The 104,849-nt window shown below is 38.8% G+C and overlaps 2 protein-coding genes across 6 annotated transcripts in view; both read right to left on the bottom strand.

Annotated features, from left to right (window-relative positions):
• RLIM (ring finger protein, LIM domain interacting) overlaps positions 1–16,400 on the bottom strand; it is a 22,949-nt gene extending 6,549 nt beyond the window's left edge. Inside the window, exons 1-2 of one of the 3 annotated variants that reach the window (XM_036270974.1) lie at positions 16,245–16,400; positions 1–138 (exon numbers count right to left, since the gene is read on the bottom strand). The exon at positions 1–138 is cut by the window's left edge and continues 55 nt beyond it. In XM_036270974.1, coding sequence (XP_036126867.1) covers positions 1–114 — 114 coding nt within the window. In that variant the 5' untranslated portion in view covers positions 115–138; positions 16,245–16,400. Of the gene's footprint in view, positions 139–702; positions 795–14,381; positions 14,422–16,244 lie in introns of those variants that run through there. The other 2 variants (XM_036270975.1, XM_036270977.1) reach the window with 2 other exon arrangements.
• A 22,265-nt stretch (positions 16,401–38,665) lies between these two features.
• On the bottom strand, positions 38,666–104,590 carry NEXMIF (neurite extension and migration factor). 3 transcript variants are annotated; one of them, XM_036271580.1, is made up of 6 exons: positions 104,500–104,580; positions 101,730–101,817; positions 85,579–85,701; positions 44,775–44,900; positions 39,776–44,150; positions 38,666–39,175 (listed from the first exon to the last, which is right to left on the bottom strand). In XM_036271580.1, the coding sequence occupies exons 4-6, from the start codon at positions 44,851–44,853 to the stop codon at positions 39,082–39,084; spliced, it is 4,548 nt and encodes a 1,515-aa protein (XP_036127473.1). In that variant the 5' UTR covers positions 44,854–44,900; positions 85,579–85,701; positions 101,730–101,817; positions 104,500–104,580; the 3' UTR covers positions 38,666–39,081. The 3 variants fall into 3 exon arrangements, with proteins under 3 accessions (XP_036127473.1, XP_036127472.1, XP_036127474.1); XM_036271579.1 differs by lacking the exon at positions 101,730–101,817 and having other exon boundaries at positions 104,500–104,590; XM_036271581.1 differs by lacking the exons at positions 101,730–101,817; positions 104,500–104,580 and adding an exon at positions 101,984–102,015.
• Between the last annotated feature and the right edge of the window lie 259 nt (positions 104,591–104,849).

Here is a 104,849-nt window from a genome sequence, read left to right as displayed (position 1 = left end):
GTTATTTACAAATTGATAGAAAGCTTCTTCCCGATCCAATCGGTCCATCTGACTTCTGCGCTGTGCTGCAGACTGATCACCACTTCCTTTATCGTTAGAATCTGAGCTTTCCATCTTGATGTACAAGTGGAAAATTACCTAAAAGAAGAAAGGAGACCAATCTTGAAAACAGAAGTCAGCATGTATGCATTCTATAAAACAGTTTCAATTATGTGAAAATCCAGAATGCAGGTCAAGATGTCGATTTTAAGATCTCATATGAATAAAATTTCATAACAGAAAACTCCCCCAAAGTCCTGTTATACTAGGAAAAGACTAGGTCAGGAGCTGGCTAACTATGGCCCATGGGCCAAATTAAGCCCTGGTGCCTATTTTTTCTTGTTGAGGACCAAGAATGGTTTTTACACGTTTAAATGTTCATTTTAAAGGAGAGAAGTTTTTGTAATGGGTGAAAATTCTGTGAAATTCAGATTTCAGTGTTCATCATTTGATTGGAATAGTCATACACATTTGTTTACATATTGTCTATGGCTTTTATGCTATAATGACAGAGTTGAACAGTTGTGACAGAGACTAAGTGGCACTCTCACTGCTTTGCAATGGTGATCTGTGCACTGTGAGTTGCAGTGATACGATTATAACTTGATAGCATTTCAAGTGCCATGTACATCACCATACTGTGACATTTCTACAGGTACATACTCATTACATCAAATCAAGATGGACTCTGAATGTCACACATTGTATAATCCAGAGGAGTGTGGATTATTCGGTCATCAGATTAGATGGTAACGATTGTGCTTATTACGCAACAGCATCATAACTGCAAAAGTAATAAAACATGTATTGATATTAGCAGATTAAACACTCATCACAATATTCCTAGTTCACAGGAAAGCTACAGTGTAAAAAATTAGAAAAGTTAAAATGAAATATCTAATCACAAAATATTTCTTCACAAAAATAAAAAAACGAGGCTTCACCTGAAACACCAATCAGAAAGAATATATGTACCCCCACGTTTTTAGCAACACTATTTACAATAGCTAAGATCTGGAAACAGCCCAAATGTCCTTCAGTAGATGAATGTATAAAAAAGCTGTGGTACATATACACAATAGAGTATTATGCAGCTGTAAAAAAGAAAGATCTCTTATCCTTTGAGACGACATGGAGGGACCTGGAAAGTATCATCCTAAGCGAAACAAGCCAAACAGAGAAAGACAAGTATCATATGATCTCACTTATTTGTGGAATATAATTAACATAACAGTCTGAGGAATGGGGTAGTCCCAGAGACGTGGAAGTGTCAGTACATACAGACTGACAATCCCCAGAAGAGGGGGTGGTGGGGGAGAGATAAACCACAGAACTTATATGCATGTATGCATGAATAATGGACATGGACAACAAAGCTGGGGAGAGGGCGGGGAGGGGGGGGGAGGGGGAATCAGTGGGGGAAAAAGTAGAAACATCTAGAACAAAAATAAATAAATTAATTAAAAAAAACAATGGGGCTTCAGGTCCTGGCCGGCTTGGCTCAGCAGTTAGAGTGTCGGGCTGCGGACCAGAGAGACCTGGGTTTGGTTCCCGCTAGGGGCATGTGGTTGCAGTTTGTCCCCAGCCCCACTTGGGGTCGTGTGGGTGGTGGCCAGTCGATGTTTCTCTCTCTTTCTTCCTCCCTCTCTCCTTCCCCCTCTATCTGAAGATAAATACAAAAATGTCCTCAGGTGAGGATAAAACAACCAAAACCAAAACCAAAACCAAAACAAACAAATGAGGCTTCAGCCCTGACTGATTTTTCTCAGTGGTTAGAGCGTCAGCCTGTGGACCAATGAGTTCCATTCTGGCCGGGGCAGTACCTGGTTGCAGTTCGTCCCCATCCCTGGCCCTGGTCAGAGTCGTGCAGGAGGTAACCAGTCGGTGTGTCTCTCTCACATCGATGTTTCTCTCTCTCTCCCCTCCCCCAATCTGTCTAAAATGTCCTTGGGTGAGGATAAAAAATTTAAGAAAAAGAAAAAAAATACGAGGCTTCAACCAAAGTAAGTTTCAAGTGGCCCATTTGCTGGCTAAGTAAGGAAAATAATTTACTGATAGTGAGTTCAACTGCGTTAGATTGCAGAAGCTCAACAAATGTGTCCAGAGAAAATAAACTTGTTTAAGATAATTTTTAGTGAGTACTGTTAGTCAGAAACTTGAGGATACTGGGATACATCAATAAGCAATTGAAAAACAGGGCAGCAAATGATTTTGAGTGGTTTTCCTTGGCTCATAGTAAATCCACAAATATAAGTGACGCTATTCACTGTTTATTTAAGGAGTCAAGTGCTGATTATTCAAGGAGTTTGAACTATAGAAGTAGCCTCTAAAAATCTGCATGGAACCGCTACAGGTGATAATGTTTTCAAAGCTGAGAAAAGACTAATTCAGCACAACTGATGAATTACAACTGAAAAGGGTAAAAATGTGTAAAACAGAAAAGGACCTAGTTGGACAAATTTACAAACCTTGTGAAAATGTAAGGTGTTTAAAGTCTATGCTTATTCATCAGCAGGGAGTTTGCAGAAAATATTTAAATCCATCATCTTATTGAACCAGCAGTGTCAATGGTGAACTTCATTTTGTTGACTTAACCATCATCAGTTCTGTAAATTTTTGTCAGAAATAGAAACCGAATATCTTGACTTGCTCTACCACGTGCTCGGTAAAGTTTTATTGTAATTTGTTGTTCCCAGGTCCAAGGTTGAAATGTTCCCCCAGTAAAAACCATCCTCAATTACCATTACAAAACAAGAGCTTGGGAATATAGCTTTTGCTACAGGATTCATGTTTTTTAATGAATTCAAACCTAAAACTGCAAAGCAAAACAGTGCTTACATGTAAACTTATCCTGCAGTAAGTCAACAACAACTAACACTGGAATCACAAGTCAAGCTGCTTCATGCACTTCCTTGTGCTACCAAGGAAACAAGAGCTGCACTCCCATACAGACTTGTAGTAGAGATATTTTCTGAGCACAAACTACAGTTCCAGAAGCACTTTTTTGGATCTTAGTGCAAGTAAAAAGAAAATTTCCTTATTTCAAAATCCATTTAACTGTGCAACTGAGGAGTTTCCAACCTACCTTCAAGGGAAAGTGATAACCCTGAAGTGTAATGATATGCTAAAAGGGAAATACCAAGAGAATTTAACAGAATTCTATAAATGCCTTCTAAGGGATGAATATGCTTCATTAAAATTATATGCTTGTGTACTGATCAGATAGCAATACCTATATATGTGAAAGGACACTTTCAAATAATACAGAAAACTTCATTTTAAGTCAGTAGCACCAGAGGATATCTGCAAATGGTTTTGATAAGGAATATGTTTAGCCCCAATTAAGTAAAATGTTATCCCCCCCAAATGCCATTTTTCTCAGTAGTAGATCTATTATTACAAAACATTGTACAAATTATTACATTTTTGAGTTTGTAATTTTTTTTGGAGGTGATGAATAGGTTTATTACCTTGATTGTGGTGATAGCATCACACGTGTTTGCTTATGTCCAAATGCATCAAATTGAAGGCATTAAACATGCAATATTTTGGTATATTAATTACACTTCAATAAAATTCTTTTAACAAATGTAATTAAATATTTCCTCAAAAGTTCACAAGCTATAAAACCTCTATACAATTCCTAGAGTTGATTCAATATTCTTCCTTCTTACTGGCATCTGTGTTCTTAGAGAGATTCTTTTTAATTTTTTAATGAGGAACCCTTCACAAAGGCAGGACTGTACATGTTTGAAATCCTTGCTGGGATCCAGTTCTTCGTCATTCTAATTTTTGATGCATGTGACTGGGTGTGTAACTCATACATCTGCCCATCTCCCCCTTGGAATTCAGCAGCATTTATATTGCTCTTAAAAATCAAGGATGTCTAATCCTGTTCATGTATTTCTAAGTTGCCTCTGGAAAAGGTATGAACTATTGCTTTTGTTGATTAGAATAATAATTTTTCAGAATTCTGTATACCATTCTGTTTCCTAAAATCTGACTTATCTGGGGGGGGGGGAGTAATATGAAACATCTTTACTAACATTTATTTCTACTATAAACTCAGCATTAAAATTGAATTTTATTTTATTTTATTTACATTTTGAGTTTTATCAAGAAAAAACTTTGTGGCAATTTGGCTTCTCTGTCTTTATATAAATAACTGTAATATGTTCAATTTTACTTTTTGATCAGCAAAGCAAAAAAAAAAAAAAACTACTATCTGGCCTTTTACAGAAAAAGTCTGACAACCCCTACTATATATTGGCAGATTTCCACACTCTCAATTAACTGGTAGTACACACTCTAAAATAAGAGAAGACTCCAAACAAAAATTAACTCTCTACCTTTTTCTCGTCCAACTTCAGATTGATCTTAAATTCACACTGACAAAATAAAAGTTAACTCCATGAACATATGATAATCTGATTTGTGGAAAAGAGGTAGTAATCTATACTGGTACTAGGATTTAATCCCACACACAACACATGAAGTACCTGGATGTTCACAAGTCAATACTAAAGAGAAAAATGACAACAAGCCTCCTTTCAGATATAAAAAATAAAAAAGCCTCTCTAACTGTCTGCTGAACCTCAACAAATTTCAGTCCAGACATCTAGATCTCCATTGTTTTCCTTAGTTCATTATTCTTTGAACTATCTCACCATTGTTTAAACAAATAAGGTGAACACATCAAGGAAGGAGTAGGCAACGGTAACCTTAATATTTTTGGAAAAAGCTTTCTATTCTCCTAACTAAGAATCCTTAATTTTGGTATGACTAAACTATAGAAAAGTCTGAATAGTAATTTAAAGACTTAAAAAAATTTTTTTCCTTTATTGATTTGAGAGGGAGAGATAGAAATGTCAATAGGAGAGAGAACATCGATTGGCGACCCCCACATTACCCTCACTGGGGATCAGGCCCAAACCTGGGCATGTGTCCCGACCAGGAATCGAACCGGTGACCTCCTGGTGCATGGTCGATGCTCAACCACTGAGCCACACCGGCCGGACAAAAAAAACTTTAAGGAGACTGGAAACCAACTGCTTAAATAAAACAATCATAAAAATTACAAGGACCAGGCAATAAAAAAAAAAGGAAACCACACTTTTCCATGTGTAGCTAAGTCATACAATTTGGTATTGGTGATAGCAAACAGCTAATTTTTAAAAATATATGGGACAGATTTTTTTAAATGACTTTGAAAACCAGTATCTAAAACAAGAAAGAAACTGGTTTTCTACTGAGTATGTGGGGGAGTTGGTAGGTATAGTAACAAGAAGTAAGGAGGCACTCAACTTCTATTTCGTTTCTATTTTATGGAATAAGAAAAATCATCCTCCAACTGGAAACAGTACAAAAAACAAACTTTTCAAAGAGAGCATCAAGAGCCCAAATGGCAAAACTTCTAATGGTAATCCTTGAGAAATAAGAGAACAGAAGAGATACTAAAACACTAGATTTAAAAATGATCTAATCTTCAAAGAAAGTGAAGCCTATAAACTATAGCATAGCAAAATCTGACAATAAACACAAGGGAAAATTATGCAATATACTGTCAGATATATTGCCAACACAAAAAGAATATATATTCACCAGAAGTGGAGATCAGTTTCAAATTAAGCTCATTTGGTTTACAAAGGGACTGGTCTCAACCTTGGTTTGCAGGAGAATCACCCGAGGAACTTTCTCTGGGGCTGACCAGACAGCAATATTTTAAAAATGTCGCAGGTAATTCTGTGCAGTCAGGGTTGAGAACCTCTTTGATAGGGACATCAACATAATACTGCTGACTAGTCTGATTCGGTTTCTGTACAGGGACTGAGAAGGTTTGTCCTGCTATCTGCATGGAGAAATGTGGGCTGGAGCAGTGCTTCTCGAACTTCAGCAAACCAACTGAATCACCTAGAAATCTTTTAAAATGAAGATTCTAACTCAGTAGGTTGGGAGTGGAACTTAGAACCTGCATTTTAAATAAGCCTCTAAGTGATGCTAACACTGCTAATCCTAGAATCAATTTGAGTAGCAAGGACCTCAAGGACAAACAGTTTAAGAGATTCACATTATGGAATACCGCCCTCACAGATTATGGAGCAATGTTACCTTGGACATTTTACTAAGTTACATAAGTAAAATAAACCATAGTAAGAGTACCACAGACTAGGGGGAAAACCTGTCTTAGCAGTGCACATGAAGACAACTTGACATTTTTAGTTAACAAAAGCTAAAGAAAAAGCCTGTTGGACCTGCCTGCCTAATGAAACCTAACGTAGTCCTACACTGCTTTCACAGACCAGTGTTCAATAAAAATAGGCAACCGTCCCACTGCAACCTTCTGTTCACACTATATGTGGACTACTCAAAACATTTTATTAAATACCTCCGAAAGAACATGGACAAACGGAAGAAAGTAGCTAGAGTAACCAAGACGGTGAGAAGCCAGGGAACACCACATAAACAATGGTGGAATAACCTGGACATGTCTAGCGTGAAGACAAGACAAAAATGGGCATGATCATAACATGAAAGAGAGCAAAACCATAGGGTCAAACTAGAGCCAATAGTTGAAGAAATGTGGAAGCGTATAATTAATTTTTTTTAATACAAAATAGCTTAACAAGTAAAATTGTTCCAAAGTGGAGATGAAACCAGCCTCTTGAAGCAAGCAAACCATCCATATCTGGAAATATTCAAGCAGAGGCTTTATATTAAAGAGGACATTCCTTATTAGGGAGTTTGAACAGACTGATTTCAAAAGACACTTTGGACTAAAATGTCATTAAGAATGGATGTCTCTTGCTTTTCTATTCTGGGCTTACAGGTCATATTTCTTTTTTTCCCTTTTTATTGAATTTACTGGGATGACACTGGCTAACAAAATTATACAGGTTTCAGGTGCACAATTCCACAACACATCATTTGTACACTGTATTGTGTTTACCACCCAAGTCAAGTCACCTTCCATCACCAGGTATCCCCACCACAACCTCCTCCCCACCAATCATCACATACTGTCTGTGTCCATGAGTTCTTTTTTCCTTCTTTGCTCAATCCCTCCACCCTTCCCACCCCTCAACAGCCATCAGCCTGTCTATGAGTCTGTCTCTAGTTTGCCTGTTAGTTCATTTTGTTCATTAGATTTCATGAGTGAAATGACACTTTGACCAACCAATTAACTTACGTTGCCTCATCCCCACCCTCCAACACACCTAGCACCTTACTACCATCACACTTCTACTAATGCTGTTCCCCCAGCCCTTTCTTAGGCTCTCCCCATTTCGTTCACCTTTCAATGTTCCATGAAAACCTCCCTCCTAAGAAATTATTACTATCTCACCCAGCAACTCTTGCATTCACCTCTGCACACAGCACTTGTCTGTGCCACCAAAATGGCACTTCTTCTATATTGTTGATATGTTAATTTTATTAATATAGCTTATTTACCCAGCATAAAGAAATCATCATTTCAACATGTTATCAATAGCAAAATTAGTGAAGTGTTTTATATTCTAGTTTTTTGATACCAAGTTTCTGAAATCTGGTGTATATTTTATACTTACAGCACATCTCAAACTGGATGCTAAATTAGTGATGGTTAAAGTGAAATACAATTCTACAAAAAACAAAAGAGTTGTGTTTAATGAAAAAATTTTTACTCTGCTTCAGTTTTTTACTTAACTTTAGTAAAATAAAAGAAAATTTAAAGTTCAATTTTAGTTATACTAGTGACATTTCAAGTGTCCAGTAGCCACATGTGCATTTGGAAAAAGGAAATCCTGAATATAAGCAATGCCCTCCAATACCTTGTAAAATAATCTTACACACACCCAATGAGCCTGCTCTAATTCTAAACAGCTCCTTCACCACGTAAGTGGCATATAATGGAAAATGTAACAAATCTAAACCACAAGTTCAGCCCCTAGTAGATGTAATGCCAATAATGTTAGTTAAGTGAAAATGAACATTAAAATGTTAAAAGGTTGCTTGGCCAGTGTGGCTCAGTGGATTGAGCATCGTCCCATGGTCTGAGAGGTACCGGTTCAATTCGCTGTCAGGGCACATGCCTGCGTTGTGGGCTCAATACCCAGTAGGGGGCATGCAAGAGGCAGCCCATCAATGTTTCTCCCCCTCCCCTCTAAAAAATCAATAAAAACATATTAAAAGAATGTTAAAAGGTTAAAGCGCCATGCCAAAGATGCCAGGAGACCACAGTCCAAATGATCAAATACACCTCTTTCCATTTTGCTGTGAAAATATTAATGAAGAATTATGTTAGCAAAATCGGATTGTGGTACATTTCCAGAAAGAGGAAAAAAGAATCCCCACATACCCCTGGGCTCCTTCTACCATCATGAAAGAGAGGAAAACTTAAATCTGCTTATCTTACTCTCAGTTATAATATTCATGTGCATAAATTAGAAATTTGGGGTTGAGTATACTATTAGCATCAGCCACTTTTAAACTTAAATATTTCTATGAAAAGTTTACCAATAGAACAATTTAAGAGAAAAATATATAAATGTTCTTAAATCACTTAGCTCTCCCCCTAATTTTAGGCGATACCCACCACTCTATATTTGCAGAGCCCCTTCACCTATATTTTCATTTAATCTTCACAACAATCCTATGACGTACATCTCACTACCTTTGTTTTACAGATAAGAAACAGAAGAACAGAGAGAGGAAGTGATTTACCAAAAGCCATGTGGCTAGTAAGTGGAAAGAGCCAGTAATTAAATCTAGGTCTCCTGATCCATATTCAGTCAACTTTCTACTAAATGGACAACTGCCTCCCAATACATCCCAGGACTATATACTTTAAAATATATTTCTTCAATCTCAATAGACACGTCTCAAGTATTCAACCTCCTTATGTACGAGCTTTTTATACCAGGTTCACTCTTGGTATAAAAATTTCCAAAATGACAAAACATCTTTATAAGCAACATAAACCCAGCAGGACTTATTTTTAAATCAGTCAACTTTTAGTATATGTTTTAAATACAGTCGCCCCTTGGATAGATAGCATATCTTATTAACCTTATCTCTCTTAGCATATTGTGTGCCAATATATCTGAACCCATTCCCGGAAACAAACAGCCAAACTAGAAATTTTAGTTAGTCATTTAAAACACTACTCGCAATGAATGTATGACTGTGTCAGGTAAATTTAATTCGGAGGAGAAAAAGCCAGCAAGAAAACCAAACCTGAGATTTATTAACTGTAATTAGAGAATTTAAAACAGAATTTATTCACCTTGAAAATTTCAAAGCATTGTTAGTGATCTCCATTTTCTCCTACAGTCATTATATTAATATAAATTACGCAGACTACTATGTTTCTGACCACTGCTAAAAGTATTTAATTCTCCTAATTCATTTACTCCAATGTTTAAAAAATGTAATTTCTATGAAGTTAGGGTGAAAAGTCACTTAAAACATTTTGATCAGTACTAACAGGTCGGAGACCTGGTGCGAATAAGCACACACATTATATTCAATGCACATACTGCATCATAGTATCCAATTAAGAAGACTTAAGGGACCAAATGTACTGTTAACAAATCGACAGAATTTAGAAAACCGAATTCTAAAATTCAAATGCTTGTTTGAGTATCAATTTAAAAAGAAGCCACATTTATTAATTCTGGAAGAAATAACATCTTTTTCAAAACAAAAAGGGAAGGAGGAATCAAGGTAACCTAATATCAGCAAAGTACTAAAGTATATTGAGCATATTTCACGTTTTGCATATGTTCACACACTGGCCTGTTTGGCTCAGTGGATTGAGCGGCGTCCCATGGACTGAGAGGTCCCTGTTTGATTCCCAGTCAGGGCACATGCCCAGGTTGTGGGCTCGATCCCCAGTGGGGGACACGCAGGAGGCAGCCAATCAATGTATCTCTCTCACATCGATGTTTCTCTCTCTCTCCCCCTTCCTCTATCTGTAAAAAATCAATAAAAACACATTTAAAAAAAGAACTTCAGAGTAGATATAAATTAATGGCATGTTATTCTGGTCAATAAAGAAAATGCTAGCTCATTAATACCGTCACCAAAATAAAATATAACGCAGTTAAAAAAAAAATCAAGTCACAAAGAACTGCTGGTCAGGATATAATGCACCATCACATATGTAGTCACCAAAAGTGTTGGGAATTCTTCATATATAGAGTATCTAATGAAAATTTTATGGCATTTGTAACAGACAAATGAAAGTTTGAAAACAACCAGGATAGCTTTTTTTATTACATGAGTAGCAGGGTGGTATTCAGCTGTGTGAAAAGGAAAACACACACACACACACACACACACACACACACACACACGAAATACTGGGTTCTTGTCTGGGCTGTAACATTAACTAGTTACTAGTTATGTGAATTTGGCCAATTCACTTAACCACTTGTGTCTCAGGATCTCCATCTACATTAAGAGTACTGGATTAAACTATGTATAAAGTACCTTCCAGTTCTATGAATCCATGACTATGAATAAGACATAACCACGGTCACATTCCAGTATCGAGACAGAAAATAAGCTTAAGAAACACGTGTAAAACTAGGACATAAGCTAAGAAGCTGCTTCTCTCACCGCCATTTCACTCACGTACTTCTATCTCCCTTTTAGTGACTATCTTATCTGTTTGAAAATAAATATGAAGCACTCTTCTTTTTTTTATGAATTTATTTTTGTTACAGATGTTTCTCCTTTTCCCCCCAATTGACACCCTCCTCCCTGCTCCCGTCCCTCCTTCACAGTACTGTTGTCTATGTCTATGTTCACAGTACTCTGTTGTCTATGGTTATGCATATAAGCATATCAGTTCTTTGGTTTATCTCCCCCCCCCCCACCTTTCTCTGAGGTTTGTCCGTCTCATCCCCATGAAAAGACACCTCTTTTAAAAACAGGGCAGGGTTGATGTTTCACTGCCTTTATTTACTGCATGATACCTCTCACCACCCATACAATTTGTAGATTCTTTCCAAGATTGGGCTATCAGAGGATGCTACCAAGGGCCCCACCACTGCCGAAACTACAGCAACATGCAGTTATAAAATATATTTGTATGGCAAATGTTAGCTTAGCCTCGCTTTTATTCTATTTCTACCACTTGAAAAGGACAAGAATAACAACCACCAAAAAGATGCAGAATTGTCCTTCATGTGTCTACTCTCTTTGCAAAAAAAGTCTGATTTGCAGCTCACAATTTTGACTACAACCCTCTAAAACAGTAAGATCAAAAGTCAACAAATCAAAGGACAGAGACCAAGCCAAATGCTGCCAATTCATGGGATCAAGTTAGTTTTCAAAGGAAGCCATTATGATGACATTTCAATTCACTCAAGTACTTTAGACAGAGAATTAAATGTCTGATTACCCATTTCATTGAGCTACATCACTAAATTAGAATTTGGTCTTATCCTCACAAACTCAATTCTGACTTGCTTCTCATTATTTCCAAGAAGAAATGACTCCAAACCCAGAAGGTTCATGTATTTATAAAAAGGTTATTAATGTAAAATCACTGATTACTAGTAATTTTGGTGATAATAGGTAAATAAAGTACTATTTTTTGAGGATATGAGTTTTCCGTAAAAAATTAACTTTTTGAGCCCGGGCTGGTTTTGCTTCGTGGTTAGAGCATTGGCCTGAGGACCAAAGGGTCTCAAGTTTGATTCCCAGTCAAGGACACACACCTGGGTTGCAAGTTTATCCCTGGCCATGGTCATGTGGGAGGGAGGCAAACAATCAATGTGTCTCTCTCACACTGAAGTTCCTCCCCACCACTCTATCTAAAAATCAGTAGAAAAATATTCAGGTGAGGATTAACAACAAAAAATAACTTTCTGAATAGGAGTGAAGCCAACTTTTAAAATTAAAACCACTTGAACAGCCCTGGCTGGGTGATTCAGTTGCTTGGGGAGCCTCGTCTGATACACCAAATGGCCGTGGGTTCAATTTCTGGTCAGGGAGCTTACAGGAGGCAACCCACCGACGTTTCTCTTTCTCTCTCCCTTCCTCTGTCTCTAAAAACCAATCAAAATACATCTTTGGGTGAGGATTTTAAAAACATTAAAATCACTTGACCAAAAAAGAAAATACTGTCTACACAAATGAATGTTATATTATTTCAGGAAATCAGTTTTGTTACAGAACCAAACATGCTTACAACTGTGCTTCCTGAACCAGTGTTTCTAAATAGAAATGACAACAATGTGACTACACATCCCCAGTCTGCACAGCAGCAGTCTACACCTGTGGTCCCACACTACTCAGTAGGGTCCGGGTCGTCTTTCAGCCTCCAAAGGGACCCATTTTGGATAAATTATATGGTTACCTTAGATGTAACTGACACTAATGGTAACTTTGTTGAATAAAAAAATGAAAATTGTAACTAAGTGTTAACTCCATTCTTCCTACAGGCAAGTGGAGAGCAAGAGGAAAGAGACCCCTTTTAATTCCAGAAAAAGAGTACAAACACTGAACACAATATCTCATTCCCCCCACAGAAAGTTCATCACCACGCAAACATTATAACCAAAGCCCAACCTGCAGTCATGAAATTATTGCAAGAGGTCCACGAATCTATATACACACCACACACTGTCTACAGCTATTTGTCTCAACATATAGGTGCTATTATGACTAATGATATGAAAATCTTGGGTTGGAGCACTAAAATACAAGAAAATTGACAACAAAATATCAAATATATGTATTTAAGAAACAAAAGTCCAAGCTCATAAACATATTCCCAAATTGCTCAAAATTGGCAAGATTTTTCTAACAGAAATTTCTTTTGATAAAAAGGAAATATGAACTGCTTGACTTTCTGGGAAACTTCCATATTCAAGGATGAGAAAAACAAATACAGAAGTACTATTGCTTTCTTACATTGATTATCAAAACCTCAAGGGATTATGTAAACTGGCTACTTTTTTGTGTATTACACAGAAATGTTAAGGAATTTGACTAACAAAAGAAAAACATGTCGCAGCCCAAGGCAGTAGCCCAGATTCTAGCATCTCATTGGTCTGAGTTTGACAGGACTTTTCACACTGTAATTTGTTTCCTATTGTAATTTGTAAATCAAGGGGACAAGGAGGCTGGTCAGTGATTTGCTTTGTTTCCCAATCCACTAGGGCTGTGGAAAAAGTAATAGAGTATATACATTCTAATTCCATGAATGCAGATGCAGCATTTGACCTACTGTGTTACTTAAGGCCTCACTATATATTCACTAACCTGAAAGAATATATCCAACCAGCCTAATATCTCTAGATGTCATTTCATAATTAATCCATTTCATAAAACCATTGCTGATTTTAAATTGTTTATCAAATTATATAGTAATAGCTGAAACAGGAAAAAAGAGGAGGGGGTAATTGCTAAGTCAGTCTCACCTGCTTCATAAAGTGGATTCCTTTTAGGGTTAATAACCTATAGATTTTTTTATTACAACCTTTCATTTTTTTTTGCATTTCTGATCTAAATAAACAGTTCAGTCTAGAGGTATAAAAGTTTAGTGACTTCAGGCATTAGACAGACCTGGGTTAGAATGGGGGCTCTACCACTTATTAGGTATTTAATTGAGGACAAATTACTTAATAACCTCTTCCCAAAGACTGTTACCTCTGTAAAATAGTTAACATTCTCATGAAGCTTTGCTGTGATGATTATAAAATCATGCATGTGAAGCCCAGGACCTAGCACATGAGCATTCAATACAAATTAGTTGTGGATTTAGGCTAACTACCTACCCATACCAGTTTGCCTGGGACAATCCTGTTTGTCCCTGCTGTCCAATCATAATTATTAATAATGTCCCTTTTCCTCTTAAAAGCATCCTGGCTAGGGCAATACGTTATGAGTTACTTTAACCTTGATGATGAAAAGAGTTAATACCAATTAGAGTATTATATAGCAATTATGACTTTTGGGATCTTAAAGGAAAAAATAGAACACAGAAATAATATAAGATTATATTCCTGTAAGAAAGTCTACTGATATTTTATTTAACTATTCAATGAACATACAAACAGTACTTATTTATACCCATCTTGTTCATTCTGTTCTACACAAGTCCTGGTAAACTTCAGACATTATTTTAAAAGAGGAAAATTCACAGATAAAGCGGTGGTCAATTCCAGCTATTCAGAAACACTATCCTTTGAATTACCAGTACAAAATACCCATTCTCATCATGAAGTATGCCCAAAACCAACTAACATATATCGAATAAACCCATCCAATTACAGGGCCCACAAAACAATATTTTAAAACATGCATTCTATACACAAATCATCAGGAGACACAACAAAAAAATAAATTACCTGACTATTATGACATAGTATTGTAATACAATAAACTGGATTTTAGTTTTCTTCACTCTTCTAGAAAAAAAAAGAATCCATTATTCTTCCTCTCTTATAAGATGTTTTCTTTGAAGTAGACACATCTTAAAAAAATACACATCCTATGTAATTTAGTCTGTCTCTCCCACACACACCAGTACCCAATATAATTCAGTATTAGTATTAAGATACTTGGGGAGACAGATCAGAAGGAACCAGATATCTCATATGTTAGATATAAGATTGCCAATCCACCCCCTTAATATAAACTTGCTTAAAATAGGTCTTACTTTATTAGACAAGTAATTATTTTCAGATTCTGATAGTTACTTTTGAGGACTTATTTGGCACATTATAGTTACCTCTGTAAAGTCGTCCTAGGAGTGGCCTAGGCCGAAGGCAGAAACTAAAAGTATGAAAGATCATCAGGACGAAACATTTTTCAGTAAGAGAAGTTGGTCCCAAAATCATATTTTAAAAACTGTTAAGACTGGTCTTCCTGGGTACTTTTTTTTTTACAATGTAGAAAACCGATTTTGGGTGGGGGGGACTATAATTGTGCCTGCTTGTTGTCAAATTATCCTGGATGGCTATAATATACTCGCTGGGATGATAAGAGTAGTTCGTTTGTGTTGAATCACGAAGAATCAAAGAAGTGATTAATAGTAGTACGTTCATTTCTTTTCCTCCCTTCAATCACCCAAAGATATTGCGGTTAATTCTCATTCAGAAAATTTGGGTTCCTTATTTCTAGCAAAAAATTGTTGTGGGGCTTTGGAAATGGTGGGTGACAACCCGATATAAATGTTTCCCTTTGCCCCCAAACGAAAGAATGACCTAAATAACAAGCCTGCTAGGCCTCAGATTCCCGGACTAACCTGTGGAATAAGTATGGTGAAACTGTCTAGGGAAGGAACGTGGCTGTCTCCTCCATCTTGAAATTAATCAGCATAAGGGAAAAAGGGACTGAGTGTTCAGGAAGCAGAAGCCCAACCGGTTAATACTAGTTACTAAAGCTATGGCGTACGTGGCAGGTACCGCCCGCAGAAGCCGAGACCCTTAGGCATTTTTTCTTGAGGGGGGGAGGGGGTTGGCTGATGGAACGGAAATTAACTTGAAAATCATCTGGCCCAATTCCTACCCTTTCCAAGGGAAAAACGACAAGCACACACATGCCTTTCCCCTCAGTTTTGGGGGGGCCCTTGTAGTGATATTTGGCAAAGGATATTCCAGGGTTATTGGAGCCAGGGAGTAAAGCACATTTGCCTCAGATCCTCAGGGAAGATGTCATCATGGCCCCAGGGGGCGCCTAATTGATAGTGCCCTGCAGAAGTGCTCAAAATGGGGTTTTGCAAATCTTGGGAAATCCAAAGGCCCAAGAGTTCCCAGCAAGCGACTCCCAGCAGCCAGACTTGCCCCGACTCCCAAAGCTCAGCCCGCCGGTTAAAGAGGCGGCGAGAGGCGAAGGAAGTGTCCACAGCGCGGAGGAGAGAAAATCCTGAAGCGATTCAAGATTCTCACGCCCGAGGCCAATACTTGAGAACTGCCTGCCCCAGTCCGTGGGGCTCCGGAGGGCCCGCCACGGCGAGCGCGGCGCGGACAGGCAGCACCTCCCCGGCCCCGGCCCCTCGCAAGGCCGCCGAGTGTCCACCCAGAGAAAATGGCAGCGGCGACTACGCCACGGAGCCCCCCGCCGCAGCCCGCGCCCGGGGTCCGGAAGCGGCGCCGGGCCTCCGCCACGCCAGGCCACTCGGGCCATCTTGAGAAAAAGCGGCGGCCACGACTCCGCTGCCTTCCTCTCGCTCTCCATCCATTTCTCAGGATCCCCAAGGCTCCACTTACTCGCTTTTCGTGGTCGGGATCCGACTCGGTCGGTAAGGCCGCCGCCGCCGAGCCTCCTGCGCGCCTCCCTTGTCGCCGCTCTCGAGCCCGCCTCCGATGAGTCGCTGGTGGAGACCCGCCTCTAGCCCAGCGCCTGCTCGGGAAACGTTGCTCAGGCAGCCATTATCTCCCCCATTGTTACCAAGCAGCGACAGGAAACTCCTGCCCACAACAGGAAGTGATGATGCCGGGGCCGGGGCCGCGGCCCCCCCGGACATTGGCCAATCGCGGGCGATTCCTCGAAAAGGCTCGGCGGGAGGAGGGGCGCCGCCGACGCGGCAAGGCGGGCTGCGGCTGGAGAGGGGACGCTGCGGCGCCGCCCACCGTGGGACAGGCCCCACCCTCCCCGCCATTTTGAACTCTGGCGAGAAATTCGCGGCCGGGGATTGTGGGAACCGCCGCTTTCCCATTTTGAAAGCTGAAGCACGTCAGCTTCTGACTGCTCGGAGCCTTGTTTCCGGAGAGCGCAAAGGGCGATGCTGGTGGAGCCTGCGGTGACTTCCCACGATTAGTGCGGCCGAGTCCTGCACCAGCCTGCCTTTTAGTCAGTGCACTGTATGTATATTGGATGCAATCCACTGTATTTATTAAGCTCCAACTGTGTGCCAGCCACTGTTGTACATGTTAAGGACGAGGTGGAAATAAAAACACAATACCAGCTCTCGTGGACAGCTATATATATATATATATATGTATACACACACACACACATATGTGTACATATACGCATATATAGAGAGAGAAGAAGAAGAAAAGCGGGGGAGGGGTAGAAAATGCCAGGAATTGCAGTTTCAAAACGAGTGGTCAGAGATGGGCTCTCAGATAGTAACTCTCCCAAATGCCTGGAAAGGGGCGGTGATGGTCACAGGGTGGGAAAATCTGATAAGGCTGGAATTTGTAAAAGGGCAGTTAAGGAAGGCCTTGCTTAAGAGTCAGTGCCTGGGGAAAACTGGGGAATAAGTCACACAAGATCCAACCCCAGGTTTCAAAGTTACAGAAAAACAACCTGACCCAGGTTTTGAGGGTGTTCCCGCGGATCTGTCCCCATTTTTCGGTGTTTTCAGGTAACACTCCAGCGACGCTAGCTTTCTGCCGATTTTCCCAACCAACCAAACTTGTTCCCACCTAGACCATTTACGGCAACTGGAATACTTTCCTGCCTATCTTTCCTCTCATCACACAAGCTCTTCTCAATTGCCCTTTCCCCAGAGAAGTCGTCCCTAACCACCCTATTTAAAATAACTATTTTTCCCACCTCCTTACCTGCTTGATTTTCTTTAAAGCACTTAATCTTAAAATATATTATTTGTTTACCCAACCTTGAAGAGCAGTGAACCTGTTTTGTTCACTGTTATATCGCCAGTCAGCTCATAGTAGGCCCTCAAATATTTTTTTGAGGGAACGCTGACCTCAGCATGAAGGCCGTTTCATCAGCCTGAAATATAAGTATTTTACTCCAAGCAGTTACCCCAATATCTCTCATACGCTCTTCCTGGCTCACCTTCCCAGCAGACTTGACCTTGCCATTTTTGATAATACGTGTTTATGGTTTAGGTGCTGTGTCTCTACGTAGTTTTTGTCTTATCTTAAATAATCGCATACTAGAACTTCTACCTAGAATATGTAAAAGGAATTCTTCACCGACCTGCAATGCTGTTAAGCCTGATATTGAGCTTATGGTAATAACATTACCCACTCCTTAACATATTCTTAACGCAAACGTGGCTTAACGTAAAATATAAAATCATAAAAGAAGCAGAAGAAAATGTAACTGAATACGTGTATAGCCTTGAGGATGTAGAACTTTCTAAATATGACAAAATCCATAAATTGAAATACTGTTAAATACAACTTCATAAATAAAAGTAAAGTTTTGAATGTCAAAACACAAGTTTAGTAAAGCTAAAAGACAAATAACAAACTGAAAATAAGAACTTCAACATGCCATAAGATAGCTACAGAGTAATACTAGTTTATAATAAAATTAAAAAACAAACTGCCCTGGCTGATTTGGCTCAGCAGTTAGAGTGTCGGTCCTCGGACCAGAGAGACCCGGGTTTGGTTCCCTGCTGGGAGCACGGACCTGGGTTGCAGATTGAGCCTGGTCCAGGTTGGGGTTGTGTGGGTGGCAGCCAGTCCATGTGTCTCTCTCACATTGATGTCTCTGTCTCTGACTTCCTCCCTCTCTCCCTCCTGCTCTATCTCAAGATAAATGCAACAATGTCCTTGGGTGAGGATAAAAAATAAATAAATAAATAAATAAATAAATAAATAAATGACAACAAATTGACAAAAATGCAAAATATATGGTAAACATATCTGGCTAATATCACTAGTCCATAAAGAGCTATTATAAGTTTATTTAAAAAAATAAATACCACAATTTAAAAATGTGAGGACATGGATATGCAATTCAAATGTTCAACCTCACTATTAATCAGAAATAAAAATATCCATGCTGTTTGACCAAGAAGACACATACAGAAATGTATCTTAAGGAAAAGAAGTGGACAAAGATGATGTATGTAACGAATGTACAAAGATATTAATCATTGAAATACTGAAAAATTAAAAAAAATAACTATGCTAAAATAGTTAAATACTTTGCAGTACATATATGTAACAAACTCCTACGTAGCCATTAAAAATTAGTAGCTAGATCAAATATGCTCAGGTATTTTTTTTTATCCTCACCTGAGGACATTTTTCCATTTTTTGTTCAGATAGAGCGGCAGGGAGACAGAGGAAGAGAGAGAGAGAAACATCGACGTGAAAGGGACACATGGAGTGGTTGCCACCCGCATGACCCAGCCAGGGCTGGGGACAAACTGCAACCCAGATACATGCCCTTAGCGGGAACTGAACCCGGGTCTCTCTGGACCGCAGGCCGACGCTCTAACCGCTGAACTAAACCGGCCAGGGCTGTTCAGGAATATTTTTAGTGGAAAAAAAGTACAAAATTGCATGTGTGCTTCTATTTTTATATTAAAAGACGTGTAAATATGCATAAAAAGTCTAGATGAATATACAGTACATGCAAATAAAATGTGACGGGATTATTAGTCATTTTAACTTTCTTCTTTATTGTCTTGAATATTTTACAATGTGCATGCATTACTTGGTATTGGGAGGAGGGGTCACTTGTATTTAGAACAGCGGTTCTCAACCTGTGGGTCGCGACCCCTTTGGGGGCTGAATGACCCTTTCACAGGGGTCGCCTAAGACTATCGGAAAACTCATATTTCCGATGGTTTTAGGAAGCAAGACGCTGCTCTATCTGTCTCCAGGCGGGTCCGCCCACATGCAGATATTCCCGCATACAACATGAGGAACTGTATTAAAACGTTGGGGCGTTAGGAAGGTTGAGAACTACTGATTTAGAAAGAAAAGTCTATTTGAATCTGAAAAAAAAGAGTGTCTCCTCATCCACTTACTTCTGCAATGCTTCATTCAAGTATACCCTTTCCCTCCTTCCTTCCTTCCTCCCTCCCTCCCTCCCCCCTTCCTTCCTTCCTCCTTTCTCTTTCTTATCTTTTCTATATATTCTTTCATGCTCTTTTATAATCAAGGAGCTGCTTAATATGTCTAGGAAACAACTCCTTCTCAAAATGATTTATTCCATTTTGGCTTTCAGTGCCACCTAGAACCTAAGGAAGAAACCACTGAATAACTCTCATTCTGTTTTCTTCCAGCCTAATTGAATTTCTCACCAATGTGCTGTTTACATATGTGTGACATTCAAATAAGTTTTACCCCTTCCTGGTGAAATGTCCCTTAACAGGATAAAAGTAAAAGAATTTTCCAATCTTCCTTCTGTTAATTTATTCAACAAAACGTATTGATCATCTACTATATACTGGTGACTTGGAGATAGATCATTAGACCACAGATAAGAACACCCTGCCCTTGTGACAAGACAGACATTGAACAAATACTTACAAAGGTAATGAATGTTATTACAAAGGAGACGTGTGAACACAATGGGAGGGGATTATAAAAGGAACATTTAACCTAGAGAAGTTGCCATTTTTAGCTGAGACCTGAGCTGAAGCAAGAACTATGCTAGGGAGGAAAGGCAGATAAGGAAGGAGTCCTGGGAGAGGGAATAATCTGTACAAATTCCATGGGGTGAGAAAATGGAGCCTGGGGAAGTGAAAGAAAAGCTCATGTTCTATAGAAAATCATTCCGCTTTATTTTCTTCAAAACATTCATCACATTGGAATTTGTCTTGTCTATTTTGTAGTTTATGCTGTTTCTTGATTGTACTGTTTGTTTATAGTCTGTCAGTTCCCACCGGCCCGCCCCCAGTTTTAAGTTCTTTGAGAACTGAGCTTTGCCCCACCCCTTCACCGCTGCATTTCCGGAGCCTAAAATGCGTACCTAATAGTATTTTTAATGAATCAACGAATTAGCTTGTAGTTCACACTAGATATTTTGGATCTTATCCTAAGAACAATGAGAAGTTTTTGAAGCGTTTTAAAAAAGAGATCGTTTAAAAATGATTTGATAAAGGTGTGTGTTTTTAAAAAGTCTTTATGCTTGCTGTGCTCTGGAGAATGCATTTTCTTTGTAGTGGATATGCTTACTGTTTTAAGAATCCAGACTCCTTTATCTTCAGAAAACGTGACTGACTTTGTTTCAAAACGACAGCTACAAAATATTTATTTAGTTTAGAAACTGCTACTAATGTCTAAGTAGTTTTTTTTTTAAATCTTTTGAATAAGTATCACTGGCCAAAATCAATTTAATGGGAAAATAAAGGTCTTTGTGCTAGTGCTTCCATTTTGCCTCAGTTCATTCCTTTAGGAGTTCACCATAATAATCAAGGTATGAATGAATCATAAATGTTTTCTTCAGTTTCCCTGAAGAAGGGGATAGGAGGGCCCTGGCCAGTTTGGCTCAGCGGTTAGAGCGTCGGCCCGCAGGCTAGAGAGACCTGGGTTTGGTTCCCGCTAAGGGCACGTACCTCTGTTGTACCTCGGTTGTAGTTTGTCCCCGGTCTCTTACAACATTTCTCTCCATCTCTCCCTCCCACGCTATCTGAAGATAAACGCAAAAAATGTCCTCGGGTGAGGATAAAAAAAAAAAGAAGGGGCTAGGAGAATGGGGAGAGACAAGTGAAAGGTAATCAGTAATTCATTCATTCAGTTAAGTCATTCATTCAACAGTATGTATTGTGTGCTATGGCACTTTCCTAGGCCTTGGGCTGTAGATATAAAAGATGTAGTCTGTTCTGAGGAAGTTCACAATCCGGAAAAAGAGAGGTACCCCAGGAAGATATAGTTTCATCTACAGTCGTTTTGTAAAGATATGTGGAAGCTAAAGCTGATGTGTTGGTTTCATTGTAGGGACCCAGGCAACACTTTCCCCCCTTTTTTTATTTCTTTCTTTATTTAAAATATGTTTTTATTGATTTTTTAGAGAGAGATAGAAACATCAATGAAAGAGAAACATTGATTGGCTGCCTCCTGCATGCCCCCTACTGGGTACCGAGCCCACAACCTGGGCATGTGCCAGGATGGGAGTCAAACCAGGACCTCTCAGTCCATGGGATGACTTTTTTTCCTTTAAAAACTTATTTTATTGTTGAGAGTATTACAGATGTCCGCCCATTTCCCCTCTTTGCCCTTCACCTAGCTCCCACCCCACCCCAAGCCTTCACTTGTCTATTGTCTGTGTCCATGGGCTATGCATATATGCATATAAGTTCTTTGATTAATCTCTTCCTGCCCCCCCTCACCTTCCCTCTCAGATCTGTCAGTCTGTCCCATGTTTCCATGCCTGTGGTCCTATTTTCTCTTCTTTGGTAAAGCATCTGTTCAAGTATTTTGCCCATTTAAAAATTGTTTTGCTTTGTTTTTGTTTACTTACTATTGAGTTTATAAAGTTATTTATATATTCTTTTTTGGTTATGTGGTTTGTAAATATTCTCTCTCCATTGATTTTCAGCAAAAGTACAAAGGCAACTCAATGGAGAACTGATAGCATTTTCAATAAATAGTGCTGGAACAACTAGATATCTGTATGAAAAAAAAGCAAACCATGACCTCTACCTCACACCATACACATACAAAGAGTAAATGTGCAGTGATATAAAGTAGTGAAATGGAAGGAGGTGGACTTTCAGAATGGTGGGGTAAGGAACTTGGCAGATCCTCTCTGCTCCCAATTTATTCCTTCTTATTGCTATCTAGTATTCAATTGAATAGATATAGCACATTTTATTTATTTCACGGTATGTACAATAATACTCCAACAAAGCTGTTGTTAAAAGGCACAGGTACTTACACATGTAACAACATAGATGAATCTCTAAAACTTTATGCTGAGTTAAAGAAGGCAGACATAAAACAGTATATATACTGTGTGATTTCACTCCCTGAAATTCTAGAAAAGATAAAACTAACTAATAGTGACAGAAAACAGAACAGTGGCTTCCTGGGCCTGGGGATTGCAGAAAAAGATTGACTACCAAGGGTCATGAAGTAATTTTTTTGAGTAATAGGAATGTTCTATATCTTGTTTATGGTAGCAGTTATATGGGTGTATATATTTCTCAATGCTAATTGCACTGTAGACATAAAACAAACCCTCAAAAAAACAAGTGCTGGTGAGGGTGTGGAGAAAAGGGGACTCCAGTACACTGCTGGTGAGAATGCAGACTGGTGCAGCCACTATGGAAAACAATGTGGTGTTACCTCAAAAATTAAAAATGTAATGGCCCTTTGACCTAGTGATCTCACTTCTTGGAATATCCTAAGCACCCTGAAACACCAACCAGGAAGAATATATGCACCCCTATGTTCAAAGCAGCACTATTTACAATCACTAAGGTCTGGAAACAGCCCAAGTGTCCATCAGTAGATGAGTGGATAAGAAAGCTGTGGTAGCCCTGGCTGGTTTGGCTCAGCAGTTAGAGCGTCGACCTGCAGTCCAGAGAGACCTGGGTTCGGTTCCCACTAAGGGCGTGTACCTTGGTTGCAGTTTGTCCCCAGCCCTGGTTGGTTGTGTGGGTGGCAGCCACTCGATGTGTCCCTTTCATGTCGATCTCTCTCTCTCTCTCTCTTTCTCTCTCTCTCTCTCCCTCCCACTCTATCTGAACAAAAAATGGAAAAATGTCCTTGGGTGAGGATAAAAAAAAAAAAAGAAGCTGTGGTACATGTACACAGTGGAGTACTATGCAGCTGTAAGAAAGAAAGATCTCTTATCCTTTGAGATGACATGGAGGGACCTGGAGAGTATTATGCTGAGCAAAATAAGCCCGAGAAAGACAAATATCCATGATCTCACTTATTTATGGAACATCATGAACAAAATACGTTGTTGACCAAAATAGATTCAGAGTCATGGAAGTAGGGAACAGACTGACAAACCTGAGAGGGATGGGGGGTGGGAGGGGTGGGAAGAGATAAACCAAAGAACTTATATGCATGTATGCACAACCAATAGACACAGACATTAGGTTAGGGTAAGCAGAAGGAGTGTAGGAAGGAGGGGGTCAATGGGAGAGAAAAGGGGGACATCTGTAATACTTTCAACAATAAAAAAAAAATTTAAGTTGATTTAAAAAGCAGGCAAGAAAGCCTATATCACAAGCCCTCATGAAAACCAGAGAGCCCACCTTGCCTTAAATGATGGGAACCAGGGTTGCTTCATCTTTACTTGGTGAAAGACAGAAACTCAGTTGAAAAATTGTATGGTCATTCCAGAGATGATGTCTTCTAAGGGTGCAATATAGGCTAACGCATTCTTTAACCACATTAACACAGTTCTCCAGATTTAGATTGGGCATTATTTACTCTGATAGCAGCTAAAGGTGTAATGTACTCAGTGTTCATAAGAATAGATAATAGCAAACTCAACTTTTTACTCCTGGATGTCAAAGCTTTTTTTTTTTTTTTTTTTTTAATATGACTTAATCTTGCTCTGTTATGGGAAGATGTTATTATTCCTATTTTACACCCTTATAGTATCACAGTTTCCTATACCCTACCAGTATCTGGGATCTTTTACCAAACTTTTAAGGATCATGTTTTGTTTTAAAAGCACACGGGATGATTGAAAAGAACTTTTTCCTAACCTAGCCAATCAAGATTGAGTGATACTAATATAGAATCTAATAACAACTTTGTTTTTCAGGGAGTGTTTATCTTTTGAGATAGCAGCTGATTGTTTTAGAAGGAATAAAAAGCATTGTAGGGATATGATAAGTTAAAATGTGAAGTAGACGTGCAAATAGTATATTATTTACCATTTATTAGGATAGGCATTGTTTCTCATAATAGAATTTCAATATTGGCCATTCTCCCCCGAAGGTTATGGCTTTGATTTCTAAGACCTGACTGGAATTATGGGTAAAGGGATCTCTCTCTCTCTCTCTCTTTCTCTCCCCCTCCCTAATTTAATCATGTCAATTTATAGAATTTTCTTTTCTTTTTTTTAAAAGAAACTTTCCCCTGATTATCAACGTGGTAATTGCATATTAGAGAAAAATTGGGAAGTACAGAGAAGCATCTATAAAGATACAAATCACCCATAATCTCCCAGCAAGGGGCCACAAGAAACAATAGGCATGGTGAAAAAAAGGCAACACTATTTCCAGTTACTGAGATACCAACTTTGTCCCACCATTCTCCATTGATTGACCAGCTTAGTAATAAGAAACTAATTTTATTTCCAGCAGGATTTCATTGATGTAGAGGCTTTTAGGGGGAGATACTAAATGGTCATAAAAGAAATGAACTAGGAATGAAAGGGTTCTATGGCAAGTTTTAACTACAGATCAGAACATCATTTATTAGTGACAGTGACTCCAGGGACCAATTCCATTTCACCTCATTTCTAGCCTGTTAATTGATCACGTCCTAATGGATATGGCTAGACCTGTAAGCCCTGATACCACAAGTCCTGCCTTTTAAGAACTAGACTAAAATTTTTTAAAAATTATCTTTATTGTTGAAAGTATTACAGATGTCCCTCCCCTTTCCCACCACTGACACCCTCCTCCCCGCTCTCGCCCCCCTAGGGTAATATTTTTATGGTAGCAAGTTGGTGCTATGGGCAAGTACTCAAAAAATAATTATGTTTTGACTTAACCTAATTATCTATCCCATGTAAGGGTCATAAAGGATCCACACACACAAGGGAAAAATGACAAATAAGAATTAAAATACCACATTGTGATTAGTGGAGTTGGTGTCCTGTACTCTGGTACAGGGCTCTCTGGTAAAGCTAGGTTTCAGTACATAACTTAGGCTCAAAGTCCAAAAAGAACTTCGCTTTTTCCTGCCAAGTCCCAATCTTATTAGTAGTTGGCCACTATATTGATAAGAACTATTAATTGTCTGAAATATCAAGTGAAGAAGGTAAGAAAGGAAGATGGCTAGGCACTCAGGAGATTTTGGCTTAGTGTTTTAATCTCTTGGAATGGCATAAAAACACTAAAGAGAAACCTAATTAGAGTATATCACTTTTTTTTTTTTTTTAATCCTCACCCGAGGACATTTTTGCATTTATCTTCAGATAGAGCGGGAGGGAGAGAGGAGGCAAAGAGGGAGAGAAACATCGACGTGAGAGAGACACATTGAGTGGCTGCCACCCACACTACCCCAGCTGGGGCTGGAGACGTACTGCAACCGAGGTACGTGCCCTTAGCGGGAACCAAACCCGGGTCTCTCAGGTCTACAGGCCGACGCTCTAACCGCTGAGCTAAACCGGCCAGGGCTAGAGTATATCACTTTAAAAAAAATTTTGTTTTAGAGAGAGAGGAAGGGAGAGGGAGAGAGAGATAGAAACATCAATGAGAGAGAACATCAATTGGCTGCCTCCTGCATGCCCCACACTGAGGATTTGGCCCACAACTTGGGCATGTGCCCTGACCAGGAATCAAACCAGGGACATCTTGGTGCATAGGTTGATGTTCAACCACTGAGCCACGCCAGCCAGGCGAGTATATCACTTTTCAACCCATAGGACCAGCCCAGATACACTAGTAAAAATGGCTCAAGTGATCTGAGTCAATCAGATTACCAGGTCCTCTTTGAAGGAGGGAATGGAGATAAGGAAGCTGTGATCTTTCTCTTTTTATCCTCACTTTGTGCTGAATATTTGTTCTTGTTCTGCAAAATATGCCATTGGTATTTTAATAGGGATTGCTTTGAATCCATAGATTACTTTGGGCAGTATGGACATTTTAACGATGCTAATTCTTCTTATCCATGAACATGGTATATGTTTCCACTTATTTGTATCTTCTTCGATTTCTTTCTTCATTGTCATATAATTTTTCCAAATACAGGTCTTTTATATCCTTGGTTAAATTTATTCCTAGGTTTTTGTTTTTGTTTTTGATGCAATTGTGAATGGGATAGTTTTCATTTCTGATAGTCCATTATTGGTGTCCAAAAATGCAATGTTACTGAATTTATTTATCAGTTCTAGTAGTTTTTGGGTGGAATCTTCAGGATTCTCTATATACAATATTATGTCATCTGCAAATAATGACAGTTTTACTTCTTCCTTTCTAATTTGAATGCCTTTTATTTCTTCTTGCCTGATTGCTTGTGGTTAGGACTTCCAGTATTAGGTTGAATAAGAGTGGGGAAAACAGAATTCCCTGTCTTGTTCCCAATCTTAAAGGAAATGCTTTCAGTTTTTGCCCATTGAGTATGATGTTGCCTGTGGTTTTGTCATATATGGCCTTTATTATGTTGAGATATAGTCCCTCTAGTCCAACCTTGCTGAGAGTTTTTACCATAAATGGAATCTGGATTTTATCAAATGCTTTTTCCACATATATTGATATGATCTTGTCATTTTTATTTTTTTTATTTTTATTTTTATTTATTTTTTTTAATCCTCACCCGAGGACATTTTTCCACATTTTATTCAGATAGAGTAGGAGAGAAAGAGAGAGCGAGAGAAGCATCGACGTGAAAGAGACACATCGAGTGGTTGCCACCCACACGACCCAACCAGGGCCGGGGACAAACTGCAACCGAGGTACGTGCCCCTAGCGGGAACCGAACCCGGGTCTCTCTGGACCGCAGGCCGACGCTCTAACTGCTGAGCCAAACCGGCCAGGGCTGATCTTGTCATTTTTATATTTCAATTTGTTTATGTGATGTATCATGTCTATTGATTTGTGGATATTATACCAACCTTGCATCCCCAGAATAAATTCTAGTTGATCATGGTGTATGATCTTTTTAATATATTGCTGGATCCAGTTTGCTAATATTTTGTTGAGTATTTTTCTATCTGTATTTGATGGGAATATTGGCATATAACTTTCTTTCCCTGTAGTGTTTATCTGGCTTGGAAATTAGAATAATGCTGGCCTTGTAAAATGATCTTGGGAGTCTTACCTCCTCTTGAATTTTTCTGAAATATGTTGAGGTAGATAGGTGTTAGTTCTTCTTTGAATGTTTGGTAAAATTTACTTGTGAAGTTATGTGGTCCATGATTTTTGTTTGTTGTGAGTTTTTTAATTTTTTAAAAATCATTGCTTCTATTTCACTAGTTGTAATCTGTCCATTCAGATTCTCTGATTCTTTGTAATTCAGTTTTGGAAGATTGTATGTTTCTAGAAATCTCTCCATTTTGTCCAGATTGTCCAATTTGTTAGCATATAGTTCATAATATATTCTTACATTCCTTTGTATTTCTTTGATGTCAGTTGTTACTTCTCTTTCATTCCTGATTTTATTTATTTGGGTCCTCTTTTTTTTCTTGATGAGTCTGGTTAAAGTTTAGTCAATCTTTTTTATCTTTTCAAAGAACTAGATCTTGGTTTTATTGATCTTTTGTATTGTTTACTTAGCCTCTATTTCATCTCTGATCTTTATTATTGTCTTCCTTCTACTCACTTTGGGCTTTGTTTGTTGTTCTTTTTCCAATTTCTTTGAGTGTAAAGTTAAATGGTTTATTTGAGTTTGTTTCTTGAGATAGGTCCGTAATGCTATGAATTTCTCTCTTAGGACTGCTTTCGCTGTGTCCCATAGATTTTGGTTTGTTGTGTTCTTATTTTCATTTGTTTCAAGGTATCTTTTTATTTCTTCCTTGATCTCATTGCTAACCTATTCATTGATTATTCACATATTATTTAGCCTCCATGTCCTTGTGGGTTTTTTCTTCTTCTTATGATTGTAGTTTCATACCATTATGGTCAGAGAAGATGCTTGATATGATTTAAATTTTCTTTAATTTATTCAGACTTGCTTTGTGTGCTAACATGTAGTCTATCTTAGAAAATATTCTATACTTTAGAAGAATATATATTCTGCTGCTTTGGGGTGAAAAGCTCTGAAAATATCAATTAAGTCCATCTGGTGTAGTGTGTCATTAAAGTCACCATTTCCTTGTTGATTTTCTGTCTGGAAGATTTATCCTTTGATATCAATGGTGTGTTAAAATCCCCTACTGTGACTGTATTACTGTTAGTCTCTTCCTTTATGTCCATCAAGATTTGCTTTATATATTTAGGTGCTTCTATGTTGGTGCATAAATGCTTATAAGGGTTATATCCTCTCATAATTATGTAGTCTCTTTCTTTGTCTCTTACGATAGCCTTTGTTTTAAAGTCTGCTTTTTCACACATAAGTTTTGCTACCCCAGCTTCTTTTCCCTTGCATGAAATATCCCTTTACATCATTTTACTTTTAGTATGTGTGTATCTTCTGTTCTGACATGGGTCTTTTGTAGACATATATATGGGTCTTGTTTTCTTATCTGTTCAGGCACTCTATGTCTTTTGATTGGAGCATTAACCTCACCTGAGGACATTTTTGCATTTATCTTCAGGCAGAGCAGGAGGGAGAGAGAGAGAAACATCTATGTGAGAGAGACACATTGACTGGTTGCCACCCACATGACCCCAACCAGGGCCGGGGACAAACTGAAACCGAGGCACATGCCCTTAGTGGGAACTGAACCCAGGACTCTCTGGTCCAAGGGCCGACACTCTAACCACTGAGAAAAACTGACCAGGGCCCCATTTCCATCTAAAGTGACTATTGACAGGCATGTATTTGTTCCATTCTATTATTTTATCTTCCTCAAGAAGGCCCTTTAACATTTGTTGTAATATTGATTTGGTGGTAACAAATTCCTTCAGCTGTTTCTGGTCTGGGAAGCTCTTTATTTCATGCCAATCCCTTCTGCCCTGAAATGTTTCTGATGAGAAGTCAGCTGATAGTATAATGGGAGCTCTCTTGTAGGTAACTGTCTTTCTCTTGCTGCTTTTAAGATTCTCTGTCTTTAACCTTTGCCATTTTAATTATGATATGTCTTGGTGTGGGTCTCTTTGTGTTCATCTTGTTTGGGATTCTCTGCACTTCCTGGACTTGTGTGTCTTTTTCCTTTACCAGGTTAGAAACGTTTTTGGTCATTATTTTTATTATTTTTTAAAATATTTTTTTTTTAGAGAGAGAGTAAGGGAAAGAGAGATAGAAACATCAATGTGAGAGAGAAACATCAATCGACTGCCCCACTGGGGATTGAGTCCTCAACCCTGGCATGTGCCCTGGCCAGGAATCGAACCAGGACCTCTCAATCCATGGGATGACACTCAATCCACTGAGCCACACTGGCCGAGCTGGTCATTATCTTTTCAGATAGGTTCTTGATCCCTTGTTTTCTCTGTTCTCCTTCTGGTACCCCTATGATATGGATATTGTTATGTTTCATGTTGTCCCAAAGGTCCCTTAAACTATCCTAATTTAAAATATTTTTCTTTTTGTGCTCTGATTGGGTGTTTTTTTTTTGTTTTGTTTTTATTATCCTCACCCGAGGACATTTTTCCTTTTTTTTTTTTTGTTCAGGTAGAGTAGGAGGGGGAGAGAGGAACAGAGAGAGAGAGAAACATCGATGTGAAAGGAACACATCGAGTGGCTGCCACCCGCACGACTGACCAGAGCTGGGGACAAACTGCAACCGAGGTACATGCCCTTAGCGGGAACCGAACCCGGGTTTCTAAGGACCGCAGGCCAACGCTCTAACCGCTGAGCCAAACCGGCCAGGGCTGGATGTTTTTTTGTACCTTGCCTTCCAAATTGCTGATTTGATCCTCTACTTCATCCAACTAATGGTTTGGAAGCTTGCTTTGAGTCTCTCATGGCCCATGGTGAAGAGGAAAAGACAATGGGTGTTAAAATCTTCTGTGAATTGATAATAGTTTATTTAAATTTTTATAGTATGACAACATTTATTTAACACTTTTGAACAATATAAAGCTGCTATTCTATATATTATTTGTAGCAGATATAGACTAAAAATATTAAAATATGGACCATATTTTTTTATTATTTTTGTTATAGATGTTTCTCCTTTTTCCCCCATTGACACCCTCCTCCCAAGACACTTTTAATTATTGTAGCCTCACAGTATATTTTAATAGCTGTCAGATCAACTTCTTTTATTCTTCCCATAGTTTTTATTCATCTTATGCCTTTATTCTTCTGATGAATTTAAAATCAATGTCAAATTCCAGAAAACATGTGGTGGGATTTAATTGGAACTACATTTCCTTTGTTGATTAATTTGAGAAGTGTCCTTATCTGTACAATATTGTGCTATCTCATCCAGAAACATGGCACTGCTCATTTATTCACGTTGGCGTTAGGCCTCCATTAATGTTTGGCTGGGTTGTTTTTTTTTTCCATCAAATAAGTCCTGCTCAAGTGTATATTTATATATACATATAAATATAATATGTGAGCTGTTTTTTATTATCCTTTCTAAATGAATATTGCTAAAAAAAGTAAAGCTATTATTTCACATTTGCCACCAGATCACTTACTAAATTTTCTATTAATTGTAACATATTTTTCAGACTATTTTCTTGAAACTTCCAGATTTATATTATTTATAAATAATGAGAACAATTTTACCTCCTTTTGTCTATTATCTATCCTTATTTTTAAATTGTTTTATTGCATTAGCTAAAACATCCAGTGGCTTTTTTTCAATTACAATTTTTACTCAATATTGTTTTATATTAGTTTGAGTTCTACAGCATAGTGGTCAGATAGTTACATAATTTATGAAGTGTTCCCCCTGATAAGTCTAGTACCCACCTGTCATTATATGTAGTTATTGCATATTATTGAGTATATTCCCTATGCTGTACTTTACATCCCCATGACTATTTGGCAACTACCTATTTGTATTTAATTTCTTCACCCTTTTCACCTAGTTTCCCAATCCCCATCTCATCTAGCAATCATACAGTTTGTTCTTTGTATCTAAGTCAGTTTCTGTTTTGTTTGTTTTTCGATTCCACATATAAGCGAAATCATTTGGTATTTGTCTTTCTCTGTCCTACTTATTTCAGCTAGCATTATACCTTCTAGGTCCATCCATGCTGTCCCAAATGGTAAGAGTTCTTTCTTTTTTATGGCTGAGTAATATTCCATTGTGTTCATATACCACATCTTCTTTATGCAATCATCTGTTGATGTGCACTTAGGTTGCTGCTATATCTTGACTATTGTAAATAATGCTGCAAGAAACATAGTGGTGCATATATCTTTTCAAATTAGTGTTTTGAATTTCTTTAGATGAATACTCAGAAGTGTAATTGTTGGTTCATATTGTAGTTCTATTTTTGAGGAACCTCCATACTATTTTCCATAGTGGCTGTATCAGTCTGCATTCCCACCAAGGCAGGAGGGTTCCCTTTTCTTCACATCTTTGCCAACACTTGTTGTTTATTGATAATAGTTTTATTTTTAAAATGCCTTTACTTAGCAAAATAAAAAGTTGGCAACTCTACAGAGCCATTTCTTTTTTCTTATGTAAAAATTCCCAGAGATGAAATCCCAGTCTGAATACCACTGAATTAGGACAATGTCTGCAAGAGTCCAGGTGAAGTGCCATGAACACTTGAATTAAGGCCAATGGAGATAGATAGGCAGGAAAACTGACAGTGGCCAATTGGATTTGAGGAAGGAAGAGAAAGGAGTTGGTGAACCTTTCTCCCTGGCTTGGATGAATGGAGTATCATTCAATGAAGTAGAGCACACTCAGAAGGTAAAGGGATTATGAAATGATTTTGAATAAATAAGTGTGAGGAACTTGCAGAATGTCCAAGTGGAGATAGGCAGCTTACAACTGAAAATATAGGCTAGAAAATTAGGAGAGATTTATGGGAATATAGGTGGTAGTTGAAGTGGTAGATGGAAATGAGATTATATGCATTTTTCAATTTCTTTGAGTAATGATATTTAAGACTAACGAAGTGGCTGTTGGCTTGCGTGTACAACACTGACCTTCCTGTGGTTAACCAGGGTTCCAGGTACTGATGGATGACTCTAGTTTTTCTAGATGTATCAAATGTTAAAATACTGAGCACAGTGAGAATAAAGTTTGGAAAAGTACTGATTAAAGAAAACAGGGTCCATGGGTGAGTGGTAAGTAAAATGATGTAGCAACTGTAGGGAATTATGGAAAATCTGACATATTTTGGGTACCAGGCAAATTAGCATTTATTACTTTCAATAAACAGCTTTGACACTTTGAGAGGACTGCATCTCTGCAGTATCCATCTAGACCACAAAACAAGGACACCATTTGTTCTAAGGTCTTTGAAGACTGGACACACTAGAAAACGATTCCTTAATTCGAGGCAGAAAAATTCCCTGCACAAAACTCTAGCCCAGTGCTTCTCAAACTTTAACATGCACACAAATCAACTAGGAACCTTGTTAAAATTCAGATTCTGATTCAGTAGAATTAGTGTAAGGCCTGGAATTCAGCATTCCTAATAAGTTCCCAGATGATGATAATGCTGGTAATCCTACTCAAAGTGTTTCTCAAAGCGTGGTTAGAACCTTCTATGGCAATTTGACATTAATCAGTGGACTTGTCTCAAACAGTACCAAATTTTTGTAATTCTTTTCTTTTCCCCTATGTTTGTTTTAAATTGTAATTTTACATGATGAATTGAATACATTAGAGTTTTTATTTTGCCTATCTTTTTTCCTTTTCACTTAAAAAATTCATTCTTATTTTGTTCCATTATAGTATCAATCTGTGATGCATTCAAGAAAAAGCATTGGTACTTTACCACAGACAGTTTGAGAAACACTGCTCTAGACAATGAAGAACTTTTTATTTGGGACATAGAATTTAATTAGAAATGGTTTGATTTCTGTTACATATGATTCTAAAGCAGTATTTTAAACTTTTCTTTTTATTTATTCCATAAACAATAGCAAAACTCAGCTAGGTAACAGTATGACAGTTTCACCATACACTCAGTCACAAATATTTAAAACCTTTGCAACAAGAACAACAAAACCAGAGGTGTTACAAGAATAATTTACAAGAAAATCTATAAAACAGCAAGAAGCTCACAAATGTTCATTTTCTTTTGCACAAGATCACTATACTCTTTCACAACATGTTTTGTGTTACAAAATTCCCAACAAAGTGTATTTTTTTCTTTGTATTGTGGTTTCTAAAACCAGAAACTTTGAAGTAAATATCCTTTTATTAGCACCTAGTGGTGCACAAAAGGAAAACTCTCACATACAGACACTTCACAGCACTTTTCTAAGAAAAATATACACTTACAAAATATGTTACAAATTGGCACACTTAAAAATATACAAGATTTTGTAGGCGTCTTAAGACTGATTCTTAAGCTTTATACTTCAATTGACTCTACAGATTATTTATAAAACTTAACTCTAAAAGAAAAAAGGCAAATAATTTCTTAACTTTTAAAGTTGGAGTGTCATATATCAAACAGAAACTCAGGTTACATTCATAAAAAGGGCCTCTAACACTTTTAAATTTTCTTAAATATGTAAGGGGCTTGGGAGAGGAGAAAAATGGGGATAATAGTTTTTTTTAGCACCATAAATCAGTAACTTACTAAAGAGGTGCATTTAGTTTTGTGGAAATTAAATTAAGGACTAGTACATTCAAAACTCTGTAGGCAGCAAACCCTAGTCAGTGCTACTGGTATTCCAGTAGAGCATCTTAAGCTTTCTCACTCCTCAGTGGGAGTCAAAAACAAAGGCCTCTTCTAGTTTTCATTCTAAGCCTTTTCTTTTTGTGCTGTAAAAACTAGGTGTCTCTCAAAGAGGCAAAATGATTTAAATATCCCCTTTCTTTTTGAGGGGCATGTCTTTTTAAGACTCAGAAACAGTGAGCCTGTTGGATGGACATACATCCTTTCTATCTCCTGTTGATAAGTGTTAATGTTAATATCTATTTACTGAGATTCTGATTTTAAAAGCCTCATTCATATATTCAACTTTGTACTAAGCCTCTTTCTTTTACATTGTCTTTCTCTAATGTTTTACCTCTTAGTTATGATTCCGAAACCAAGAGTACGTCTCAAGTATAATGTAGTTGTAATGGGGGCTCTGCTTCATGACTGTAGCTACTGTTTAACACTCTGAGGAAACAAATGTGTCTTATACGATAGCCTGAGTACTGTCATCAAAATAATGCTGTGCTGGCTGAGGACCCTCAAGCAGATGACAGCGTTTCTCAAGTTTAAACAGCCGAGCTAATATTTTTTCCACTTTTATTCAGGTACTTGAGACATCTTTTCAAAATTCCTGGCCTACATTGTATTGACAAGATCCCTATATGTTACTAAAACATTTGATTTTGGTACTAAACCTTCTAAATGTAATGATTCACTTAGTGAATTTTATGATTAGAAAAGAAATCTCATGCTATTTTTATTTAATAAAAAAAGTCATATTCCTATAGTGGTGGGCAGTCATTAAAAAAAACTAAATCAAAACAAAAACTCTTTAAATAGATCATTTCTCAATAATATGGGAGAAAACAAACATTTCTAGTTCTAGCACTAGTTAGGACAACCTAGTGCTCCATTCTCCTCTTCAGTGCAGAAACTTAGCTCTCTTCAATTTTTGGAACTGTTCTGAGAGCATCTGTAAATTGAAGATGTGGCAGATCTGCATCAAACTGGTTCAACTTGGTAAGAGCAGCTTGGTAAAGAGGTCCTTGGATATGGTTTTTCTCCTTTAGGCAGTAAATGCTGATTACAACCCACTAACATGGAATTCACTAAAACTGCAGAACCTCAAATAACAGAACATAGGATGCTAGCCAGAGGTGTTTACAGCTTGTGAAGCATCCTTTATGCTTTTCCGTCATACACACACTTGCCTCCCTCCCCCTAGCACACATACAGATGTATCCCAGCAAAGAAAAAGTTCACAGAAGATGAAAGTTGTCACAAAAGCCCACCTAGCACCAAGGACTTCAGGCAGATGGCTAAAGAAGTGATGCTCAGGGCAGTGCAGGAGGTTGGAAAACATGTAGGAAACGGTAAGGCCTTCACATGTAATTGCAGAGAAACAAAGAGTCAGAAAAGAAAGCTGGGAGGAAGCAGCATAGGAAGGTGGTATATGAGACACTGGAGAGAGGTCATTGGTTCAAGCCAGATATCAAAGCCCAAACGTAATCTCAAAGTCTCAAAGAACCTTGGTCAAGGCCACTGTTTTAACACCCTGCTCCACACAGTCCAGTACCTAACCAACCAGGTTAGAAAGGGGATCAGATCTATTCATACAGATTTTCAAGGAAAAGGACTTTCCAACTTTCCTCAGTCATGTGACATGATTCTGCATGTGTGTGAGAACATGTGTTTAATATTAGATTTGAAAGTGGCCAAAGCAATGAAAAGTAATTAAGAGTGAGAAGGTTCTTCTCTGAACTTCCCCAAGAAGTAGCCTGGCTAAGGTTCTTATATTCTGACACTTTGGGGAGGTGGAATATGAGATTATAAAAGAAAAAAATCTAAGACCAAGGACTGAGATTAAGTAAGAAGAAAATGGGAGAATACCATTTTCAGGAAAGTAAAAATTAAATGGGTTTCATTCAGGAAGGCATTAATAGGAAGCAGCTTCTCAGAGAGGAGAGGTTTACAGGTAACAGCAATTAGGAACTTCAGACCAAGGAAAATTTCATATATCTGATGAGATATCAATGTTAGGGCAAAACACTATTTTTACATCATTGGTCCTCACTCCACTAAGGCAGCTGGTTGAATAAGGGATCTCCAAAAAGTCAGGCCTACTATGTTGCAACAGGGAAAAAGAAAACACCAATTGTGAGTAAAAAAAAAAAAAAAAAAAAAAAGAATTGTCAGAGGAGAGACAGGATCAACAAAGCTTTAAAAACTAAAGTCAGAACATCATGTACTGAGTGGATATTAAGTATAATTAAGAGAGCAAGAATTTTCTGATTTGTCCTATTGCTCATTTCTCAAACTCAGTTTCTTGCTAAATTTTAATACAGATTGGTTATGGGTCACTAATTTATATGTTAAAAACATAATACACTGTAGGGCAATAAAAAAGGTACTTTAAAATTGCAATTCCTTTTGGAGAAATGGATGAACCATGCCCTAGAATTAGCCCCTAATGAGCTCCACAGGAGAAACTGAAAGAGTATCTATCTATTCCAAAGGACTAACAATAGCAAAGTCCGACAAGAAAATTGTTTGTTTCTAACAGTTTCAGGTTGTCCTTCTACCCCACGCCAGCCCCTTCTGCAAAGCTAAACTGATAATGAGAAAAACTGGACAACTGCTCCCTTAGTTTTTTGTAAAACACATTGTATTCATGGAACATTTTATTAATTTCTTCTTTTAATTGCCAGCAGGTGACATTGAAGTCTGAAGTCTTGGGGATCACAGTATAGGCAGAGTTGGTGATTCCAAACCAAAATTCAGCTACAAAATAGAAAAAAAAAAAAAAAGCCAAACCCAAACAAAACAAATACCAGCTCCTAGGAACCAGGCATAGAATTTAGTGCAAACAGCTAGCTATCAGAGTGGAGAAATAGAAGAAAGTGTTTCAGTTTGATTATTTTCCCGTTTGAATGGCAGCTCTAGAGCATGTTTAATCTGGTGCCTTTTGAGTAAGTAATTTTCCAGGCCTGAAGCAGCTTTGCAAAATTCTCCTCACCCACTCATCCCTACAGACACACACAATCACACCATCAAGAACACAGGCTTCATTTTACAACCTAGCTAGAAGTAGTAGAGCAGGCTGGTGAAAGGAATCATGGACTGGGAAGTGTGTATACTAATATATGTGACAGGCTTCATTCCATTTCTCTCTGACTACTTTCAAATGTTTCTTCTCTGTTTGTGAATATATTTAGGTGGCAATAACTAGGTAGATTCATATTTTGCTTAAATTTTCCTTTTGAAACATCTTCCCCCTTTTTTAAATCCCCTTTTCCCCCACCCGCTTATTCTCCACCCTCCCACCCACAGCCTATATATTCAAAAGTTAATAGGTTAGTAACAATATTAGTAAGAATAGTAAGGTTAACAACAACAACAACCAACAACATTAATAATATTAATCCCCTATATCTGTATAGCACTTTACGATCTACAAAGCGCTTTCACATCCATTATCTCATCTGTGCCATAATGCATCAGTCATCAGACACACAGGCCTTCAACTGTGCAAGGAAAATAGATCAAATGTTAGAAGTAAAGTGGTAAATAAAGGGGAAGAAAAAGCTAGTAGTGAGGAATGTTGGAGCTGTGAAATTTTTAAAAAGGGGGGTAGGATTGAATAAAAAATGTGATTTCAAATATATATATAAAATTGAAATTTAAATATAGCATGTGGCATCAAATGCTAGTCATTCTCAGACTAAGTATATATGGCCCAAATTAGTCATTACCACAAATTATTCATTTTATCTGAGATTTTATCTGAGATTTTATATATATATATATACACACACACACATATACACACATGTGTATATATATATATCCCATAGGCATTGTACTGAGATGCCTTAGTGTTTTCTTTAAATGACATTGGCATTGCAAGATTAAACAGAGAACTAAAGCCATGATATGAGTGCACTTTTGACAAAACAGGTTGGAAACTACTTAAATAAAAGCAATCTATGTACTTCATTTATCATTAGTGTTGATTTTATAGCTTTTTTATAATTTATCCCAGACTATTATAAAATATATAAAACCGAGATATAAAGTATGAGCAATATAACTTTGTACTTTAAATAATTTTCAGCTACAGATTTTGCTTTTAGAAAACAAACTTTAAAGCAGCTGTTTTGTTTCCTTGTAAAAGGTTCTGTAAATGTATATACTTGGGTCCCCGATGGACTTAACTGTTGTCACTTCCAAACTTTTCCAACATTTTAACCTTCAGACAATGGAACAAACAAACCTTCCTTGTGCCAAGTTTAATTCTTCATGTTTCCACACAGGACAGTAGAGTTTAAACATTTTAAATAATGTATGTATGCACATATACATATTTAAAAATTCATTCATGATCTTTAAACTGTGGGGTGAATCTATGAGATGAGGTAAGGAAATTTGGCACATCTCAAACAGCATCCTCTAAGTTTTGGTAAATTGTGTAGCACAACATATTTTTCCACTGTGATCTATAGGTGCTATCCACATAAGTGGGGTGGTTAATAGCAAGAATCACTGGAATGTTTCTAGTAAATCAACAGGGACAAGCTCCCCAAATACTCACAACCAAATGTTGACAGAAGTAAAAATATATACAATAGAGTCACTTGTTTGTAGTTTGGCACAATGTTTTCCTTTTTCTTCCCTTGGGTAAATAGTGCATAAACTACTTGTGCAACAGTGTGACTTTTAAAGTCTTTTACATAGAATATCAGATTAAAGTTTGCTTCCAAAGACTTATTCGCACACTTTAAAAATCTTTTCTTTAAGCACTTACATGTCAACATACATACCACAAGGCATATTTTGAAAGAAATAAAATACAAACATCAAATGTCTTTCTGGAAAATGCGAGCCTCTTCTTCAAATACAGGTAAAACCCAAAATGCTGTTTCTGCTTTTAGGAGACTGTAGTCGGAATCCCTGCAGAAAAACCAAACAATTTATGCCATCTTAGTTAGTTTTAGAGTATGTCCCACAAAGGGATCACAAAAATCTAAATTAGTTTACATCATACTAGATGCCGTAGGATGCAGAAAAGACAGAAATAGCAGGGGACACTAGAAAGCACTTCTAATTGCTGCACGATGAGATTTTGTTTTCCAAATTACATTCTTTTTGCTTAAATAATCTTGGCTTTTTGTCGGTATACCTTTTTTATTCTGTTGTCGAAAATTTTTCTTTCTGCAAAGCCCTTCCCTTCCCAAAATCATTCAAGAGCATATTCTGGTTCTATTTTCTCAATAAGTAAAAGCTAATGTTGAATAGCAGAAAAAGTATCCTTGTTACAGCTTATACCTAGCCAAGCCACAACCAAATAGCCCAATCTTTTGGGTGGCTTAAAGGTATAGGGCTTTTCATGCACTTTCATCTTTCCTTTTTAATTTGAAAAAGAAGGGAACTGGGCAGTTTCTTTCATGCAAACTTTTGCTTTTGAAGAGGGGAGAAATGACAGACTGCAGGCTTAGCAGGTAGTAGGAAACCTAAGGGTGCATCATCTCAGCCATTTTGGAGCAGTATTACCTCAGTTTTTCAAAAGAAGCTGTCCCAGCCTCATCCTTGTGGACCTGTTCTCGTTCCATGCGCTTTCCCTTACACTTCTCATCTCTCAGGGCCTTGGAGCTGGATTTGTGACGATATAACTTTTTGTGTGTTGGTCCATTATTGCCTAAAGTACTCAGGTTATTATACTTTTTATCAAAGAAGGCAGACCGAGAGTCCTCATTATAACCAGGCATGTTTGCACGACCAGGATCACCTACTGCTGCTTTCCCATTGCTTTTACTCACACCCTTGATGGACCTGTGATTCTTAGTGGCTCCTGGTGACCCATTGTTGACTTTTTTCTTAGATTCCTGTGGTGTCCCAGCCAATATTTTGAGGGTTTTTAATTTTAGACTATTGGACTCAGGGGAATAGAATATGTTGGGGTCCCCATGGTGCTGAATGGGCTCCCAAAGGGGCTCTATGGAGGCCATCATGAATCTCTGCACATCTGCCATACCAGAGGCAATGTTGGACAAAATATAGGAAGGCTCCTGAAACTCCCGCTGGTCATCATCTAGGAGGCTGTTGGTGTTGGTGCCTATGCTCATGTCGCTCCAGCCTGGGCTGCTGTCTTTCCCCAAAGACCAATCTCCAGAAAGTCCCTTCTGACCTGGCATCTTCATAGAGGCCCCAGGACCACCATGTTGGATACATTCCGTCAGTGTCTTCCCCGTGGAGGATATGCTATTGATTTGACCTCCCTCACAGCCAATGCCAATTTGCATTTTCTCTCCATTGATTGCAGCCATGTATTTCCCTTTCTTTGTTGACTTAGGGACTTGGCGGAAGGTTTTACCAGATGGCTTTTCAATCCCTTTGTTGGTGGCTTTGGGAGATTTTTTCCTGGTGTTTTTCTGGGAAGAGCTTTGATTCACAGCCCCACTCTTGTTGGGTGAACTTTTCTTTCTTGATTTCGACACTTTGTTGTTGGTGTTCATTTGACCAGATGGATCATCAAATGTTGATAAGCAAGGGTTTTTTTGGAGCAGGCTGACAGAATCCTCATCATTGAACATATGGAACTGAAACTGATGGTTATTTAAAGAAAATCCATCCTCCACTTGGACTTGCTGTGAAAGGGTACTGCAGTCCCACTTGATTTTCTCCATATTGCCCACTGGTCCTGGGACACCCTCTTGGAATCCCTGCAGTGTTCCTAGTGTCTTTGTACTCTCACATCTGGTAATCTGAGGGGAAATACTGGGGGTGTCAGGTGGGGATATCTCAGACAGGGAAGAGTGGCGGAATTTGTCAGGAGTAAAATTGGAGATATCCAGGAGGTCAGTGGACTCCTTTAGTGGTGCGATTTCATCAATGCTCTGCTGGATCACCAGCTTGGGGCTGCAATGGGCCAGGAAGTCATCAGTGATATCATCATCAGCATCCTTTTCACAGGACTTCAAGGTTAAGGAACAATAATTGCTTGAATTGACAGAGAGTGGGGCCATGGAATCAAAATTAAATAGTCGACCATCATCCGTATTGACTGGGCTTTGCTGGAAAGGAAAGCAGATCTCTCCATTATTAAAGTGACATAATTGATAAGAGTCATCTGATGGAAGATGGGTGTCTTGCACAGAGGCATATAGGACCTTGTTGCAACCACCACCACTACTATTGAGGCAGATTGGATTGTATGTCGCAGCTGGGAGGTTATTTTCCACAGACACTACCTGGGAGACTCCAAATTCACTGGATTGGGTTGGGGCTGTCTCCCTTGAGACTTCAGTCATGAATTCCTGGGGACCAGAAGTAGGCTTGTTGGGCCACACATTTCCATAGTCGCTTGATTCCATTTTGAAGTTTTGGGATGACTGCTGTAGCTCAGACTCAGAGGGTGAGGAAAGCACACACTCCTGGGCAGGCTGGAGAGGTACAAATGATTTTTCTGTTTGAGTGAGGCTGTCTTCATTTTGCTCTGGAGGATGGTGAGTGAAGTATGAGATACCAGTATTATTTGACAAGTCAGAAGCATCTAACAATGTCTGCAGGTATCCTCCAGGGATAACAGGTATATTGGTGGCAACATTAGGAGATGATAGAGGCATTTCAGAAGAGCATGTTGTTGGTAGAAAAGTAGAATTCTTAGCAACCTTTGCCTCATGAAATTCAGATAGATGGGAATTGTTTGAGGTCCCAGGAATAGCTTCATTATTTAAATTAGCTTTGGAGGATCGGTCTTCCAAAAGAGGACTCATTTCAACAACTGGCTTGCTTTCTTGCCCAGTTTTAATTTTCTTAGATTTTAATCTGGCTTCACTTTTAAATTTGATTTTGTTGAGCACTTTCCTCTCTGGCCCCTTAAATTCTGCATCTTGGGCTTTGAATTTTGCTGAGTCAGGGCCTGTGATGTCATTTAAATGTGATCCATTTGCACAGCTGGAAGTAGCCAGAGGGGCTGATTTCAGTGTACCTTTCAGGCTTCCATCTTCTTTAAGACTACTAGCTTGCCTCTGATCATTGCAGAATGAAACTTGCTTACTACTTGCTGAAGTTTCCATGGATGGGATTCTTTGAATCCTGTGCCTGTTGCCAAGTTTACATTTTCGTTTGCGAGCAGGTGGCAGGAATGACACCTCAAAGCTACCTGTTTCAAAGATTTGCTTTGGGCATAAGTGTGTCTTGTTGGAGTCTGTGCTGCTGTTTCTCTGCTTCTTCTTCTTTTGCCAGAAGCCCTTCAAGGGCGCCAGCTTGGCATATTTGTTTAGCTGATGTTCACTCAAATTCACTGTTGTCTCACTAGCATCCACCCTACCCAACTTCACCAGCATATTTTTCTCACCTTTAAAGCGATTGATGATAATGTATTTGATAATAACAGGGGGTTCTTTACGGGTTACTTTTCTTCTTTTTTTGGGACACCATTCATCATCGTCTTCCTCTTTGGAACCACCTGGCATCCATTCCTTCCTCTCATTTACTTTTTCACCCTCTAGTGAGTCAACATCATATAGATAATCTTCACTGTACCTGACTTTTCTCTTTGCTCGAAGCCCATAGTTCTGCTGGGAGGAGGAGCTGCCAGAATTATTGTCCCGAGCCATATAGCGCTTACAGTCTTTGATCTCCCCCATGGCATCATAAGAGACCTCAATGAAGGAACTGTCATCACTGAAATTCCCTGATGCCTCCAAGGAATTGGCAAGATGGCCCTGCTTTGGATTCTTAAATTGCCCTCCCTCAGTTCCACTGGATGGTTTATTTAAGGCAGATTTTTCTCCATTTTCCTTTCCATCTTTTTTCTCTGCATCTTTGTCTTCCTGTCCTTCTTCTTTGCCTTTCTTCTTGTCCAGATTTTTATCATCCTCCCCCCAGATGATGCTCACATCAGGGACCTTAAATTGGGAAAGATCACTGCTCTGCTTCAGGGCCCCACTCTTACACTCCCGCTTGGGGCAGGTAGTAAAGACACTGGGGAAAAAGTTGAACTGGGCATCCTCCTGCATCAGAAGGGTGGTCTTGTCTCGAACATTATCCTGGAAGGACTCATATCGAATTTTCAGGGAGCAGACATCACTGCCCAGTGTTGACTCATCATCATCAAACATGTAGTTATCCACATCTTCTTCAGAGAATAGGTTGACAGACAGCTCATTCTTGGAACAGAGGTCAAGCAGTTCAATCTTACTCTCACTAATGAAAGTCTCAAAGTAACCCCAATCCTGATTGGAATTTGCCAGCAAAGCTTCTTCTGTGTTGCACTTATCTAACAGTAATGCCTCATAATAACTTTTCTGAGCTGGGTCCTCCAAGTCTATGTCAGGTTTCTCGGCTTCTCGTCTATCTCCTGCCCTTGATTTGTGTAGGGGGAAGCCTAGAAGCTGGTCTGAGAGCAGCTGCTCTCCATATTTCATGTTTTCTCCAGCATTAATACACTGAATCCCAATATCAGACACTGCGCAAGTTTCATAATCCCTATTTAGATCACCAACTTTTAGACTGATCCCTGGCTCAGGATCTACTGCATCCTTGGATTCCATGAAGCAGCCCAAGCAAGTCCGGCTTGGCTGCATGAGGCAGTCCCCATTCAGAGCTGACAAGCCTGCAGGTTCCATAATGGCAAATGGAGCTTTCTCACACTCATTGGGTAGTGACCACGTGTTCAGACCTTTTCCAACGCCAGATGTAAGGGAGATGGCATTCACAGAAGCACTATTAGCAGCATGCTCAGGTGCTTCAATCAGGTCCAGAGGAGAGGGAGGGCTCTGCATACAGGGCTTTTTGGAGGGCAGAGGCAAGAGACCCCTGGGATACATCAAGGTCTCTTTTGGAACCATTGGTATAGGCTGGACAGGTGCAGCGGCTTCTAGAGCTGCAAATGACTTCATTGCCATATCCTGGTTCTCTGAGTCTAGAGACAAGAAAAACAATGACAGGAATAAGGTTAAAGGTCTTTGTTAAACCAGGCACATTCATTCTCTTTCCCTTGGTCAGTTTCTGGTACTTGATCTTATTATGTGAGCTAAGATTGTTTCTCTAGAACAAGGAATTACCAAGTTAAAGAAAAATCCTGATTTTATATTCAATATTCATGTGAGTAAAAGACATTATTTCTTTAAGTTCAGCTTTTCCTTCAGAAACTTTCTTCAGAAGGTAGGAAAGAATTAGACTGAGTGCTCAACTAATGGAAAGTCAAGGCTATGAGGTTCAGTCCTATTCTTCACACTTCTGTCCTGGAAGCTCATAATGAATCTAGATGTTCCAAGCCTCACATGAGAGCATATTTCTAATTCACTAGGAATTTTGAGGAACTGACATATTCATTTGACAGAGATGATTTGGGAGAGCAAAGAGATTGGATTAGATATGTCTTAGAGACCCTTCTATCCCAGTTAGAGATGTGGTGGAATAAAGTTTACGATTAACATCACTTTCACAGGCATTCTAGACTTAACCTGCCCAAACATGTGGATACCAAAATAATAACAAAACACTACTGGGCAAGATATTACATATTATAATTAAATTCCCTTACCATTTTCTTTGACCCCGTTATTCAGAGTGTTTTCTCCGTTGGCTGAGGCAACAACAGCCTTATCTTGTTGGTTATCCATGAATGTAACCTCTTATTGTTTCATTCCAAGTCCAAATGCTGTCCAACCTGCACATTTCAAATATATATCAGTCATTAAACTTGTTTTTCTCTGTTTTAAAGTTATTTCAGCTAGAGAGATCATAAAAGGCTCACTAGAATTTACCTGTTTCTAGAATGGTTTCATTACTGCTACTATTTTTGTTTCATAGTTTAAATCTACCATATAAACCAATTTGGAAACTCACAGTTCATTCATACATCCTAGATCCTTCTATCCCTTTTAATCCACCAGACTATTCAAAAGTAAAATCTGAGGAAGCAGGCAAATTTACAACTTCTTTTAAACAGAAACACATTTAACTAAATCATAACCATCCAATTAGGAAGGATGCAAAGTGGAATCCAGAGTAACCTGGACTTAAGGGGTGTGTTCTTGTGGCGACTCACTTTATTTCTGTTTGCCCATTTCTACTTCAGATTATTTGAAGCTCTTAAAAAAACAAGCCAATTCGCCTGGCTGGTGTAGCTCAGCGATTGAGCATCAACCCACGCACCAAGAGGTCACCGTTTTGATTCCCAGTCAGGGCACATGCCCAGGTTGTGGGCCCGATCCCCAGTGGGGGGCATGCAGGAGGCAGTCAGTCAATGTTCTCTCTCATCGATGTTTCTATCTATCTCTTCCTCTCCCTTTCCCTTCCTCTCTCTCTCTCAAACCAATAAAGAAAAAAAAAACCAAGCCAATTCATACATACACACATATATATACATCACACACAGATATTGTCTCTCTGTGCCTTACAATTTTACAGCTAAGGATGAAAGAGATAAAGAATTCACTGTTTAGTTTCTTGACTTTCACGACCTTAACTCTGGTGTTGACAAGTATCACTCCAAGCCCACAGTGGGATTTTAAGATGTGACTACAAAGAATATGTGAAATTTATGAAAATGTCTCAGCATCATCTAACATTTTAGGGCACAGAACACATATCTATAGTCCCCTATCCCCTGATCACCTACCTGGGTGGTGGGTATATGAAAAATTATCAAAGTAAAGACCAACCTAGATGAGGTGTCTATGGGTCAGATGGAATCATACTGCCATCACGGATTGCTCTGTGCATCTTTCTTTTTAAGAAACTCAATAGAACTTCAGGTATCATTTTACCCCTCTTTGACCCCTCCACTAATTCCATCTTGGCAGTGACTCGATAAGGGGAAAATTATCTGTAGATTTCAATAATTTAGTGTTTTCTTATCGTTTATGCATAAGGTTAACTACAAGGAAGTCCATTTTTTACCAGCAGGAAGACTAAGGCAGAGATAAACAAACAAAAAAATAAAATAATGTGACAAAAAATAACATAATCCATGTAAGGAACCCAAGTCTCCTGAACAAAAGACTAGATGTTTTTTTCTTAAAACATAACATGCTTTCTCTATAATTCTTAACATTTCCAACCCCTCGCCCAAAAAGGACTGTAGAAATATAAATTTCCACATGTTATTGATCTATATTTCCAGCCCCTTTCAGCTAATAAAATAAACAACAACTGCCTCAGATAAGTATTGATTTTTAATTTTCAATGGAGTAGCCACAGTAGGCTCAGCATTATATTATCCGTAAATTACTGTGGAGAATCATGTGATACCTTAGACCCAAAGATTTCTAAACACTTAATTGTAGCTAAGTGATTTCTCTGTAACTAACTAAAAACACATTTTAATTAATTAATCCATAAAATTGATCAAGGGCAAGGGAGCAAGATGTACAGAGTACTTTACCTGGAAAAGGTCTGGTGACCTTTGTACTCTCTTTGATAAAATCCTGGCCTGCTTAGCCCTGGCCAGTTTTGCTCAGTGGTTAGAACATCGGCCCGCAGACCAGAGAGTTCTGGGTTCGGTTCCCGCTAAGAGCACATACCTCGGTTTCAGTTTGTCCCTGGCCCTGGTTGGGGTCGTGTGGGTGGCAGTCACTCAATGTGTCTCTCACATCGATGTTTTGCTCTCTCTTCCTCCCTCTCTCCTTCTTGCTCTATCTGAAGATAAATGCAAAAAAGTGTCCTCAGGTGAGGATAAAAAAAAAAATCTTGGCCTGTTTAACCTAAAGAAACTCATCCAAGCAAAAGGGCAATTTCTCCAAACTTATGAGTATGCCATCATTTCTCCATGTACTGCAGATAAATGGAGAGTGTTGGCATGTCTGGTATGCATGAGCAGGTGGCACAGACAGAGCCTGCAGGTGAATGGTAATAAACAGCTCTCGCCATCAACAGCTCTCTTATGGTATCTTTCATTCTCTCTTGAGCTCTGCCAAGTGAAGCTACCCCATAGTCAAGGTTCATGGAAAAATTCAGGGATGTAGATTTTAACCAGTTAAAATGGAGTCATATGACCTTTAGGAGTGGGCTTACTTTATTCCTAGAGAGTCGGATTACCTTATATAACAATGAAAAAGTCAATTTTTTAAGTTAAAAAATATAGTATTTCCCTAGGACAAGTAATACATTAGATTTACTAACTGTTGACCACTTCCCCCAGCATAACACCAACACAATTATAGGCAGTTATGTGAACTGAAACCCAGGCTACTATTTAAGTAGCTGCTGATGAGACTGGGTTAAATTCTACATATTAGCAACTACTTAAACAGCAAGCTGGGGGAATATTTGCTGCCTTTAGAGGAATTCAAGTAAGTGCCAACACTAACCTGACCTGTCACCCCATAATGTCTAATGATACGAGTATTAACATTTATCCATCACTTAATGTGTAGTAGGAGTTTTATATTGATTTGCATTTAACCATTACAAAAGCCCTATAAAGTATGTAGAATTTAGCATTGTTATCTTGTAAATGACAAAACTAAATCTCAGAGAATTCAAGTAACTTGCTGAAAGTCACACAGCCTTATTATCATCATTCTAGAACAAATATGTTCAGGTCATATACAGAAATTTTAATGGAGAAAAGGGGTGTGTATGTGTCTCCTCTACCAGGCTTTCAAGGACTTCCATAATCTGGTTCTACCATACCTCAGCATAATACCATACACAGCACTTGACATGCTTACTATCCCAACACAGAGAAGGTCTCCCTGCCTTCTTCCTCTCTGCTTCACTAAGCTCCACCTTTCAAGGCCCAGCCCAACCCACTAACAACAACAACAACAAAAAAAAAAACAAAAACAACAAAACCCTTATTTATTCAATGCATTGTGGACTCAACCATAATCTGAGGTCCTGGAAAGCAGGCTTTCAGGATTTTATATCTATCATGTCTCTAGCACAGAGGTGGGCATGTAACAAAGGATCACTAAATCCTTGCTACTATTTCCTTTGGGAAATTTAGAACACAGATTTCATATAGTTAATATTTGGAAATGGCTGAGGGACTGTAGATTCAGTTTTCATCTAAGCTTGTTACATTTTACTAATTACTTTTAATGTACTTCCTTCACCAGAGCCATTCTGCTTTAATTACTCCTAGATATTCTTTAGGGAATTTCACCAAGATACCAAAGGAAAATGAAATCTAATTACATTCGAGTGATGTAATTACTATTGGCCTTTGTATCAAACCCAGATAAAGGTTAGACTTTTTTGTTTCCTAATGTCAACTTTAATCAAAGTATCCAAATGAGCTAACCATAAGCAAACCTGGATCTACAAGTAGGCCTGAAACTACTACACAACATAATCTAGTTGGAATAATAGTTCATGTATGTGATAAAATTTTGTGCTTTTTGACATTTCTTGATTAAAATCACCTTACATTTTCACGGCACACTATAGGTTACAAAACATTTCATATCTGTTCTTTTATTTGATCTGTGCAATAAAACTATGAAGCAGGTATTATTTATTTTTTATGTAAGGTGAAACAAATTCAGAGTCACAGAAGTTACCAAACCTACCCATGGCCTCAAAGCTAGTAAGTGGTAGAAATAAGACCTGAACCAAGAGCATAAAGAAGTTGGGCAGGGAAGGGAGGTTACAGCACAGTGGGGGCCCTTGTGACACAACTGAACATGAACTGTGTGTTAGATACTGTCAGATGACAAAAATATGAACCATAATCCTCACTATTAAGGGACATAAATGTGTAAGAAATATATGTCAAGGCTGGAAAACTGTTAGTTAAAAGAAAACTAAGTCTAAAATATAGTCTTCAGATCAGTACTCCTTCTATTATTCCACACTGGTGCCCACAATTCTGTTATAAGAGCCCAGATTCCACTTACTACCTTTTGTCTCTTCTCCCTTCTGTGAAGCTCTACCTCTCTCCAGAAAAAGAATAAGAGCATACGGTATTGGTTGGAAAACAACACTGAGAGAGGTTGCTAGGATCTCCTGCAGAGACAACTGAATCATGAGGTTAGTGGTATGAACAGATGAGAGCAGTTTTATATTTTTGTCCACTGACAAATATGCAATTGATATTGAAGAACAAACCATAAACAGTATGTTTAAGAGAGGAAGTCAGAAAGAGAGTAGAAGTAGGGGAGTAGAACAGCCTCGAGTTTGTTGTATATGAAATTCATACTAAGATTTATCCTCTTACCAGGGTTTGATGTAGCTCTGTTAGTGAAGGCCAATGGTTTTTTTTAACACTTGCTATTGTTTAGGACAGGGCAGGGACACAGACATTTGAAAGCTTGGAGAGAAGGTAAGGACTTGAGGGCCCTGAACCAAATGGAATGACAGAGTTCTCCAGAGGCTAAATCCAGAGATTAAAAAGGTTGAGGGGAGGACCCCAAAATGGTGGTGGAGAGAATGGAAGCTACACGGACCATCTCCCAGGACCAAACTGGAATTACAACTAAAATAAAGACAAATTGTCAAAACAACAACAACAACAACAAAAACAGAAAAGCAGCTGCAGAGGACCCATATAACCAGGGACAGAAAGAGGACGCTAAATCGAGACTGGCAGGAACTAGGGAGGTGCAAGAGGGCAGGCTGGAAGCCCATGGACAGCAGCTTTTTAGCTGTGAGCAGCTCCCTTGGGGTTAAAATCCCAAGCTGGCCTGGTCCCTGTGGCTCAGTGGTTGAATGGTGACCCATGAACCAAGAGGTCACCAGTTTGATTCCTGGTCAGGGCACATGCCCAAGTTGTGGGCCAAATCCCCAGTGGAGGGCATACAGGAGGCAGCCAATCGATGTTGTCACTCGTTGATGTTTCTATCTCTCTCTTCCTCTCTCTCTAAAATCAATAAAGAAAATTAAAAAAAAAAAAATCCCAAGCCAGTTCCACAATGCAGAGGATCAGGACAGAACATTAAATTAGCTACAACCATGCATCCTGGGCTCCAGCAGAGGGAGGGTGGACTGGACTGGATCTGTGTGGAGAGACTCCAGAGCTCAGAGAGCTGGGAGGGCAATGGGAGTTTTGTGCTGAATCACTCCCTCACAGGACAGTAGCCATCTTACTCAAACAGCCCATCCTTCAGGAATTTAACACCACCCAGACAGGCCACAGAAATGCAACTTAAGGCTCATTAACAACCAGCAAGCATCTGCCCCACCTGCTGAAAATCCTCTTCCCTGAACACCTGAGTGATTTTTTTTTTTCATTCAGTTGAGGGCTACAACCCAAGGCTCATCAAGTAATTGAGACTAATGGCCTCCAGGCAAAAAGCTAGAGGTTAACAGAACCTTTCCTGGGCTTCGAAATCTACCCAAGCAAGTAAGACTCGACTGTGGTGTTTAAGGTGGGTCCTCCCACACTCATCCAAACCCAGAAGAGGGAGCCACAACCAGTGGAATAACAACAACTACGGGGAAAATTTGGCAGGCTCCAAAACCCACTGAGAAAGCCAAAATGGTGAAACAAAGAAACAAATCCCAAATGAAAATCAAGAGAACTCTACCAAAGAAGAGATAAATGAAAAGCAGTTAAGCAAGTTATCAGAGATAGAGTTCAGAGTCATGATAATGAAGCTCAACAGCATGAGTAAAGATACAGAAACATTGAAAATCAATCAATTGGAAATGAAAAACCACGAAGCAAAAATGAAGAATGACATAGCAGAAATAAAGAACACACTGGAAGGAATAACCAGCAGAGTAGAGGAAGCCAAGTACTGGATCAGTGAATTAGAAGACAGGGTAGAAAAACTGACCCAGTCAGAGAACCAAAAAGAAAAAACAATTTTAAAAAAAGGAAGACAGCTTAAGCTTAAGAGAACTGTGGGACAGTATGGAACATAACAACATTTTCAACATGGGAGTTCCAGAAAAAGAAGAAAATGAGCAAGGATGAGAGAATATATTTGAAGAAATAGTAACAGAGCACTCTCCTAACTTGGTGAAGGAAAAAGGCATACAAGTACAAGAAGCACAGAGAGCCCCAAGTAGGAAGAATCCAAACAGGCCCACACCAAGACACATAATAATTAAAATGTCTAAAATTAAAGACAAAGAGAGAATCCTAAAAGCAGCAAGAGATAAGCAACAGGTTACTTACAAAGGAACCCCCCATAAGGCTATCAGCTGACTTCTCAACAGAAACACTGGCCAGAGGGAATGACATGAAGTAATCAAGGTCATGAAAAACAAGGATTTGAGTCCTGGCTGGTTTGGCTCAGCAGTTGGAGCATTGGCCTGTGGACCAGAGAGTCCCAGGTTCGGTTCCTGCTAGGGGCACATACCAAAAAAAAAAAAAAAAAAAAAAAAAAAGAAAAGGATTTGGATCCAAGACTACTCTATCTAGCAAGGCAATTAATTATTCAAAATAGAAGGTGAAATAAAGAGCTTTCTAGACCAAAAAAAAAAAAAAAAAAAGGCTAAGGGAATATATTAGCATCAAACCAGCACTGCAAGGAATGTTAAAAGGACTGCTGTAATTAGCAGAAGAAATAGGAAGAAAAATATAACCATAATAAACAAAAAATGGCAATAAATAAGTACATATCAATAATAACCTTAAATGTAAATGGATTAAATGCTTCAATCAAAATCACAGAGTAGTTGATTGGATAAGAAAACATGACTCCTGCTGTAAGAAAGAAAGAAAGAAAGAAAGAAAGAAAGAAAGAAAGAAAGAAAGAAAGAAAGAAAGAAAGAAAGAAGGATCTCTTATCCTTAGAGACGACATGGAGGGATCTAGAAAGTATTATCCTAAGTGAAACAAGCCAAACAGAGAGAGACAAGTATCATATGATCTCCCTTATTTGTGGAATATAATGAACATAACAGTCTGAGGAATGGGGTAGTCCCAGAGACGTGGAAGTGGGGTACAGACTGACAATCCCCAGAAGAGGGGGTGGGGGGGAAGATAAACCACAGAACTTATATGCATATATGCATGAACAATGGACATGGACAACAAAGCTGGGGACAGGGCGGGGAGGGAGAAGGAGGGGGAATCAGTGTGGGGGGGGGAAGGAGTAACATCTGTAACAAAAATAAATTAATTAAAAAACAAAAGAAAGTATGACTCATATATATGTTGTTTACAAGAGACCCACCTCACAACAAAAGACACATAGGTTGAAAGTGAAGAGATGGAATAAAGTCTTCCAAGCAAATGGAAAGGAAAAAAAAAAAAAGCAGGGGTAGCAATAGTCATATCAGATAAAATGGACTTCAAAATGAAGGCCACTACATAATATTGAAGGATCTATACAACAGGAAGATATAACCTTGGTAAACATATATGCACCCAATATAGGAGCACAAAAACATATTAAAAACTTCTGGAGGACTTCAAGAGAGAAATAAGCAGCAATACAATCATAGCAGGGGACTTCAACACTCCACTGACATCCCTGGATAGATCCTCTACAAAAAAAAAAAAAGAAATAACAAGAAAACAGAGACTCTAAATGATGCACTAGATCAAATGGATTTAATAGATATCTACAGAGAATTACACCTCAAAACTGAAAAATTCACATTCTTCTGAAGTGCACTTGGGACATTCTCAAAGGCAGACCACATGTTAGGACACAAACTAAGTCTCTACAAGCTCAAGAAGATTGAAATCATATCAAGCATCTTCTCAGATCACAGTGGCATGAAACTAGAAATCAATTACTACAAAAACATGCAAAAGCATTCAAACACATGGAGGCTAAATAGCATGTTCTCAAACAATGACTAGGTTACCAAGGAGATCAAGGAAGAAATTAAAAACTTCCTGGAAACTAATGAAAATGAACATACAGCACAAAATCTATGGGACACAGCAAAAGCAGTCCTGAGAGGAAAGTTCATAGCACTACAGGCCTACCTCAAGAAACAAGAAAAATTCCTAATTGCCTATCTAACCCTACAACTTAAAGAACTAAAAAACAAACAAACAAACAAACAAAAATAAATAAAATAATAAAACTCCAGGAAAAGAACTAAACAAAATGGAGATAAGCAATCAATCAGATGCAGAGTTCAAAACACATGTTATAAGGTTGCTCAAGGAACTTGGTGAGAATTTCAAGGAACTTTGTGAGAACATCAAGGAACTTAGTGAGGACCTCAAGAGCATAAAAAAGGACCAGTCAGAAGTGTAGGATGCACTAACTGAAATAAAGAATAATTTACAGGGAATCAATAGAGTAGCTGAAGCCAAGAAGCAAACCATCAATTTGGAATATAAGGAAGCAAAAAACACCCAATCAGAACAGTAAAAAGAAAAAAGAATGCAAGAAAATAAGGGTAGTGTAAGGAGCCTTTGGGACAACTGCAAGTGTACAAACATTGGCATCATGGGGGTGCCAGAAGGAGAAGAGAGAGAGCAAGAAATTGAAAACCTATTGAAAAAATAATGACAGAAAACTCCCCTAACTTGGTGAAGGAAACAGACATACAAGCCCTGGAAGCACAGAGAATACCAAACAAAATGAACCCAAAGAGGCCCACATCAAGACACATCATCATCAAAATGCAAAAGGTTAAAGACAAAGAGAGAATCTTAAAAGCAGCAAGAGAAAAGCAGTTAGTTACTTAAAAGGGAGCTCCCATAAGACTGTTAGCCGATTTCTCAAAAGAAACTTTGCAGGCCAGAGAGAGTGACAAGAAATATTTAAAGTGATGAAAAGCAAGGACCTATAACCCAGATTACTTTATCCTGCAAAGTTACCATTTAGAATCAATGGCCATATAGAGAGTTTTCCAGACAAGAAAAAGCTAAAGGAGTTCATCATTACCAAAGTAGTATTATATGCAATGTTGACAGGTCTTCTTGAAGAAGAAGAAAAATAAAAATATGAACAATAAAATGGCAATAAACACATATCTATCTACAAACAAAATGAGCAAGCAGAATAGAAACAGACTCATAGATACAGAGACATTTTTGTTGGTTGCCAGATGGGAGGGGAGTTGGGGGGATGGGTGAAAAAGGGGAAGGGATTAAGAAGCACAAGTTGGCCCTGGCCAGTTTGGCTCAGTGGTTAGAGCGTCGGCCTGAGGTCCAGAGAGACCTGGGTTCGGTTCCCGCTAAGGGCACATACCTCGGTTGTAGTTTGTCCCCGGCCCTGGTTGGGTTGTGTGGGTGGCAGCCCCTCCATGTGTCCCTTTCACGTCGATGTTTCTCTCTCTCTCTCTCTCTCCCTCCCTCCCTCCCTCCCACTCTATCTAAACAAAAAATGGAAGAATATCCTCGGGTGAGGATAAAAAAAAAAATTGAAAAAAAAAAAAGAAGCAGAAGTTGTTTGTTAGACTGATGAACCTCAAAAGGAAGGGAGGAGGGGAGCAGGAAGAGAAAAACCAAATAATTTATATACATATATGCATAACCAATAGAGGCAGACAATAGTGTGGGGAAGGCAGGAGAGGGGCATGAGTTGGGAGGGGGAGGGAAGGAGTGACCTCTGTAATACATTCAACAATAAAGATAAGTTTAAAAAGAAAAAAAATAAACATCAACAATTGAACCTTAAAAACAAAATAAACAAACAAGCAGAACAGAAACAGATTCAAAGATACAGAAAATGTTTTGACAGTTGCCCGATGGGAGGGAGTTGGGGGAATGGGTGAAAAAGGTTAAGGGATTAAAAAGTACAAATTGATTGTTACAGAATAGTCATGGGGATGTAAAGTACAGCGTAGGGAATATAGTGAATAATAATCACTGGGGCCCTGACCAGTTTGGCTCAGCGGTTGGAGCATCGGACCAGAGTCCCGGGTTCAGTTCTCACTAGGGGCATGTACCAAAAAAAAAAAAGCACTGGGACATATACCTGAAACTAATATATTGGATGTCAACTGTAATGGAAAAATAAAATATAATTTAAAAGTAAAAAATAAAATAAAATAATGAATAAATAAAAAATATGATCTATAAAAGTAAATATCTACTTGTCCTGATAAGAAAATAGATTGTACTTCAAGACTGATTTATTAATGTATGATACCACCTAGTGTATATCATTTTATATTGTCTGATTTAATCATTAATCATTAATAACTTACATTTGTGTGATGTTAAATTTATCAAGTACTTTAATATATTTCTTCTTCTTATTATTATTATTATTTTTTTATATATATATATTTTTATCCTCACCCGAGGACATTTTTCCATTTTTTGTTCAGGTAGAGTGGGAGGGAGAGAGAGGAACAGAGAGAGAGAGAGAAACATCGATGCGAAAGGAACACATCGAGTGGCTGCCACCCGCACGACCGACCAGGGCCGGGGACAAACTGCAACCGAGGTATGCGCCCTTAGTGGGAACCAAACCCGAGTCTCTCAGGACCGCAGGCCGCCGCTCTAACCGCTGAGCCAAACCGGCCAGGGCTATTTCTTATTATTAATCTTATGTTGATCTCTGCCAACAACCCTGTGAGTGTGAATGGGAATATATTATTATTCCTATTTTACAGATGATGAATAGGAGGCTAAGAGAGGTTGAACAATGGATAGCTTGCATTAGAATCCAGGCATCAAGGTTCCAAGCTTCTTCTACTTTGATGTGAGGTCTGCAAGGGGCACAAACATAATGTCATGTTGCATACCCCATTCCAGGTAAAAAATTATTATCTAATAATTATTATCAAAGTTTATCATTACACAGCTTTATCTGTTGGAATGCTTGCCAACATGAAACCCAAGAGTAACTTCCTGAATCAGCAGGGAGGTATATGCTAGGAGCCAGAAATTTTGTATTCTATTTCCTGATATTGTGTCAAATATCCCTTTACCAAGAAAAGAGAAGAGGGGATGGTGATAAAATTTTAAGTCTCCGAGAATCTTCCAAGGATTTTCAGTTTTCAGGGTTGTCAGCAAGTACCCTGACATCTAGTGGTCATTTTCAGAAAGTTCATCTTCCCAGTGCCTTTGGGAGGAGACATCTTGTGGATGTTCCATTTTCCATCCATATGGAATACGGTATGAAAGTGATCTCTACTGCAAGCAAGCTCAGTAGCAGATACCCTACTGCACTATACACACATTCGCAGGCTAGACTTCTTGGAAAGAACTGTGTTAAAAGTTAGTGATTTAAATATAGATGTACCATACCATTCAGCTGTTGGGGGGAAAGGGGACTGGTTAAAAACAAAGAGGATACACAGAGGAATTTTGAGAGTCATAAAACCCTTCTGTATGGTACCAGAGTGGTGAGTACATGATACTATAAATTTGTCAAAACATATAGAACTATAATTCAGAGAATGAGCCTTAGTGTATGCAAATAAAAAATTAACCAGAATGTCAAGGGATCCAGGATAGAATACAGACTGTGACAAATGAATCTAACTGGATCACACAGCTGCACTGGGAGTGGGTATGAAATTGACTTAACTTTGGAAAACTGTCTTTTGTCTGGAAACTATGAGGGTAAAGACAAAAGCGGCAGCCCTGGCCAGGGAGCTCAATTGATTACAGCATTGTCCTAATACACCAAGATTGTGGGTTTGATCCCTGGTCAGGGCACATACAAGAATCAACCAATGAATATATAAATAAGTAGAACAAGAAATAGCTGCCCCCCCCCCCGCCCTTTATCTCTATCTCTCCTTTTCTCTCTATCTCAAACCAATCAATCAATAAAAATAAAAAAGAACCATATATAACACTGTACTCCAGTTGATAAATTTGTTTCTTATGGGGTATAAGTGAAAAATTCTGAAACTACTTTACATGTATATTGGTGTTGAACAAATAAATAAATGGATGGTGAATAGTGAAAGCCAGGTTGCTCAGTGTTAGAGAGGGAAGTTAGCAATAAACAAGAAAAAAAATTAGAATGAACCTGTAGTACTAGATTAGAGTTGGAACACATAAGTACCAACTCATGTTTAGCTTAATATATATAAAGATGAATAGATAGAAGATACAGAAACAATTACAGATATAGGTTAGTATCCTCTAAGCTTTTCTCCATTTTGAATTTTTTTTCTTTTTAAACTTTTTTTGTTAAAAACTAAGACACAAACACACATTAGCCTGGGCCTGCACAGGGTCAGGATTATCAATATCACTATCTTCCACCTTCACATCTGTTCCCACTGGAAGGTCTTCGGGGCACTAACATTCATGGAGCTGTCATCTCCTATGACAACAATGTCTTCTTCTGGAACACCTCCTGGAGGACCACCCTGAGGCTCTTCTTGAGGTGTCACTCTTATAAATACGTGCAAGGTGATTTTCTTAGATTGTTTCTTTCTTTTTTTAATCATAGATTTGCTTGTAAGGAGATAATGCACCATGAATATCCCTCTCTATTAATGAAAATCTTTCTGAGTTGGGGTCTGTGTTTTCAAACTTTATAAGGAGCTTGTTGAAGTCTTCAAAAGCTTCTGCTCAGCCCTTCACTGTGAATTTTCTTAAACGTTTTTTTTTTTTCTTCTTCTCCTGCAGTTTCCTTTTCTCGTCTTTAGCTCTTGAGTTCCTGTTCCAGTTCCAACAACTCCTTATTAGTCAGCTCTTCAGGAACCACCTCTAGGAGCTCCTCATGTCATCTTCATCCACACCCAGGTTAAAGGTATTTGCCATCTCAACCACAACCCTGTTGATTTTTGTAACCTTCTCATCCTTGGCAATTCCTTTGAAGTCATGGATGCAGCTCTTGAACATAGTCTTTCAGATGCCATTCACACCTTCCTTGGTGACACTATTCCAACCCCAAGCAAGGTTTCTGATGCAGTTATAGATGCTGTAATCCTTCCAGAATTGCACGAGTGCCTTCCTCATTTGCAGCAACAACCTGGGCAAAGGTGCCCCTCAGACTGTAAGCCTTAACAACTGCTGTAGCTCCTTGATCAACTGATTGGACAAAAAAGGTGGTGTTTGGAGGGAGATATAGCCACTTTGATATTGGGAGGAAGACCACGAAGTAAAGGAGCATATCTAGAAATATCAACAATAGGCAAAAATCCTGAAAGGTATGCTATTCTAACAGTACTTTCCCATTTCACTAGCAGAGCGATTCTGGGGCGCATCTTAGAGGAAGAGCCGAATCGTCCATGGCCTCTCATTGCTCCTGTAGTACACTGGCAGTGAGCGCTTACTGATACGCTTGAAGGCCCTGGGGTTCTCACTGTGCCAGATCACAAAGGGTTTCAATTTGTAGCCTACAGTGTTGCCCCCACGCAAGACTGTTATCCTGTCCTTAAAAGCCTTGAAGCCTGGCATTAACTGGCCTCTTTATAGATACAAGAACTTTCAGGCATTCCTTTCCAGAATAAAGAGGTTTTATCCACATTGAATATTTCCTCTGGCAAGTAATTTTTCTCTCTAATCAGCTTATCTATAGTTTCCAGAAATTCTTCAACTGCCTTCACGTCAGCACTCAGAAACTCACCACCCTCTTTCACATTATGAAATGAATAACAATTCTTGAATCATGTAAACAACCTAGAGCTAGCAGTAAATTCAACATAATAGTCTGGTGCAGGCCTTTCTTTCAATATCACAAACTTCTGCTTTGGCTGTGATCATCATAGTGCTAAGAAGGATATGCTTCATGTGTCTGGTCTTTAATCCAGGTCACTAGAAACTTCCCACGTCTGAGACAGGCCTTTCTGAAGTTGCTGTTAGTCTCATTTCCCTCAATGAAGCAGATCCTTTAACAGATCCCATCACTTTGTTTTTGCTTTTCAAGATCACAGCTAGGGTGGAATGGGACATGTCTGACTGATGAACAATAACCATCACCGATTTTCTACCTTTGTAGTCCCCTTAATCACTTTTCATTTGTTTCCAGGTCAATCACTTGAGGTGGCCTCTTAAATAGCAACATTAACAGTAGGTTTGTATGCTTAGGGACCATGATGAAGAAAACAACATGAGATTAAATCAAGCACAAGAGAAAACAGTTGCAATCAAGAGATGTAATCACAAAGATGTATAAAGTTGTTGCCAGCAAAAGACAGAATACTGTTTTACAAAAAGCTTTTTTTATAATTACAAAATGTACACTTTAAAATAATAAAAAGTATAGTATAGTAAATGTATAAACCAGTAACATAGTCATTTATTATTATCAATTATTATATACTGTACATAATTTTATGTGCTATACTTTTTTAAAATCCTCACCTGAAGATATTTTTTCATTTATCGTCAGACCTTCAGATAGAGTGGGAGGGAGGGAGAGAGAGACACACATTGACATGAGAGAGAGACATTGACGTGAGAGAGATACATTGACTGCTTATCTTCCACATGACCTCAACCAGGGCCGGGAACCAAACCAACCGAGGTACGTGCCCTTGACCAGAACTGAACCCGCAACTCTTTGATCCACAGGCTGCTGCTCTCACCGCTGAGCCAAACCAGCCAGGGCTATGTGCTATACTTTTATATACGGGGCACTGCAGTGGGTTTGTTTACACATCTCCACAAACACATGAGTAATGCAACGTCATTAGGTGATAGGAAATTTTCAGCTCCATTATAAATAATCTTATTGAACCACTGTTTTATATGCAATCTATCATTGACTAAAACATCATTATGCAGCACTTAAGTGTATATGTGAGTTCATACACATATAAATAAATGATTGAATAAAAAATAAATGGTAAAGAAGAGACAGATCTTTCTTACAGATGATTCTAAGTAACAGATGTAGATACTCATTCCACAAGGGCAAGTTAGTAACTTATTTCCAAAGAATACAGAATGGGAAATTAAAAAAAATAGTAACTTTACAGTGGACAAACATGGCAAACACTACATTAACCAAGAAATCAAAGTTAAGTAGTGAGTTACTAGTGATGTTTTGTGGATATTATGTATCTCTTGATATAATGTGAATAAAAATGGCACTTAATCTCTATAGTACTTCTTCAAATCCAATAACCCTAGTGTAATCATTAGAAAAACATCAGGCTAACACAACTTAAGGGACATTCTGCAAAACATCTGACTAGTACTCTATAAAAATATTAAAGTTACAAAAAAGCAGGAAAAAATGGGGAAATTATCACAGACTAGAGAAGACTAAATACATATGATGATTAAATGCAACGTGGTACCCTGGATTGAATCCTGTCATTTGAAAAAAGGACATTATAGCCCTGGCCAGTTTGGCTTAGCAGTTGGAGTGTCGGCCTGTGGTCCACAGAGACCCGGGTTCGGTTCCCGCTAAGGGCATGTACCTGCAGTTTGTCCCCAGCCCTGGTTGGGTTGTGTGGGTGGCAACTACTCGAAGTGTCCCTTTCATGTCGATGTTTCTCTCTCTCTCTCTCCCCCTCCTACTCTATCTGAACAAAATATGGAAAAATGTCCTAGGGTGAGGATAAAAATAAATAAAAAAAATTAAAAAAGGACATTACTAAAGAAAACGTGACATATGAATGAAATTTGGAGTTAATAGTAATATACCAATGTTGGTTTATTAGTTTTGATAAATCTACCATAGTAATGTAAAATGATAACTGGGTGAAGACTATGAGAATTCTATGTACTATTTTTGCAACTTTTTATGTAAATATAAAATTAATCCAAAATAAAGTTTTAAAAAAAGTTGAACCATATGGAATATGTGAAAATATTGATAAACACACAATTAGTTTGAACACATATGCCTGTCAGACTCCTCCTTAATGTAAAAGTAAGTAGAAAAAACATTCTTCTGAAGGTAGAGGGCCACCAGTATCTCACTGCGTAACCTGGAGCAAGTTCCTTTTTTCAACTCTGGGCTTGAATTTTCATCTATACTATGAGGGGCTGAACTAGATGGTCTTCAAAGGCCCTTTAAGATCCATGCATTCTGCTTGACCGGTGTGGCTCAGTGGTTGAGTGCTGACCCATGCTCCAGGAGGTCACTGGTTCAATTCCCAGTCAGGACACATGCCCAGGTTGTGGGCCCAATCCCCAGTAGGGGCATGCAGGAGGTGGCTAATCAATGGTCTCTCTCATCAATGTTTCTATCTCTCTCTCCCTCTCCCTTCCTCTCTCTCTAATCAATAAAGAAAAAAATAAAATAATAAAAAAAAGATCTACCCAGTCTGGATTCCTTTTTAACTGTATGAGAGACAGGAACAAAGCCCAAAAGTTTCCTTTAGGTTTGCTTAACAATACCAGCTGCTCAATCAACACAAGGTCAAAGTAGAGTGTTTCCTGTGAGTTCCAATTGCCAGCAATCCCAGAGAGAACGGTTCAGTAACAAGTAGAATGGGCCCTGGCTGGTTTGGCTCAGCGGTTAGAGCATTGGCCTGCAGTCCAGAGAGACCTGGGTTCAGTTCCCGCTAAGGGCATGTACCTCGGTTGCAGTTTATCCCCAGCCCTGGTTGGTCATGCAGGAGGCGGCCACTCAATGTGTCCCTTTCACGTCGATGTTTCTCTCTCTTTCTCTCTTTTTCTCTCTCCCTGCCACTCTATTTGAACAAAAATATGGAAAAATGTCCTTGAGTGAGGAGTAAAAAAAAAAAGAATTAGAAGAATGGAACTGTGCATGGTATAAGCCTCCTTTCTGGGCAGAGTTCTGTGTTCTCCAAGAAACAGGGGCCATGTGAAAGCCACCTATAGGTAGGGTTTAAAAAGAAGGGAAAATGAACCAAAAGTTATATTTTCATTTGTTAGGATACATGTTGCTTTTTGTTGAGTCATGGCTGCTCAACCACACTGGTTAATCAAGGGCACATTGCTCATCAGTCAAAGTGTCAGTCTTTCTGTTCACCACATATGGGGAAGTAATATCTGAGAGGAAGTTAATGCCTAACTTCCAGGAAAGAGTTGGGGTCACTCAGGGCAATCACACTATTATCACTCCCTACTTTTCAAGGTCTTTTGTCAGGCCAACTCTTCAAGGAAATAACCATTGATTCCCTAGAACCAGAATGTGCTGGCTTCAGACCTTGACATCACTTCAGTGGCTTTATAAAAGGATATGGCTGCCTCACTGGTGTAACTCAGTGGCTGAGCGTCAACTCTGCACCAAGAAGTCACCGGTTTGATTCCTGGTCAGGGCACATACCTAGGTTGTGGGCCAAATCCCCAGAGGGGGGCGTGCAGGAGGCGGCCAGTCGATAGAGACTATGTGTGATAAATATATATACTCACAGTATACCAATCTCAAAACTAAAGGGCTAGATCATCATCTTGTAAAAGATTTAAACCACCAAAAGTCTTCATAGCCCATTCTCGTCTGCCTATATCCTAAGGAAAAATGAAAATAATAGAGGTGAAAAATAACCCTAAAAGTCAATGGAGATTTCTCAGTCTTATCAACCTGCGAGAGAACTGAGTGCCTCACTCAGGAAGAAATATAAAACTGTATTACTGCCACCATCATGTTTAGCTGTGTTTAACCCCAACAGCTACTGTGACATTTCACTCTTCCCTTAATCAGGAATTTCAACAGGCCCAACTGTCAGTGTGACAGCCAACCTGAAAAACTCTGGCTTTTGCCTGAAGTTCATGGCTTTGAAGTCAAAGGGATTTTCTGCAGAAGGTATTTCTTAGAGCACAGTCTTACTTCCATCTTTGTATTTAGATAATTTTCATAATGAGCAAAGGTGGACATTTGGGCCCAGGTAATAGAATTTTCTCACTACGTTAAAAAAATCTCTTTTTACCTTTTTTCCAGTACATGTGCTGACAACACAGAAGCTCCAATTAGATGGTGATAGATTATAGGCTTTTTGACTTGTATATATTTTGTCTACAAAGGAAAAAATTATGGTTATTCCTTCTATTAACATATCTCTATTGATGCATGGGAGAAAAGGGCAAAGAAAAGGGGAAGTAGAGAAGAAAGGAAAGCTGGAAAGAAAGAAGGAAAAATAAAACAATTGGAAATAAACAGGAAGGAAAAGAAGTAAAAGAAAAAGATAAAAGTGAAATAAGAAAGCAAAGAAGAAAAGACTCAAATTGTCACTGCATTTTAATTTTGAGTGATACTATACACCTAAATAATATTTGTTGCTGAGTGTGGAATAGATTGGATTCCAATGGCTATCTTTCACAATGAGTCTACTGACTCATTCTCAATCCAGATATAGGGTTTTACTAGAATAGGAAGTTAGTGATTCAAATTTGTGCTGGTTTCAGAGCTGACAACAAAAGAACTCATAAACACAGACAATAGTTATGGTGGTTACCAGAGGGGAAGGGAAGTGAGGGAGGCTGAAGATTTTGGATGGTGAGCACACAATGCAACATACAGATAATGTATTACAGAACTGTACACTTGAAACCTGTATAACTTTATTAACCAATGTCACCTCAATAACTGAATTTAAAAAGTATGATGTTAGTTGTAGGTGTTTTGGTATCTGTTATTTATCAAATTAAGGAATTTCCTTCTAAAATTAGCTTGCTAAAAGTGTTTTTAAATCATAAAGGGGTATTAGATTTTGTCAAATGCTTTTTCTTTGCCTATTTATATGATCATACAATTTTTCTTCTCTAGCTTGTTCATATATGTGATCGATTACATTAATTGTATTTCAAATATTGAACAAGCCCTGTATACATGGAATAAATACCACTTGGTTGTGGTATATAATTCTTTACAAAAAATTTTTTTTCCTTATTGATTTTAGAGAAAAAGGAAGGGAGAGGGAGAGACAGAAACAGGGATAAGAGAGAACATCGATCAGCTGTCTCCTGTGTGCCCCCCACTGGGGATTAGGCCCACAAACTGGGCATGTGTCCTGACCGGGAATTGAACTGGTGACCTGTTGGTGCATAGGTCGACGCTCAACCGCTGAGCCACACCAACCGGGCATATAATTCTTTTCATACATTGTTGGATCAATTTGTTAATATTTGTTGAGGATTTCTGCATCTATATTCATGAGAAACATTGGCATGTAGTTTTCCTTTCTTGGTCTTTGTGTGGTTTTAGTAGTAGGGTAATGCTGGCCTTATAAAGCAGATTAGAAAGTATTCCCTCTACAATTCTCTGGAAGATATTATAGATAATTGGTACAATTTCTTCATTAAATATTTGGTATAATTCACCAGTGAACCCATCTGAGCCTGATGTTTCTATTTTGGAGGGTTAACTATTAATACACTTTCTTTAATACATATATAGGTCCTACTAGCTTTTAGATATTGCATTCCAAAGCTCTCTCATTTATAAACAAAGATGTTCCCTTTAAATCACAATGGAAATGGAAAGGAGCTTTTATGTTGGAGAAGGGAGTCCATATCTACTTTTGAAAAAAGTTTTAATAGTTTCGCCTAACACGCAGACTAGAAACAAAAAGAAAAATAAAAGTCATAATACAATTAAAGTTGTAGGACCATTCCTATTCCCAGATGAAAGCAAAGGCAACTTTTCACTTAAGGATGTATGAGTTAGAATCTATGAAACATAAAACTGTTTCACAGAAAACCTGAAAATCACTAGAAAAAAAAAACTGTATTAACATTCGATTTTTTTAATTTATAAAACCATCAGAAGAGTTGGTCACCCCCCAGAACTCCAAATTTTAGTTTAATATCCTGATGTGCCTAAACAAGACTTTTGGGCCAACACTGGACCAAAAAACAGTAATCAGAGACGTTAATTCAGTGGCTTCATTTAACAGATGAGGAAACTGGCTCATATGACATGCTGGAGCTAGAACCTCGGTTTGCTGATGCCAAATCTATTGTTCTTTCTGATTCCCACTGTACTACCATAATACACACTGCTATTGTAGAACCCCCCTCAAATACCTGTATGCACAGTGACTAGGCTTCCAGACTTTCCAGTATCAGTCACACGTGCATCTCATGCAGTGTGTAACAAACACAGTGGGTACTCATCATTTGGTTGAATGATGAGGGTGTTTGGTTTACTGCATGTGAGGAACAGACATAAAAGATTGAATCATAAACAGTGGAACCCAGGAAATTCAAAGTCAGTTATTGGTGGAATTGGTTTTTAAACAAGATTACAAAATAATTCTGTGAGAATAAGCTCTATCAAGAGGGAAAAATAAAATATATAAACATAACTTTGAAATTTTTGAAAAAAAAGAAAATTTCAATGTATTTTCTTTTCTAGACAGAATAAGATAATAATTGCAAGTTATAAATTGAATCATTATTACGCTACTTGAAAGCTGCATTTCTTTGTAACTAGGATTATTTTTTTAGAAAATTTATCTTTTATTTTGTAAATGTGGCGTGTCACATTGATTGATTTGTATATGTATATGCTCCTGGAATGAACCCCACTTGATCATGATGTTTTAACTTTTTTTGTTAAATCCTCAACTGAGGATATTTCTCCATTTATCTTCAGATAGAGTGGGAGGGAGGGAGGGAAGGAGAGAGGGAGAGACAGACAGACAGACAGACAGACAGACAGACAGACAGACATTGATGTGAGAGAGACACATTGATTGGTTAACTTGCCTCCTGTATGACCTCGACCAGGGCTGGAGATTGAACTGCAACTGAGGTACGTGCCCTTGACCAGAATCAAACCCACAACTCTTTGGTCCTCGGGCCAATGCTCTAACCACTGAACCAAACCAGCCAAGGCATGTTTTAAGTTTTTAATATATTGTATTCTATCTGGTAGTATTTTGTTTAGAGTTTTTGCATCTGTACTCATCAGAGATATTGGTCCGTAGTTTTCTTTTTCTGTGTTATTCTTAGCAGGTTTCGGTATCAGGGTTATGTTGGCCTCGTAAAATGTGTTAAGAAGTATCGCTTCTTCAATTTTTTGGAAGAGTGAGAAGGATAGGCATTAAATCTACTTTGAACATTTGGGATAATTCACTAGTGAAGCCCTCTGGTCCTGGACTTTTACCTTGTGGGAGGTTTTTGATATTTGTTTCAATTTCCTCACTATTGATTGGTGATTTAGATTTTCCAGTTTTTCATAATTCCATCTAGGAAGGTTATATATTTCTATGAACTTGTCAATTTCTTCTAGGTTATTGAATTTGATGGCATATAGTCTTTCACAGTATTCTTGTATGATCCTTTGTATTTCTGTGGTGTCCACTGTAACTTAATTTCTGATTTTGTTTGAGTCTTTTTCTCTTTTCCTTAGTGACTCTAGCCATAGATTTGTCAGTTTTATTAAGTTTTTCAAAGAACCAGCTCTCCGTTATATTAATTTTTTGTGTTGTCATTTTGTTTTCTATTTCATTTAATTCTGCTATAATTTTTTTTTAAGTCCTCTCCCAAGGATATTTTTCCATTTATCATCAGATAGAGTGTGAGGGAGTGAGGGAGGGAAGGAGGGAGAAGGGAGGGAGGAAGGGAGGTAGGGTAGAGGGAGGGAGGAAGGAAACGTGGAGGAAGGAAACGTGGAGGAAGGGAGGGAGGGACAGAGACAGAGAGACAAAGAGAGACATTGATGTGAGAGTGAAACATCACTCAGCTGCCTCCTGCTTGCCCCTTATTGGGGATCGATCCCACAACCCAGGCATATGCCCTGACTGGGAATAAGACTAGCAATCTTTCAGTGCATGGGACTATGCCCAACCAACTGAGCCACACCAACCAGGGCTCTGCTCTAAATTTTATTATTTCCTTTCTTCTGCTGAATTTGGAATACGCTTGTTCATGTGTTTCTAGTTCTTTAAAATATAATGTTAAGTTGTTTGTGGGGATTTTTCTTGTTTTGTGAGATAAACCTGTAATGATATGAACTTCCTTCTTATTACCACTTCTGCTGTATCCAAAAATTTTGATATTTTGTATTGTCATTCTCATTTGTCTCTAGGTATTGTTCAATGTCTTCTTTCATTTCATCTTTGACCTATTTGTTTTTTAGAAGGATGCTGTGTAACCTCCACATATTTGTTGTTTTTCTTCACTTCCTTTTTGCAGTTCATTTCCAATTTCAGAGCATTGTGGCTGACAATACACTTGATATGATTTCTATCTTCATAAATTTGTTGAGGCTCATTTTGTGTTGCAACATATAGTCTATCCTTGAGAATGGTCCATGTGCACTGGAGAAGAAGGAATAATCTGATGTTCTGGGTTGAAAGGCTCTGTAAATGTCAATTATGTCCATTTGGTTTAGTGTGTTATTTAAGGCCAATGTGTGTGTGTGTGTGTGTGTGTGTGTATACATACATTTTTTATCCTCATGGGATAAAGTGGAAGGGGGGGGGAGAGAGTGAGAGTGAGAGAGAGAGAGAGAAGCATCAACGTGAGAGGGACACGTGAGTGGCTGCCTCCTGCACGACCTCAACAAGGGCCAGGAATGAATCACAACCGAGGTATGTGCCCTTGACAGGAATTGAACCTGTGACTCACTGGTCCTTGGGCCGACTCTCTAACTGCTGAGCCAAACTGGCCAGGGCAGGCCAAATATTTCTTTATGTATTTTCTGTTTGGATGATCTGTCTAGAGCTGTCAATGGGGTATGAAGGTCCCCAACTATTACTGCATTTTGATCTGTCTATCCCTTTAGTGCTGTGACTAGTTGCTTCACATATTTTGGTGCTCCATGATTGGGTGCATATATATTAAGACATGTATGTCTTCTTGATGTAGTGTCCTATTTATTATTATAAAATGTTCATCTCTGTCTCTTGTTACCTTTTTAAATCTTGAAATCTATTTTGTCAGATATGAATATGACTACATCCACTGTTCTCTGGATGCTATGTGATTGGAGAATAATTTCTACCCTTTTACTTTGAGTTTATATTTGTCCTTGCAGCTGAAATGTGTCTCCTGAAGGCAGCATATGGTTGAGTTTTGTTTTTTGATCCAAGCTCTTACTCAATGCCAGGAAAAATCTTCAAGAAGAACATTTACGTGGTTCGACTAATCCCTTCTCTTCCAACAAGGTATTTAAATCATAATTTGCTGAAAAATATTCTGCTATGATTTAGTGAAGATTATATACAAGGCAGAATCAGACCCTGGGAGTAACTAGGAAGTACAGTTTCATGTTATTATTTCTAGAATTTACCTTCAATAAACAGTAACACAATTCTTAAGCTATTCTATTCACTATTAATCACTAACAATAACTCATTTAATACATAAAATTTACATATCAGATGCAAACAATATCCAAACAATTAAAATTATACATATACATACCTGTATACAAAATTAATAAATAGTTACTCTACTTTAATAGCCTCTTTTTAAAAATGTATTTAAAGGGAGGTGGGGGCTGGGTAGAGGTGAGCTAAGGAGGGGAAATGGGGACATCTAGTGTCAACAATAAAAATAAAGTAAATAAAAAATGTATTTAAATAAAAGTTCTTTGTTAGATCCTTAAAATAAAATAAATCTTTACCAACTTATTTAGGATCATTTAAAAAAAATATTTTAAAATTGAGTTTTAGAGAAACAGGAAGGGACAGAGAGATAAAAACATTGATGAGAGAGAAACATGGATCAGCTATGTCTTGCATGCCCCCTACTGGGGATCGGGCCCACAACCTGGTATGTGCCCTGACTGGGAATCAAACTGGGACCTTTTGGTGCATGGGTCGATGCTCAACTAGTGAGCCGCACAGGCCAGGGCCAAATTATTTAGAATCTTTAATCTTCCTTGTGTTTAGTATTCCATATTCTTTTGACAAATAATGCATTAAAATATTGTACCTGTTGTAAAGATACCAAATCAGGCTCACTTTCTCTTCATTCAAGGATGACAGAAGAAACAGATGAGCTAAATATTGCATAGAACAATATAATATCAAGGGGAGGAGAGGCAGGCTTAAAAACATTAGAGTTAAAAATAAAGATTGGAGTCAGGCCTACAAGAGACAGAGTAAGACTCAGGAAGATAACAAATAGGAGAAAGAACAGCTGAGAATAAAAGAAAATCAGAGAAAAGAAGATTAGATAAAGATATTTAAAGAGTGACACTTAACTGCTTTTTGCTCCCAGAAAATACTGGCCTACCAATTTACTTTCTTTTTACTCAGTCCCTCCTGTAGGCTAAAGAAAAGAGGTGAGAAAACACTTAGAAAATAATTATTTCATTAATGGAGATTCTTTTTAAGGAGCTGCAATAATTAGATGGCACAGCCTTAAGTAAACAACAACAAAAAACCCAGAAAGCAAAAATTTCAGAGCCTCCACATTACTCTGCATGAAATTCAAAATTTAAACAAAATGCAAAACTGCGCAGTTGGTGTGGCTCAGTGGCTGAGCATCGACCCCTGCACTAAGAGGTCGCTGGTTTGATTCCAGGTCAGGGCACATGCCCAGGTTGTGGGCCCAATCCCCAGTGGGGGGCATGCAGGAGGCGGCCAATCAATGTTCTCTCTCATCCATGTTTATATCTCTCTCTCTCTCCCTCTCCCTTCCTCTCTCTCTAAAATCAACAAAAAGGGGGAAAAAACACACACAAAGCAAGATGAAAGGCAGATGTGTAAATAAGATGCTGATGAAAACACACTGTGAATAAAGGTACCTTAACAATATCTTAGTATCAGTCATGGATATTGCTACTCAGAACCAGAATTTGTGAACAGATTTGTGAGAAATAGATATTATCATCCCTGTAGCACAGGTCAACAAAGTGGACAATGGGTTACATGTTCTAACTCCAAAGAACTGGTACTGCTAGGATACTGCCATATTATTAATCATCATAACCAGTTGCCAAGGTAGGAATTATTGTCCTAGTTCCCAGGTAAGGAAACTTTGAGGTCAGTGAGTTTAATTGGGGAGCCCAAGTAAAAGCCAAGAATAGATAATTAATAAGTCAGATCCTCTTATTTTACAGATAAGTATATCTTTCTACTTTCTAATTTGTATCCTGCATGATTATATACAAATAGTATCTCTGAGAACAATTCTAATAGGAATATAAAGTTATGTTACTGGTGTAAGTTGACATTTACAATACAGTTAGGGAATGCAAAGTGTTCCAGAGGTTCAGAATAGTACTATAGATCCAGATTCAACTATTCTAAAATACCTCCTTCTACTTCTATATAGCCATGTCCCAGGTCTCATGCTATTCACTGGGAGGAAACAAAACAGAAGCATAGTCCCTGTCCTCAGGAGCTTCCGATTTACTTAGAAATGCCGTGTCTGATGCATGTGAAGCAAACAATCTGGCAATAATATAAGGAAGACTCTATTATTGACACAAACCAATTAGCCAACGTTACACAACCGAATATATAATAGCCATGAGACAATTACAAAAAGTGTGAGACTAAATATATAATTGACTTCCTGCTTTTTAACTCCATGTTGGTTCATAAATGACACCCATACATTCTTATGTTGTCATGGAGCCTCAAAGAACTTTCTATTGGCTTTAATTTTTAGACAAAGTGGGCTGAGTTCTGGGACTGGCTTGGCAATGTTCCAGTCCTTGCTGTCAGTGAGCTGTCTTGCCCTTCCAGAGAGACCCCAGAGGGCACAGAATCTTTGCATTAATGGAATAAATCATGTCAATTTAAATCACTAATCAGGAAGAGTCAATTTTAATCACTAATCAGGAAGTCAATTTAATCAACTTTTCCATAAAGAATGCATACTTGTTTGATTTAACCTTAATACATAGTCTTTACCACTCAGTCAGATGCAGAATTTATTTTTAGAAGATATATATGTATACAATTAAAGTAGTGATTAATATTTTACATTTCAAAGATTAATTTCAGCTTCATCATGAAACTGAATGATACATTTTTTACTTTTTGTATCAAAACGAACTGAAATAACACCTTTCAGGATCACTGGTGTGGACCCTAAGAAAGAAGATACGTATTTCAATCAATACGACTGAGACTTTCCTTGTCTAATTGGAACTATACAGCTATAACCCCATCAGCATCTTCACTGACCAACCAGAACAGCTCCATTCTGACCAATCAGGATAGTGCCTTTTGGAGCAATCATATTTGAGGATCTGGAGTCCTCATTTGCATGAGCACAGACCAATCAGGGACTGGGAACAGGGGCTTCTTTCTATATAAGCCAGCTCCCCTTTGGCTAGGGCAGAGTGGAGAAGAGCAGACTGCAGCAGGTGTAGCAGGTGGAACAAACCAGAGCAGTCTAGAGGGAGAGAGGCTTCACCCCAGAGCCACCTTGCCTCAGAGCCATGCTATTCTCACAGCCTTGCTATATCACAGTTAAGCTGTTTGCACTGAATCAAACTTCTTCTTCACTGCACCCCAAATTGGGAATTCCTGTTGGCACTAAATTGGCACCAACGACCATGAGTTGACACTGAAAAATGTCTAGCATTAAGGCCACTATTTTATTTCTGTTAAAGGCATGATCATTTTAGTGTCTCAAATCTGAGAGACTGAGAGCCATTCCTGTGCCCTAAATGTATCAGAGACACCAAATCTAACATCTATTACATCTTTTTGCAATGCTAGTAATACTCTATGCTATGTCTTCATTGTCTCACAATTAGGTTAAGGCAAGAGCTTTCTAGCTACTCTGTCTCCACAAAACATGTTCTACACTGCTAGCAAAACACTATCTTGAAAAATACCCCTTTGCTCATGTCCTTTTCTCTGTACTAAAAAATCATCAGTGGCTCCTTAGCCTGAACGTAGTACATTTCAACTTCTACCACTGCTCCTTCATATAAATTCTTGCCCCCTAAACAAACTGCTGCATGTATTGCCCACTCCCATATGCCAGTATTTCTATTTATTTCTCTGCATCTTAACACCATTCATTAACCAGATAGGAAATGCCATTCTTTTCCTTGTTTAAGTTCTAGTTTCCCTTTGCAGTCCTGTTCAAAGCCTACCTTTTTCAAAAAGTTCTCTGCAACCGCCCTAGCTCACAATTACTTCTTTCTTCCTTTGTACATTTATTTATTAATTTACTTTTCTAGCTGTGAAATATAATTGACATATAATATTGTGTAAATTTAAGGTGTACAATGTGTTGATTTGATGCACTTACATATTGCAAAATGATTACCACAGTAGCGTTAGCTAACACCTCTACCACTTCACATAACCACCATTTCTATTTTTGTGGTGAGAACATTTAAGATCGACTTTCTTAACTTTTAAGTATATAATACAGTACTTTTAACTATAATCTAATATATTAGATCCCCAGAACTTATTCATCTGATAACTGGAATTTGTACCCTTTAGCCAACATCACTCCATCCCACAACCCTGGCAACCACCATTCTTCCCTTTGGTTCTATGATTTGGTTCTTTTCTTTTTTTTTTATCCTCACCTGAGGACATTTTTCCATTTTTGTTCAGATAGAGTGGGAGGGAGAGAAAGAGAGAAACATCGACGTGAAAGGGACACATCGAGTGGCTGCCTCCCACACGACCCAACCAAGGCTGGGGACAAACTGCAACCGAGGTACGTGCCCTTAGCGGAAACCGAACTGGGGTCTCTCTGCACCGCAGGTCGATGCTCTAACTGCTGAGCCAAACCGGCCAGGGCTATGATTTGAGTTCTTTAGTTTCCACATATAAATGATATGTAGTATTTGTCTTTACCTTATTTCACTTAGCATAATACTCTCTAGGTCCATCCATGTTGTTGCAAATGGCAGAATTTCCTTCTTTCTTGTGCCTGAATTATACACACACACACACACACACACACACACACACACTCACTCACTCACATCTTTATCCATTCATCTGTTGAAAGACACACTGTTTCCATATCTTGGATATTGCAACTACTACTGCAATAAAGATGGGAATGCAAATAACTCTTCAAGACACTGATTTCATTTCCTTTGTATATATACCCAGAAGTGAGATTGCTGGATCATAGGGTAGTTCTATTTTTAATTTTTCGAGGAACCTTCATACTGTTTTCCATTGTGCCTGAACCAAATTGAGTTTCTCACCAACAGTGTACAAAGGTTCCCTTTTCTCCACATCCTCACCAAGATTTGTTATTTCTTGTCTTGTTGATGATAGGCCTTCTAACAGGTATGAGGTGATATCTCCATGTGGTTTTGATTTGCATTTCCCTGACCAGTGACGTTGAGCATCTTTTCATGTACCTATTGCCCATTTTGTTATATATTCTTTGGGAAAATGTCTGCTCAGTTCCTCTGTCCATTTTTTCAAATTGGATTTTTTTTTGCTATCAAGATGTGTGAGTTCCTTTTATATTTTGGATATTAACCCCCTATCAAATATATAATTTTCAAATATTTTCTTTCATTTTGTAGGTTACTTTTTCATATTATTGATTATTTCTCACCAAAAATAATGAACATGTATGCTGTTTTTATTTAGAGCAAAATTATCTATGTGTTAAATTAAATTAACATAACTTTCAATGTTACAAATCTAAGGTAAGTTTTTAAAAAGAAATTCAAGCCCAGTTAATATGAAAAGAAACTAAAATATTCGCTTGTGTAACTAAATTATTCAACCATTTCCTTTTTAATTCCCAAATGATTTACCTTATGTAGAATAAATAGACAGCAAATAAGCAAACACCCTTTTACACTTGGAGATAAAAGAATTGTTTTTAAAAGCTAGATTAACATTTTAATGATTTCTTAATAATCCTTCTGCTTCAGAGCATTCCCCTTCACTTGGTAAGACTTTCTTTAAAACCTTATCAGTGAACATAGATTCCTGAATGATTTATCCTTAACTCTGAAATTTCTTACTTTTATACGAAGAGATAACAACAAAATCTCTATATCACAAGTAATTCCTTTCATGTAGCAGTAGAGCACTTGGCAAGAAAATGAGTCTGAGATAGTACAGTATCTGCTGTGACTTATTACACTCTTCCAACAACATAAATGGTAATGTAATGAAATCTGTGAGCATTAACATATTAAACTAATTTTATATAGATTTCTTATGCAACGCATTTTCATACACTTTAAAGTTTAATTTGAAATCTGACTTCTCCATTTATTTATTTATTATCCTCATCCAAGCATATTTTTCAATTGATTTTTAGATAAAGTGGAAAGGAGGGAGGGAGAGAGAGAAACATACATGTGAGAGAGACACATCGGTTGACTGCCTCCTGCACGACCTCGACTGGGGCCAGTGATGGGACCTGCAACCCAGGTATGTGCCCTGGACAGGAATTGAACCTGCGATCCTTCGGTCTACTGCTCTAACCACTGAGCAAAACCAGCCAGGGCTGACTTTTCCATTTAAATTATTCTTTTTTTTTCTTTATTGATTTTAGAGAGAGAGGAAGGGAAAGGGAGAGAGAGATAGAAACATCGATGAGAGAGAACATCGATTGGCCGCCTCCTGCATGCCCCCCACTGGGGATCTGGCCCACAACCTGGGCATGTGCCCTGACTGAGAATTGAACAGGTGACCTCTTGGTGCATGGGTTGACGCTTAACCACTGAGCTACCCTGGCCAGGATAAATTATTGATTCTTATTTACCTTATTCTGTCTTCATTTGTACCACTGGAATATAAAGGTATATTTCATTCAGTGCTGTGAAATTAAAAAATCTTGAGAGATTCAGAGATGTTTTACTTAGTCAAACTTCTAAACTAGGGAAATGTTGCCTGGCCGGTGTGGCTCAGTGGTTGAGTGTTGACCCCTGCACCAAGAGGCCACAGGTTCAATTCCCGGTCAGGGCACATGCCCAGGTTGTGGGCCCGATCCCCACTGTGGGGCACACAGGAAGCGGCCAATCGATATTCTCTCTCATCGATGTTTCTCTCTCCTTCTCCCTTCCTCTCTACAATCAATAAAGAAAAAAAAATTTAAATAAACTAAGGAAAAGCCTTCAGTGAAAAAAATGTTGGGAATAGAAAGCTAAAAAGAAATTCAATATATGAATTTGCTATTTTTATTTTTGGTCTATAGCCATTATAAATGGACTCACAGATTGGAAGATTAATGTAACATCAGTCCTGCAGCTTAAGTTTTAAACTGCCAGTTCCTATGAAGAAGCCCCTTACTACACTAGTTATCACACAGTACATACATCAGGTTTCAGGCATACAATTCTATAATATATCATATGTATATTGTATTTTATGTTCACCACCCCAAGTCAATCCTCCTTCCATCATCATTTAACCCCCATTTACTGACTTCTACTTCCCCCATCTCCATTTCCCTCTGGTAATCATACTGATGTCTGTGTCTATGAGTTTGATTTTCTTTGCTTAATCCCTTCACCTTTTACACCCAGCCCCCCAAACCACCTCTCCTCTGACAGCTGTCAGTCTGTTCTCTGTATCTCTGAGTCTTTTACTATTTTGCTTGTTTATTATTTTGTTCATTAGATTCCACATACATATGAAAACATATGGCATCCATCTTCCTCTGGCCTCTTTCTTTCTTTCTTTCTTTCTTTCTTTCTTTCTTTCTTTCTTTCTTTCTTTCTTTCTTTCTTTCTTTCTTTCTTTCTTTCTGTTTTTAATCCTCACCTGAGGATATTTTTCCATCAATTTTTAGATAGAGCAGAAAGGAATAAGGGGGAGAGAGAGAGAGAAACATCAATGTGAGAGGGACACACCAATTAGCTGCCTCCTGCATGACCCCAACTGGGGCAGGGGATCAAACCTGCAACCCAGGTACGTGCACTTGACTGGAAATTGAACCCATGACCCTTCAGTCCATGGGCTGAGACAAACCTGTCAGGGATGACCAGCTTATTTTACTTATCATAATACTGTCCAGGTTTATCTATGCTGTTGCAAAAGGTAAGATTTCCTTCTTTTTACAGCCCAGTAGTAGTCTGCTGAGTAAAAGTACCACAGCTTTTTTATCCACTCATCTGATGGGCACTTGGGCTGCTTCCAAATCTTGGCTGTTGTAAATAGTACTGCAATGAACATAGGGGTACATACATTCTTTCAATTAGTGTTTTGGGCTTCATCAAATATATTCCCAGAAGCGAAATCACAGGGCAATAAGGTAGTTCCATTGGCTTCCATCAATCTACATTCTCACCAACAGGGTATGAGGGTCTCCTTTTCTCCACATCCCTGTCAACAGTTGTTGTTTGTTGATTTATTGATGGTAGTCACTCTGGTAGATGTGAGGTGATATCTCATTATGATTTCAATTTGCATTTCTCTGATGATTACTGATGTCTATTGACCATCTGTATGTCCTCTTTGGAGAAATATCTATTCAGGCCCTCTACCCATTTTTTAATTGGATTGTTTATTTTCCTTTTGTTGAGTTGTATGAGTTCTTTATATATTTTGGAAATTAATCCCTTATCCACTGTATCATTGGCAAATATGTTCTCCCATGCAGCTCCTTTGTCATTTTGATGCTGCTTTCTTTTGCTGTGCAGAAGCTTTTTAGTTTAATGTAGTCCCATTTGTTTATTTTTCCTTTGTTTCTTTTGCCTTAGGAGATGTATCAGTGAAAGCTCTGCTATGTGAGATGTCTGCAATTTTGCTGCCTATGTTTTCCTCTATGTTTTATACCTTACATTGAAGTCTTTTATCCATTTTGAGTTTATTCTTATGTATGGTGTAAGTTGGTGATCTAGTACCTTTAGCCAGACTCATCAAGAAACAAAGAGATAGGACCCAAATAAATAAAATAAATAAATAAATAAATAAATAAATAAATGAGGTGAAGTAACAACTGACCACAGATACAAAGGGTTGTAAGAAAATACTATGAACAACAATACGCCAACAAATTGGACAACCTAAGTGTAAAGGACAAATTCCTAGAAACATACAATCTTCCAAAACTCAACTAGGAAAAATCAGAAAACCTCAATAGACCAATAATAACTAATTAGATTGAAGCAGGAATTAACAAATTGCCCAGAAAACAAAAGTTCTGGTCCAGACAGCTTCACAGGAAAGTTTTACCAAACATTCAAAGAACTAACACTTATTCTACTCAAACTATTCCAAAAACTTCAAGAGGAAGGAAGACTTCCAAGCTGTTTTTACAAGGTCAGCATTATCCTAATTCCAAAACCAGATAAAGACACTACAAAGAAAGAAAATTATAGGCCAATATCCCTGATGAACACAGATGCTAAAATCCTCAACAAAATATTAGCAAATTGAATCCGTACACCATGACCAAGTGGGATTTATTTCAGGAATGCAAGACTGGTACAATATTCACAAATCAATATATGTGATACATCACATAAACAAAATGAAAGATGAAAATTACATGATCATCACTGATACATTGCCTAGGGTAAGAGAAACAAAAGAAAAATAAACAGATGGGACTATATCAATCTAAAAAGCTTCTGCACAGCAAAAGAACCAAGCATCAAAATGAAAAGGGACCCCACTGTATGGGAGAACATAATTGCCAATGATACATCAGATAAAGGATTAATTTCCAAAATATATAGACAGTACTCATACAACTCAACAGAAGGAAGACAAACGATCCAATTAAAAAGGGCAGAGGACCTGAATAGACACCTCTCCAAATAGGACATACAGATGGCCAAGACATATATAAAAAATGCTCAATGTCACTCATCATCACAGAGATGTAAATTAAAATGACTATGAGATATCACCTCACACAAGTCAGAATGGCCGCCATAAAAAAATCTTCGAACAATGAGTACTCGTGAGGGTGTGGAGAAAAGGGGACTCTAGTGCACTGCTGGTGGGAATGCAGACTGGTGCAGCCACTATGGAAAACAATATGGTGTTTCCTCAAAAAATTAAAAATGGAACTGCCATTTGACCCAGTGATTCTACTTCTAGGAATATTTCCTAAGAAGCCTGAAACACCAATCAGAAAGAATATATGTACCCCATGTTCATAACAGCACTATTTACAATAGCTAAGATCTGGAAACAGCCCAAATGTCCATCAGTAGACGAATGGATAAAAAAGCTTTGGTGCATATACACAGTGGAGTACTATGCAGCTGAAAGAAAGAAAGGTCTCTTATCCTTAGAGACGACATGGAGGGACCTGGAGAGTATCATGCTGAGCAAAACAAGCCAATCAGAGAAAGACAAGTATCACATGATCTCACTTATTTGTGGAATATAATGAACAAAATAAGATGATGAACAAAATAGACCCAGAGACGTGAAAGAAGGGATCAGATTGACAAACATCAGAGGGAGGGGGCGGGGCAGGAAGAGATAAACCAAATAACTTATATGCATATATCCATAACCAATAAACACAGACAACAATACTGTGATGGTAGGGGTGAGGCAGGGAGAATGGAAGTGGGGAGGAAAATGTCATCGGGGGAAAAAAGGAGGGACATCTGTAACAAAAGTAAATAAATTGAAAAAAACCAACAACAAAGAATACACAGAAAAAATAATAACTAAGTTAAAACAGGAATAAATGTTGTTATTATCCAGAAGATAAAAGAGCAAGTAAAAATGTAAAATGTAGATACTTTCATTTAGTGATGATTTTTTCTTAGGGTTATACTTTGCCATAAACATTGTCTTCCAATTTAGTATGATTCACCATTTCTGAGAAATATCCTAAAATTGACATGTTTAAGATATGTTACTGTGTACTAAAACCCATTTTGTATATAACAATAAGTATTCTGATTCTTCATATGTGCAAGTCTCAGGATATAAAACTTCCAGAGTACTAAACCATTAGGGATTTAGGGCATTAGGAAAATGCTTTTTTTTTAAGTGTATATATACATAAAAGTTTTTCTCCTGCTCCAGACAAACAAAACAATGTTTTTTGCACTACCAAGAAAAGCTTCATGAAAGCATGCATCAGTTTTTAAAATATAATTCAGTTATTCAATATGCAGGCATTCAATATTTAGTACCTAACATATCAAGGTGCTATTGCTTAGTGCTATATAAGATTTCAAAATGAATAAAACAAGGTCTTTGTGTTCTCAATGTGTGTAAGTTGCTTAACTAGGATAAGAATGTAAAGATTTCAATAGGCAGATATGGAAGATGTGTGGGCCACAGGTGGATGGAATAGCATGAGGGTGGGTGAAGAGAGAAAAATATAGCAAGAAAATTACCGATGAAGAACATTTATCCAAAAGCAGGACACCTGACATTTAACCATTTAGCAGTGTTATAAAAATCGGTTTCAAATGGAAACACCTAACCCCTTAGAGTTCTAAAGTGCAATGGATACAGTGATGAGAAACAGTAAGTTCAAGTTACAGAATTCTATTAGATAGCAAATTTGCTTTAAATAAACTGAAATTTTCCCTGGCTGGTTTGGCCCAGTGTTTAGAGCGTCTGTCGGCGGAGCAAAGAGTCACAGGTTAGATTCTGGTCAAGGGCATGTACCTAGCTTGTGGTTCAGTCCCCGACCCTGGTGGAGGTCATGCGAGAGGCAACCAGTTGATGTGTCTCTCTCATATTGAAGTTTCCCTCCCTCCCTCCCTCCCTCCCTCCCTCCCTCCCTCCCTCCCTCCGTCCTACTCTGTCTGAAGATAAATGGAAAAATATCCTTGGGCGAAGATTTAAATAAACTAAAATTAGATAAGAATTAAAATTTAATTAAAAAAGGCATTTTAACACAAATAAAAAATGGATCAGTAAAAATCTGGTTAAAATAATTTTGGCAGGGACAGGCAGGCTATGTTATATGGGTAAGCAGATAATGAGAACCTCCAAAGCCAAGAAAGACACACACACACACACACACAGCAGGAGAAAAATGCAGAGACCAAATCAAAGCAACTTAAATGGGACCCAAGCTCCTCAGATCAGTTTCTTTTTCTTTTTTTAATCTTCACCTGAGGACATTTTTCCATTTTTTGTTCAGACAGAGCAGGAGGGAGAGAGAGAGGACGAGAGAGAGTGAGAGAGAGAGAGAGAGAAACATCGATGTGAAGGGACACATCGAGTGGCTGCCACCCGCACGACCAACCAGGGCCGGGACAAACTGCAACTGAGGTATGTGCCCTTAGTGGGAACCGAACCCGGGTCTCTCTGGACCGCAGGTTGACGCTCTAACCGCTGAGCCAAACCGGCAAGGGCTAGATCAATTTCTTAATCTGGGCACTATTGACATTGTGGGTTAGATAATTCTTTGTGTGTGTGTGTGTGTGTGTGTGTGTGTGTGTGTGTAGAGGAGGGTTCTCTTATAAAAAATGTAGGAGGTTTAGAAGGACCCTGGCCTCTACCCATCAGATGCCAGTAGCAAACCCTCCATCCAGTTGTGATCAAAAGTGTTTCCAGGCATTGCCAAATATCCCAAATGGCAAAGTTTTCCCACTTTCCCCTTGAAGACTACTGCCTTAGACCAAAAGAGTTCCCCCAGTATGAGTCCAATCAGCATGCAAATTTCCATATTGCCAAAATAGATGCAAGGTTAACTAGTAAGTCCTTTAGTACAGAGTAAGGGAATGGGTTAGACTTTCATGATCAAAAGTCCCTCTCAGCAACAGGAAAGGGACCCTGCCCCCTAGTAATGAGTCTTTCCTGTAATGGCCTAATCTAGGATCGTCCTGGCTTCCTTTCTGAGATAGTTTCCCACATAATATTCAAGCACCAAGTGACCCATTGGGGCCTCTCCATGTGTGATTTCCTGCCAAACAATTTTCCACATTTGCTTTCTGAGAAAATACTCATTATTTGCCAAGCAAATTCATGTGTGTGTGTGTGTGTGTGTGTGTGTGTGTGTGTGTGATGTAAAAACTTCTAGTCCGCTAAATTAAAAAAAACAGTATTTCTCAAAAATGTATGCCTTGTAACACAAGTATTTCTCAAAATATTACTAATAGGTATTTTCAGCAAATGAGTTTGGGAAAAGTTGCATCTTATATAGAGTCACAACATATAAACAGAAAGACTCTGGAAGGACATGTAGTAAATAATTGTTTTATTTACTCTATTATTTCCTAAACATATTCAACCTGAGAACCCTATTCATTCATTCATTCATTCATTCATTCATTCATTCATTCAATTCTCTGTTAAGATTGGATTTAAAAAAATAATACTCAAAGGATTTCAGGCTTAGAATGGACTATAAGGAAAATAAATCAGCCAATCTCAAGTATGTTCATTACATTGTATTTACAATAACCAAGGTATGGAAGCAACCCAAATGCCCACCAATAGACGAGTAGATAAAAAGCTGTGATACATTTACACAGTGGAATACTACTCAGCCATAAAAAAGAAGGAAATATTATCATTTGTGACAGCAAGGATAGACTTGGAAAGTATTATGCTAAGTGAAATAAGCCAGTCAGAGAAAGACAAATACCATATAATGTCACTTATATGTGGAATCTAAAGAACAATATAAATGAACAAACCAAACAGAAATAGACTCATAGACACAGAGAACAGACTGATGGTCACCAGAGGGGAGGGGGTTAGGGGACTAGGTGTAAAAGGTGAAGGGATGAGAAATACAGATTGGTAGTTACAGAATAGTCATGAAGATTTAAAGGATAGCATAGGGAGTAGAGTCAATAATATTGTGATAACCATGTATGGAGCCAGGTGGGTACTGGAAATATTGGAGGGAGCACATTGTGAAGTGTATGATTGTCTGACTACTGTGATATACACCTGAAACTAATACAAAATAATATCAAATATAAACTATAATAAAAAATACCTCAATAAAGTTATTATAAGAAACTTTGGGAAAGTCCTGGCTGGTTTGGGTCAGCGGTTGAGCGTCGGCCCACAGACCAGAGAGACCTGGGTTCAGTTCCCACTAAGGGCACGTGCCTTGGTTGCAGTTTGTCCCCAGCCCCAGTTGGGGTCATGTGGGTGGCAGCTACTCAATGTGTTTCTCTCACATCATTGTTTCTGCCTCTCTCTTCCTCCCTCTCTCCTTCCAGCTCTATCTGAAGATAAATGCAAAAAATGTCCTCGGGTGAGGATAAAAAAAAAAAAAAAACTTTGGGAAAAATGGAATATAAGCCAATAAGGTAGTTGCTGAGCTTACATGTGGTTGCATGTATGCAAATACAAGCCAGAATAGTAAATCCATCTTCCCAGAGCAATGATAAACTTTTTCCTGAGGTGGCACATCTAGTTCTTGACTCCCACAGGCCACGGAAAAGAGAAAACTAAAAAAGATCGTGAAAGTAATACATTTCATGAAAGGAATGGGTTGAAAGATGTACACTACGTACATCTCATAGACTGTTGAAGGGTAAGTTGATAAGAACAGAGAGCAACAAAGGGTGTTTGGTGAACAGCTAGAACCAAAGACACTCGCTTTCCTTGTGCCTACCTTCTTCAGGCACTTTCGGACCCAATTTTTCTGTCTTTCCACCAAACTTAAGATTTAGTTTCCTCCTCCTCCCCACAGCTCACTACACTATACATTCCAGCCCTTATCCCTGTTCTAGGACTTCGACCCTATACCAACTTGTCTCACTCAGCCAACTGTGGGAGAGGTGTCTGCTGCACCTGAGGAAGAGAAAACACAAACTGGAAGAGAACAGAAGCCAGGAACGACCAAGGAAATACAAAAGCTACATTTAGAGCAGTTGGAAATTGACAACTAGCTTGAGAAAAACATCAAAGCAATCAGGTACAGGCACTCTAAAGAGTTCTAGTAAAAATTATAAATTAAAAAGAGAAACCCCAATATTAAATAATGTGGATGAGCCCCCAAATGCATTACAGGTAGTTAGAATAATGCATGTGTTCACATATTCTTGAACAGTAGGTTAAAAATACATTTTACTGCTCTGGCCGGTTTGGCTCAGCAGTTAGAGTGTCGGCCCGCAGACCAGAGAGGCCCAGGTTCAGTTCCCGCTAAGGGCAGTTGCAGTTCGTCCCTGACCCTGGTTGGGATCGTGTGGGTGGCAGCCAGTTGATGTGTCCCTTTCACGTCGATGTTTTTTTCTCTCTCTCTTCCTCCCTCCTTCCCTCCCTCCTGCTCTATCTGAAGATAAATGCAAAAATGTCCTCGGGTGAGGATAAAATAAATACAACAACTGTCTACTGCTTACTCCCTGCCCACCCCTGCTCCCATCCATACACATTCTTTCCTTCTCACCCTCCCTCGTCAGCAAGTCTGATGGACTACTCAGACTGCCTCAGAAATACACTCATCTTAAGAAACTAGTGAAATCCTAGGGACTCTGACAGGAGGACAAAGCCTCTTCTGCTTTACCAGGCTGTGGAGAGAATGCGGAATATACCATATGTACACAGGCCTGAGTGCCTACAAAACATGTACATATCTTTTCAGTCTTGTGTATGATCATTGCTTAATTCCCCAGAGCACTATAGAGTCCTGGAAACTCTGTAACTAATTTCTCTTCCTTCCTCAGGTTTTTGGTTTTCCCCGGGGCCCAGGTTAAAGAGAAATTGATTTCTCTCTATATTGTGTTTAGCTTTTATCCGTCTGCAATGAGGATTTAAATTCTTTGGATCTGTACAGTTAACCACTGATGGCTAGGCTTAAACATTAAGCAAACTCACAGAACTAATTAGGTTTTATGGCCTGTGGCCAGGTCAAGTAGTTTTGTTTCTCAGAATTTCTGAGAGAAAAATACATATTTAGGACTTGGTAAAACTTTCCTCAAAATATTTCCTTGTATGTGCAAGTATTGCTGATGTTGGAGAAATGTTTTGTACTAGCCCAGCTTGGGATCATCCAGGTTCCTGTGCTGGGTTCTTTATGACTTCACTCCAGGTTGAGCTGTGAAAAGGTGAGGGGCCAGGAGCCATTTCTGAGAAATAGAATAGACTGATTCAAATGTCTAAAGAACAGACTTTGATTAATTCGAAATGGAAGTGTTGGCCTTCCCAGACTCATGCTCCACAGAGATAATTTCTCCTTGGCCAGAGACCTAAGTATCTGTGTCCAAATCTCATACTAGTTCCTGGACAGATTCATCAAGGCATACCTCAGGTTGCTTGGGTTTTTATTCATTGTCCCCTGATTTGAGTTAGGCTTAAGTGAGACCCATTAAATAGTAAAACCAACACACAACAATAAGAGGACATTATGTCCTGGCCCACAGAGGTCAATTTAATGTGTTCAGCAGCATACAATTTCATAAATGCGTCCACTGGAGCATTACATCAGAAACAGCACCATTCCACTTATCGCCAGACAATGCTATTCTTTCAATTTGGCATTATTTATTAATTGCAGCAGAAGCACAATATTTGTACCTATTAAACGTTTTACTTTCCTTTTATATTTTTCTGAGTAAAAGTGGAATGGTACCATTATTGTTAAAACATTCTCAAGGCCAAAAAACCTCCTGAATGTTGTTTATGTCCCTGGCTACAAAGGCGAGTGCTGAGGTGGTACCTCTCTGCCTGCTTTGATTCATATCAAGGGTAATGCGTGTTTGTGTGACTCTGTGTGTGTGTGTCACACAGGAGGGGCAGTGAGTGGAACAAGAGTTTTAAGAAAGGAGGGGGGCTGGAAGAAAAAACAACTTTGAATGAATTGAAGCTACATAATAAAATGATTCTGAAATTTAATTATAAAAATGGCTGTGTGTTTTCTCTCACCTCCTCCTCGCTCCCTTTTCTTCCTCCCACCCTCCCCCAAACCACTGAAGAAAATGAGACTGTCAGATTGAAGCCACACACCCACTCTGGGTCTGTTCGCAAAGGGATTTTTCCTCCCCGTACTTTGCGGCAATGGCAGAATGGATGCTGTCAGGCTTTTCCCTTCCCCTTGTGCTGCTCTCCAGGCTTCCTGTGGCTACATCTCTCACCATCTCTTGTACTTTCACACTTGCCGTCCAGTGCTTAGTCACTGTCCCTCTGACAAGTGGCCTGAAAGAGTTGGACGTTTAGTTTCCAAGTTTGGAAATGCTTCAGTGTTTCAATGGAAGAAGAGGTTGTCCTTGTGGCTGCAGGTTCCGTTAAGGATTTTGGGAAAAGAGATACAATGTATTTTTCTTATTGAGTTTTTTTTTTTTTTTTTTTTTTCATTTATCTTCAGATAGAGCAGGAGTGAGAGAGGGAGAGAGAGAAACACCGATGTGAGAGAGACACATCAAGTGGCTGCCTCCCACACAACCCAACCGGGGCCGGGGGAAAACTGCAACTGAGGTACATGCCCTTAGCAGGAACCGAACTCAGGTCTCGCTGGACTGCAAGACGACGCTCTAACTTGAGCCAAACCGGCCAGGGCTGAGATAGCTTCTTTACCAACCTCCACTTTCAGAGTAGAGATTTGTATCTATACCCATTTACTCCTCCCCACCCTTTGTCAGCAGCATTGAAAAGTCTAGCTCTTAGTCCCTTTGTTGCCATCCTTCTTCTCTGGGTACCCTCCTCCCTCAGCCCTGAAATTCAGCCCTTCCCATTTGCCAGCCAACCCTCAGACCTCCTCCTTCTAAATAAATTACTTTGTGCATCCCACCCAGGCCAGTAGGTGGCACCACAGACAGCTAGCTGATTCTTTTCAATTGATTCCTTGCAGGCAGCAGCTGGTCTTTGGGTGTGGTAACCATTCATCCTGGGGAGCTGTTATCCGAAATATTCTGTATGCATCACAATTTGTACAAACTGGTTTTAAGATTGAGGAAGTGGTCAGGTACAAAAAGAGAAATATTTCCTAGCTATATTTTTTTTCTCCTCACCTCAGTGCTAGCCCATATGACAAGGTTCTTCCTATCTTCTTGCCTTGGTTGTGAATGGGCAAAAACATCCGCAAAGTGAAAGTTGGTACAGTTTACCAAGTCTCCCAGAGTAGTCTCTGCAACCTACAAAACAGAAGAGTAGGGATTGGCCACTGAGGTGTGTATGTGTTACAAAGCATCACCGTGTACGTTGTTTGAGGATTATACACTGTTTGGGATTACACCTCAGCACCTTTCAATTATTAGAACTTGATAACTGGGGAAAAAACACAAAGTTAGCTGCCTAATACCCACCGCAAGCAAGGACAATTAGAAAACATTCTTTTTGTTCTGTTCACACCTCTATTCCCAAGTTAACCATGTGCCTTCTGGGTTCTTCCTTGACCACCCAATTGATATCTACTAGCAACACAAAAAGATTTTTATGTTTTAGCAACATTTCATAAATGTTTGCATTTCAGACTTAACTTTTGTATTTCATTTTATATCAGGACGCTCAATTCAGCCCACATGCAAATGTACAGGCAATTCTGATTAAGGTTGAAGGTCTGAGAAATAAATATTAGCCTACACAGTCAAAGTTTAAACAAAATGTAAATGTTACCGGAGGAAGAATCAGCAGAGCCCAGTTCAATCTAACTACGAGTCTTTCATTTTCTGGATATACTACTACCTGCCCTACCTGCCTCACAAAGGCTTAGAAGGGTCAAAGAAATAAGTTCCGAAATGGCTTTGAAAAACATTAAGTCTGCACAAAGCAGAAGCATATTTCCTCTAGGGGGCTTCATTCCTATTGTTTCCAGATGTGGAATACTTATTAAAAATTTTAATAGCTATTTATTTACTTTTATTTTTTCCAACACCAGCCCCTCCCCAGCAACTACCACATTATTGTCTACCCCCCTCAACAGCTCTCTATTTTTTCAAGAAGAAAGTTAACTAGGAGAGACAGGAGTTAATAGATTCAATACGTGAGGTACTGGTGGGAAATGTTTGGTCAGGAGAAGACCAGAGTGGGTAACAATGGCTGTTTTAAAATATCTGAAGGACTGTCACACACAAGAGAGATTACATTGTTGTTTTTTGTGATAGAAGGCAGAACAAAACTCAACTGGCTCAAAAGAAATAAAAAAATTAACGCACAATGATGGAAGGGACACAGGAGACAACTGAAAAAGCTCCCAGTGGCCAAAGCTGGGGAAAAAATCTGAGTAACAAAATAACGTAGTATTGAACTATACCCAAAGTTTAAAATAAGTATCCATGAGCCCATACTGATATAAACAAACGATTAAATAAGTAGGGGAGAATAGACACATCTCCAGTGCACGAGAATTCCAAATAATTTATGTAGATTCTCCAAAGATTACATTACAGAAGTGGGGAAACACAGGAGCTTTACCCTGGAGAAGCCTGACAAACTTACCGCAGACGTGGTCAGCATCAACACTGATGTCAGGATGCTATTTTGGCGCTTTACCTCTGTGGTCTTTCTCCATAAAACTTTTAAATCCAGTCTAATCATGATAAAAGCATCAGACAAATCCCAATTGCGGGCCACTCTACAGAATACCTGACCAGTAATTCCAAAAACTATCACGGGAAGTCTCAGAAACTGTCACAGTCAAGAGAAGCTAAGGAAACATGATGACGAAATGTAATGTGGTATATTGGATGGGATCCCGGAACAGATAAAGAACATTAGGGGAATACGTAGGGAATATGAATACAGCCTATTGTTAATAACAATATATTAATTTTGGTTTGTTAATTCTGACAAAAGCACCATAGTAATGGAAGATATTAGTTATTGGAGCCCTGGCCAGTTTGGCTCAGCGGTTAGAGCGCTGGCCCGCGGACCAGAGAGTCCCGGGTTCGGTTCCCGCTAAGGGTACATACCTGGGTTGCAGTTCATCCCCGGCCCCAGTTGGCGTTGTATAGGTGGCAACCAGTCGATGTGTGTCTCTCACATCAATGTTTCTCTCTCTCTTTCTTCCTCTCTCCCTCCTGCTCTATCTGAAGATAAATGCAAAAATATTCTCGGGTGAGGATAAAAAAAATAATAATAATAATTGGAGAAGCTGGCTGTGAGGTATATGGGAACTCTCTATACTATCATCACAATAATTATGTAGATATGAAACTGTTCTGAACTAAAAGATTGGTCAAGAAAACACAAAAAGCTACAAGAAAACATATTTCAGCTCAGTTTCAGGATAGGTTTTCTGAAAGAAATAAAAGGCATCCAAATTGGAAAGTAAGAAGTAAATGTATCTCTGTTTATAGGTGAATTGATCTTATACAACAGAAAACCCTAAATATTACACAAAAAACTTTTAGAACTAACAAAAATCAGGACATAAAAATCAATATACAAAAATCAGTTATGTTTCTATACACTAACAATGAACAATCCAAAATGGGTTTTGTAACACATACACACCCCAGGGGCCAGTGCCTACTTTTCTATTTTGTAGGTTGCAGAGACTACTCTATCTGGAAATTGGTAAAGAAATGTCCTTGGGTGAGGATTAACAAGGGAAAAAAGGCAATCAATGGAATGGGAAAAACATTTGCAAATCATATATTTGAAAAGGGATTAATATTCAGAATATATAAAGAACAACCCCCTCCCAACAACCCAATTTAAAAATGAGCAAAGGACTTGAATAGACATTTGTCAAAAGAAGATTAAAAATGGCCAATAAACATATGAAAAGATCTCCAACATCATTAATCGTTAAGAAATTGCACATTAAAACCACAATGAGATACCACCTGACAAACATTAGAATGCCTATTATTAAAAAAAGAAAAGAAAAGATTTGTTGGCAAGGATGTAGAACCTTGTGCACTGTTAGTGGGAATGTAAAATGGTGCTGCCACTATAGAAAACAGTATGGCAGTTCCTCAAAAAATTAAAAATAAAATTATGGTATAATCTAGTAATGCCACTTCTGGATCTATCCCCAAAAGAATTGAAAGCAAGATTTTGAAACAATATTTGTTCATAGCAGCGTTATTCACAACAGCCAAAAGGTGGTAGCAAGCAAGGTGCCTCCATCAACAGATGAACAGATACACAAAATGTGATCTATACATATAAAGGAAGGAAATACTGACACATGCTACAACCTGAATGTACCTTGAGGACTTGATGCTAAGTGAAATAAGCCAGTTACAAAAGGACAAAAAAATATTGTGTGATTCAACTTATATGAGAAACCTAGCATAGTCAGATTCATAGACACAGAAAATAGAATGGTGTGTGGCCGTGGCTGGGGAGTGGGGTAAATGGGGAGTTATTTGTTTAATGGGTACAGATGTTTTTGTTTTTTTTTAATTTATTGTTAACACTACTACAGATGTCTCCTATTTCCTTCCCTTTACCCACCTCCCCCACCCACTGCCCCCATCTCTGGCCATCACCACACTGTTGTCTGTGTCCATGGGCTAAGCATATATGCTCTTTGGCTAATCCCTTCACCTTCTTTCATGCATCCCCCTCACCCCTCTCCCCTCTGACAGCTGTCAGTCTGTTCCATGTGTGCATACCTCTGGCTCTGTTTTTGTTCATCAGTTTATTTTGTTCATTAGATTCCACATATAAGTGAGATCATGTGGTACTTGTCTTTCTCTGTCTGGCTTATTTTGCTTAGCATAATGCTCTCCAGGTCCATCATGCTGTCCCAAAGGGTAACAGTTCCTTAATTTTTACAGCCATGTAGTATTCCTTTGTGTAAATGTTCCACAGCTTTTTAAAATTTTTTATTTTACTGATGAGAGTATTACAGATGTCTCCCATGTTCTTTCCTTTGCCCCCCTCTACCCATCTCCTGCCCCACCCAGGCCTTCACCTGTCTATTGTCTGTGTCCATGAGCTATGCATATATGCATATATAAATTATTTGATTAATCTCTTCCTGCCCTCCCTCCCACCTTCCCTCTGAGATCTCTCTGTCTGTTCAATACTTCCATGCCTATGGTCCTGTTTTGTTTGTCAGTTTATATCTGTTCATTACATTCCATATACTAGTGAGATCACTGGATATTTGTCCTGCTCTCACTGGCTCATTTCACTTAGCATAATACTCTCCAGGTCCATCTATGCTGTCTCAAAGGGTAAGACTTCCTTCTTTTTTAAGCTGAGTAGTATTCCATTGTGTAAATGTACCACAGCTTTTTTTTTTCTTTATTGATTTTACAGAGAGAGGAAGGGAGAGGGAGAGAGAAGTAGAAACATCGAGGAGAAAGAACATCAATTGGCCGCCTCCTGCATGCCCCCCACTGGGGATCAGGCCCACAACCTGGCATGTGCCCTGACTGGGAATCGAACACATGAACTCTTGGTGCAGGGGTCCACGCTCAACCACTGAGCCACACTGGCCTGGCTTTCCATTGATTTTTAGAGAGTGAAAAGAAGTAGGGAGGGAAAGAAAGAGAGGGAGAGAAATGTGAAAAAGATACATCAACTGGTTGTCTCCCACACGCACCCTGACTGGAGCCAGGGGTCAAACCTGCAACCCAGGTACCTGCCCTTGACTGGGAATGGAACCCATGACCCTTTGGTGCACAGGCCAACGCTCTAACCACTGACCTACACCAGCCAGGGCCATTTTTAATTTTTTCAGGAAACTCTATACTGTTTTCCACAGTGGCTGCACCAGTCTGCATTCCCACCAACAGTGTACAAAGGTTCCCTTTTCTCCACACCCTCACCAGCACTTGTTTGCAAGAAGAAAATAATTCTGAAGCTAGATGCTAGTGATGTTGTACACCAACGTGAATTACTTAATTCCACAGAACCTTACACTTAAAAATGTTTAAGATGGCAAATTTTATGTCATGTGTATTTTATCACAATTCAAAAGAATAAAAAAAAAAAAAATGAAGAGCATGGGCATTCTGACATGACTCCTTTGGAGGACATTGCCTGTAAATGGATGTATATATATGCAAGGTAATCTAGAAAAGGTGATTATTATATCACATAAAAATGGTTTGGATGATCTCTTAGTTATTTCCAGGAGACAGAGAATATTTGTGACTAAGATGTCGATGTGAGATTCATTGGGTAAACATAAAAACACCTAGGATGGTAATGCTTCTTAATAGTGTGGTTGCTGGTTTACCTAGTTTCATTATACACCTTTCAGTCCCAGAGAATCCTGCTGAACAAAGTACTATACATGCAACTTACAACCCCCAGAGACATGCACTATCTTTTTCTATTTATCATCAGATAGAGTGTGAGGGAGAGAGAGAGAGAGAAACATTGAATGGCTGCCTCCAGCACAACCTAACCAGGGCTGGGGACAAACCGAAACCGAGGTACGTGCCCTTCACTAGAATTAAACCGAGGACTCATTGGTCTGCGGGCCAACGCTCTAACCACTGAGACACACCGGCCAGGGTGACATGCAATATTTTATACTTTGCCCTAGAAATACTCCTATGCACACATTTCTCCCCTAACAAAACACAGTTTCCCTAAAATAGGGTCTATTTTACTCACCTACCACTCCATTATTACTCCTATCACCTCCCTCCTTCCTGCTAGAGTATCTTACACTTACTAGGTAGTGTTTAGGTATATTGTTTCTATGAATGACTTTAAGCTTTGGATAAATGGAATGAGAGAGCTCCTTTAATATCCCTCAGAAATTGAGGGCTTGTGTCAAATCTCAAGGGACTTCCAACCCACCCTTTATGCCTTTAATTATGTTGAAGTCTCTCTGCCTGACCTTAGAACTGGTTCATAGTTCTTCTCTTGCTCTAGGACTGGAACTTACACAACTGGCTCTTCTCGTTCTCAGGCCTTTGGATTCAGACTAGAACTACACCACCAGCTGTCTTGGGTTTTCAGCTTTCAGAGAACATTTCATGAGACTTCTCAGTCTTCATAACCACCTCCGCCAATTGCATCTCTTTTTGCCTATCTATCTATCTATATATCTATCTATCATCTATCTATCTATCATCAATTATCTATCTATCTAGCTAGCTAGCTATATCAGCAGTTCTCAACCAGTGGGTTGTTTGGGGGTCGAATGACCCATTTCACAGGGGTCGCCTAAGACCATCAGAAAACACATATTTCCGACAGTCTTAGGAACCCAGACACCGCTCCTCTATCCGTCTCCAGGTGGGTCCGCCCACATGCAGATATGCCCACATACAACATGAGGAGCTGTATTCAAGGGTCGCGGCATTAGGAAGGTTGAGAACGACTGCTCTATACCATCTCCTATTGATTCTGTTTCTTTGGAGAATCCTCACTAATACAGATTTTGACGACGTGGAATCTAATGAACAAAATAAACTGACAAACAAAATAGAACCAGAGGCATGGATACATAGAACAGGCTAACAGCCATCCAAGGGGGGGGGGGGATGGACGAAAGAAGGTAAAGTGATTAGCCAAAGAACATACAGTATATGTATAACCCATGGTGGTGAGGGCCAGGGGTGGGGATGCAGGGACTGGGTAAAGATGGGCAAAGACGAGGAAATGGGAGACATCTGTAATAGTGTCAACAACAAATAAAGCTATGGTACATATATACAATAAATATTACTTGATCTTAAAAAAAATTAAATCTTACCATTTGTGACAGCTGGGATGGACCTAGAGGTATTATGCTAAATGAAATAAGTCAGTCAGAGAAAGACGAATATCAGATAAAAAAGGAAACAAACAAAACTAAAATAGATTCATAGGTACAGAGAACAGACTGATTGTTGCTGGAGGGCAGGGATGTTAGGGGTATGGGTGAAAACAGGTATTCAGAACTACAAATTGGTAGTTACAAAATAGTCACATGGATATGAAGTACAGCACAGGGAATTTGGACAATAATATTGTAATTACTATGTATGGATACTTGAAATATCAAGGGGACCACTTTGTAAAGTATATGATTGTCTAACCACTATGCAGCACACTTCAAACTAATACAAAATAATTTTGAATGTCAACTGTAATTGAAAAATTAAAGAAAATAAAATATTTTGGCTAGAGAGAGAGTTCTTTTTAGAAGTATGGTGAGCTTTAGAGGGCTTTTCAAGGCCCAAGACCAAGAATAACAGTGCTCTTTTTTTTTTAATTGTATTTTTTTAAATGTCAGCATTGTGCTTTGCTGTGTGCCTTGAGCAAGTAGCTTAATATCTTGGTGCTTTGTTGTTTCAAACATGTTGAACTGTTTAGAATAATAAGCTATCACAGTTCCGTCCCAGGTCTTGATAGTAAAATCCACTTTGCATGTATTACAATTAACTCAACCAATACTGTACTCAATAATTCTAATAATGTATGTGTGAATGTATAAGTGGTGTGGCGCTCTCTCTCTCTCTCTCTCTCTCTCTCATAGAAATGCTGAAGTTTGTAAGACTGCCCTTCTTTTTGTGCTCTAGCTCTGAACAATTGAATATGGCACCCCACCAACTGGGGAAAACAATCACTGTCCTTTCCTCAGGGTCAGTTTCTATAAGCCGGGCATCCCTAGAATTGGCTCCCTGTGAGCCTCAAGGGAGCTTCCACACCCTTGGTTTGGAGGTGGAGGAGTCTACCAGGGCATCCCTTGGACACACACCAAGTCATTTCAGTGCACACTTTACCTCTTCTGAGTGATAACTTCAGGAGCAGAAATCCAGGAAATGCCAATCTGGGTTTTGTTTTTTTAGAAAAACAAGATCTGATAAAATTTTCTGGAGAATATATTATGGCCCTGAAGTCCTTGCCTGTGTGATATCAATGTCTGTGGACCTTGACAAGGAAGGTATCTACTAAGAGCTCCTGGTGGTTGACTGGGCTCAAATTGAAAAGCAGAGCCTAAAAGCCATTTCTAAGCAAGAGGCTCTCACATGAACTACACTGAACTGCCTGCCTGCATTTTGTTCCTGCATCTGAGCCAGTCCTTATAGAGTTTCTGGAATAATGTTTCAACCACTAGGACTAGGCTTTCCTTGTCCAATTGGAGCTGCACATCAGCATATTTAATGACCAATCAGAGTGGTTCCATTGTAACCAATCAGGACAAAGAATGGGGACTTCTATCTATATTATAAGTCATCTCTCTGACTTGGAGAGTACACCCTCACCAAAGACTGAAGGCTGCATTTCCCCAGAAGAGGGCTCAGTCAATGAAAGTGGAGCTGACCTACCCAGGGCAGAATGGAAAAGACCAGCACAGGGCAAAGCAGAGCAGAGCAGAGCAGAACTGTATAGCTGGAGAGGAGCCTCACCCCAGGGCTGCTTCGCCCAGGGCCACCTCACCCCTGGGCCTCCTCACAGCCTTGCTGCTTCACAGTTGCATTGTAACACAATTAAACTGTTCCACAGTCGTACTGTTCTCATAGCTGTGCTGTATCACAATTGAGCTGTTTTACTGAATAAAGTTTTCTTCTTCAAATTGGGGATTCCTGTTGGCATTGAATTGGTGCCAACAACCACTGCGTGGAAGTCCATGGTGCCCAATGTGCAGTGTTGAAGCAACCACCTGATCTCCTGACCCTCTTGAAACCAATGCATCTTGAAAGCAATGTATTTTCCACCTGCAGGAGCCCTTGTGCTCAAGTTGTCTTCCGAGTGGCACCTGAGGACCTTGGGTAAGTCCTCTCAGATTCAAGATCTCACATGCTTGCTAGTAAAGTCTCAGATATTTTATTCAGTTTAGGTAGTGGACTCCTACATATGATTCGGGTTTGGTGTCTACAAGGGGTATCCCTCAGTCTTGTGTGTATCCTCCAAGGAGGGCTTTCCTCCATCACGTTTGATACTGGGGAGGGTATCCTCTAGGTTGGGACTAGGCCTTGTCCATGAAGTTTGTGAGGATACTAACACTAACGGACACTCTAAATTTTCACATGCTAATCAGTCACCATCTGGGACATTAGCTGATTACATATACCAAAATTATGATCCAGAGAATTGCAATTGGCTAGGCCTCTGGACAAAAATCACCAGAGATGATCTCGAGCTTTGTTGGCCAAGATGGTGTTCCTTTGAAACCCCAAAGCTTATTTGCACGCTCAATTAGAACAAAGAAAATATGGTACCTCCCAGAAACAGTGGGAAGCCTTTTTTTAATTGGTAACTTGAGAACTCTAATTACAGTCAAGAGGCTACTATTGCCTCCCTTAGGAAAAAATAATTCTAAATTGGGTAAATGCCTTGATAAATTAAAAAGGAAACCGGCACTCATGAAACTGGAACAAAAGAGGGATCATTGGAAAACTTTCCCACTGACCCCTGCACTTGTGACTATAAAACCAGGCTGACTGAAAATCCTCAGAACATCTCACTCACCAGCCCACCTTGCCTGCCACCCCGCCTGCCCTCTGCACCTTTCCTTTCCCTCCCCCACCCTCTTTGTCTCCAGATGGGCAGCAGCCATCTGATGCTTAGGCCTCACTTTTGTAGCCATTTTTCAATCTTTTCCCCAGGAACATCTGCCACTTTGAAAACTCAGGCCTTTTGAGGCCAGTTTCTTTATTTTTCTGAGCTTTCCAATTTTGTGAACACTTGCTTTCTATTTATTTTGTGTGTGTGTTTGTTGATAATCCTACCTTAAGAAGAAGCTTTAAAGGAGAAGATCTCAAACCTCTCAGAAACAAGAAAATGCATTCTTTCATTTTTTTCATTGAAAAAATTTTTTTATTTTTCAGTTACGTTTGACATTCAATATTATTTTACATGAGTTTCAGGTGTACATCAAGAGGTTAGACATTTATGTAATTTACAAAGTAGCATTCTTTGATTTTAAAAAGAGCTTTAAAGGAATTCTTACAGCATGCAAAAACTTTAGCCATCTGAACAAAACCTCAACTTACTTCATTTGCCAGAAAACATATTGGGATCCATCCTTTTTCTCTGGAGTTTTTTTATTGTGTTGTCTGTGTGTTTACGTATGTCTATGTATGTATATTATAAATATGGTATGTTTCTACCACTAGATAGTATTGCCAAAAATTAACTTGTAAATTCAAAGTTAGATTGTAAAAGGGCCCCATTTAATTGGCTTAAAACAAATGAGTGCTCATAAAAATTGGAAAAACAACAGAAACTAACGCAATTGCACTTTTCAAGTGCACATGATCTAGGATCAATCTTTAGTAAATGAAAATTAGCTAAGGATGTTAATTTAATTAAAGTCATGCAGTTGTCCACTTCTCTCTAGCTTTAGAGCTAGCAAACCATATGGGAAACCAGGGTACTAAGTTTGGAGACCTTAGTGTGTTATTTTACAAGACTAAAAGGGCAAAGTTTCCTCAGATTAAGATCCAGACACTTGTTACAAAGCATAATTAGGGTGTTATGGTGATTGAAAATGATTGCATATAAAGAATAAGATGTGTGCTCTGGCCGGTTTGGCTCAGTGGTTAGAGCACCGGCCCGCGGACCAGACAGTCCCAGGTTCAGTTCCCGCTAAGGGCACGTACCTTGGTTGCAGTTTGTCCCCGGCCCTGGTTGGGGTTGTGCAGGTGGCAACCAGTCTATGTGTCTCTCTCACATCGATGTTTCTCTCTCTCTCTTCCTCCCTCTCTCCACTGCTCTATCTGAAGATAAATGCAAAAATGTCCTTGGGTAAGAATAAAAAATTAAAAAAAGAGTAAGATGTGTGTTGGGTAAAAGAAGTCATGAGGAATCAAAATAAATGTTTATTGAGGGTAAAAAGTAATTTTGTCCTAAAGTAAAGTGACTGTCCTATAATAAGAAAGATAAAAAGATAGGACAAAAGCTGAAAGTTGCAGAAGGTTCATAAAAGTTGTAGAAAGTTTATGGAGAAAGAATATTGGAAAAAAATCAATCTTATGTATGGTGAAACCTAGATTGGAACAGATTCATTTAAGTGAATTTCAAAAGTACTGATACAGAATAAGAATTTGGGTTTCTTTCTCTGTTAAAAGAACAAAAGTTGACAATCACCATTCTAACAAGTGTATCTCACTGTAGTTTTTATTTGGATTTCCCTAATAGCTAGTGAAGCTGAACATACAGATCCTGTATCATAGAAATGTACACTTGAAACCTATATGACCCTATTAACCAATGTCAGCCCAATAAATTTAAGTTAAAAAAAGGAAAAAGAGAGAAAAAAAAGTTTCCCTAAACTATTGGTATGCTCTTAAACAGCTAAATTTTACTTCTAACTATTTGACTTTCTATAATTGCTTGTAAAGCTTTAAGTGGACAATCAAATGTATAGCTAAAATAAGACAATTTCTCTTTACAAAAGGGGGAAATTAAACTAATTAGGCATATTTGATCTTTAAAAAGTGAATTTAAATCCAATTATCCCCTTAAAATATAAATGTATTAATAATGATTTATATGTATTCTCATTAGGTAGAAGCATTCCCACATCAAAGGGCTATAACCACAGCAGTTACTAAAATACTTGTAGGAAGTATTTTTCCTCCTTGGAAAATCCCCACAGAGTCTCACAGAGACTGGGAAGCCCATTTTATTACACAAATTTTACACTAGATATGCAAAATTTAACTGATATTTCAGCATTTCCATTGCACTTACCATCCAGTCCTCCAATTTTATAGAACAAATGAAAAAAATAGTTAGAATTCAATTGGTAAAACTTGTTGAATCTTTATTTTGTTATGTGCCCCCAGCGGGAACTGAACCCGGGACTCTGGTCCACAGGCCGACGACGCTCCAACCGCTGAGCCAAACCGACCAGGGCTTGTTGAATCTTTTAACCTGCTTTGTCCTAAAACCGTTCCCATGCTATTACTTAAGATCTATTCAATATGGTAAACATCATTGTCCCATTTTAAAAATCATTACTGAAGAACCTTTAAAACTAGATCAGGGAATGTATGAATATTTCTTATTAAAAAGACCTTCTAACTTATTGCAAAGAACTTATAAAGGCGATGAAGACACCAAACCTGGATATATGGTCCATCAAAACAGACAGCTCCACAAGGACTCCCTTCAGCCTCACTGAAAGGGACCATTGTTAACTTATCCCTGACTTGAAAAGTTAAAAGGAATACATGTTTCTCATTTAAGAAGGCTCACACACTTGCATTTCATTCACCTGATTGAACACCCCAGCCTATAGACCTCAAATTTAAGTTACCCAGAACTGACAAATACTCAAACAGCAGATGGCACTGGAAGCAGATGACTTTTCCCAGGATCCAAAACTGGGCCAGTGAAGTTAATTCATGCTATATATAATCCTTATGTTTATTTCATAGTCGTAATTTTCCTGGGACATAAATGATCTTACTTCTTTCATGATAAGCTGGTTACCTTGCCTATGTTTTAGGTTGTATGTTTTATATAATTTAACCCTCAACTATACAGTACTTCCTAATTTTTATTGATTCAACAATTGTAAATGGGGAACTTTAGCATAAAAGTATTATGATACAATGATTTCAAACCTTAGCCTCCTCCTGGAACCTATCTGGATGCTGAATTGCCATGCAATGCTTGCCTCTACCTCTGGTAAAACTAATGAGCCCAGGTTATTTCTGTTACCAATTTCTCAACTACACCGTTGATTTCACCAGAGTTTCCCCCTTGTAAAACTTATTGGGTTAAATTTCAAAAGGGAGTTCCACCTTTCCCCTGTGCCTACCTAAACCCACCTTATGCATCTGCCACACTCGCCCCAGGTGAAACCCAACCATCGCCCACAGGTGAATTAGTCACTAGCCAGCCCTTATCACATCACTACCCACATCTTAAATACCTTACATCCATTGCACGTATTTCAATGCTGACTGCTGTGGGACTACCATTTCTTTGTAAGGCCTTTGTGAGTGGAAATAGCCCACACTGTCAGAAACCTAAATGTTCACCCCATCCTATTCAAACATACGGAAAGAACTTCTACAGGATGTTCAAGCCAGACTGAGTTCTGGTTGGGAAAGGTTCTCACCTCCCTTCATGTAAAGGAATCCATAAATAAGCAGACTCTTGCAGGCTCTGTTTGTGCCCCCACAGGTTATATTTTTGTCTGTGCATACAAAAATCTGCCTTGGGCGTTTGATTGTCTAGATATTTGGAGGCTGACTGGGCAATACCTTTTGGGTCACTTGACATCCACTTTTGGTATCCTCAAACTAACAGCCACTCCTCCAAGTTCTCATCAGAGGAAAAAGGGGGGTTTATCAATAGTAGATTACTACCCTGATGAGGATCCCTGTTTATGAAGATAACTAGAGTGGCCTCTCTGTGTAATGTGACTTGCCAGCGGTTTTTCAGGAGAGGAGGGTAATTGCTTTCTCAGATTGTATTGTCATGGGGTGGCCTTGGTACCGCTCAGTTAGATATAATGTGAAACCTAGCTGGAAGCTTCAATCAAATTGATCACACAACCACCAGAGCCATTTGAGCCTAACAAACATCTTTGGACTCCTGAGGATTGAGTAACCTATGACTACAGAGTCATCCTTGATTATGTGCTCACAGCCCAAGGAGGAGTTTGTGCCATAGCCAATACCTCCTGCTGTACTGGATAAATACTTCCTCCCAGGTAGAATCAGATACAACCAAACTCCTTAACCTTGCCAATCCCATAAGGGGCATTCCAGTTTTGCTTCTAGTGTCAAAGGCTGGTCAGCATTTACATTTTGTGACATTTTCACGTGGCTGCAAACTGGAGTCAGAAGTATTTTAAGGTCTGGGTTATAATTTGTTTTGCTTATTGTTGTTCTAATTTGTTCAATATATTTGTCAAGGTATTGATATTCTGTATAACCAAATGTTTAAAACCTACTACAAAAAGTCAAGTAATGGTTACATGAAGAATAGAAATGATCCATCAAACCACTGTATCCCTCCATGTTTATAATTCATGATGGTTGGAAACTTTACTACTGATGCCCAATACCTTTTCTCAACCACCCCCAATTTCTCTTATAAACTAAGTGCCTTTGTTGTTCTTTAACCTTTTCCAAATTGTTTTGGCTGTTTTTTTTTTTTTTTTTTTTTATCCTCACCCGAGGATATTTTTCCATTTTTTGTACAGATAGAGTGGGAGGGAGAGAGAGGAAGGGAGAGAGAGTGAGAAACATCGACGTGAAGGGACACATCGAGTGGCTGCCACCCGCACGACCAACCAGGGCCGGGGACAAACTGCAACCGAAGTACGTGCCCTTAGCGGGAACCGAACCTGGGTCTCTCCGGACCGCAGGCCGACGCTCTAACCGCTGAGCCAAACCGGCCAGGGCTGTTTTGGCTGTTTTTTTAAGACAATGAATTTTTTTTAGTTTGGCAAGTGCCTGAGAGACCTCTTATAAGCAAGTTACTCTAGTTACCCTATTGGCAACTTTCCTGCACAGGAGTCCCATCGAGAGACTAGATGGAACTGGAGCACATAGCTAAGCTACTCTGGCAGCAACACAAGACAAACTGACCTGATCCATCATCAATGCTGTCTGTCAACAGGTTTTGATTGAAAGGGGGAAAGTGGACTCTGAGAAAGAAAATACCTACTAAGAAGGGCTCCTGGTCGCCAACTGGGCTCAAATTTAAAAGCCAAGCCTAGCAATCATTTCTAAACAGTGGCCTCTCACACAAACTGCACTCCAGGGAGAAGCCTCACTGAACCGCTTGCCTCTCACACTGAACTGCCTGCCTGCACTATATTCTTGCAATCTGAGCCAGCCTTTAGAAAGAAGTTCCTGGAATTGTATTTCTACTAACAGGTCTGAGGCTTCCCTTGTCCAATCAGAGCTGTGCAGCTATATCTTCATCAGCATCTTCACCAACCAACCAGAAGGGCTCCATTCTGGTCTATCAGGACAGTGCCTTTTGGACCAATCAAACCGTGAGGATTTGGGGTCCTCATTTGCATAAAGATGAACCAATCAGGAACCAGGGACAGGGACTTCTATATAAGTCAGCTCCCCTCTGGCTTGAAGAGTGCACGTTCCCTTTCCACTAAAGGATAAAGACTGGTTTCCCTAGCTGGAGTTGAAACACCAAAGATGTCTCAGCAGAGCAGAGCAAACTGGCACAGGACAGAATGGAGCAAACTGGTGCAAAGCAGAGCAGAGCAGAGCAAAGCAGGCAGAGAAGATCAGAGCTGTGTAGCCTGAGAGAGGCCTCATCCCAGGGCTGCCTCGCCCCAGGGCCTCCTTATAGCTAAGCTGTTTCACAGCCATACTGCTCCATAATTGAGCTGTAACACAATTGAACAGTTTGCACTGAATAAATTTCCTTCTTCGCTGCACCCCAAATTGGTGATTCCTGTTGGCACTGAATTGGCACTAACGACCATTAGTGGACATGGCTAAATAGCCAAATTGTGCTTTAAAAATTATTCATTGGGAAGATTTCCATGTACAAATCTGCTTTTTGGAAACTGCACTATAACATTATAATGTTAAGTGGGTAAAAGCAAAATAAAGTATAACTATAGAAACAAATGTACAGGGAAATACTAAAATAAGCAGTCCTTGATTTCTTTATTTTTTAACTTTTCTGTATTTGCCACAATTGTTTAAAATGGACAATTCTTATAATGAAAATTGCAGTTTTAAGTTTTTTTTCCCTTTAATTTTTATTTTTTACCATGGAAAGGTTTCACATACAGAACAGGGAGACAAGACTTTGGAGTACGATATTAAATGGACATATGCCCTTGCTAAGTCATTTTCTTCCTCTGGGCCTGTTACTCCTTCACAAAATGTAGGAGACTAACAAAGAGGTATAATTCAATGTTTTATAGCCAAATAACTGGCCAGGCTGAGCTGTGTTGAACCTTTTCAAATTGAAGTCAATAGTAGGAGTTTGAGCTGTTTGGTCCTAAGAGCTATCAATTGGTGCATTTTCAATTTACCTGTACATGATTATATATTATTTTATCATAAAAATATCATGAAAAAGTAATGTATATGTTATTGGCTCTAGGGCACAGTTAGAGTGGAAAAGGGAAATGTAAAAGGGAAAAATAGAATACATCCTCAAACAAGATGTTGAATGAAAGAAAAAAAACTAGTTGCAGAATGACATATACATTAGGATATTACCTATGTAAATTAATAAAAAAACAGATAATTATATATAATTATATTTATATATATAATTTTATATATATAATTCTAAATAGAACTATATATACACACACATACATGTATGTAAAAGTATAAAAATGAAATGGAAGAATACATACCAAATTAATCTTTGTTTCTGAGAATGATTAGAGAGAAGTGAGGGTGAAAATGGGACAGAAATTAAATTGTAATGTTTCATTTATACCACTGGAAAAAAAATTTAAAGCAAACTTAATGTTAAAAATGGTAACAGCTGTTATGCAACATGAATAAGTTGTAGAGATCTACTGTACAACATAGTGCCTATAGTTAACAATACTGTATTGTATACCTAAAAATTTGTTAAGTGAATAGGTATGTTAAGTGTACTTACCACAGGAAAAAAAATGTTGCTGCCCTGGCCAGTTTGGTTCAGCGGTTAGAGCGTTGGCCCTGCAGCCCGAGTCCCGGGTTCAGTTCCTGCTAAGGGCAGGAGCTCCGTTGCAGTTTGTCCCAGGCCCTGGTTGGGGTCGTGTGGGTGGCAACCAGTCGATGTGTCTCTCTCTTCTCTTCCTCCCTCTCTCCCTCCCACTCTATCTGAAGACAGATGCAAAAATGTCCTCGAGTGAGGATAAAAAAATGTTTATCAATTCTGAGTAGAGATATAGGTGTGTTTGTTATATTATTGATTCTCATTGCTTTTCAGTATCTTTCTACTTATTCAAAATAAAAACATAAATCATTATAAAAGCAAAATGTTAATTGTTTTCTGTATTTTTAAAATCTGTGAAATGTCCATGGATTTTTTTGATAAAGATAAGTGAATTTAATCTCAAATTAGAAAAATGAAAAAGAGAAAAAAGTAACAGAACAAAAGACAGTGAAAACGACAGTCACTGGGACAAGGTAGACAGAGACCCTGTGAACCGCAGGAACTTCTTGCCCAAAAGCAACAAATTTCTGTTCTAGAGCATAAACCAAAGATTTAACACATAGACCCATCACCTACCATATGTGTTTAGAAGTCTACTCTGTTTCATTGATTTCTTCAGATAGAAACTTCCAATGAGTCTCCTCCAACAGCCTAGCCTTTCAGGGACAAATTTTCCATCTCAGTTTCCAAAGTGCTATTACAACACCACGGATCACCTCTGCCTTTCTGAGTCAAATTCCCACTGGTTTCCAAGAATCATATGAAGGATACAGTTCTCAGAATTTCATCCCTCAGAGTACTCAGCTTACAACATTTCTTAAACTAAATGTCTTACAACAAAAGCTGAACCTGCTGAAGATAAATATTTTCATCCCCCCCAACTGCCTTCCCCTCAAGCTAAATTCCTGTCGAAGTCAGAAATGCCATTTTATCCTAACTGAAGAAATCTCAGTCATCGTGGTTCTTTGCTGCATAGTGATTGACAATTGAATCCATTTGCTTTTATCAACTCATTGTCTCTTGAGTTTCCCCATGGTGCCTTTCAGTAGTCCTTCCCTCTAAGCCCTCCTTGCTTTTTTTGGACACCTCACAATAAGATGTTTTTGAATGGCTCTGTCTACCCTGATTTTCTGCCACACCCAGGCCACAGAACTCTCTGAGCCGATGTAACTGAAGTTCTGACTTCAAATATCACTGTGTAAGGGTAGCAATGACCTTGTATCCAGCCACGCAATATTCCAGGAAAACAGCTGTCGTCAAACAAGATATGGATCCTGGGCAACATCAGGGAAAAGGTTAAAGGTCCTGCTAATCAGTGAGGGGCAGGGGTAGGGTGGGAAGGTGATCAAGCGAGAGTGTTAAACAGAATAGATAAGCATGGGCTTTGTGCGTTGAGAAGCGAGAGTCCCCCTTACATCACTGTTCAAATAGACCACGGACAGGACAATCTAAGGGAAAGGTTCAGCGCTTGACTTGTAAGTATCACTCTCTGATTTACAGTGTGGCTTTGGGCAACTTGCTTTAATGTATCTGAGGCTCAAATCCTCCATATGAAAAATGTTACCACCATGGAAACTGTTACTGTGGGAAAAGACCTCAGAGATGAGCTCTAGACCAAGTTCTCATTTTTGAGTTTGAAAACTCTGAGGCACAGGGAGGGGAAGCAATGTGTACTACGTGGTCTTCAACATTTAGCTTTCCTCAGCCCCTGAGGTTGTTTGTGAGGCCAAATGAAATACAACATAGGGTATTATTGGCAGCCCTAATGCCTATGGTCTCTTAACATAAGTCTGTCTGCTGAATGAAGACAGACCAGTCTGAGTTTTCATTCTGCAGGCCCACTGAACATACAGCTGTCTCCCTAAGCTGCCCATCTCAGCAACAAGCCCACAAAGGAGCACTCTGCCCTATTATCCACTGCGGCCTCTCCTACTCAGGCTATTCCAAATGCTTGAGCCGTCCTTCTACTTAAGGGTCTGGAAACAGCTGGTTTCCCAATATTTTCTTCTGGGCCCATTGTGGCCAATGCTACCTTACACATGTGACACACAGCATTTCAGTGCCATAAGTAGATGACCTATAGCAGGGAGAAATTAATTACAAAGGGCCTCCTAGAGGGTTATTGGGAGATTGGATCAGAGTCATGTGGATCAGAGAAAGGATAAGGGAGTCCAAAAACACAGAGGGCAAAATAAAGAGCAAGCCTAGGAACACACTTCTCTTTTCAGTGCATATTATGCCAAAAAGGCTTTTCATTTAAAAGAGTAATTTGTCTAGTATGTGGCCTGGCTGCCTAGAGCAGGCCTGTGGATTTTACAGTCTAAGAAATTAAATTTTCAGGAAATAAAGGAATCCCATTCCTGGCGTAAGCTGCATCTACTTTAGGCCTCCATTAATGAATGGTATTTAGTCTTGGAAGATACCTGACAGTAGAATAGTGGAGGTGAAAATCAAGAAGGAGAGATTAGTTCACCTACCTGCTTTTCAGCATCTTTCAGTGTTTGGCTAGTAGTGACTTGGCCTTGACTCATGAATCATTGAGGTCAGCAATATCATGACATCAGCACCTTAGACAATAAACAAATGGGTCTTTATCTATACAACAAACAGATGGGTCTTTCCATTTATTCAGGTGCTAAATATATGTATGTGTAGCTACCAAAGCATCATTGAAATGAGGCAAAAACAGTGACTTATAGAATAGGGTGAGTTCAAAGGAAAGGAAGGCTGATTCCAGGTTTTCTACCCAGATCTGTATAGCAGTATCCTAATCTTTCGGCTCCTCTGCTTAACTGGTGACCATTGTCTTTAAAATTAAGTGGTGTAT

This window comes from Molossus molossus, unplaced genomic scaffold (assembly GCF_014108415.1).
Source record: "Molossus molossus isolate mMolMol1 unplaced genomic scaffold, mMolMol1.p scaffold_m16_p_2, whole genome shotgun sequence".
NCBI classification, from domain to species: Eukaryota; Metazoa; Chordata; class Mammalia; order Chiroptera; family Molossidae; genus Molossus; species Molossus molossus.
The sequence above is the reverse complement of the archived record's forward strand: the minus strand, read 5'-3'. Positions and strand labels throughout refer to the sequence as shown.

What these genes read in the sequence shown, in the direction of transcription:
- NEXMIF (XM_036271579.1), bottom strand. Translation starts at nt 44,853, where the DNA reads ATGGATAACCAACAAGATAAGGCTGTTGTTGCCTCAGCCAACGGAGAA. An exon ending in TAACGGGGTCAAAGAAAATG is followed by an intron (nt 44,151 to 44,774) that starts GTAAGGGAATTT and finishes TCTTGTCTCTAG; the next exon opens with ACTCAGAGAACCAGGATATG. An exon ending in GCTTCTTTTGAAAAACTGAG is followed by an intron (nt 39,176 to 39,775) that starts GTAATACTGCTC and finishes GTTTTTCTGCAG; the next exon opens with GGATTCCGACTACAGTCTCC.